Genomic DNA, 139,126 nt, shown 5'->3' on the forward strand with positions numbered 1-139,126 from the left:
TCAAGGCCCACAGCCCTTTCCAGAATGAAGATGCATTCACTGCTTCCATTGCATGCAAAGAGTCACACAGATGTATAATGGACATCCTGAAAACCAGACTGGGCTCAGTAAGATTCTGCTAAGCCTGAATTTTGCCCTTCTTCCTTGTGTCGGATGAGACAGATGTCATGTTGTAAGCTTAAAGGTGGAGCAGAGGCACATTCACTTAAAGGTCAGAGAACCCGAGGAGCTGGATTCAAGTCCCACTACCTCTGGGAAAGTGAGCTAAGCGCCCTGAGTGTATGTAATAAATGTTAACCACCTTGGTTGGAGCAAGCAAGGCTTATTATCCAAATGCGTGATCCTCATTTATTATTCAGCTTGTCCCTCCCATTCTCTCATTTATTTATAATCTACGTCTCCATGAGAAGACCATTCTATCACTCGCATAGTGAAGACATTCTTCCGTCTAAGAGATCTCTTTTGCTCGCTTTTGTCAGGCAGCGTTCACGGACAAGACCACTGGATACTAAAAGACTTAGGTGAACTGCAGCAAGAACATGAAAGGACATATGAATTAACCATCTTTTATTATAATTACACATTTAGATTCACACAGACGCCTGTGATGCATGATGACGTTAACCCAATGCCATCCTCAGCTCTTGCACAATGGTTCACCCCCCCCTTCCCACTCCCCCCCTTCCTCTTCATGTTAACAATCGGTGTAATATCACAGAGGCCGCTTTTGTCTTCTTTTTAAAAAGCTGTCTTACAAAAGCTAATAACTACACAGCATTCCCATTTCAATGTAATCATCCTCCTCATATTTAACCTTGGAATGGGCAAGAGATTAATGCTATTTAATGCATTGTGTAATCTAAGAAGCAGATACAGAAACTGCTAAGTATCATTTACTAATGCAGCAGTTCAACAGCGATCGTGGCCTGAAAACCAAATCATTTCTACGCAAGTGTGCTCTTCAGCTACTGCCCTATCCCCCAGCGACGTTCCATAGCCTCGACACTCCTCCACGCCGCCTTCATTTCTGCTCCAGCTTCCTCACAAACTGGCGGATGTGCTCTGCTACCAGCGCTGGCTCCTCAAAGGCAGCAAAGTGACCACCACGTGGCATGAATCGGAAGGACACAATGTTTACATAATGATCCTTGGCCCAGGAGAGAGGAGCATGCAAGAGTTCGTTGGGGAATGATGCAACTGCTGTGGGCACCTTCACGGGTACTCTGTAACAGGAAGAGAGATTGTTAGGAAGATTTTAACGGGGGCAATGGGCTGCAATGCCAGAAGATTCCTCATGATAGTGTGAGATAACTGACCCAAATAACCAATATTACCTCCTCTTTCCCTCAAGATGCAAGTGAAAACAGGGTCAACCCTATTCAAAAGGGACTTTTAGAGGTTTACCATATCTGTGAATTTTTGATTGTGCTACTGTAAATTTCCTCTGGCCCCTCTGGCATTATTTCACCCTATGACAGGCCACCTGAACATAGGAACAAGGTGAAAATCCATAGCTAAGTGTTTAATTTGTTCACTTCTGCACAGAAATGGGTGCTATGTGCTTACTCTAGTCTAGAATGTAGACTCAGAAGTGCAAGATGGTATCCCGCACGTCAAGGCCACACCTACCGCTGATGTGGCTAACGTGGGTGTACCCGAACGTGGACCCATGAATGCCAACCATGGAAGAATTAGCACTCGGCCCGCCTGCACCTAGAGCCGGGTTATAGAAGTGGTCCTGGGTGCCAAGATGCAGTGAAGACGGGCTTACTTCTCCTGTATGGATAGCAGTGGTATTCAGTCATTAGCTAAGCAGTTTAAGTTAGGACCAAAAAAAACCAAAACCCCAAAACCAAGCTGGCTTAAGTTAACCCATAGGGTCCCTGAATTGTCACCTATCTGGCCACTGCTCTTGTTCCCACTGAACAGTGAAAAGGAATGGGATTTGATAGAGGTGTATTAAGTGCTTTACAATCAGGTCCTCAAGCATTTTCCCCTGTCTCTCTAATGTCCCTGGGACAATGGGGGGGATTAAGTGACTTGCCCAGGGTCACAAGGAGCAGTGTGGGTTTGAACCCACAACCTCAGGCTGTAGCTCTTACTCTATTTTATGCTTCCTACTCCTGCTAGCATGGCAGAGTCCAACCTCCTTATGCTGTAAGATTTTCTACAAGACAAAAAGCCCAGAAAATGTATCCCATGATGCTTAGTGGTTAGCACAGTGGCCTGAGAACCAGGGGAACTGAGTTTGAGCCTCATTGCAGCTCCATGTGACTCTGCGCAAGCCACATCATCCTCCATTGCCCCAGATACAAAATAAGGACCTGTAGATAATATGTAAACTACAGAAAGGTAAGCTATCAAGTCTCTTTCCCTTCCCCTGTTCCACCCAGGCAAGACTGAGGGGCAACAGAAAAGCTTACAAAATAGAGAAAGCACTGCCTAAAGCAGTGTCTCCAAAAACTCTCTGGAGCCTTGGCTCGGGCCTCCAGAAATACATGGACATTGATGTGATGGCCACCACGACCACACATGCATGGAAGCCCTCCAGACATGGTCCTGAGCTGCCAGTGGGTGGGAGTTGCTGGAAGAGGCCGGCTGCCACAAAAGGCAGTTAGCTGGCACACTGGGAGCCTTGCCAAGGCACTCAGTTTGCCATACACTGATCGAAAGAGCCAGCCTTTTTATTCAGTTACATTTAAACACATTGGTTTCTCAAATTAGACCCAAATATTCAATGCCAGGCCCGGGCTCTGATTTAGATGAACCCAGAAATTCTGTGGATACAGCCAATCTCTAGCGCTAAACTGGGCAAAGTTGGTGCCCACTTAACTCCTGGCTCTGCCCAGACTGGACCCCTGAACACTCAGTGCTGTGGCGGTCAGAGGAGATTGACAGTGGCACTGGTAGAAGATTGTCCTTTGAAATTAATCGGGTCCACAAAATTTCCCCTTCTTTTGGGAAACTAGTTGTTTCCTCTAAGGAGATTTATTTATTCAATTTTCTCCCAAGGGAGCTAAGAACGGTTTACATGCATTTATTCAGGTACTCAAGCATTTCTCCCCGTCTGCCCTGGCGGGCTCACAATCTAGCTAATGTGCCTAGGGCAAAAGAGGGATTAAGTGACTTGTCCAGGGTCACAATGAGAAGCATGGGTTTGAACTCACAACCTCAGCTTTAACCACTGCGCCTCACACTGCCCTGTTCCAAGATGACCCCACAGCTGTCTTTAGCGATCTGCATTTGGTTGAAATAACATTTCTCAAGTTGTTCCATATCATTTTTAACCAGCACCTGCTCTAATCGTTCAGTTGTAAGACTATTTTCCAACATGTGCACGGATTGAAAGCATCACCCTCCCCCCAAAGCAAGACTACATTTGAAAACTTCTGAATGAAATAAAAGGAAAACTTTGGCCTGCAGTGAACAGCTCTGGATTACTTGTTGGAAGAGAAACAGATGAAAGGCCTCACTTGTCGTGCTGGTTTGAACCAATCCCTTGGCCAAGATTCTCCTTATAGAACCTCATAGAGGAGGTAATACAGCCCGAGCTCCAGTAGATCATGACATTGGTCAGAAGGTCATCCAAGGAGAATTTCCTGAGGAGGAAAACACAACTTAGTAGGTTTCTGTGACTGGGGAAATCCCCCAGGTTCATTTAGTCATTATCCACATATCAGCAATCTATCTGTGCCAATTAGAAATAACAAATTATGTTACACTGCAAGAAGAACAATCAGACACATTTGGGAATTACATCATCTCCCCCGTAAAACTTTGAGTACACAATGAGGATGGGACAGACCAAAGGTCCATCAAGCCCAGTAGCTGTTTCCAACAGTAGCCAACCCAGATCCCAAGGAGAAAAACAGATTTTATGCAGCTTCTCCTAGGGATAAGCAGTGGATTTTCCCAAGCCATCTCCAGAATGGCCTACAGACTTCTCTTGTAGGAAATTAGCCAAGCCATCTAATTTCCCTGGCCATATAGTCCATGTTTTGGCTACTTGATATGCGGAGCTTTGAGACAGCTCCAACGTATACTTCATCCCTTTTGGATTCAGAAAATGAAATGTCTAAGCAAGCAAGTATGATGCACAATTGAGAGAACAAGATCAAACAAATATATGATACAAAGCATTGTATTTTTTTATTTACAACACAGTTTCTATACTGCTCTATCCTACATCCCAGGTGGTCTTGACCTTGGGGCTGCCGCGTGAGCGGACTGCTGGGCAGGATGGACCATTGGTCTGACTCAGCAGCGGCAATTCTTATGTTAAACAATAAAAACAAAACCCATAAAAATATCACAGATCATATTTTTTGCTCTATAAGATGCACCTGACCATAAGATGCACCTGACCATAAGATGCACCTGACCATAAGATGCACCTGACCATAAGATGCACCTGACCATAAGATGCACCCACTTGCAGCAGAGGAAAAAACAAGAAAAAAAAATTCTGAACCAAATGGTGTGCCCTGTCCACCCTCTGGTGGTCTAATGGTAGGCCGGGACAGGGTACAGAGCATGTCTAGTGGTAGGCACATCTAATGGCTGCCAGCCAGCCAGCCAGTCCCAAACTAGCCAGCCAGCCCCAAGGCAAAGGCAGCCCCCCCAGTACTTTTTTTTCCCATCCCGGCAGTCCAGCACGCTTTCCATGCTCCTGCCTCAGTACCCCTGTTCTCTTGCGGCAGCAGCACAGCAGTACACAAGGCAGGTGAGTGCTTCTTGTGTGCCTGCTTAGTCCCACACTGCACTCCGAATGGCTGCCTGTCAGTTCTTGCGGGATGGGAGTATAAAAAATTGTTAGTATCGGCCGGGATGGGAGGGATCGCTCCTGTCCAGGCCTAACGGCAGGCCTGCAGCAAGTCCGGAAGGGTGTCAGGTGGCCACTGGGTGATGACCCACATATAGGAAGACACCCCCAATTTTGGGGCCATTTTATTGGCCCAAAAATCTCATCCTATATTCAGTATATAAGGTACATGTGAACTTCCAAGAAACATTTGAAGCCTTTTGGTTTTCAGCAAGCATTTTCAAGATCTGATGGTGTGATTCTCATCTTCCACTATTTTGTCAGGATTCGTATGTTGCTGTTTTTCATTTTCTTACATGTTTAGAAATATTATATTTGTGGCATGGAGGACGAACTCTATCAGTTATTGCATCAGGCTTTGATTCTGGCAATCTGGGTTCAATTTTCACTGCAGTTCTCTGTGACCTTGGACAAGTCACTGAACCCTCCATTGCCCCAAGGACAAAAACTTGAGCCCACTAGGGACAGAGAAAAAGTGCCTGCATAGAATGTGTCTAGCACTGCATACCGGTATGTCTAGCAGCACTGGAGAAATGATTAGAAGTAGCAAAGGGTTAAACATTTATGAATGCCCTATAACGCTGCAGAAAAGTAACTGGGACAATTCTAATGTCTGGATTACCAATCTATACCGATCAGACTCGAGATTCTCAGATTCATTATGCCCAACTAGCCCTAAGATCAGTTCAGATAAAGACAAGAACTTAGCTTTCTCCAACTCAGTTACCCGAGTTTCCACCTGATCAAACAATATCTGATGTTACATCATTTCTGTTCCATGGAACTGGCAATCAGTCACAGTCCACAGGGTTTCTTACTCATAATATCTAATCTAATCTTTATTTTTTTCAAAATTTGTATTAAATTTTCAATATTCAAAAGGAATCTTAACCAATATGAAATAAATAACAACGATAAGAACAAGCGGCTGCATTCCTAGTTATTACGACATAGTTCAAATTATGACAAATTAATATCAAAATTAAATTCTATAGAATATGGAGTAAATTCACAAATGTTATAAAAGGGTAGCCCTGTTTAATGGGCTGATCGAGATTAGGAACAATATGTATCTAGAAAACTCCAACCTCTAAGAAATGACGATAAACGCAATGATTTCTTCATATTTTCTATAAGCACCTAATTGTATTCCACCATTCATTTCTGGATCGCTCTATGCGTAACTAGGTTCAAGGTGATTTACAAGTCAAGACTATTATATTGTGCTTAGGAATTATAATGTAAGGGGGGTCTCCGAAATGAATTGTGTAGCAGACAGTCAACAGAGGGAGAACTTTAAGCAATTTGAAATATATTAGAGTTGAATCAGATATCAGCCAACAGAATGCAAATTGCCTCGAGTAGAGATTGGAAGGGAACTTGTATGGTATTTGTTGAAATGAGCTTGAAATGTTATGAGTCAATGGAGTAGATGCTCTCAAAGAGGAAGGTCTTCCGTTTCTTTCAAAATCTAGGGTAGTTGGGTTTTATCCTGAGGTTATTCCAAGTCTTGGTACTGAAGTAGGCGAGAAGTGAGTTGAATATGCATTTGTACTTTATGCCTTTATGTGAGGGAAGGATCAGCTGAAGGGATTTAAGTTTCCTGGATGATTTTGACCAGGATTTGGTGAAAAGGTTTATAAGTGGTTCTGCAGAGTTAGCATATAGGATGTGGAACATTACACATGAAAGTTTGAAGGCACTTTGAGCATGGATGGGGTAGCCAGTGTAATCTGTTGTAATAAGGGGAGATGGAATCATATTTCTTCAATTTGAATATCAGTCATTGTTGTGTTTTGGATCACTTGTAATTTATGTATATAGGAGGGTGGAGTTTATGCCAGCGTAGAGAGAGTTGCAGTAATCTAGCTGGGATAGTACTAGAATCTGCGTCAGGATTGCAAAGTGATGATGGTGGAAGAAGGATCTAATTAGTCTTAGCTGTCTCATGCTATAGAAGGGTTTTGGAGAGTTGGGGGTCATAGGACAGAGTAGAATATCACTCCAAGGGCCTTAGAGGTTTGGTCTATATTTAGAGAGAGTTCCAGGGACTGTTTGTGAAGAGTTGTGAAACCAGAGAACTTTTGAATTTATTGAGTGTGGCCCATACGTCATCAGATATCGTGTACGTACATGACAGGAGCCCCTGAGATTAACGATCACTTGACCCAGAAACTCTGTATTCAGTCTGTCCACGTAGCTCCTTGCTTTTCTCACTTCAATTAACTGAAATGGTCTCTCTATGACCTGCTTTTGTTCCACTAGGAAAGCTCCATCTGTTTATGATCTCCAGAACCAGCCCAGAGATCCACCTTTTAAGTACAGTGTAAAAGGAACCAAATCTTCCACCAGTTTACGCCCCCATATCACATCAACCTCTGTATCATACTTGTCTGAGCTTCACTTGGACGGAAAGCTCCACAGAGCAGACTTTTTTCCTGGTACCTGTACATCAACATTGAGCAGTAGTTCTTAAATTCTACTATACCTGTCTAGTCCACCATCGTCCAGATGCAGGAAGTCTGGGTCGGTCCACGTAGAGAATTTTTCCAAGATGTACGCGGCGAGCCCCACAGGCGAGTCATTCAGAGAGCAGCCTGAGAATGGCAGCAAATGGAGAGAAAATTCAGCAGAGACATCACCCCCATGATGCCGAGACTACTCCTCACTGAGCAAGGCATGACAGCAAGTGTCTGCACAGCCACTTGCTCTTCAGGAGCTAAATGGCCACTCTTTTTTGGTTCTCTTAACAATTCCAAAATATTTGGCTATCAGGAGTTTTAGGATTTAAAGCTAAAGTAAAGGATTCCGACTCAACATGTTTTCTCAGTGGTAAAATATGGAAGGAAAACGTGGACCTCAAGTACAGAAACTGTAAATGATTGGGCATTTGAAATAGGATACACAGAAGTACAGGATTTTAAATAGCTGCCTGACATGATGGAAGAGAGAAAATCCAAGGTAGAAGGAAAAAAAAATGATTTGCTGGTCACATCAGGCTGCTTTATGGGGTAAAGACCTAGAACAACTCCTATTGCCCACCACTTATGAGGTATTCAGGAAACGCCTCAAAACTCACCTATTCCTGAAATACCTAGACAGCTGACCCACTTCCCTCCTTCCCTTCTCTTGCCCTTTCTCCCCATTGTTCCCACATCCCTTAAGTTAACTCAACTTGTACGTCAACTCAACTTGTACTCCACTAATTTTCTGTAAACCGCATAGAACTTAATGGTATTGCGGTATATAAACTGTTATTATTATTATTATTATGTACTTGGAGGCATTGTTGACAAATTAGCTATCTAGAAGGGAAAGGTAACGAGAAGGCAAAAAAGAGAGAAAGAAAAGCAGAGAGTAGTCTAAAGAGACACATTAGAGAGATTAATTATCTAGAAACATGGACATAATCAAGCACAGAGACAGCCAACTTTTGTTATCGAGGACATTTAAGTGACCATGAAATTATCAGCTTTCTATTTTTCTTTTCAAAACAAAGTCTGCTTATTTAATACAACAGTCTCTTCTTTGTAACACAGAACTTAAATGTAATACAACTGGGAGGCCAGTAAGAGAAAAGAGAAGTTTTACCTCTACAAATTATACAATACACTTCCCCCTCTGTATTCGCAGGGGTTAGGGGCAGAGCTGGCCCACGAATATTGAATATTCACGAATAACTTTTGGGCCAGTTCTGACCCCGTGCAGACCTTACCTGGTGGGCTAGCAGGCTTTCGGAGCAGGAGCGATCTTCCTACGCTCCTGCCCCGTGCAGATCACTCATAGCAAATGGCAGCTATTTGCTATGAGTGATCTGCATGGGGCAGGAGCATAGGAAGATCGCTCCTGCTCCGAAAGCCCGCTAGACCACCAGGTAAGATCTGGGATGCCAGGAGGAAGGTGGAAGGGAGGTGGGGAAGGTCTGGAATGCAGCTTTATTAAAAAAAAAAAAATCACGAATAACCGAATCCGCAGATACCAAAACCACAGATTCGGAGGGCTCACTGTAGAATCTGTTATCTGGCACCCACGGGGATTGGTGGATACTGGATACGTTTTTCTGGTTAATTGAGAGTGAGTTAGAAACCTTGCATAACACACTCTCAATTCCCCCACTCCCGTCCCAAAATACCAGCGCAGCAGCACTTCTGAGCCACAAAGTCCTTCTCCCAGAAGCCCCGAAGTGGCAGAAGCAGGCGTCGGTTCTGAACCGCAAACTCCCTCTTCCTTACCCCAAAGTGCAGCAGGCAGCAAGACCCAGGCTGCTCATGGTCAGCCCCAGCAGGACTTTTCCTCTGACACGTTACTTCTGACGCATCAGAGGAAAAGCCCTGCCAGGGCTGGCCTCAAGCAGCCTATTTTGAGGCTGCCTCCTGCTGACCGGCTGCGTTCGGGTAAGGAAGAGAAAGAAGGAGAGAGGAGGTTTTGTGGCTCAGGACTGCTGCCATGCTGGTGCTTCAGGGCTTGAGGGAGGGAGAAATGATTTGCAGCTCAAGATGCTGCCGCTTGTGCTTTGGGGGACATTCTGGCAATTTTTTTGTCTGTTGTGTGAGAGTCCCGGTTAACAGACTTTATTGTGTTCTAGAACCCCTCACCCCCCACCCCCCCAACAAAGCATCCCTCCAATTGTCTTTTGCTTTCTTGAACTCCAATATTCTCCCTCCACAGATACCTACTGAAGGGAGCTCCCAGCATCCACCCACCTTCTTCAAAGAATAGATGTCTTAGATTACTCCCCTGTCCATCTCAGTGGCATAGCCAAGGGGGTAGCCTCAGAGGCCTATTCTCCCCCAAGGAACTGAAAGAAATCTCAGTGAATCTGGAAGATGTACTAAGCCAAACCGACAAGTTAAAAAAGTGATATATCACCTGGTCCGGATGGTATACATCCCAGGATACTAAAAGAACTCAAACATGAAATTGCTGACCTGCTAGTGATCTGTAACCTGTCGATAAAATTGTCTGTAGTACCTGAAGATTGGAGGCTGACCAATGTTACACCGATTTTTTAAAAGGGCTCCAGGGGAGATCCGGGAAATTACAGACCGGTAAGCCTCACTTCAGTGCCGGGCAAAATGGGGGAAACAATTATAAAAAATAAAATTATGGAACACGTGGCAAACATGATTTAATGAGACAGAGTCAGCATGGGTTCAGCCTAGGGAGATCTTGCCTTACAAATTTGCTTGACTTCTTTGAAGGTGTGAATAAACATGTGGATAAAGGTGAGCCGGTTGATGTAGTGTATCTAGATTTTCATAAAGCTTTTGATAAAATTCCTCATGAAAGGCTCCTGAGAAAATTAAAGAGTCATGGCCAAGTTCAGTTATGGATTAGGAATTGGTTATCAGATAGAAAACAGAGGGTAGGGTTAAGTGGTCATTTTTCTCAATTGAGGAGAGTAAACAAGTGGAGTGCCGCAGGGGACCAATGCTATTTAACCTATTTATAAATGATCTGGAAATTGGAACAAGTGAGGTGATTAATTTGCAGATGACACTAAACTGTTCAAGCATGTGAAAACCCATGCGGATTGTGGAAAAATTAGGAAGTTGGAAGACTGGGCGTCCAAATGGCAGATGAAATTTAATATGGACAAATGCAAAGTGATGCACATTGGGAAGAATAACCTGAATCACAGTTACCGGATGCTAGGGTCCACCCTGGGGGTTAGCACCCAAGAAAAGGATCTGGGTGTCATCATAGACAATATGATGAAACCTTCCACCCAATGTGTGGAGGCAACCAAAAAAGCAAACAGGATGCTATGAATTAGTAAAAAAGGGATGGTTAACAAGACTAAGAATGTTATAACGCCCCTGTATCGCTCCATGGTGCAACCTCCTCTTAAGTAAGAACATAAGAATTGCCGCTGCTGGGTCAGACCAGTAGTCCATCGTGCCCAGCAGTCCGCTCACGTGGCGGCCCTTAGGTCATTGACCAGTGCCCTAACTGAGACCAGTCTTACCTGTATATGTTCTGGTTCAGCAGGAACTTGTCTAGCTTTGTCTTGAATCCCTGGAGGGTGTTTTCCCCTATAACAGCCTCCAGAAGAGCGTTCAAGTTTTCTACCACTCTCTGGGTGAAGAAGAACTTCCTCACATTTGTACAGAATCTATCCCCTTTTAACTTTAGAGTGTGCCCTCCCTATCTTAAAGAGGGTGAACAATCTGTCTTTATCTATTAAGTCTATTCCCTTCAGTATCTTGAATGTTTCTATCATGTCCCCTCAGTCTCCTCTTTTCAAGGGAGAAGAGGCCCAGTTAACTCCTCCAGCCCCTTAACCATTTCAGTTGTTCTTTTGTGGACCCTTTTGAGTAGTACAATGTCCTTCTTTATGTACGGCAACCAGTGCTGGATGCAGTATTCCAGGTGAGGGCATACCATGGCCCGGTACATCGGCATGATAACCTTCTCCGATATGTTCGTGATCCCCTTCTTAAAAATTCCTAGCGCCCTTTTCGCCGCCGCCACACATTGCATGGACAGCTTCATTGACTTGTCGACCAGTACTCCCAAGTCTCTTTCCTGAGGGGTCTCTCCAAGTATTGCCCCGGACATCCTTTATTCGTGTATAAGATTTTTGTTACCGACATGCATCACTTTACACTTATCCACGTTGAACCTCATGTGCCATGTTGCGGCCCATTTCTCGAGCGTGTTTATGTCACGTTGCAGGTCTTCGCAATCCTCCTGCATCTTCACTACTCTGAATAAATTCGTATTGTCTGCAAATTTAATCACCTCACTCATTGTACCAATTTCCAGATCGTTTATAAATATGTTGAAGAGCACAGGTCCAAGCACCGAACCCTTCAGTAATCCACTGGTGACGCTTTTCCAGTCCGAGTATTTTCCACTTACCCCGACTCTCTGTTTCCTATCCGCCAGCCAGTTTTTAATCCATATAAGTATTTCACCCTTGATTTCATGGCTCGCAATTTTTCAAAGTAGTCATTCATGCGGAACCTTGTCGAACACCTTCTGAAAATCCAGATATATGTCGACCGGGTCACCCTTGTCTATTCGCCTGTTTACTCCCTCGAAGAAGTGCAGTAAGTTAATCAAGCAAGATATTCCTTTGCTGAAGCCATGCTGGCTGGTCCTCATCAGATCGTGTCCGTCAAGGTGCGATCCTTTATCAGCGCCTCTACCATCTTTCCCGGTACCAAGGTCAGACTTATCGGTCTGTAGTTTCCCGACTCACCCCTCGAACCTTTCTTGAAGATCGGCGTAACATTTGCCACCTTCCAGTTTTCTGGAATCCTTCCCGATTTGATCGACAGATTGGCTATCAGTTGAAGCAGTTCAGCTATAGTCCCTTCAGTTCCTTGATTACCCTCAGATGGATGCCATCTGGTCCCAGGGTTTTATCATTTTTAAGCCTATCAATCTGCTGCATACCTCTTCTAGACTGACCATCAACCCTGTCAGTTTCTCGTCTTCGTTTCCCATGTATAGCCTGTCAACTTCCCGTATGTTGTGTATATTCTCTTCAGTAAATACAGACGCAAAAAATGTGTTCAGTTTGTCGATGATGGCTTTGTCCTCCTTTAACACTCCTTTTACTCCACGGCCATCCAATGGCCCTCACTGTTTTCTTCGCAGGTCGTTTCCCCTTAATATATCAAAAGAACGACTTGATGTTTTTTGCCTCCTTGGCTATTTTTTCCTCATAGTCTCTTTTGGCCCCTCTTACCACCTTATGGCACCTGCCTTGATGCTGTTTGTGCTTTTTCCAGTTTTCGTTTGTTTTTTACCTTTTCCATTCCTTAAACAAAGTCTTCTTGTCTCTGATCACTTCCTTCATCGCTACAGTGAGCCATGCTGGTTCCTTGTTCTTTTTCCTCTTGGATCCTTTGTTGATAAGCAGTATATATAGATTTTGCATCTCAGTGACTTTGTCCTTAAAAAGGGACCATGCTTGCTCTAGTGTCTTTATACTGCTTATCCTCTTCTTAATCTTCTTTCCCACCATGAATCTCATCCCTTCGTAATTTCAGCGCCGTGGCCGTCGTTCTGGATCGATCTTTCGCCCCCTGTGTCCAGTTCAAAGCGGATCATATTGTGATCACTGGTTCCCAGTGTCCCCTCTACTTCTACACCCTGCGCCGGTCCTCATAGTCCATGCGCCGGTCCTCATAGTATTGTGTTCAATTCTGGTCTCCTTATCTCAAGAAAGATATAATGAGGCTAGAAAATGTTCAAAGAAGAGCGACCAAGATGGTAAAGGGGATGGAACTCCTCTCGTATGAGGAAAGACTAAAAAGGTTAGGGCTCTTCAGCTTGGAAAAGAGATGGCTGAGGTTGAAGTCTACAAAATCCTGAGTGGAGGAGAACAGATACAAGTGGATCGATTTTTCACTCCGTCAAAAATTACAAAGACTAGGGGACACTTGAAGTTACAGGGAAATACTTTTAAAACCAATAGGAGGAAATTTTTTTTTTCACTCAGAGAATAGTTAAGCTCTGGAACGCATTGCCAGAGGTTGTGGTAAGAGCGGATAGCGTAGCTAGTCTTAAGAAAGATTTGGACAATTTCCTGTAGGAAAAGTCCATAGTCTGTTATTGAGAAAGACATGCAGGAAGCCACTGCTTGCCCTGGATCGTACCATGGAATGTTTCTACTCTTTGAGTTTTGGTCAGGTACTAGTGACCTGGATTGGCCACTGTGAGAACGGGCTACTGGGCTTGATGGACCATTGGTCTGACCCAGTAAGGCTCTTATGTTCTTAAGTCAAGCCCAGGCCCCCTCCAACAGTATGGCATGCCAGTACTTTATTGGGGGGGGGGGTGCTCACAGCCCGCCAGCCAAACAGCTCCCTTTCTGGTGCCCAGTCCATGCTGCCTGAGTGGCAAGAAATCATCAGGATGCTCTGGCGGCTGATGCAGCACTTCTGAACATACTCAGTTCACATATGACCTAAGCATTTGAAGAAATATTGGGGGTCAAATGACCTTGTCAAGACTGTCCTAAAGCCTGGAACATGGCACGCATTTGCCTTCGTTTGAAAAATAATACTCAAGCTAAGCAATTAGTGTTTAATTGTAGCCAGAAGAGGTACATTTGAAACTACTGTATATTCGCAATTAGAAGATTTTCTTGGAAAGGCTCATGTGTTACCTCCTTCAAACAGGATTTAGGAAATATACTACAGTAATTAAATTGCTCTTGTTGAATTAACAACTTCAGTCCTTGCATTTTTGGATGCAAATGATACAGTAATGCTCACCGACAGGATTTGATCTGGTCGATCACAGATGGGAGGATATTGGACCTTATGCTACGGCTCTGGTCTCATCTGAAGGACAGGATCTGTGCTATTCATCTACATTCTTTCCTTTGAAGGGTGCTGCGCCTCAGGGCTTGATCCTTACTCCACCGCTCTCTAAATATTTACATGTTCTCTTCCATTATCAGTGCCTTCTCTGGCACTTTCATTATTTATAATATAATAATAAAATAATAACTTTATTCTTCTATATCGCCACAGTCGAATGACTTCTAGGTGGTTCACATCGAAGAAGGCTGGACAATCAGTGAATTACAGAATGCAAGAAGTGGGGGTACAACTTATTACATAAGAAATAGATAAAAGGACAGCATATTACACTGAGATTGACAGAGGGAAAATATAACTTAGTAAGTGGTGGGGCTTCTGTTTAGGAGATGAATTTGTCAAACAGTACGGTTTTAATTGCTTTCTGGTTCCATTAATGTAATTACCCAGCCAGGACTGCCGTTTGCTTGCTTGGAACATGAAGGACCTGTCCAAAAAGGATTTGTATTTGCAGCCTGTGATCTTTGGGTATGTAAATATGTTATGGTTTCTGGTTGGTTGTGTAGGGTTGTGTAATATAAAATTTAATCCTCAGCATCAACCAGGAGGCAGCACGTGCACAGAAACAGAAAAACTGAGGCCCATCAGAAAATGAACAGTAATTTTGCATTAAAATGGAAAGAAAGATTTAGTGTTTACCTTTGTACTATGCTGAGGCTGTCTCAGTTTCTGTTCGTTTGAGTAGTCAGTGAAATATACTTTGACAGGGGAATTTGAATTTTTGCATAGAACTATGGTTAGAAAAGATCACTGCAGGCAATGAGGCCTCTCGGTCCAGTTGGTAGGCTGCTTGTACACTACTCGGCCTCTGGTCTCTTTAGTCAGGGTGGGAAAAGATGGACCACCCAGAAATATACAGGTAAGGCCGAATCCTGAGAAGCCAGGGATCCCATTTTTCCTTCCGCAAAAGACTCAAGAACTTGGTCCTTCTGACCTGAGACACCTGGTGAGTTCCTCACAGCATATTTTGTGGGGATCTCCTTGAAGCCATTTCTTTCCAAGAGGGATTTCACTATTGGCTCATTCAGGAGCATCATTTGAACCTGTTCCAGCTCGACTGTTTGGATGAGCTGCTTTTATAGCCCTTGATCCATCGCAATTAAAGACATCCCTGCAATAATTTGTCTTTTATACCTCAGACAATGGTTCAAAGCCGAACCCAGGCATCGTCCGCAGAGGCTCCATCCTAGAACAGATGCCCGTGGATCAAGGCCAAGTCATCCACTTATCAGCAAGGCTCTTTGCTTTTCTTTGTGTTCATTGCACTGTGTGGGCCTTGAGCCCTGGAAGCTCATAGGAAACATCTTTGGAAAATGCCTTTCAGCTAACAGTTTTCCCCACTGCAGAAACACATCAACATTTTCTGAATACTTCGGGTTTTTTTGACAACTCTGGGTACTGCAAAATGTTTGCTCTCAAGGTGACTGAAGCAGAAAATGGACAGGAAAGACCTTGAGCAGGCCCAGACTTACGCAGAGTTGCACAACCCTCATATCTCATTTTCCACTACCCACTTGTAGAAATAAACTACAGCTAGCAAGGAGGAAGCAAGTGTGGACAGAAACAACCCCTCCAGCTTCCTGCCCCATATTCTTCTGTTGAAAATTAAGTTAAAATGTCGAAAACATTTTTATATGATAAATAGTACTTTTAGTTAAAGAGTTGTAAGGACATCTTTTTCTCCAAGGAAATGTATTTTCTCATAGAATAATTATGGCTTCTTTTTGATATAAATTGCCTTGAACTAAATAGTATTAGAATGATTCAGAAATCTTGTATTAGATTAGATTGATGCCTCCTTCTGGGAAGGGACAGCTGCCAGAACAAGTTTGCTGGTTTCTCAGATTACCATCTTCTCAGTGGACTGACTTTCTCCAGAAATATTTATCTGGGATGGAGAAAAAGAGGCAAGTAGTAGTTAAGGGGAGGACAACAAGGGAAAAGAAGCACAACCAAATCCCACTATGTGCATGACAGAAGAGCAGGACTTGGGTGCGATTGTATGCGATGATTTTAAGGTGGCCAAATAGGTTGAAAAGGTGACGGTGAAAGCTAGAAGAATGCTAGGGTGCATAGGGAGAGGTGTGGCCAGTAGGAAAAAGGAGGTACTGATGCCCCTGTATAAGACTTTGGTGAGATCTCATTTAAAATATTGTGTACAATTCTGGAGGCCAAACCTTCAAAAAGATATAAAAAGGATGGAGTCGGTCCAGAGGAAGGCTACTAAAACGGTGTGTGGGGGACAGACTTAAAGATCTCAATCTGTATACTTTGGAGGAAAGGCGGGAGGGGGAGATATGATAGACGTTTAAATACCTATGCAATGTAAATGCGCATGAGTCGAGTCTCTTTCATTTGAAAGGAAGCTCTGGAATGAGAGGGCATAGGATGAAGTTAAGAGGTGATAGATCCTGGAGTAATCTGAGGAAATACTTTTTTACGGAAAGGGTGGAAGATGCATGGAATAGTCTCCCGGAAGAGATGGTGGACACAGAGACTCTGTCTGAATTCAAGAGACTTTGGGATAGGTACGTGGGAGAAAAAGATAATGGTTACTGCAGATGGGCAGACTGGATGGGCCATTTGGCCTTTATCTACCACCATGTTTCTATGTTTCTAGAAGTTATGGGTGAAGGGGAACAGCATGGGCAAAGAGGCAGAAGAAATTAAAATGAGATGGATCAAGGCAAAATGACATGACAGAGATTAAGCACGTGGGGTGATGATTACATGTCATGCTACACACTGATTTGGCTTCTGCTCCCTGGCCTATCATGGGCTAGGGACACAGAGGCCCCAAGGCAGAAGAAAGACTCCTCCACTGTAAAACAGCACCGCCTACTGGTCAGGCTCAGGGTGCATGTGGACCAAGTTCATGGCTGGAGGGGGAATGTTCAAGTGGGAGGCCATCTAGGAAATAGTGATCATTAATCAGTTTGGTTCGATATAACAGCTAAAATGGAGAGCGGCCACACAAAACTTAAAGTCCTAGATTTCAAACGTACGGACTTTATTAAATGGGAGCATACCTGACAAAATAGCTGTTAGGATGGGAAGACATAAGGGAAGTGGAAAGAACAGTGGGCTAAGCTGAAAGGAGCAATAAAAATGGCTAATGACCTTTATGTGAGGAAAATAAATAAAAAAAACAAGAGGAAAAGGAAACCAAAATGATTCTCTAAACTTGTTGCGGAGAAAAAAAAAAGCGAAAGAGCTGGCGTTAATGAAATATAAAAATACCCAAGAAGAGGAGTACCGAAAGGACTACCAGGTGAAACGGAAAGAAAGCCAAGAGAGAGATACGTCTGGCGAAACGTAAGCAGAAGAACAAATGGCTAGGAATGTACAAAAGAGAGACAAAAATGTTTTCAGATATATTAGTGAAAAGAAGAAGAAGAAAAATGGAATTGCGAGACTAAAAGATGATATGTATCGATATGTGATGAGGAAAAAGCAAACATGTTAAACAAATACTTCTGTTCTGTTGTGTTCATGGAAGAAGATCCTGGAGAAGGACCGAAATTGTCTGGCAAAGTTACACACGAGAATGGAGTAGATACCGTGCCGTTCACGGAAGAAAGTGTTTATGAACAACTTGAAAAACTGAAGGCGGACAAAGCGATGGCACCGGACGGGATCCATCCCAGGATACTGAGGGAGCGCAGAGAGGTTCTGGTGGGTCCTATTAAAGACTTGTTCAACAAATCTTTGGAGACGGGATTAGTTCCTGGGGATTGGAGAAGAGCGGATGTGGTCCCTATTCACAAAAGTGGTTACAGAGTTGAAGAGAAACTACAGGCCGATAAGCCTCACTTCGGTTATTGGAAAAATAACAGAAGCATTACTGAAAGAAAGGATAATGAAATTCCTAGAATCTAATGGGTTATAGGATCTGAAGCAACATGATTTTACTAAAGGTAAATCGCGCCAAATGAATCTGATTGAATTTTTTAATTGGGTGACCCAAAGTGGTTGACAGACGTCAGAGGGTGGTGGTTAATGATTCACTCAGAGGAAGGAGAGGTGAGTAGTAGAGTCCCTCATGGATTGGTGCTGGGGCTGATCCTGTTCAATATGTTTGTGAACGATATTGCTGAAGGGTTAAAAGAAAAGGTTTGCCTTTTTGTGGATGATACCAAGATTTGTAACAGAGTAGACACCAAGAAGGGAGTGGAAAACATGAAACAGGATCTGTAAAAGTTAGAAGAATGGTTTAATATCTGGCAACTAAAATTCAATGCAAAGAAGTTCAGAGTAATGCATTTGGGGATTAGAAATCAGAAGGAGCACACCGCTTGAAGGGCCAATATTCTGACTGGCGGGGAGTCACAAGCGGTGTGCCACAGGGATCGGTGCTGGGGCCGTTACTCTTCAATGACCTGGAAAAGGAGGCAAAGTGCGAGGTTATAAAATTTGCAGACGATACCAAACTGTGCGGCAGAGTTAAGTCCAGGGAGGAATGTGAGGACCTGCAAAGGGACCTGGACAAGCTGGAAGACTGGGCAAACAAATGGCAAATGCACTTTAACGTGGAAAAATGCAAGGTCATGCATATAGGGAAAAAGAACCCATTGTTCAACTACAAATTGGGGGGGGGCATTGTTGGGAGACAGCAGACTTGAGAGAGACTTGGGTGTGCTGGTGGATGCATCACTGAAGCCATCTGCGCAGTGCGCAGCAGCCTCGAAAAAAGCCAACAGGATGCTGGGCATCATAAAGAAGGGCATAGCAACCAGAACACGGGAAGTCATCATGCCATTGTATCGAGCGATGGTGCGTCCACATCTGGAATACTGCATTCAGTATTGGTAGCCGCACCTCAAGAAGGACATGGCGGTACTTGAGAGAGTCCAAAGGAGAGCAACGAAACTGGTAAGAGGGCTGGAACACTGCCCATACGCCGAGAGGTTGGATAGGCTGGGGCTCTTCTTTCTGGAAAAAAGGAGGCTCAGGGGAGATATGATAGAGACCTTCAAGATCATGAGGGGCATAGAGAGGGTGGATAGGGACAGATTCTTCAGACTGAAGGGGACAACAAGTACGAGGGGGCATTCGGAGAAACTGAAGGGAGATAGGTTCAAAACAAATGCAAGGAAGTTTTTTTTCACCCAAAGGGTCGTGGACACTTGGAATGCGCTACCGGAGGAAGTGATCAGGCAGAGTACGGTACAGGGATTCAAATAGGGATTGGACGGATTCCTGAGGGATAAAGGGATCGTGGGATACTGAGGGAGGAGCTGGGATGTAACACAAGTATAGAAAGCTAACCAGGTAATAAGTATAGAAACCCAACCAGGTCGTGCATGTGCAAGACCGGAGGGTTAGGACTTCGATGGGAAGATAGGACTTCAATGAGAAACCAAGGTGGCAAGGGAGCCCCTTCTGGTGATTCAGACAGGTCGTGACCTGTTTGGGCCGCCGCCGGAGCGGACTGCCGGGCAGGATGGACCTATGGTCTGACCCGGCGGAGGCACTGCTTATGTTCTTATATCTGGGAGATGAGAGGCTGATATGCACAAATGGGGAGAGGGACCTTGGGGTGATAATGTCTGAAGATGTAAAGGTGAAGAAACAATGTGACAAGGCGGTGGCTGTTGCCAGAAAGATGCTGGGCTGTATACAGAGAGGCATAACCAGTAGAAGAAAGGTGTTGATGCCCCTGTGCAGGTCGATGGTGAGGCCTCACTTGGAGTATTGTGTTCAGTTTTGGAGACCGTATTTGGCAAAGGACATAAGAAGATTTGACGCGGTCCAGAGAAAGGTGATGAAATGGTAGGAGGTTTGTGCCAAAAGACATATGAAGAGAAATTGGAAGCCCTGAATAAGTATATCCTAGAGAGGGACAGGGGAGATATGATTCAGATGTTCAAATACTTGAAAGGTATTAACGTAGAACAAAATCTTTTCTAGAGAAAGGAAAATGGTAAAACCAGAGGACATAATTTGAGGTTGAGGGATGATAGACTCAAGAGTAATGTTAGGAAATTCTTCTTTACGAAGAGGGTGGTTGATGCATGGAATGTGCTCTCGAGGAAGGTGGTGGAGAAGGAAACAGTGATGGAGTTCAAACAAGTGTAGGATGAACACAGAGGATTTAGAATCAGAAAATAATGGGTATACATTGAAGGAACTAAGACCAATACTGGGCAGGCTTGCACGGCCTGTGTCCCATATATGGACATTCAGTTGAGGACAGGCTGGGAAGGGTTTCGATGGCTGGAGTGAGCTTTGATGGAGACTCCTGTAGATGGAACCTAAGCACACTATTGGGCAGGGCTCTGTGTTTCTGGCCCAGAAATACCTACGAAAAGGATCATTTAAACTAAATTAATTTATGGAGCATGTATGGTTGGGCAGACTGGATGGACCACTCGGGTCTTTATCTGCCGTCATTTACTATGTTACACATGGTATGAAAAAGGAAAGTTTATTCAATACGATCATTCATAATAGCCAAGTTTCTAAAAATAAACCAATCCTGCCAGTTTAAGAGAACAAAGACCGTCCCTGGTCACAGAGCCAAGGCTTCCAGACTTCACTCCAAGTTTGCACTTTTGAGCGTGCCCTGTCGATGCTTTGTGTTTTCATCCTTCCCTCAGAGTTACAGCCCAGCCTCTTTTTCTCTCCTCTCTTTGCTGCTAATCCTACAATTACTGGATTAGGGATCAAGTCCTTGCCTTGAGGGATTGTACATTTAATCCCACGCTCATCCCACTGCCAAAAATGAGTGTTCCCATATCACTGAATTACAGATCTGGGTTTCAACCAACATTTCCTCTCGTTAATGAACCTGTAAAGAGTGCCGAGTCACAGCAGTGAGAACCAAGTCATGCCTCACCTCAGCAGGGCCTGTGGTTCTACACTGCCGCCTCCCTCCACCCTGCAGTGAAGCATCTTTATGAAAGTTCCCACCTGAGCTGACATGCTGGTTGAAACAGCTATACTGGGCTCTGTCATGTGAAAGACCTGGGTTTCAGTCCTGGGCCAGGCTTCTACTCCCTGGACAGGGGCAGGGAAGGAGCCTCAGCCACTGCTGAACACTAACAGTCCCTGGAAGGAGGTGGTTCATGTACCAGGTTCCAGAGAAGGCCAGAGTCTGTGGTTCTCAGTCACAAAAATCACTGCAAGAGTAGTGAATGTAGCAGAAGGATGGTGATATGCCAAAACTACAATTGAAAAGAAAAGAGCGAGCTGGCCCTCCCTCTGCAGAGATTTCTGGAGTGTATATACGAGGAGATGTGTGATTCATCCCAACTGTTTGCATTCGACGGTTAAACAAACAAGGAGGAGGCCTTGAGCCTAACGTTTTGCCTTTCCAGTCTAGCATGATCAGTGCTAACATTTTTTTCACCATTAACTTAGCAATTTGCAGCAGCCAGATTTTGCTTTTCCCATCTCTCAGAAATCAAACTGACAAATGTGAAAGAAGAAACTTAGAAAACCAGGAGCTCTCACCAGAATATAATCAAACACCTTTAGGAAGAAAAGAATGAGGCCTCTAGAGCTCTCCTCACCCCTAACCCTGGAATCCACTGCAAGAGATCCAACTTTCTAAACTAGCACATTTTCGCCACCCCCTTCCTCCGGCAATCTCCAAAATGTTAAGATGACAAAGAAAAGAGACATAGAAATAAGGTTAGAAGAAAGGAAAGTGAACCAAGAAACAGAGAAGCTTAACCTGCGGGATCCTGCTGAACCTATAACACGATGCATTTCATATACAGTCCCAGCTCTTCCCTCCTCCTACCAGCAGTGTCAGGCTTGGTGGCCTGCAAGTGCATGTATCCGCTCTCCCTTATAATCTTGTAGAACATGTTCTTCATGCATGGGTAGATCCGTCTCACGTCCTCGTCCTCGAAGCCACAGAGCCCTGGGAAGCGTTGGCCGAACACCAAAGAGAGCAGCCGAATAAACTTCATCCTCCCCACAAAGACCATGTTGAGGTGGAGGCCTTTGACGCGGCTGGAAGAGGGAAAGAACTGATTAATGGGCCTAGTGACTGAAGAGAGCTCAAGGTCAGCTCAAAGAGGGGCAGAGAAAAATGGAAATTGCAACTTTCATTTTCCAGCAAGACTTAAGCCCTGGACCCCAATTCAATAGACAAACAGCCCCCTTTAGCACTCTACATGTCCTGGAGAACCAGTGCTGTCGTAAGGGGGGAGGGGGCCACCCTCCACTCTGCAGCCCCCCCCATGCACTTTCCCTTCCCCCGCACCTCGTTAATTTTACCGGCACAAGCAGCACCCCTGACCTGTTGCTTGTACCAGCGTTAGCTCTTCCTCCGATGTCACTTTCTGGACCTGTGCCGAGGAAGAGCCGACGCTGGTGCGAGCAACAGATCGGGGTTGCTGTTTGTGCTGAGAACGTTAAAGCGATTCGGGGGAAGGGAAGGAGCAGGGGGGAGGTGGGCCTCTCACCTTCGCTCCGCCACTGTGGGGAACCCTCAGCCAGTCAAGCTTTCAGGATACCTGCAATGAATAATCATGAGAGAGATTTCTGTGCATTAACTCCCTCAAGTACCTGCAATTTTCTCTTATGCATGTTCACTGTGGATATCCTGAAAATCCAACCAGCTGGGATCTCCCAGAACACAGTTTGGAACCAGGGCCTACTCCTCTAGAACTAAACACTGCCCTGGGATGAAGTGTCTGTCTAGGGCAGGGCTGTCAAATGTCGGTCCTCGAGGGCCGCAATCCAGCCGGGTTTTCAGGATTTCCCCAATGAATATGCATGAGATCTATCTGTATGCACTGCTTTCATTGTATGCTAATAGATCTCATGCATATTCATTGGAAAAATCCTGAAAACCCGGCTGGATTGCGGCCCTCGAGGACCGACATTTGACACCCCTGGTCTAGGGCAATAACAAAAGACTGTTTTCTTAGACCACATCACATTTCAAATAGTCCATTGGTGTCCTGAGGAATCACACGTTGCATGTACACTGGAAAAGAACACAGGAACGTAAGGCTGGCTTTCTTCCAAGCCACCCCACGCTCACGCAGTGCAGGAGTTATTCTGCAACCGAGCACTTGCGTTTACACATACGGCATGCCAGCGCTTTCACGGGTATTTGGCAGCAATGAAACTCATCACTGTTCTGTAAGAGTGTGAGCAAATGCTAAGGGCATGGCGGAAGCATGGATGGTGCTGCCAGTACCTAGGAACAGTGACGTACCAAGGGGGGGCGGTCTGTTCCAAGGGTTTGCACAGCCAGCCGGATTCGGAACTAGAGAATGTGCCCTACGTGGCCATGGGGACAAGGCCATTCACCGCCCCGTGGAGCGGTGGATGGCCTTGTCCCCGCAGTTAAGGGAGGGAACGCGCGTGGTCACCTATTGCGCTCCCTCCTTCCTTACTGCCACCACCGAGTTTAAACAGCTCCCTACTTCCTCCCTGCCTCTTACCTTCGTGGCCATGATTTCTAAACTGCCTTCTCACAGCAGCCAGAGCGTTGAAGCTGCGTGTGGCTGCCGTAAAGGTCATCTCTGACGCAACCAGAAGTTGCATCAGATATGACCTTTATGGCAGCCATATACAACTACAACGCTCCGGCTGCTGTAAGAAGGCATTTTAGACATCACCGGCCACAGGTCAGGGGCAGGGAGGTTTGTTGTCCAGGGTGGGGGGGGGGGTGAAAGCACCACGAAGGTAAGGGGCAGGGAGGAGGAAATGTGGGGTGGAGAGGAAAAGACGCTGAATGGAAATGGGTAAAACAGAGTGGGGAGAAGGTTGCTAAAAGCACATGGGGAAGACAAAAGGGGGAGAAAGACATTGAAAGCACATGAGGATGACAGGGGGGGTAGGACGCTGAAAGGACATAGGGAAGACAGAGGGGGGAGAAGGATGCTGAAAGGACATGGGGAAGACAAAGGGGGGAGAAGGACATTGAAAGCACTTGAGGATGACAGGGGGGAGAAGGACGCTGAAAGGACATGGGAAAGACAGAGGGGGAGAATACTAATAATAACAATTTTTTTATATACCGTAGGACCATGAAGTTCTATGCGGTTTACAATGATTAAAGATGTTACAGATAGAGTGGAATCAACGAAGTATAGACTTGGTGATTGACAGTTCTAGAGATCATTTGTTGAGGGCTAGGATTGTATAGATTGGTTTCCTAAGTATTTCAGGAACAGATGTGTTTTTAGACGTTTCCTGAATTCCCTATAGGTAGTAGGCACAAATAATTGTTCTAGGTCTTTACCCCACAGAGCTGCTTGATGTGAGAAAAGATGTTGGTGAAGGACGCTGAAAGGACATGGGGAAAACAGAGTGGGAGAAGACGCTGAAGGGAAATGGGGAAGAGAGAGTGGGGAGAAGATGCTGGCAGGGAAGAAGACAGAGATGCCAGACTATGGGGCGAGCGGAGGGAAGAAGGATGCCAAACCAATTTGGAAGGGGGGAGAAAGGGAGAGGCACAGTAACAGAAATGGAAGACGCAGAAAGAAGAGAGACAGTGGATGGAAGGAATTGAATGAGAAGATGAGGAAAGCAGAAACCAGACAACAAAGGTAGAAAAAAAAATTATATTTCTTTTTCTTGCTTCAGGATAAAGTAGTATATTAGTTATGTTGATAAAAATTTATAAACAAAGCCCTGCCAACTGAACATCTCTTTCTCCAGTTCAGCAGCCAAAACTTTGATTTATATGGAAGGAATAAGCTAAATATTGCAGTACTGAGGTTTGTATGGATGCTGCGGGGACAGTGACAGGGCAGTGAATGGGATGACAGTAACAGTAACGGAGCGATGAATGGGTTGGCGGTGACGGGGACAGTGGGCCAGAGACGGTGCAGTGACAGGGACAGATTTTTTCCCCATGTCATTCTCTATCCAAAACCTCCTGTGCTGCTCCAAACGGTACTTGCCGTACTTATAACAGAGCAGAGTCAGCAGCTGCGCTGAAGTGAACGAAGGTCCTGCGATGACTGCACCGTCTACCGCCTCTGTTCCGGAAAAGGTAAGTGACGTCAGGGGGGGGGGGGGTGGCCGATAGCCGCAGTCATCGCTGGATCTTGTCACAACTCCCTGCGTCTGCCATCCCAGCCCCCCTCCAACGGAGCAGAAGCAGTCATCACAGTATCTTGCTGATTTGGGATGGAGAAAGAAAGGAGCATAGTAGGATGGTGAAGGGAGAGAAAGGAGGTCAGGATATTATGGAAGGGTATGGAGGGTGAGAAAGGGGGGTCAGGGTGGTATGGAATCATGGTGAAGGGTGCGAAAGGGGGTCACAGTGGTATGGAAACATGGTGAAGGGTGAGAAAGGGGGATCAGGGTGTTTTGGAAGGGTGTGGAGGGTGAGAAAGGGGGGGTCAGGGTGGTATGGAATCATGGTGAAGGGTGAGAAAGGGGGTCAGGGTGGTATGGAATCATGGTGAAGGGTGAGAAAATGGGCCAGGGTGGTATGGAAGCATGGTGGAGGGAGAGAAAGGGGCAGATGCTGATGGAATTGCAGGGAAAGAGACATAAGGGGGAAGGATACTGTATGGAAATGGGTTGGAGGGAGAGAAAGGGGGCAGATGCTGATGGAAGTGGGGGGATGGGAGAGGAGAGAGTGAAATGCCAGACCATGGAGGTGTGGGAGAGGAAAAAAGAGGAGAGGAGAGAGATGCCAGACCACTGGAGGAGGGAAGGGAAGAAGATGAATACCAGACCAATGGGGGTAATGGGAGAGATGGAAGGGGGAGGCATAAAGTTTCTGGAAGGGGAATAGTAAGAAAGAAGATGCCATATAGAAGGGGCAGAGAGAGGGTAGACAGTTGATGAAAAGAAGAGAGTGACAAAAAGATGAGGAAAGCAGAAACCAGAGAAAACAAGGTAGAAAAAAATTATATTTATTTATTTATTTATTTTTTGCTTTAGGTGAGATGTATCGCTGTTTCTGTGATGTTGCATTGTATGCAGAGTCCAGCTTCTTGGTGCTTCAGTTTAACCTTTGTCTACGTATTTTTATTCTATCTCCTCATTTACAAAACTGTAGAGCGTTTTTTAGCGTTGGCATCTGAGTTGTTACCAACGTGGCTAAAAACCACACTAGTTTTGTAAAAGGGGGAGGGGTTAGTTTGTGAAGATATATTCCATACTAGGCGAAGGTGTTTTCTGTGTGTTCGAAAGACATGGTTTTCTGTTAGGATTGATCTATACTAGTCTGGCTTGTTTAGTTTTACAGTGGGTGTACTGATGTTGTACTGCTCACTGCAGTATGTAAGATGCTGCCTTTTCCTAGGTACTCATGTGTGACGTGTGGCTTGTTACTAAAAATCATGTTTTTCGTACAGATGGGGGGGTGCCAAAAAATGATGGGCCCCGGGTGTCACATATGCTATGTACACCACTGCCTAGAAAGTCCCAGGAGACGGTCAGGGAAATATCTGGGCCAGTAAGCAACAAGACTTCATATCACAAGAGGAGGAAATGCTGCCGTTCTCCATTTGGTGCCTTTACTGGGAATTATATCATTCCAAAGTGCTGCTGTACATGGCGGAGCCACAGGAAGGCTCCCAGTTGTACCCGCCACCACCTTTTCTAGAGAGCCTAGAAAGGTTTGAACAAATTCCTGGAGGAAAAGTCCATAGTCTGTTATTAAGACATGGGGGAAGCCTCTGCTTGCCCTGGATTGGTAGCATGGAATGTTGCTACTCTTTGGGTTTTGGCCAGTAACTAGGGACCTGGATTGGCCACCATGATTTCTACTACTGGGTTCGATGGACCATTGGGCTGACCCAGTAAGGCTATTATGTTCAGATCCCTCAAGCCTCAGCAGTCTATTGAGAAGTAAATTCATAAATAACTTACGTGGGCGCCATCTGTGCCAGGTTGGTACAGATCAGCGATCCCCAGTCTCCGCCCTGGACATAGAACTCACGGAAGCCCAGGCGTTGCATCAGTTTGTAGAAGATGCGGGCAACACTCACAGAGTTACAACCTGCAACAAGAAAACAGTAGCGTCTCATTTCCCCACCAGGAGACGGAGGAATCCAGGCTGACACTGCAGAACGGGGTGGCTGGGACACAACCACTACAGCACAGGGAGAAGTGGCGAGTTATGCCTTGAGCAAATGTCTTCATTTATTTATTTAGATTTTTATCCCGTCCTCCCAGTAGCTCAGAACGGTCTACAAGCAAACATTCACAGTGGAGTACATTTGGACAATACAAAGACTATACAGCAGTTTAAATACAAGGATTATACAATAATTTGGGTACAGGTTAAGAATGGACTGTACAGCAATTTAAGTAGAAGTTTCGAATTGAGAAGAGAGGGTAGAGGGGAGGGGGGCTTAAGGGGGGTGAGGCGTAGACTGTGGTTGAATTTTAGTTGAAGAGTTGGGGGATGAAGTGGCTGTAGGAGCGTTTGTGGGCGGTTTCTGACATGAAGGCAGTTAAGTCCCAGGAAATAAAATCAGCATGTAATGTATGAGGGGTCTTCAAATCATTTTTGGTGGAAAGAGAGTGTGTTGTAGAGTGTCATGTGACTAGACAGTCATGCAACAGGGGTGGAAAAGTGATGCAATTTCCCTTCGAGATATCTAATAAAGACTGTTAAAACAAAAATAAAAATGAAGTCACTTTTTAGAAGATCCCTTGTAGTATGAACTTCAGAGGGAAGCTCTCTGGGGCATGATGCAAGTTTTACGGTAAGCATTAGCAGTAAATTTAAGAGATTGAGACCATATTCCACAATGGCGTAAGAGCGCATTTCATTCCTCTCGAGTAGTGTGCAAGATAAACCCATTTGGTGTAAAAGCTTTAGGACGTCCCTTTCAGTCTGTACTTTGTAAAACCTCCCATGGCAGAAATTGAGATCTGCCCACACATTTTCAGCAATACTTGAGTCTGGGGGCTTTGACAATAGCCTTACTGGATCAGACCAATGGCCCACCAAGCCTAGTAGCCCATTCAGGTCCCTAGTACCTGGTCAAAACCCATGCTACCGATTGAGGGCAAGCAGTGGCTTCCCCAATTGTCTATCTCAATAACAGACTATGGACTTTTCCTCCAGGAAATTCTTATGTTACTGCCAAAGTCCCCAGACTCAAGTATTCCTGAAAATCTGTGGGAAGATCTCAAACATACAGCACATTGAAGGGAACCACAAAACGTCTGAGCTACAAGAGAAGCAAAGAATTCAAAAAGTAAGAGTCAGCCAGGTCTAAGAAAAGTTCTGAAACCGCAGTTTCTGCCACAGGAGGTTTTACAAAGTACAGACTGAAAGGGACGTCCAAAGGCTTTTATATCGTCCATTGGAGCAATGTCCATTCAGGTACAATGTGGGTTACTAACTCACACAATGGAGCACTGAGGGGCTAAAGGAGCACTAAGCTAGGATTTTAATGTCGAATTTGTGATCCAAATCCCTGACAGAATTCTAACATAAACTGGCAGTTATTTGCCTCCCATTTGCGACTTCCTGGGGATGGTTCTTTTTTCTAATCAGGAGGTTGCCATGAAGGATAGGAAGAAAGTTAAGGGAGCATTGTGACAAGAGGAGGGAGAGAACATAAGAACATAAGCAGTGCCTCTGCTGGGTCAGACCAGAGGTACATCATGCCCAGCAGTCTGCTCACGCGGCGGCCCATCAGGTCCAGGACCTGCATAGTAATCCTCTATCTGCACCATTCAATCCCCTTTTCCTTCAGGAAATCATCCAATCCCTTTTTGAAACGCAGTAGCGTACTCTGTCGTATCACATCCTCTGGAAGCGCATTCCAGATGTCCACCACCCTTTGGGTGAAGAAGAACTTCCTAGCATTGGTTCTGAATCTGTCCCCTCTTCATTTTTCCAAATGCCCTCTCATTCTTGTAGTTTTCAAAAATTTGAAAAATCTGTCCCTCTCTACTTTCTCCATGCTCTTCATGATCTTGTAAATCTCTATCATATCCCCTCTAAGCCTCCGCTTCTCCAGGGAAAAGAGGCCCAGTTTCTCTAATCTTTCGTCATATGATAAGATTTTCCATATCCTTTATCAGTCGCGTCGCTCTCCTCTGAACCCTCTCGAGCATTGCCATATCCTTCTTAAGGTATGGCGACCAGTATTGGATGCAGTACTCCAGATGCGGGTGCACCATCGCCCGATACAACAGCAGGATAACTTCTTCCGTTCTGTTGTAATACCTTTCTTGATTATACCTATCATTCTATTCGCCTTCTTTGAGGCCGCTGCGCACTGTGCCAACGGCTTCATTGTTTTGTCCACCTAAGTCCTTCTCTAGGCTACTTTCACTCATTACCAGCCCTCCCATCATATAGCTGTACTTTGGGTTTCTGTTTCCTACATGCAAGACTTTACATTTCTCTACATTAAACTTCATCTGCCATTTATTTGCCCACTCTCCCAGTTTGTTCAGGTCCCGTTGTAAATCATCACAGTCCTCTTTATTCCTAACCCCACTAAAAAGTTTTGTGTCATCTGCAAATTTAATAACTTCCGCACTTCAGCCCTGTTTCTAGGTCATTTATGAATACATTGAACAGCAGCAGTCCGAGTACCGACCCCTGCGGAACACCACTCGTGACCCTCCTCCAGTCCGAGTAGTGGCCCTTCACTCCTACCCTTTGCTTCCTACCCCCCAAACAATTTTTGTTGCAGAAAAGACTTCATGGTTGATGTTCTAAAGTACTATACAGTTTAGAAAGAAAACAAAGCCATACAAAAGCTTGTTTTTTTGCACAACTCTGTCAAAACTTGAACTATTTCCGTAAAATGTTGGCATATCTCATCACCCTGAATAATTTCAGACTAAGCCTACACACATCAGGCACCTCACTCCATTATCTGCTTCTTCAACTGTTGCAATCTTTTTTTCAGGCTCCGACCAATGATCAGTTCAGCCCATTTCTCTAAATTCTTCAAAACATTCTACACTTATCCGCTTCCACCTCTTTTTCAGAAACTCTTGCACAAGTTTATGAGAACCGTTAACTTTTTCCCCAGATAAAAATGTTTAAAAAGGATCGGATCCTCCTGACTGAAAGCCGTATAGCTGTTTGTATTTAAACAAAATGGCTTCTGTGCATATCGTGATAACAATTGCTAGGTGATGGCGACATTGTTTACATGACGTGGCCAGCATGAGTGTAGGCTTATTGCAAATTTATTCAAAACGATATATCCCAAACCTTAATGAAATTGGCCAAGTTTTCACAGAGTTATGCACAAAACAAAGGATTACAAGAGACCTTCAAGTCACCAGCTTCCAGGCAGGATCTACTGTACCTAACTCTTCCCAGGCAGAAGTTGGTTAAGTTACTCTGAAACCTCAAAAGGGTATATTTGGGAAAATGCTGGCTGCAAAAAGCTATATGGAGAATTAATCCACAATATGCATTCCAATCTGAATGCTGAAAAACTGAAGACTTCAGTAGATGGAACCTAAGCAAAGTACCTGGCAGAGCTTTAGGTTCTGGCCCAGCAATAGCTAAGAAAAAGGAAGATTTAAATTAAGTCTGTAATTTAAAGAGTGGGTAGGGTTTGGGCAGACCGGATGGACCATTCAGGGCTTTATTTGCCATCATCTACTATGTTACTAGATAACGTATCTGTACGAAGTTATGCATAATGTTTCTGAGGTCTGAATGAAATGCATCTATTTTCTGGAGACTAGCTGAATTTCACTCTTCCGGCCACATCCTCAGACTCCTCCTGATCCTGTCTCATTTTGGATGGATTTCTATAGCCAAACCTTCTCTGTTCTGGGTGCTGCAAATTTTCCTAAAAGTGTTTACACTGCCAGCAGATAAAATACTGAGCCCATACTACATATATTAAGCCCAGAGGGCACAAAGACAAGGCACCTGATTTGTGAGAAGCTTCCGAGAAGCCATAGCCAGGGATAGATGGACAGATGACCTCAAAGATGGGTTCTTCACTCAGGCTGTGGCCAACAGGATTCGTCAGGAGAGGGATGATTTTATAGAACTCGTAGAAGGAGCCAGGCCAACCGTGGACCATTAGCAAGGGTTTGGCAGTGTAGCCTTTGGGTAAGTGTGGAGGCTTCACGTGAACAAAATGAATGTCGATACCTAAAGATTAAAAAAGAAACAACTTCCAATCAGGACAGAAAACACTACACACATGCACACACACATTCAATGAAAGGAAGGGTGGGAGTGGGGAAGAAAGGAGGACCTTAGAACGAGATGGATGACAGATTTCAAGGAAGGACATGGAGATCAATGCACAGAAGAACAGAGGCTCCAAAGTAGTGGAAGGAGAAAGAAGGGGATATCATGGGATGAGAAGGGGAGGATCCAAGATCCACTTTTACACACTCAATAATACAGCATCAAAGATAACAGTACTGAAAATATCTTCACACCTTACAAGAACTTCGGACGTCTCCCTTTCCTGCCACCAGGACAGGTCCAGAACAGAAGTTCCTACCCCCTTTGCATTCAGATGGCATTTATACAACAAGGAAAAAAAATAAAATCAAACTATAAAGGCATTCAGAGGTTTCAAACCAAATGCCGAGTGGAAAATTCATCTCCTCTAACACTGCAATTTAAGAAATTAGGTTTAGAGCTCTGCGGTGAAGAGCCGCGAATGGCCAGCATCTCCATCATGTCCTATCTAGTCTAGTTTTGCTCAATTGAGGCACTCAGTTGGGTGCTCCAAAGAGAGAGCGGGAAGATGAAAAGGGCTCTGAATACCACATCCCCAAAACTCCCACATGTATGAAGATGCTATGACCTGCCCTTTACGACATATGAGGCTGCTGGAGAGTGATTTAATGAAAAAGGATGCTCTCTCCCCAGTCTGTCACCTACCCCAGGCCCTCTTGAAAACAGAGACTGTGTCTGAATTCTGAGTTACCCCTTCCCTGCCTGCCCCCTGATATTGTGGCTTCTGAAAATCCTGGGTCAGGAGTGAGCCTTGAGGCCCTCCACAGGTATTGCCCTATTCTTCAGAGGGACTTCATTCACCAATAAGATCTGTTCTTACTCAATCAGTTTAGCACCTCAGGACCCATTCCAAGGATGCTCAGCTAATTTATAACCCTCCCACTTGGGAAATGAGTCAGATTTGTTTGACCAGTTCTCTCCCCTCCCCTATCTTCTTTTTTTCTCGGTCTGATTTCTTCCTCTTGTCTTTTGCTACTTCCCCTCCCCTCCTAGCCATAAACCCTTCCATTGCTTGCTCTCTTCTCATCATCATTCCCTTTCTCTCTTTCACTGGGTTTCTGTCAGGTGTGACATTGTGATCTGGACTGGCCATTGTTGGAAACAGAATACCGGACTAGATGAACCTTTGACCTGAGCTAATCTGGCCCTTATCTTTTTTCCACTACTTCCAAGTCCCTGTCCCCCCTCCAAATCTGGTGTTCTCCAAAGATCCTTCCCTTACTGTCCCTCTTTCCCTCCACCTAGTCTGATTTGGAAGGGGAACTGAAAAATCTGTGCCCCAAGGCATGGCAATGTTATTACCACAGACCAGAATTTAAAGCAGAACTGAAGAGAGAGAATGGAAACTGATCTTCCTTAGTGAATATTCCCAGCGATACTGCTATCCAAGTCATGGTGTGCACAGTGTACCCCCAGACAAATCGCCAAGAGGTGATGTCATCCTTCCATATGTTGCACCCTAGAGAATGACACGGGGACAATTTTTCCTGGCCCTGCAGGAACTCAATTGCCCTATCCCCACAAGTTTTGTCACCATCACTGCCCCATTCCTGCCTTAATGCCACAAATCTTCATAAGGGACTTGGCTGAGGGGCTTCGAGGTAAAATAACGCTATTCGCCGATGACGCAAAACTATGCAATGTAGTAGGCAAGAACACAACAGACAAAAAAAACAGTGCCTGTCGATAACTCAATGCCTGACAGTATGGTGTACGACCTACTCCTACTGGAGTGCTGGTCCAGGTCCTGGCAATTAAGTTTCAATACTGAAAAATGTAAAGACATGCACCTTGGCAGCCAAAATCCATGCAGAACTTACACCCTTAATGGTGAGATCCTAGCGAGGACTGTAGCAGAATGTGACTTAGGGGTGATCATCAGTGAGGACATGAAGACTGCCAAGCAAGTGGAGAAAGCTTCATCTAAGGCAAGACAAATCACAGGTTGTATACGTAGGAGTTTCGTCAGCCGTAAGCCCGGAGTCATTATGCCTTTGTATAGATCCATGGTGAGACCCCATCTCGAATACTGTGTACAATTCTGGAGGCCGCATTACCGCAAAGATGTGCTGAGACTTGAGTCAGTTCAGCGAATGGCCACCCGGATGGTCTCGGGACTCAAGGATCTCCCGTATGAGGAATGGCGAATAAATTGCAGCTGTATTCACTTGAGGAACGCAGAGAAAGGGGAGACATGATTGAGACGTTCAAATATCTCACGGGCCGTATTGAGGTGGAAGAGGATATCTTCTTTTTCAAGGGCCCCACGGCAACAAGAGGGCTTCCGTGGAAAATCAGGGGCGGGAAACTACACGGTGATACCAGGAAATACTTCTTCATCAAAAGGGTGGTTGATCGCTGGAATAATCTTCTGCTACAGGTAATTGAGGCCAGCAGCGTGCCTGATTTTAAGACAAAATGGGATCGTCACGTGGGATCTCTTCACAGGGAAAGGTAGGGGAGGGCCCTTATCTGTCGTCTGTTTCTCTGTTTCTAATCTTGAACACTTATGATTTTAAAGTGTTTGAGGCTTGTGCAGATGAGGACGGAGTTTAGGCATTGGTGGAATGAGGCATTATGACATCACAATCTGAGCTCTAGAATGTTGCTACTTATGATTTTAAAGCGTTTGAAGCTTGTGCAGATTGAGGACAGAGCTTAGGCATTGGTGGAATAAGGCATTATTACATTACATTACATTAGGGATTTCTATTCCGCCATTACCTTGCAGTTCAGGCGGATCACAAAAGAATTATCAAGGATGTATTAAAACAAGAACTTACTAGGGAAAAAAAAAAAAGTTTGGACATTTTCAAAGAGAGTAAGAAATGTGTATGGTAATTTGTTTGGGTAGTTGGCTTTAGTGAGAGGTGGTGATTGAAACTTGTGGTGTTATTTCTTTTTTCAAGGCTTTCTTGAAGAGTATGGTCTTTATTTCTTTTCTAAAAGTCTTGTAGTCGAGGGATGCCGTCAATAGATTGGCGATTTGATTGTCTAGTTTGGCTGCTTGAGTGGCCAGGAGGCCATCATATAGTTTTTTCCGTTTGACTTCCTTAATTGGGGGTATGACAAAGGTGTGTGAGTTTTCCTATGTCTGGTTGAGGTGTTGTGGATGAGGCGGTTATTCAGGTAGATTGGACTGTCTCCGTATAAAGTCTTAAATAGTAGACAGTAGAATTTAAATTGTATTCTTGCTGGTATTGGAAGCCAATGTGATTTGAGATATGCTTCTGTAATGTGGTCATGTTTCTTCAATGAGTAGATGAGTCTTAGTGCTGTGTTTTGGATAGTTTGTAGTTGTTTTGTTATAGTCGGAGGGAGATAGAGGATGTTACAGTAGTCAAGTAGGCCTAGTATTAGGGACTGAACTATGAGCTGGAATTGAGTTTTTTTGAAGAATTTCCGAATTTGTCTTAAGTTTCTCATGACTAAGAATGATTTTTGTATTGTTTTATTGATTTGCGGTTACATGGTGCAGCATCTGTCGATTGTTGTTTCTAATAATTTTAGGGTGGCTTGAATGGGGTAGTTGATTGCGTTGATTTCAATGTTGGTTATGGTTGGGTTTTTTTTTTGTTTTCTAGGAGGATGAATTTAGTTTTATCTGGGTTCAATTTCAGTTTGTGATCTTTCATCCAGGTTGCTACTGATTTTAGTGTTTGGTATATTGTGTTTGTCATGGAGAGTTTTGGTTGATCGAAGGGTATGAAAATGGTAATGTCATCTGCATAGCTGTAGGAGGTTATGCCTTGTTTGTCCAGGTGTGAGCTGAGGTAGCCGGAATAGAGGTTGAATAGAGTCGGTGATAAAGGGGATCCTTGGGGACCTCCGCAGGGGTTTGACCAAGGTTCATATTTTTCTTGTCTGATTTTACTCTATAGATTCTTGATTTAATGAATCCTTCAAATCATGTGTATACTTTATCTGTGATACCTATTGTATCTAGGATTTGTAGTAGAATGTTATGGTCCACCAAGTCGAATGCAGCGGTCAGGTCTAGTTGTACGAGCATCGTTTTTTTTCCTGTGCTGAGATGTTGTCTGGCTGTGTCCAGGAGAGATCCTAGTAGTGTTTCTGTGCTGAAGTTGTTTCTGAAGCCGGATTGTGTGGGATGGAGTATGTTTTGGTTTTCTATGTAGTTGGAGAGGAATTTGGCAACTAGTCCTTCTATTATTTGACGTCAGTAGTTGGCTGTTTGGTCTATCGGTCCTTTGGGGTCTTTGAGGATCGGGGTGATGATGATTTCGCTGAGGTTGGTTGGGTAGTGGCCGTTTATGAGCGAGATTTGCATCCAGTTCAGAAGAAGAGCACGGAATTTTGTGCTGGATGTTTTTAGGAGATATGATGGACAGTTGTTGAGGTCACAGGATGCATGGCTGTATTTTTTGTAGTATTTGTTGAATTCGGGCCATTGAATGTTGGGGAATTGAGACCATATTCTGTCTGCTGCAGTAGAATCTCTATCTGTGGGGAGAATTGAGAATTCGTTAGGATGGGTAGAGGTGTCATTGAGGGTAGCTCTTGCATTGGTAATTTTATTTTGGAAGTGTTCTGCTAATAGAGTGGCTGAGGGGGGAGTGGTATTGTTAGTGGTCAGGTAGGGTTTGGCGTCAGTTAGGGTTTTTAGAATTTGGAATAGTTTTTTGGTGTCTTGGGTTTCAGTGCCTATTAGGTTGGTGTAGTGTGCTTTTCTCTTGTCCTTTAATTGTGATTTGTATTGTTTGTTGATTTTTTTCCAGGCAGATTTTATATGATCCGAGTTCGATTTTCTCCATTTCCTTTCTAGTTGTCTACATTGCCTTTTGAGTTGTAGCAGTTCAGAGTCGAACCATTTATCTGATCTTCTGCTGGTTCTGGTTTTGGTTTGGATCACAATCTGAGCTCTAGAATGTTGCTACTTAGGATGTTAAGTGTTTGAGGCTTGTGCAGATGAGGACGGAGCTTGCAGGAATGGGGCAGGAAAAGATCTCATGGGGACGAAGAAAAATTTGTCCCCGAGTCATTCTCTACTGCACCCCCAGCCATAGAGACACTAACCCCACCCTTCCCCAGGCTGCACCCCCACCCAATCAGAGAGAGGTGACCTTGCCCTTCCCTGTCTTGCACCCCTCCCAGCCACACCAAGAAGTGCCCTCACCCTTCCCTATGCTGCAGCCTTCTCCCAGAGGTGACCTACTTTTAGCGTTACTAGACATATGCAACGTTTTACCTCAAAACACAGAAGAGACAGTTCCTGCACAAAAAATCTTATGATCTGGTCAACACAGACAAAGCGGACACGAAGGTGCATGGATACACTGTGCTCAGGTGGGGGAACTACAAAGGGAAGAATAAAACCACACAGGCCCAGAGCATCTTACCCTCAATTCTGGTCTTGAAGTGTGGATATTTGTTGAGCATTTCCACCTGCTTCTTCCAGTCGAACTCATTTCTCCAGTAGGAAACTACTTTCCTGAGGTATGTGGAATTAAAACCATAGTGGAAGCGGCTGCCCTCCACAGGTTGGGTGAAGCGAGTTTCATCAATACGTCTGTAAAGGTCCTGCAGAAGGAAGCAGAAGGCAGGTGGAGCACAAAAATACACTTTTAGGCAGTTTATGATAATCAGCAGCAAAGAGTAAGGATTTCGGAAAGGTAGAGAACAGTAGGGAGTCATAAATTGATTTTCAGGGGGCCAAGTTTCACTGATAGAGGGGGGAGAAGGTTCTTCTGTTCCGAATGTACAGCAAAAACCTGGAATCAAATACTAATAAGAATAGTTTGGCCTGGGGAGATAGATGAAAATAGGAGTAAGGGCAGGGATCCTCAAATCCAATCCACTATTTCCATTGCATGCAAATAGATCTTATACATATTCATTGTGGAAATCCAGAAAACCAGACTGGGTTGTGGACCTTGAGGACCCCTAAACTAGGGTATACTGCACCTAACAAACAGGCAAATGAATCTATACAAACATCTGTGACCACACTGTGCTATCTCCTTTTGACTTCAGGTGGTACAGGGGTTGGTGCTTTGCAGACTTGACTACTGTAATGCACTAGATCTTGGCATATCATGTGCCAAATGTAGGGTGTTGCAGATGGTCTAAAATACAGCTGACCGCCTATGCTTTGTCAACTCCATTGGTTGCTGGGTTTTTTTAGGGTATAGCATTGTACCCTAAAAAAACAAACAAACCCATCGTCTATTGTTCTTCAATCCCTCTATGCTCCTGCTCCTCTGTGTTTTAAAGAATCTTTGACTTATGATCTGAGAGTGCTATATTGTTGTCTTAGGACAGGATGTTAAAAGTTCACTCATATGCCGACTCTAGAGCATCTACTGTTGAAATTGTAGAAATGAAGTTGTGGAATAGCCTTTCTGGCCATTTGTAGTATAATTTGGAGGTGATGTATTGTGTTTCACCTACAATATGTATGGCTATTTGCAAACCACCTAGTTATAGGCAGTGTATAATTTTTTTTAATAAATTCAAAATTGCAACTTTAATTCTAAGTGATTACACATTTCCTAATGCAACCAGTCCGTCATTCTCCTCCGCAGAAGGCCCTGTCTCCTTGAAAAGTGGTTCTGGGCTGTCTGCTGTGCAGCAATGAGTCCTTGAACATGCAGAAATAGAAAAGTCACTAATTCAGAGACAAGTAGCCCAATGCAGACTGTTGCCACTGGCATTTCCTTTAAACTACTGGCTGTGGCAGACTTTCAGCATCACTTTCTAGACAGCAGCCAGCACAGAGAGTGTTGATATTCAGTCCGCCATCCACATTACTTAAGACAGTCTTTTTGCAGTCTGGAGAGGTTATCCAGATAACGGATTGCATATCAAAGACTCTCCATGCCCCAGTCCAGAATTCTAGGCTCGGAGCTGAGACAGAACAAATGATTTTCTTTGTCACTATCGCTGGAAATGAGGGGGGAAGTGCTTTTACAGTTTGACCTGAATCTTTTAGAGAGCTACATCTTTTCTCTGGACAAAGTGGTTTGTGCATTCTTATTCCAACGCAAGGGCTTACGTTCAGCTCTGCTTCAGAAGTTTCCACCTTGAACGGCCGGATAGTTTCATCCTCTGAGGAGTGGGGCTTCTGTCCTTCTCCCCACCATCCGTCTCCAACAGGCAGAGTCTCCTCCTTTGTGCGAAAGAGTAGCAGGTACAGGACTGCTCCAGCCACCACGGCCAGGGCCACTTCAAGAAGCATGATCCCTGCATGGGAAGAGGGGGAACCACACCCGTGAAGTCAAGAAAAGGTACATTTGTTATGAAACCAAATATGGAAATGATTCAATTGGCCACGTACATGAAGGGTTCATTCTCCACTGCTCTTCTGAATTATGAGTTTACTATTCTGATAAAAAGCGATCTGCAAGTTACTTTTGAGGCCAGCAACCTCTCAGACATTGCAACAGAGATTCATTTCAGTTTGGCAAGGCCCTTTAAGGGGAGCCGTGAGCACCAGATTGGGATTTTTCAGCTAGAAAAACAATATTATAAATCTCATTGCTGTATATCTTCTGATACCTTAGACTGGGGGGTTCTCAACCCAGTCCTCAGAATACCACCAGCCAGTCAGATTTCCAGCATATCCACACAATGGCGTAGTAAGGGGGGGTTACCACTCTGGACACAGTCGGTGGGGGTGCCAGCACCTCTCCACCCCCCATGCCATGCTTGCGCCCTCCCTCCCTTCCCCACCTCTTTAAAATTTTTGCAAGCGCGAGCAACTACTCTGGCCTGGCTCCCTCTGAAATTACTTCTGGGTCACGGGGCTAGGAAGTGATGTCAAGAGGGAAAGCCAGCGCAAGCACCAGGTTGGAGAAGCTGCTCATGCTAGTGAAGATTTAAAAAGGAGTGTGTCGTGGAAGAAGCAGGGGAGAGGTCACCACCACCCTGGACACCTCCTACCCTACCCTTGCTATGCCACTGTATCCTCAATAAATATACATGCACTACTTCCACTTTATGCAAATGTCATGTTTATTCATTGTAGCTATCCTGAAAACCTGACTGGCTTGGTGTGTCCCACAGCATTTATTAACCTATACACCAAGGAGTAAATAAGGGGAAGGGAACGGATTGGGACTTGTAGACCACCTTTTTGTACTATTACAACCAAACTCAAAGTCCTTCAAGCATTCTCCCCGTCTGTCCTGGTGGGCTCACAATCTGTCTAATGTACCCGGGGCCGTGGAGGATTAAGTGATTGCCCTGGGTCACAAGGAGCAGAATGGGGTTTGAACCCACTTACCTTAAGGCAATATTACAGGCTAATAACTCCTCGTCCCTAAAAATCAAAAATTATTCCTATAATTAAGACTGATGCCACCACTTTTGTGGATATTCCAGTTCAGGGATCTTCTGCATGGCAAAGACGGGACTTCCACTGAGTTAACAGATAAGCCCACCTCCTGCCTTCTTGCCCAGATCCAGCTCAAAAGACACCCGAAAGCACTGTTTTCTCGTTCTTAATGGAAACCCATATGCTGTATTCAACTTAGCAAGGCAAGTGAGTGCCTTTAATGTACCAATACATAAATTATCTTTTCAAATCAATGCTCTGTACACAGTGGAGTTCGACTTCAAACACGAAAAAAGCAATGGAGCCTATGGTCAGTAATGGGACCAGACAGCAGTGGCAGCATTGAATATATGGTCTATTTTTAGTTGATTTCAAACACTGACCAATTACGTTATAGCGGCCAAAGACAAACCAGCAATTTGGGTGACCCTACTTGGCCGCTAAGCGTTTAAAAAATACTGGCAGCTACCACACAATATGGCCAGCATAGTCTTCGCCACTAAGCACCAATATCCAGTGGAGAGAGTCGGCTATCTTATTTATCTAGTTCCTTTTACATCTTGTCCTGCCCAACAAGCTCAGAAACAGGTTACAAGATTGATATATATAATACAAACACAAATGGGTTATAAATTTACATGTTGCATGGCCAGGAGCCGTTCCTGGCCAGTTACTTAGAAACATGAGGGCAGATAAAGGCCAAACGGCCCGTCTAGTCTGCCCATCCACAGTAACCATGATCTCTTTCTCTCTCCGAGAGATCCCACGTACCCTCTTCAACCCAGACAGTCTCTGTCTCCACCACCTCTTTTGGGAGACTGTTTCACGCATCTACCACCCTTTCTGTAAAAAAATACAGTATTTCCTTAGATTACTCTGGAGCTTAGCCCAACACACTCAAAATATATCATCACCTCTGCAGGAAATGTCTTACCTTAATCTCCCAATCTCAGGGTGTGTTAAAAAGCCAAATAAAAAGAAGAACCCTTCTCTTTCCTTAGATTTAATCATGAAATGTATTTCTTTCTCACAGAAAGCAAAGAATCCCAGAACTCAACTCTGAACAAACAGTTAAAATATTTAATATTAAACCAGAACTATTGCCACACTGCACTAGACCAAAGGTCCTATTCCCAACCGTGCAAGCACTGGCTGCTCAGAGAAGGTATAGCAAGGCTCTGTGGATCACCTCCATCCACCTCTTCTAGCACCCCCCAAGTGCTGTAGTATATACCCTGTCAATCTCCCCCCCCCACCCATCATGTGTAATCCCTTTTTAAAACACAGTTCTATTCCCCTCTGTACAGAACCAAATCTTTTCCAGAGAATTGAAACTAGAGGGCATAAATTGAGGGTGTGGGGTGGCAGACTTAGAAGTAATGTTAGGAAATTCTTTTTCATGAAGAGGGTGGTGGATGCCTTCCCGAGTGAGGAAAATGGTGACGGAATTGAAAAAAAAGCATGGGATGAACACAGTGGATCTCTAATCCGCCTCCTGTACAACCTCACCACCCGTCACCCCATCAAAGCCCTAGTAATAGCACCTAAAAGATTCCACCACAAAACCCCACCCTATATACCGGCAGCCAAGCTACAACCATACTTTCCCAGTCGCTCCCTCCGTTCTGACTCAGAGAGACGACTCTGCGTCCCTTCAGGAAGATCTCAAATTAGAATCAACACACAAATGCTCATAGCCACTTTATCCCTCACCTGTGGAACCAACTGCCTACTCAGATCATGTCACTGGACTCACTAATGGCCTTTCGGAGAGCAGCAAAGACCTTCCTTTTTGCCAGAGATACTGAATGAAGTGACTCCTTGTAAGCTGACCCTTCAGAAGCTACTATCTGTATCCTCTTGGCCCTATAGAGTTAGGAAACTGTCTCCTTGTAGGCTTCCTCATATTGACGGGGCTCAATTTGAAGCCTTCCTCAGCCCATCCTAAACCAAATCACCAGGCAGGCTTGCACAATCTGTGTCCCATATATGGCAATTTGGTTAAGGATGGGCTGAGGAAGGCTTCAAATTGAGCCCCGTCAATATGAGGAAGGAGCTGGGTGGACTTTTACAGTCTGCATCCTTCAAACGATGTGATGTTTGACAGCAACTCCAGTAGTTCCTTGAGGACTTCTACGGTCTAGTACCCAGTAATATCAAAGAAAAAAGGGCGGTTCAATTTAAGCATTAATTTATAATGAAGGTAACTGTTGGGCAGACTGGATGGGCCATTCGGGTCTTTATCTGCCCTCATTTATTATTGTTACTATGTCATAACAGCCCAGGGCAGTGAGCTCCACAAGTTAAGAGAAGAAGACACTCAACTGTCTACTAGTTCTTCTATGATGAGAAAGAAGGAATTATTCATAATATGATATAACATTTGTAACATATCTACCTTCAATCTTATACATACACATTATATATATTAATATATATGCACACACACACATACACATAGAAGCATATCATCTGAAATGTATAAGAACATAAGAATAGCCTACTAAGTCAGGCCAATGGTCCATCAAGCCCAGTAGCCTGTTCTCACGGTGGCCAATCCAGGTCCCTAGTGCATGGCCAAAACCAAGGAGTAGCAACATTCCAGCATCTCAAAGAATAGCAAGATTCCGGAGCTGAGATTGTGATGTCATAATTCCTCATTCCACAGTGCCTCTGAGCCAACCTCATCAGTGATGTTACCATGGCTTAATTGGCTCACATCTAATATAATAAAACGCTAGGCCGCGCATGCGCACTTCCTATGTGTGCGCCGGTTTTCCGTGAGCTATAGCGACACACAGGAAGTGCGCATGCGCGGCTTACGGTCTGGCATGCTCCCTGTTGAAAGACGCAGCGGTGGCTACTCTCACGATCCCCGCCTGCGTTCCCTCCCTTCCTGTAAGTTGACCGTCCCCGCCGCCGTCGTTCCCTTGTGCACCAGTCGTTCCCTGCCTTAAGATCAGTGGCCTTAAGTGCCAAGGGAGGGGAGGCAGTCCACCCGGAAACATCACTGCTCTGCTGGTTCCTGCCTTTGCGGAAGCCGCGATGTAGGGACCTGCAGGTAGGATTGCGCATGCCCCTACAGTACTCTCTCCGCTCTCTCTCTTCCTCCCCTCCCCCCCGAGGCGGATGTCGACCGCGGCGGCCCGAGTCGGATGTCGGCCGCGGCAGCCCGAGTCGGATGTCAGCCGCGGCAGCCCGAGTCGGATGTCGGCCGCCGCAGCTGCAGGCCGTGGCAGCCAAACCTGGAAAGCATTTTTACATAAGTAGGGCATACAGTTCAGGAGGAAGGTATGGGGGGGGAGGAAAATACTGCACAGGGAAGTGGGGTGGGAGGGAAATGCTGCAACACACGGAAATGGAGGGGCAGAAAAGGGGTTGATGGACAGGGGAAGAGGTGCTGATGAACAGGGAGGGGGGCAGAAAAATGAAGACAGGCCTACTTCTGGACAGATGATGGACAGGGGAAGGTAAAACAAAGGGAGAAGGGTTTCTGCTGGATAAGGTGAGCAATGATGGGGTGGTGGAGGAAACAAGGGAGGTGAAAGGAAGGGAGAATGGACAGGGGGAGCAGGCAAGGGGTGGTAGTGAACAGCCAAGGAAAAAAAAAAAAAAAAGACAGACAGAAATACAGAAAACGGCTAAGGAGAGAGAAAAAAAAATAAAGACAGACACACACACATATTCTAGCACCCGTTAATGTAATGGGCTATAAGACTAGTAAGACCATAATAGCCATACTGGGTCAGACCAATAGTTCATCGAGCCCAGTAACCAATCCAGGTCCCTAGTACCTGGCCAAAACCCAAGGAGTAGCAACATTCCAGCATCTCAAAGAATAGCAAGATTCCGGAATCCCATTGAGAGCAACATTTCCAGGGCTGAGATTGTGATGTCATAATGCGTCACTCAACAGTGCCTCAGAGCCAACCTCAGCAATGATGTTACAATGGCTTAATTGTCCAATACCCAAAGAGTAGCAACATACCTTGCTACCGATCCAGGGCAAGCAGTGGCTTCCCCCTTGTCTCTCTCAATAACAGACTATGGACTTTTCCTACAGGAAAACCCTTCTTAAAACCAGCTACACTATCTGCTCTTACCACAACCTCTGGCTAGGCATTCCAGAGCTTAACTATATTCTCCGAGTGAAAAAATTTTCCTCCTATTGGTTTTAAAAGTATTTCCCTGTAACTTCATAGAATGTTCCCTATTTAAGATTAACTAATCAAAAACTGCCTACTTAATAAATAGATGAGAATAGAAATTCCCCTTCTCCATTCGCAACTATTTTTGCACATTGGGCTCACTTTTTCAGAGAATCTCAACTGTGACGCCAAGATCTCATGCCTCTGAGAGGTTAACAGCCAAACTCAAGACCAGTTAACGAGATATAGAAATTGTTTTTCTCCTCTGTGTATAACCTTGCACCTACTTTGTCAGAAGCATTACAGCTGAGCTATTTCCTGTAACTCCGTTTTGCGACAATCCCTTTGAGCTATTTTCCTGAGTTAGGAATATATTATAAGCAACACTATTCCCAATATAAATCACATTGAAACATGAGGGGAGATAAAAATCAAATGGCCCATCTAGTCTGCCCATCCGCAGTAACCATTATCTCGTCCTCTCTCTAAGAGATCCCATGTGCCTATCCCAGGCTTTCTTGAAATCAGACACAGTCTTTGTCTCTACCACCTCTACTGGGAGACTTTATCATGCATCTACCACCCTTTTTGTAAAAAAGTATTTCCTTAGATTACTCCTGAGCCTATCACCTTTTAACTTCATCCTATGCCCTCTCATTCCAGAGCTTCCTTTAAAATGAGAGACTTGACTTATGTGCATTTATGCCACGTAGCAATTAAACGTCTCTATCATATCTCCCCTCTCCCGCCTTTCCTGCAAAGAATACAGATTGACCACACGCCTTATCATGAAGACCACACACCATTTTCGTAGCCTTCCGAGTCTAGACCGACTCTATCCTTTTTATATCTTTTTGAAGGTTTGGCCTCCGGAATTGTACACAATATTCGAAATGAGGTCTCACCAGAGTCTTATACAGGGGCATCAATACCTCCTTTTTCCTACTGGCCAACCTCTCCCTATGCACCCTAGCATCCTTCTAGCTTTCACAGTCATATTTTCAACCTGTTGGCCATTTAAGATCATCATAGTCTTGCACAAAAGATCTTCATCACCTTCACTATGAAGTCTCACCCTATGTTTTTTTAATTTATTGACCAGTTTTGATCCAAGAGATTGGTTTTCCTATTATCCTAGGACAGTTTAGTTAAAACTTTGGTGACAGCTTAAGTAAAGTTTTATTAAAATTCTATCTATGGCATATCACGTGGTTCTTATCCATGTGTTTGTTGACATCATGAAAGAACACTAGTGTATTTAAGTAACAAAGCCCCTAATGGTTTTTTTTTTTTTTTTTGCAAGTATTGGAGGTCAACAGCGGATATAGATGGTGTGATCTTCTGGGAATATTCACAAGGGCCAGCAAAGGTCAACATGTTAGTCAAACCTGCTGGATTAAGCAGAGTAGCTATAGATAACAGCACGTCAAGCCTCGGCAGTAAAGTACTACGCACCTTTCTGCAAAGCTGTCACAAGCACTTGTTAGTTTATGTCATGTTAATTGCAAATCTTAATGGATCACCATTACAGCAGTTTGCACAGTGCATTTTTTTCTAGCAAAAAGGTGCTAGTACTCAAATACCAGGTCATTCTTCCAAAGTGGGGACATCACTGAGCCAGGCCCCCTGCAACTAGCCACAGAATCCATGAAAAGGCAGCACTGACTGTGCAGAATCTGAGCTCTTTTATTAAGACTTGGGGACCATGGCTCATTTTTATCAAGCAATGGAAAAGGTGCCAGTACCTCTGAATAAGCCTTCAAAAAAAAAAAAAAAAAGAACATAAGAATGGTGTTACTAGATCAGATCAATGGTCCATCTAGTCTAGGATCCCGTCTTCACGGAGGCCAAGCCAAGTCTCAAGTACTTGGCAAAAACCTAAATAGTAGCCCTGGGTTTACCAAATAATTACAACGTCTATGTAGTAAGAAACTGAAACAGTCAAGTAAGCAGTCGAGCGATCAGTTGTGGTCACCAAAGGCCTGAGATAAGAAAAATGCCATATGTCCAGATCTAAACTTTGTCAAAGTGGATTCAAGTCAAACATGCCTAGCAAATGAATTCCACAAAAGTGGAGCTAAAACATAGACTGGTAAATTATTGAGTAGAGCTATGGTGTGCACGTGAAGAAGGCGGAATATAGAATGTTTGTCACGCAGAGTAATGAGCGTGAAGGAGAACATCTACCACCATATTGTGTGTGCATTAGCCTTCAGAGTATCCCTCAAGGCACAATCCTCAAATATACGGTAAATCCTTCCAAAGGATATTCAAAAAAGATCGTGGAGAAAAATGGTCTCAGAAATCTACTTGGATACGGATATTCCAATCCGAGGATATTTTAATCCAATACCAAGATGTTAAAGGTTTATAACTTCCATCACTGACCAAATTACCTCCACCTCCCTATTTGTGTAAACCAAATTGTACTGTATCATACATTAATTTTTTTTTTTTTTTGTTCTTACAAACAGCAAAACATCACTTATATTTAAAGTGTGCAGAGTACTGATAAGCCCGACGGGGACCTGTTTTGCTGCTAAATGCGGCTTTTTCAAGGGTTCTCAGAACACTTAATTTTAGTCTCCTGCCTCACTTAGGACTGTTTTCACCGAGTGGTTCACTGTTCCTCAAGGCAACCAATTTGTGAATAAGAACATGTACAAGTTGTGCTGGTAGACCAGTGTACCTGACCTTAAAGGCAAGGGTCAAGATTTTAAGTTTGACTCCAGAGGTTATTGGTAACCAAGGACATTCCTTAAGACAAGGGGACACACGATCAATACATTCTACATGACAGAATAATCCGACAGCAGTGTTTTGGAAAAGCTGGAGTTGCCCGAGGGCACATTGGTGAATTCTATTATAAAGAGAATTGCAATAGTCCAAGCGGTTGGTAATAAAGATATGAATCAGCGCAAAGATGGCATCTCTATCTAACAGAAGCCTAATAGCTCTAATTTGGCCAATAGCCGAAATCCTATGCGATAGTTCCAAAATGATTAGCCGACTATTAACTGGGGCCAAAATGAGTGAGAACAAGCTCAGGGCATGGGGTCTTGTCACTGGTTAACTAAATATGTAAACGTTCTGTGCCCCTGGCTTCCTGGACTTATAAATATTGCTCCCAACCAGGCACATCCGAAAGCTGATGGCCTGTCAACTCTTCAGACCCATCTGTGCTGGATCTGATGTAGCTCTCCAAGTGACCTAAGGCCTGTCTTTTCTCATGGTACCTCTTGTGAACAATCTCTCTCCCTGGATTTCCTCTGAACTAATAAGTGACAATCCTGGGAAATCAAAACAAGTTCCTTGTGTCAAACTCACACATGCAATTCTTGGCTTTTAATTAGCTTGACAAGAATCGTCCCTACTAAAGACGTTCAGGAGAGACAAAGGCCAGAGCACAGCCAACCTCAGGTACAATTATGGAGAGACAGAAATGTCACATATTACAGAAAAGGGTTTTTCCAAACCACCTTGTGAACTGCCTTATGAACTGTTCTGACTTGAACCTCTTTGTTCACTAAATGTTTGCCTTGGCTCACTTTTGGACTCCCTTATGAAGGCCTCGGGAGCAAGTCATCTCAGGATACTCAAATTCAGTTCCATCTGAGGAAAAGAAACCAAATCATTGCTGTTATATATTAATCAGGTTTTCTATTCTGCCTTTACCTAGTCAGTTCAAGGTCAGATTACATTACAAAGAGGTTGGGCAGTTACCCAGGAAGTTACAATGGACAGATTGACACAGACATTCAATAGAGTTGCTAGTACAGGTAGACCAGTACAGTTAGGTCATCGTTGGCTCTTCATTTTGTTCCGGGAGTTGCACTGGACAGTTTAAAAATGGGTTTTTACAATTACCATTACAGTCACTTCAGCATTTGTTCCCTGTCTTGGTACAGAAATGTTTTTAGAAGTTTTCTGAACCTGAGATAGGGGTCAAAAGATCATAGTATAAGTGGTAGTCGGTTCCAGCATTTTGCTAATTGATACTGGATGGATAAGGTAATTACCCTATATTGTTGTGTGCTGGGAATTTTAAGTGGAGATTTCTGATGGAATATCTGTTGGAGGCACCCTGGAGTAGGACGGCCAACTCTGTTAGGTAGTCGGGGGCATTCCCTGTCAGGATCTTAATGGCAAAGATGCCTAATTTAAACTTATGGGCAGCCAGTGTAGTTTCATATAGTATGGCTGTAGATGTTCTGATACGAATCTTACTGCTGCATTTTGAGCTAATTGTAGACATGCTAGCAATGTTGTAGAGCAGAGTTATTCAACCTTTTGATACCTAAGGACCGGCAGAAATAAAATAATTATTTTATGGACCGGCACCGGTCCATGGACCAGCAGTTGAAGAACACTGGGCTAAGTAGTGGGCCAGACTCCACCCATATCCATCCCAGACCCCGCCCCCATAATAGTACTAATTGTAGGACCATTTTTTCCATTAATTTTTCATATATACACACAATATAATCGTATTAACACCACATAATGGTTAACCACAAAATTAAACTACACAAAGCACACTGTATGCTTCTCAATATTCATTCCTACCAGAACACAGATAACCCCATGCAAATACGGGACCAAAAACTAAAAGTACTAATATATAAAAACAAACCCTAAGATGCAAGACTCTGCAAGCAGTACAACCCCAGAGGAAAAGAAACAAATGCATTTCTTCCTGAACAGACAGCAGATGTAAATCAATCACTAAATTAAAAAATAAACTCATTCCCCCTACCGTTGTTATCTCCCTCCTTCCCCTCCATGCTGTGCCTTGCCTTCTAGCCTCCCCCCCCCTGATGTTATCTTTGGGCTGGCTCCCTCTTCCTCAGTACTACAGTGCACAAAGCCATGAGCAGAGGCTCCTATGTGCGTCCTGCGCCTGAATCGTAAGCCTTCTCTCTGACATCACAACATCAGAGGGAAGGCTTCCAGATGATGTCAGAGAGAAGGCTTCTGGTTCAGGCGCAAGACGCATGTAGGAGCCTCTGCCCATGGCTTTATGCACTGCAGCACTGAGGAAGAGGAAGCTGGCCTGAAGACAACGCCACATCGATCGCACCGTGGACCGGTGGTTGAAGAGTACTGTTGTAGAGCAAAGAACTAGAGTTATTTTACAGTAGTCTAGTCGGGATAGGATGAGATTGCACTAAAATTCAGAAAGCCTCTGATTCGAAGTATTGTCTGATGGATCTTAGTTTTTCATCACAAGAAAAGATTGTTTTATTATTGATTGTACATGGCTTTCCATGGATAGGTGGTTATCAATTTTTACTCCTAAGATTTGGGATTGTAGTTCTAATAGAAAGTCTGTGTCGTCTACTGCAATTCTTGTATTTATGACAGCAGATAAAGACCTGAACGGTCCACCCAGTCTGCACAATAGTACACACGTTATAAATTCATGATTAAATTACCTTTTTACTTTGATATTTATGAGCTCTCAACCATAAAGTGCGACAGTCCTGTCCTTAGATTCCAACTACTGGAGTTGCCATTGAACCTCGCTCCAGTCTATTCAAACCATCTTGTCATTTGTGTGATACAGATCATAAAATCTGCCCAGCACCATTCACTTTCTAATTAGGTTATCTTCTGTGTTCATCCAGTAGAGGTGGTGGAGGCAAAGACTGTCTTAATTCAAGAAAGTGTGGGACAGGCACATGGGGTCTCTTATAGAGAGGAGGAGATAGTGGATGCTGCAGAAGGGCAGACTGGATGGACCATTGGCCTTTATCTGCCATCAAGTTTCTATCGCACACATTTTGAATTCTGTCACCATTTTCCTCTCCACCACCTCCTTCGGGAGGGCATTCCAGGCATCTGTGAAAAAGAATTTCCTGACATTACTCCAAGTCTACCACCCTCAACCTCAAATTATGTTCTCTAGTTTTACCAATTTCCCTCCTCTGGAAAATATTTTGCTCTGTATTAATATCAAGTTTATCAAGTTTATTATGCAATTTGATTAATCGCCTATTCTACATTCTAGGCGATATACAAACAATAATGAATAAATAAAAACTTGGGGTAATTATTACATAGACAAATAATATTACATAATTACAAAAACTTACAATCATGAAACACTAGGAAAACTATATTTAAAGGGTTACATTCTGTATCAAATTCTTTTCAAGTATTTAAATGTCTGCATTGTATATCCCCTGTCCCACTTCTATTCCAGAATATACATATTCAGATCTTCCAGTTTCTTCTCGTACATCTTTTGGTGCAAACCCCCTACCATTTTCATCACCTTCTTCTGTACCACTTCAAGTCTTCTTATATCCTTTGCCAGATACGGCCTCCAAAGCTGAAGACAATAAGTGGGGCTTCACCAATGACCTGTACAGAGGCGTCAACACCTCCTTTCTTCTTCTGATTACACCTCTTTCTGTTATCACCCAGTGGCGTACCAAGGGGTGGGGGCAGTCCACCCCAGGTGCAGCCCATAAGGGGGTGCTGTGACGACTCCTCAAAGGGCTGGCGCCAGCGCCAAGAACTTCTTCCCTGCAGCAGTGTTCACAATTCACTGCTCTTGCTAGCGACGGGCCTTCCTGGAAACAGGAAGTAGGCAGGACATGGCTGAGAGGAAGGCCTGACACTGACAAGAGCAGTGAATTGTGAATGTTGCACTGCCGACTGGAGGGCAACAAAAATGTTGCACCTGATTAGGGAGAGGGAAGGGGGAGAAGGAAGACCAGGGAAGGGAGAGGAGATGAAAGTGTGATGCCAGATCATGGGAAAGGAAAGAAGATGCCAGGCTATGGAGGGGGAGTAAGAGAAGGAGAGAGATGCCAGACCAGGGAGAAAGAAGGGAGGGATAGGAAAGAGAGGAGATACCAGAGCATGAAGGGGGAAAGAGAAGGAGAGAGATGCCAGGATATTGGGGGAGAGGGAAAGTAAGGAGACAAGAGATGCCAGACCAGGGAGAAAGGAGAGAGGGAGGGAAAGGAAAGAGAAGAAATACCAGAACAAAGAGGGAAAGAGAGATGCCAGGGCATGGGGGGGAGAAAAGGGAAGAATGAGATGCCAAACCATCAGAAAGAGAGGGCTGGAAAAGAAGGAAAAGAGATCCCAGGGTATGGAGGGAGAGATGGAAGGAAAAGAGAGGAGAGAGATCTCAAGGCATGGGGGAAGGGAAGCAGATGCCAGACCATGGGGGGGACTAATTTTAATACATTTTTTACTAACATTAGAAGACCAAACTCCCCTTCCTCGGGCAGTGGCATACCAAGGTCAGGAGTGGGGCAGTCCGCCCTGGGTGCAACTCCTAAGGGGTGTTCCTCCGATCCCTTTTTCTATTGAGTGGGGGGGGGGTTAAAAAAAAATGATCAGCCCCGGCCGGATATGCTGGATATCACACCAAGGTCCCTTTCCCCATCATCCATGCATATCAGCTTCTCACCTCCCAGAACATATGGCTTCCTCTGATTTCTACTCCCCAAATGCATCACTCTGAAATCTATGCACTGAATTTTATTTGTTAGACTTTAGACCATTCTTCTAACTTTCGCATATCCTTTTTCTATCTTTCCAGGAAAATACAAAAAGACCAACTAGAGACAAAAGATATTTCCATTTTGAAATTCACTCACTTTCCAGGGTCAGAAAGTCTGTTCCTTCTGAAGGCCGACAGCCTGGCACATTGCCCTGTCCCAATGGAAGAGGCTGACTCCATCACAGCTCAATGTTCAACAGAGAAAGTGTCGCAGTTCAAAGCTTCTAACACTCAAAAGAGTAAAGGGCCTTATCAGAAAAGGACTTCCCTTTATGAGAAAAAATATTTACTTAACAAAGACCCAAAGATTCAGAGTTACTCCCTTACTGATGGGGGAAAAAAAAAGAAAAGATATGGCTCAGATAAACAAGATTTTTTTTAGTACAGTATTCGCTTTTCAGGCACCAACAGCTGTTCTTTTTAAAGCCCAACCGCCTTTCTGTTTGCTCACAAGCTCAAAACCATTTCCCCAGACCCAGGGCAGAAATACAAGGAGGATTTGCCCACACTGCAGTAGGTTCACTGTCAGGTTTGGGGGAGCATCAGAAGCTGCACTAGGGATGACAGGACCTGAACACAACCCTTTCCCTTCAGCAATCAACGTCCGCAGAAAATGTGGGGTCAACGATTCCATCCAGAGTACAAAGCCTACACACTTCAAGTTTTCAGAACAATGTAGTCTCCACCTGAGACACTACGGTGGTCATCTATATTAGAAACCCGTGCAGCCGTGCTTCAGAGTGTAAATGAAATCACCGTGGGGACGGCTGCTCTTCAGGGCCTCCAGAAGCCATCCTGGGGACCCCCCAACTAGGCTGTCAAGGCATCTACAATGAAGACACACGTGATCAACTTGAATATACTGAGTGTCCAATGTACACAGGTTTATCTCAGGCAAATGGCTCTGGGGTCCTAGGAAAACTTTGGGAAACTGAACTTGGGACTGCCACATGCAACAAATATTCCGAGCCAAGATGTAGCCAGATTTTCACCAGCCACACAATTCACTGCCCCCTAATTCTTATAAAAGGGTACCCCCGTTTTCTCACTCCTTGGGTGCATAAGTGTATTCTTTCATAGCATCATGTGTAAATGCACAGGGGACCCACTTACCGTACCCTACCAAACGTACGTTCCCCGCATCCCTCCACATTTAGGCACTCACAATCACACCAGGTCTACAGCCGCTTTAACCGCTACACCCGAGCATTAGGCAGTGCCACGAGGCCACAATCCAGTTGGGTTTTCAGGATTTCCCCCATTAATTTGCATGAGATCTATTTGCATGCACTGCTTCCATTGTATGCAAATAAATCTCATGCATATTCATTGGGGAAATCCTGAAAACCCGACATGGCAAGGGCTGAGGTTGGACACCCCTGGCCCTCATCTGTTTTTTTTTATTTATTTTTTTTTTTTTAATTGCACAGCTGTAGCTTCGCTTTTGTGGCACCAGATCAAGCTTTTTTTTCACCAGTTTGAACAAAGTTTTTTCATTGTGACCAGTATTTTGATCTTCACTATTGAAGTACAAAACTTTTGGACTCCTGACATGGGTGAAGAAGCCGAAACATGGCTGTGACAGGTCTAACATTAACCCTTTATTTGGCATTGTTGCTCAGAAGCAACATGTGTTTCTATGGCTCTTATGGGAGATTTGCCTTAGAGAATGACACGGGGACAAATTTTTCCCCATCCCTGCAAGCTCCATCCTCATCTGCACAAGCCTCAAACACTTTAACCAGGGATCTCAAAATCCCTCCTCGAGGGCTGCAATCCAGTCAGGTTTTCAGGATTTCCCCAATGAATATGCATGAGATCTATGTGCATGCACTGCTTTCAATGCATATTCATTGGGGAAATCTGGAAAACCCAACTGGATTGTGGCCCTTGAGGAGGGACTTTGAGCTCCTTGATCTAGAACAGACATGGGCAACTCTGGTTCTCGAGGGCTGCAATCCAATCGGGTTTTCAGGATTTCCCCAATGAATATGCATTGAAATCAGTGCATGCAAATCGATCTCATGCATATTCATTGGGGAAATCCTGAAAACCCGACTGGGTTGCGGCCCTCCAGGAGGGACTATGAGACCCCTGCTTTAAACTCACAAGGGTTCAAGGTCAGGGGCAGTGAGAAAAGTCATGGGGATGGGAAGCAATTTGTCCCCGTGTCACTCTCATGCAACATCAGCCACTTCAAGGGTTCTAGGGGGAACTTGAAGGCCCTCTGGAAGGGGGAGTCCGTTGAGAGTCCAAAGGGCGGCTCAGCTCTCGGGGGCGGGGACGCCTTGAAGTCCACGGCAGCAGGGCCGCTCCTCTCCTCTCCTCGGCAGCGAAAGAGCTGGAGCCGCGGCCCCCACATGCCACGTCGCTCTGGGTCAGCTCTCGGGGACGGGCTGCGCTCGAGGGGCACCTGCACGCGCGCCTGACGCCGCCTTCACTCACCTGCGCGCGAGGCGAACGTCGTCCACTCCGCTCCCGCTCGGCTGCTGCTGCTGCTGCTGCTCGCGCTGGACGCGGCGCGAGAGGTGCTGCTGCTGCTAGGCCACGCCCATCGCCCGCCCCGCCCACCTGAAAAAGAGGTCAAGGGGGAGCGCGCGCTGCTTCTACTGGCAAAAGTCTCTTGGCGCTCGTTTCCGAAGCGTCGCCTCCTCTTCCACCACAGAAGAACAGCCCAACCCAACCCAAGGAGTAGCAACATCGTCTTTCTCAATAACAGACTAGGCGCTTTTCCTCCAGGAACTTGTCCAAACCTTCCTTAAAACGAGCTACCTGTCTGCTCTTACCACAACCTCTGGCAATGTGTTCCAGAGTTTAACTAGTTTCTGAGAGGAAAAGTTTTAAAAGTATTTCCCTGTAACTTCATGGAGTGTCCCCTAGTCTTTGTAAAATCGATCCACTTGTACCTCTTCTACTCCACTCAGGATTTTGTAGACTTCAATCCTATCTCCCCTCAGCCCTCTCTTTTCCAAGCTGAAGAGCCCCAACCGTTTTCATCTTTCCTCATACCAGAGGAGGTCCATCCCCTTTACCATCTTGGTCGCTCTTCTTTGAATCTAGCACCACAAACTTTCCCTCCTGCAACTGGGTAATTTCATTGGCCTTCTCTACTCCTCTCCCCCCCCCCCCAAAAAAAAAAATCAGGGTTTCAGGAGGCACTGTAGGATATCCTGAAAAGTTCAGGGGCTGGGGAACCACTGCCCTCCATACACTTCTTGGTGGGCATTGGCAGGGATCTCACCCCCAGGCAATAAGGTTCCAACTCCCCACCAGCTGCCTGTCCTCTGCTGTGCCTCACTTTGCCACAGTAGGAAATGACATCTGAAGAGGACAGGATGAAGAGTGAACAGGCCACAAGCTCTGCAGCAGACAGCTGCTGGGAAGGCTCTGAGCCTTCAGGACTGCCCAGTAGCCCAAATGGGAGCCCGAGGTCTACTCAGTGCTTCTGCTGCCTCAGGGCTTGCAAAACCTTGCTGGCCTCTATTGCTCTGGTTTCACCTGTCTTCACTTTTTATCTACAAAACTTAGGGAATCTTGCCAGTCTCTATGACACCTTCATTTTCATGGCTCCCCTGGGCTCCTTTTACTAAACTGTGCTGAGCGCTAATGCTTGCTTCCCGCAATAGTTTTACAGTGTGCATGCAACCCATCTGCTAAAGATATTTCATTTTGCAAAGGGGGCACCTGGGAGCAGAGAGTGGACATTTCTCCAATAATCAATTACCACAGAATTAGCACGAGTCCTTACTGCCTACAAAACAGGTGACAGGGCTTATGTGCTAATCTTTTCCAATGGCAACATTAGCACGTGGCCATTAATACAAAACTTTAAAAAAAGCCATGTCACTACTGTGGTAAAAATGGCCTTAGCACGTACGAAAGACCCATATAAGGGCACACTAAGGCCACTTTTTAACACAACTTTATAAAACAACTTCTAAAACCTCTTTACATGTGCAAATTAATTGGATGCAGGTTAATTGATACGTAAGACATGCAATTTGTGCTCACAATAATTTTTAGGCACCCAAAAGAACTAAATGAAGCTAATGAACGTCATCCCTTGCTTTAGGTCCTGTAAGAATATCATCATACCAGGGAGCGTCATGAGACTCTATTGATCCAAATTTCTGAGTGCTGCTGCTGCTGGCTGAATCAACCCATATCAAGGGCATAGCCAAGTGGAGGGGCCCAGGCCCTTCAATGCACCATAACCCACTGGCAGGTCTGGAGGGGGGAGGCAGCAAGGTAGGGAAAGACCTGAGACAAAAAGAGCATTTACACTTGCTCCACTTGTTTTCTGTAGTTAGATCTAAACTGTCCTCCTTTGCCAGATTATAGCAGCAAGTCGAGTTTATTATGATTTCACTTCCAGCGGACCTTTGCACACCAGAAGTTAAATCATAATACTGGTTCCATGCTACAGTGACTCAGCAAAGGGGCACAGGTTGGATCAAATGAAAATGAAAATGCCAGGGCTACTGCTGCCACTCCGTTTGCAGCATTGCAGAGAGGAGATGCTGGACTATTGATAGGGTAAGGAGAAATGGGAGACACTGTACTGTTAGAATAATGGAAAGAGGGGCGATGTGAAACTGTTAGAAGGATGGGGAGAGGGGAGACGCTGGACTGTTGGAATGATAAGGAGAGGGGAAATGCTGGACTGTTGGTGGGAGAAAGGGAGAGGAGAAAAGCTGGACTTTTGGAATAATGAGGAGAAGGAGATGCTGGACTGATAGGAAAGATGCCATGAGAAGTGGCAAAGAGTGGAGAGGTGGAAGAAAGAGCAGAAGAGGAAAGATCAATGTCAAAGATAGATATAAGGTAGGAAAGAATGGTGAAAGGAGGAGAGAGGAGAAATGGCAGTTGGACAGCAGATCATGTAATGAATTTGTAAAAAAAAATAAAGGACAACAGAAAAGGCAGATTCGGACTCAGATAAGAACATAAGAATTGCCATTTCCAGATCAGACCTTCGGTCCAAGTCCGGCAATCCACACATGCAGAGGCCCAGCCAGGTGTACACCTGGCGTAATTTTAGTCACCCATATCCCTCTATGCCTCTCGTAAGGAGATGAGCATCTAGTTTGCTTTTAAATCCTAGAACAGTGGATTCCGCAATAACCTCCTCTGGGAGAGCATTCAAGGTGTCCACCACTTGTTGCGTGAAGCAGAACTTCCTGATATTTGTTCTGGACTTGTCCCCCCTTAGCTTCAGTCCATGTCCTCTTGTCCGTGTCACATTGGACATTGTAAATAATTTTTTTTCCTGCTCTATTTTGTCGATTCCTTTCAGTATTTTGAAAGTCTCGATCATATCCCCTCGCAGTCTCCTTTTCTCAAGGGAGAACAATCCCAGTCTCTTAAGTCGTTCCTAGTATTCCAAGTTCTCCATGCCCTTTATTAGCTTTGTTGCTTGTCTCTGCACCCTCTCCAGCAGTTTTATATCCTTCTTTAGGTTGGGAGACCAATGTTGGACCCAGTATTCCAAATGTGGTCTGACCATTGCCCTATAAAGCAGCATTATAACTTTCTCCGATCTACTCGTGATTCCTTTCTTTATCATGCCTAACATTCTATTTGCTTTCTTTGCAGCTGCCGCACATTGTGCCGATGGTTTCAGGGTCCTATCTACCAGTACACCCAGGCCTTTTCTTGTTCGCTCTTACCCAGAGTTGCACCTGACATTCTATACTTGTGTTCCTTGTTCTTTCTGCCTAAATGCATTACTTTGCACTTTTCCACATTAAACTTCATCTGCCATTTCTCCGCCCATTTCTCTAACTGACACAAGTCACTCGAGTTCCTCGCTATCCTTCTGCGATGTGATTGCCCGGCATAGCTTTGTGTCGTCTGCAAACTTGATGATCTCACTGGATGTTCCTTCTTCTAGGTCATTGATGAAAATATTAAATAAGATGGGCCCAAGTACCGAGCCCTGGGGCACACCGCTGGTCACTTTCTCCTAGTCTGAGAACTTCCCATTTATGCCCACTATCTGCTTTCTGTTCTCCAGCCATTTGCCTATCCATCTTAGTATATCTCCCTCTACGGAACTGGTCAACCTTCCTGGGGAAAAACAAGCTCTACAGGAGAGATGGTCTGCATTTGAGCACGGCTGGGACGAGGATGCTGGCACGTAACATCCAGACCTGCATAGACATGACTTTAAACTGATAACAAGGGGAAAGCCGATAGTCGATCTGACCTCGACACATCGGACCACAGTATCGAGCAAAGATACTGAGACAGAAACTGGCAACAGTGGACTAGAGACAAAATGGACACCACATGGACACAAACCCAAAGATGCAGCACAGGGAACCGAGGGGCATTTAGAGCTAAAGAGCAAAACAAGGAGGAAACAGCCGGAACCAGAGGGCTATCAAAGAACAAAGAAGCGGGCAGAGGACGAAATAGACACACCGCAGGAGGCAACACGCGAGGAGACCAGCAGGAGCAACAAATCAAGAGTAGATCCAAAAGAAAAGGTAACAAACTGGGACTTAAATTGCCTATATACAAATGCTAGAAGCCTAAGAACTAAAATGGGGGAGCTAGAAGTTATAGCCAGAAATAAGGACATAGACATAATAGGAATCACAGAAACATGGTGGACAGAGGACAACAAATGGGATGTGGCACTGCCAGGGTACAAACTCTACAGGAAGGACAGGGCACACAAGAAGGGGGGAGGAATAGCACTGTATATAAAGGACTCCATTGCTTCATCCAGAATTGAAACAACAATAAGGGCAGACAGTCTGGAGTCACTATGGGTTAAGCTGACAGGAGGGGAAGGAGCTGACATCAAATTGGGACTGTACTATCGCCCACCAGGACAACCAGAAACAAACGACCTGGACCTGGAGGCCGAACTGAGACAGGTGTGCAAAAGTGAAAAAGTGGTGGTTATGGGGGACTTCAACTATCCGGGAATAGACTGGGACATTGGGCACTCAAACTGCACGAGAGAAACTAAATTCCTAGAGGCAATAAGGGACTGTTTCATGGAGCAGCTGGTCACGGAACCAACGAGAGGGGATGCCACTCTAGACCTAATCCTCAACGGGCTAGAGGGACCCGCAAAGGAAGTGGTGGTACTAGCACCGTTAGGGAATAGCGATCACAACATGATCCAGTACAAATTAAACATGGGAACAACCAAGGTGAAAAGAACCACAACGACAGCACTCAACTTCAGAAAAGGAAACTACAAGGACATGAGGAAAATGGTAGGAAAAAAGCTCAGCAACAGCTCAGGGAAGGTGAACACCGTAAAGGAAGCCTGGACACTGCTTAAATGCACAGTACTCGAGGCACAAGACCTGTACGTCCCAAAGTTTAGGAAAGGGTGCAAAAAAATCGAACTAAAAACCCAGCATGGATAACAACTGCAGTTAAAAAGGCTATAAGCGACAAGAAATCATCCTTCAAGAAATGGAAAAAGGAACCAACAAGGGAAAACCAGGAAGAGCACAAAAGACACCAGAAAGAATGTCATCGAGAGGTCAGGAAAGCAAAGAGAGAATATGAGGAAAAACTGGCAGGAGAAGCAAGAAACTTCAAACCCTTCTTCAGGTATGTGAAAGGGAGACAACCAGCCAGAGAGGAAGTGGGACCACTGGATGACGGAGACAGGAAAGGAGCGATACAGGAGGAAAAAGAGATAGCTGACAGGTTAAACAAATTCTTCTCGTCAGTCTTCACCAGAGAGGACACAACCAATATTCCGGAACCCGAGGAGATTATAAACGGAGAACAAGATGAAAGGTTGGTAAAACTAGAGGTGAGCAAAGAGGATGTCCTCAGACAGATAGACAGACTAAAGAGCGACAAATCACCAGGCCCGGACGGCATCCACCCAAGGGTACTAAAAGAACTGAGAAACGAAATAGCAGAGACACTTCGCCAAATATGTAACCTCTCCCTAAAAACAGGGGAGATCCCAGAGGACTGGAAAATAGCGAATGTCACGCCCATCTTTAAGAAGGGATCAAGGGGTAACCCGGGAAACTACAGGCCTGTGAGCTTGACCTCGGTTCCAGGGAAGATGATGGAAGCAATGGTAAAGGACACAATATGCGAATACATAGAAAACCATGGACAACTGAAGGCGAGCCAACATGGCTTCTGCAAGGGAAGGTCATGCCTCACGAACTTGCTATACTTCTTTGAAGGAATAAACAGCCAGATGGATAAGGGGGAATCCATAGACATCATTTACCTTGACTTCCAAAAAGCCTTCGACAAGGTACCTCATGAACGGCTACTTAAAAAGCTGTGGTACCACGGGGTGCAAGGGGATATCTACCGATGGATCAAACACTGGTTGGCTGGCAGGAAGCAGAGGGTTGGAGTAAAAGGCCAATACTCTGACTGGCAATGGGTCACGAGCGGAGTTCCACAAGGGTCAGTGCTGGGACCTCTACTGTTCAACATATTTATTAATGATCTGGAGGCAGGGACAAAATGTGAGATTATCAAATTTGCTGATGACACCAAACTCTGCAGCAGGGTTAGAAACACGGAAGACTGTGAAGATCTGCAAAAGGACCTAACGAAACTGGAAGACTGGGCAAAAAAGTGGCAAATGAGTTTTAACGTAGAAAAATGCAAGGTCATGCATGTAGGGAAAAAGAACCCGATGTTCAGCTACAAAATGGGGGGAACACTGCTAGGGGTGAGTAACCTTGAAAGGGACCTGGGGGTGATGGTCGACACATCACTGAAACCATCGGCGCAATGTGCGACAGCCTCAAAGAAAGCAAACAGAATGCTGGGCATCATCAAAAAAGGTATTACAACCAGGACGAAGGAAGTCATCATGCCGCTGTATCGCGCAATGGTGCGCCCGCACCTGGAGTACTGTGTTCAATACTGGTCACCGTACCTCAAGAAGGACATGGCGATACTCGAGGGAGTGCAGAGGAGGGCGACTAAACTAATAAATGGTATGGAAAATTTTTCATACGCTGACAGGTTAAAAATGCTGGGGCTGTTCTCCCTGGAGAAGAGGAGACTTAGAGGGGACATGATAGAAACCTTCAAAATCCTTAAGGGCATAGAGAAAGTAAATAAGGACAGATTTTTCAAACTGTGGGGAGCCACAAGCACTAGGGGTCACTCAGAGAAACTGAAAGGGGACAGGTTTAAAACAAATGCTAGGAAGTTCTTTTTTACCCAGAGGGTGGTGGACACATGGAACGCGCTTCCAGAGAATGTGATAGGCCAGAACTCTGTACAGGGGTTCAAGGAGGGTTTGGATAGGTTCCTGGAGGATAAGGAGATAGAGGGGTACAGATATAACTAGAGGTAGTTTATAGAAATAGGCAGAAACTAGAGGTAGTTTATAGAAATAGGCAGAAACCACTTCACAGGTCACGGACCTGATGGGCCACCGCGGGAGCGGACCGCTGGGCAAGATGGACCTCGGTCTGACCCAGTGGAGGCAACTTCTTATGTTCTTATGTTCTTATGTTCTATTCCATGGCTTTGTAGTTTTCTGAGAAGTCTTTCATGTGGAACCTTGTCGAACGCTTTCTGGCAGTCCAAGTATATTAGAAACATAGAAACATAGAAAAATGACGGCAGAAAAGGGCCAAAGCCCATCAAGTCTGCCCACTCTATTGACCCTTCTCCTTGATTTTGCTCACCACCCCCTGCCCTTACCTCATTAGAGATCCCACATGAATATCCCATTTATTTTTGAAATCTGACACGCTGTTGGCCTCAATCACCTGCCGTGGGAGTTCATTCCAATGATCGACCACCCTCTCAGTGAAGAAATACTTTCTGGAGTCACCATGAAATTTCCCTCCCCTGATTTTCAGCGGATGCCCTCTGGTGGAAGAAGGTCCTATAAGACGGAAGATATCCTCTTCCACCTCGATACGACCCGTGATATATTTAAATGTCTCGATCATGTCCCCTCTCTCTCTTCGTTCTTCAAGTGAGTACAGCTGCAATTTATTCAGCCTTACTTCATACGGAAGATGTTTGAGCCCCGAGACCATCCTGGTGGCCATCCGCTGAACTGACTCCATTCTCAGCACATCTTTCCGGTAATGTGGTCTCCAGAATTGAACACAATATTCCAAATGAGGTCTCACCATGGACCTGTACAGTGGCATTATGACCTCTGGCATCCTGCTGATAAAACCTCTACGGATACAACCCATCATTTGCCTTGCCTTAGAGGAAGCCTTTTCCACCTGATTGGCAGTTTTCATGTCATCACTAATGATTACTCCTAAATCCCGTTCTTCCGTGGTCCTAACAAAGGTCTCACCATTTAACGTGTAAGTCCTGCACAGATTTCTTTTACCCAGGTGCATCACTTTACATTTTTTAGCATTGAAGTTAAGCTGCCAAGTCGATGACCATTGTTCTAATAGTAGTAGGTCCTGTGTCATATTGTCAGGCATATTGCTTTTACCTACTATGTTGCACAGTTTGGCGGCGTCGGCGAACAATGATATTTTTCCTCTGATCCCTTGGGTCATATCACTTATGAATATGTTGAATAGGATTGGACCCAAGACCGAGCCCTGTGGTACTCCACTGGTCACATTCGATGTTTTGGATGGGGTACCATTTACCATCACTCTCTGAAGTCTACCACTCAGCCAATCCTTAACCCATGCAGCTAGTGTTTCCCCTAATCCCAGCGATTTCAACTTGTTCTGTAACCTACGGTGTGGGACGCTGTCAAAAGCTTTGCTGAAGTCCAAATACACTACGTCCAGGGACTCCCCGGCATCCAGTTGTCTTGTTACCCAGTCGAAGAAGCTAATCAGATTTGATTGGTAAATCCATGTTGATGGGGATCACGTAGATCTTCTTCATCCAGGATTGTATCAAGTTTCTGTTTGATCAGTGTTTCCATGAGTTTGCATACTATGGATGTGAGACTTACCGGTCTGTAATTCGCCGTCTCTGTCCTACAGCCCTTTTTATGGAATGGAATAACATTAGCTGTTTTCCAGTCCAAGGGGACTCTTCCCGTGCTTAGGGAGAGATTGAAGAGCACAGATAATGGTTCTGCCAGGACTTCCCTCAGCTCTCTGAGCACCCTGGGGTGTAGGTTGTCTGGTCCCATGGCTTTGTTTACTTTGAGTCTTGAAAGTTCGCAGTAGACACTACTGGGCGTAAACTTGAAGTCTTGAAACGGGTCTTTCTGGCTTTCCTTTGTCCGTAAAAGTGGACCGGATCCCGGCTCCTCACAGGTGAAAACCGAGCAGAAGTATTCATTTAGTAGTTCGGCCTTAGTGGAATCCGATTCTGCATAATTCCCGTCCGATTTCCTGAGTCGTTCTATCCCATCTTTGTTTCTTTTCCTGTCACTAATATACCTAAAGACGGATTTATCCCCTTTCTTAATGTTCCGCGCTAGATTCTCCTCTATTCGGAGCTTGGCCTCTCTGATTGCCTTCTTGACAGCTTTAGACCTGTCCTGATAGTCTTCTTTTGCCTCCTGCTTTCCTAAATGTTTGTAGGCAATAAATGTTTTTTTCTTCTCCTTAATGAGGTCTGAAATTTCAGTACTGAACCACTGGGGTCTTTTGTTTCTCCGACTTTTGCTGACCGTTTTTGCGTAGCGATTTGTTGCTTCATGCAGGGTGGATTTCAGAGTCGACCACATATTCTCCACATTGTCAGTTTGTGCTTGGTTTTGCAGCTCCCGATGGACAAAATCTCCCATGCGTTCGAAGTCTGTGCCTCTAAAGTTGAGGACTCTCGTTGCTGTATTTGATCTAGAGAAACCCCACTTGAGGTTAAGCCATATCATGTTATGGTCGCTAGAGGCCAGCGTATCGCCTACCGACACTTCTGTGACGCTGTCTCCATTGGTGAGTACCAGGTCCAGTATTGCCTGGTTTCTAGTGGGCTCCAGTACCATTTGTTTGAGTCGTGTACCCTTTATGGAGGTTAATATTCTTCTGCTGCCACAGGTAGTTGCAGAGAGTGTGTTCCAATCTGCATCGGGCATGTTGAAGTCCCGAAGCAGAACTGTGTCTCCACGCAAAGTGATGTTCTCTATATCCTTGATCAGTTCTATATCCTTGTCTTCCTGTTGTCTTGGAGGTCTATATACCACACCAAGGTATAGGCATTTTTCGTTCCCTCTGGCCAGGTTCACCCAGAGGGATTCCCCGGAGTATCTAACATCCGTGATTCTAGTAGTCTTGATGTTTTCTTTAATGTATAGTGCTACCCCTCCTCCTAACTTGCCCTCTCTGTCTCGACGAAGCAAGTTGTAACCTGGTATAACCATATCCCACCCGTGCGATTCCGTGAACCAGGTCTCAGATATTGCCACCACATCTAGGTCTGCGTTCCTTATTTCAGTCTCCAATTCCAGTATTTTGTTGCCCAAACTGTGTGCATTAACATACATAGCCCTCCATACCTTATTGTTGTTAAGTCCCTGTGAAGAGATTCCCTTCTTATTTAGTGTGACTCCCATTTTATCGTGTATAGTATGGGTACTTACCTTGGACTCAGAAGTGTGGTTGTGGCTCGCCACCTCAGGATAGTTTCTTACTGCTCTGGAATGTGAGTGGATACCCTCCCCCAACTTACCTAGTTTAAAGCCCTACGAAGTAGGCGGGCTAGTCGATGTCCGAATACATTTTTACCTCTCCTGGTCAGGTGGAGTCCATCTGGTCCCTGTAGTCCCTGTAGTGCCTCTCCATGGTCTAGGAATCCAAAGTTCATTTCAATGCATCATCCGCGAAGCCACTCGTTTGTCCATTTGATATGCTCTTCTCTAGCTTTACCTTTGTCTCTTACTGGGAGGATCGATGAGAAGACCACCTGTGCTCCTATCTGCTTTAGCTTCTGACCCAGGGCTCCGAAGTCTTTGGGTATGTTCTCCGAGGTGCTCCTGGCAGTGTTGTTCATACCTACATGGATGAGAAGCATAGGGAAATGATCATGAGGTTTTAGAAGTTTATCTAGACAGGTGGTGACATCTCGGATCTTGGCTCCAGGGAGACAGCAGACCTCTCTTGAATGCATATCTGGTCTACAGATTGGTCCCTCAGTGCCCCGCAGCATGGAGTCCCCAATGACCACCACTCTGCGCTCCTTCTGAGGGGGCCGAACCGTGCGCTCCTGAGTTGAAGTTATGTGCTGGGTATCTTCCTGAGCCTCTTCTTGTACCTCCTCGGTGGATTCACCGGTTCTCCACTATCAATTTGTTTGTTCACGGTCTCAAAAAAATGAAGTAAATTAGTTAAACATGATTTCCCTTTCCTGAAGCCATGTTGACTGGCTCATCAGGTCGTGTGTATCCAAGTGCCAGACTATGCTATCTTTAATCAGTGCTTCAATCATCTTTCCAGGGACAGACATAAGACTCACAGGTCTGTAGTTGCCCGGTTCTCCTCTTGATCATTTTTTTGAAAATTGGCATGACATTTGCTATCTTCCAATCGTCCGGTATCTGTCCAGTTGTAATTGACAGGTTGGCAAGTTTTTGCAAAAGCTCTCCGATTTCAACCTTCAGTTCTTTTAAGACTCTCGGGTGAATTCCATCAGGTCCAGGGGATTTGCCGCTTTTATAATTGTCCAAGTCCACTTCTACTGTGGTGAGGCTGTCCTTTATTACTCCTTTGAACACTTTCACTGCTTCTGGTATTGTTGCAGCGTCCTCCTTCGTAAAGACAGACGCAAAGAAGGAATTTAGTCTGTCTGCAATTTGTTTGTCTTCCTTGATGTACCCTTTTCTTCCCTGGTCATCCAGCGGTCCCACCGCCTCTTTTGCAGGTTTTTTTCCTTTTACGTATCTAAAGAAGGGCTTGAAATTTTTGGCCTCTTGCGCTATTTTCTCCTCATAGTCCTTTTTGGCATCCCTCACCGCCTTGTGACATTTCTTCTGATCATCTTTGTGTTCCAAGCTTCGATTGTTTTCGTGCGTTTCCATTTTTTTAAAGGAGTCCTTCTTTTCTTTTATGGCTTCCTTCACCTCTCTAGTAAGCCATGCCGGTTCTCCTTTGCCTTTAGTTTTCCTTTCTTTGGAAATCTACGGAATGTAGAGATTTTGTGCTTCCGTGATAGTATTTTTCAATAGGAACCATGCCTGATCTACCGTTTTAACTTTGTCCATCTTTTTCTTGAGCCGTTGTTTCACCATGGCTCTCATGCTATTGTATCTTCCCTTTTTAAAGTTTAAGGTCGTGGTTAAGGTTTTGGTATGTTTCCCTTTCCCAATGTCAAGTTTAAAGTTGATCATGTTGTGATCGCTCGTCCCCAGCGGGACCGTGACTTCTACTTCTTTTATCGGTCCCGTAATGCCATTTAGGACCAAATCCAAGGTGGCGTTTCTTCTCATCGGCTCTCCCACCATTTGTTCCAGGAAGCAGTCCCCTAGCGCTTCCAGGAACTTGGCCTCCTTGCCGCAGTTCAAGGTTCCCAGGTTCCAGTCTATCCCTGGGAAATTGAAGTCTCCCATAATTATTACATTATCTGTCTTACATTCTTGTTTAATTTCCTCTATCATTTCTGAGTCTGTCTCCTCCGTCTGTCCTGGGGGTCGATAGTAAAGGCCAATTTTTGTGTCTGCACCATTGTGTCTAGGAATCTTGATCCAGAGGGACTCCAGCTTCTCTGTCCTTTCCGTCGTAGCCTCTCTAACAGTTTCTACTCCATCCTGAACATATAGGGCAATACCTCCACCTTTCTGCCCTACTCTATCTCTACTGTATAGTTTGAATCCCTGTAGTACTGTGTCCCATTTGTTTTCATCATTCCACCATGTTTCTGTTATGCCAATGATTTCCAGTTCATCGTGTCTTGCTATTGTCTCTAATTCTCCCATTTTGTTTCTCAGACTTCTAGCATTCATATACATACATTTGAATTCCCTTTGTGTTACCTTCTTGGACTTTCTAAGCTTAGCAGTCTCTACTGTTTCTTTCACGGTATCCTTTTCTGCTCCTGCGTTGTCTCCCTTATTTGCTTTGTGGTCGTTCCCTCCCATGTCTGAGAAAATAAAAAGCCCAGACAACAAAAGTCGAAATAAACGTATTTTATTTTTTAATCTATTAGTTGGAATATGTCAACTCTGGGAAACATGCATCACTGTTTCTATTCTGCACTACATGCAGAGTTTGACTTCTTGGGATTTTCAGTTACATTTGGACTGCATCTTTCTGTTATGTCGAGTCTTGATACATAATAAAGTGATTGGGCACCTAGAGTCTCCTTCGTTGTTCGTTTATTTGCTTTCCAAGTTCTGGGAAGTTGCCATCTCCTGTTTCCCTGAGTGCAATTTTATATTCCGCCAAATCCTCATTGATTAGCGTTCTAGGCGGATTACAGGCAATATTTTGTTACATAGAATTTTGTATAGAGTTAAATATGTTACAAAGAACTATACATGCTACATAAAGTTATCAAATTATACATTATAGACTGAGGTCATATATCATAAATAGCAGCTGACCTTTAACCTGTCCTTATTTCGGGTGACTTTGGACCCCTGATAGGGTTTTCTTAAAAAGACATGTTTTTAGATTTTTGCAAAACAGTGCGTATACTGTGGTTGTGTGAATTTCAATAGGAAGTGAGTTCTACATTTTTGCTATTTGATAGTTGAATGATTTGCTGGGACATGTCTTGTATTTTATATCTTTCAGAGTTGGAAATGATAGGGTCAGGGCTGTTAGAGTTGTGTTGGACCACAGATCTACCTAATAGTTCAGTAAATCTGGGGAAGCTATTAGGGACATTACCGTATAGTGTTTTAAATGTTACACAGCATAGTTTGAATTCTCTCTTGTTTTCTATCGATAACCAGTGTAGATAAGCAGTGGTGTGACATGGTCCCTGATTGGTCCCAAGGGAGGAGCCCAAGGCATCTGAGCCAATCAGGGCCTTAAGCCCCGTCCCAAGCATCACATGAAGCACTGGGGTGGGGCCTAAGGCCCGCATTGTATTGCAGGAGGAACTGAGCATCTTCTCTCCTGCTCCCAACATTTAAAGGTATGGGGAGGGGGTGTCTGTTGTCTGGTGGCAGAATGGAATGGGTATCCCTCCTGCCGTTTGTTTTGGGGGGAAAGGAGAGGGGCCGATGACAGGAGGGAGTGGGCATCCCTCCTGCCATATTTTTAAGAGCAGGTGTTTGGGCGGGCAGGGGAGGAGGGGGACAATGGCAAGAAGGACCAGACATCCCTCCTGACATATTTTTCAACACAGTGGGAGGAGCGTCAGGTGGCAGGAGGGGTGGGCATTCATCCTGCCATTTGTGGGTCATGGGGGGGGAGTTTTTTTTTATGAGGCAGATATTTTGCATGTGTAATACTTGCAAAATATCTGTGCCATGGAAAAAAATGAATAAAGAAAACCGGCAGACCTGTTGTTAACACAAAGGCACATTGGCTATTTATCGAGCACTGAATCAAGTTACAAACTTCTTTTAACTTTCAAAACCCAATTATACAATCAAACAGAACTTATTGATAAACTACTTATTCCATAGGGCCCATCCAGATCTCTCCGTTCTGCAGCTCACAATCTCCTTAACATGCCATCCTTAAAATATATTAATACTTTAAGATCCAATAATTTTGCCGTGACAGCACCTTCCCTCTGGAATTCCATTCCCAGCTATATAGGGGAAGAAACCTCCGTAGGCCCTTTCAAGATTAAGTTGAAGACTTCCTATTCATAGACGCTTTTGAGACATAACTGCCCTTGTTAGGGCAATAATTTCTTCATTATTTTTCAGGTCTACCCTTTCATTAGGGCTCCTTACTAAACCATGGGACACGCTAGCCGCTACCGCCTCTTCTTGAGCAGACGGTAGTTTTTGGCCAGCGCGGGGATTAGCGCGTGATGAAAAGTCACGCGCATTAATCCCGCTAGTGCGGCTTAGTAAAAGCCTTTATTGTTCTTCTCTTATTTGTTCTTTTCTTTACTGATTGTAGTTCTCCCTTATTTCTTCTTATTACTTTTGTTTGTCTGGTGTATGTACATTTGTTTTTACTGACATATCCCCCGTAATGATATGTTATGTTTTTTAATCAATTCTTTTTATGTCATTGTATGCTGACAATGAATTTTATTGTTCACCGCTTTGAATTTAGATTAAGTGGTATAACAAATTTTTAATAAACCTTGAAACCCTCCGAATTACACAAACGCTGTAATTTCCCCTCCAAATAAAATGAAAGAGCACAAGGTTGCTGCCATTTCTATTTTACACCTTTATCCATCAGCAGCCACTTGCAGAGTCTCAACTCACTCCTACGACGCAAGGTGGTCGCAGCCAAATCTTGAAAAAATTTGAATCGGGTGTGTATCCCACACAAAGGACTATGTCTTCCGGGCACTAGATAAAATTTGTTTCTTTAGTTTGAAACTAGAAAAACACACCACAATATCCCGGGCAATATTTGCATGCGGCCGACCCAACGCTCAATGTGTGCGCTCAAAAGAAATAGTATTTGCCACTAATGGAGGGGGCAAAGCAGAGAAAAGTGTGCTTACCATCTTTTGAATAACAGAATCACAATCAGAGTACTCAGGAGCTTAGGCAGACCTCAAACTCTCAGATTATTTCTTCTGGACCTGTTTTCCAGGTCTTCAATTTTGTCTAACAAGTAGGTGTTTGTAGACTTTAAGTCCAATACCGATGCCTCCAAAGAGCCAATCACATTATGGTGTTCATCCAACCGATTCTCTGAGTCCATCACTCGCCCATCCAGCTCCTTAATTTTGCCACGCAGATCCGCCGAACTGCCTTGATCTGTCTTAATTTCTTCAAGGAGCTGGTGAAAATCCAACATCGGGTCCAATATAGCCACTTGAATCGGCGTGCGTGTCCATTGTAAGATCGTCTTGCTCATCTGCCATCTTGGCAAATCAATTCCGGCTAAGTAAAGCTTTATAAGCAAAATCAGCCAAATTGGGCCAGGTCCCCGATTCATTTTGCATACTCCCAAGGAGTGCTGTTGATCCACTAACTGATGCTCTATTGCCAGGAGGGGAAAGTTTTTTTAACACTAATTTTTGCTAAAAACAGGGCTGAGTCTAGCGGAGCCCAGGACCTACGCGGCCAGCATGGGCTATGAGGTCACTTCCCCCCCCCCCAATATTCTAAATGAGGTCTCACCAAAGTCTTTTCCAGGGGCATCAATACCTCTTTTTCCTACTGGCCATACCTCTCCCTATGCACCCAAGCATTCTTCTAGCTTTTGCCGTCACCTTTTCAACCTGTTTGGCCACCTTAAGATCATCACATACAATTACACCCAAGTGTAATGCACATAAGTTCTTCACCCCCTAAACTGTACTGTTCCCTCGGGTTTTTACAGCCCAAATGCATGACCTTGCATTTAGCAGCATTAAATTTTAGCTACCAAATTTCATACCATTCTTCAAGCTTTGTTAGGTCTTTCCTCATGTTATTCACACCATCTGTTGTCTCTACGCTATTGCAGATTTTGGAATCATCCTTAAAGAAGCAAATCTTACCCAACAACCCTTCAGCAATATTGTTTATAAAAATGTTAAAAAGAACAGGCCCAAGAACAGAACCTTGGAGGCACACCACTGGTAACATCCCTTTCCTCAGAGCGAACTCCATTGATCACTACCTTCTGGCCCAGCCTGTCACTTTAGGACCCATCCCAAGGGCACTCAGTTTATTTATTAGACGTCTGGGTGGAACACTGTCAAAGGCTTTGCTAAAATCTAAATACACCAAATCTAGCGCACATCCTCTAACCAATTCTCTGGTAACCCAGTCAAAGAAATTGATCAGAATTGTCTGACAAGACCTACCTCTAGTGAATCCATGTTGCCTCCGGTCCTGTAATCCACAGGATTCCAGAAACTTCACCATTCTCTGTTTTAAAAGCGTTTCCATTAATTTGCTTACCACAGAAGTCAGACTTACTGGCCTGTAATTCACTACTTCTTTCTTACTTCCACTTTTGTGGAGAGGGACCACATCCACCCTTCTTCAGTCCTCCAATACCACTCCCGACTCTAGAGATTCATTGAAAAGGTCAGTCAGCGGAACTATCAGATCTTCCCTAAGTTCCTTCAAGCACCCTTGGATGTACACCATCCGGCCCCATTGCTTTGTCTACCTTTATTTTAGCTAGCTCATCCCGAACACAACCCTCTGAAAATCGATCAAGGTCTATTACTCCTCCATCCCTATTTATGTTTGTCTTCTATGGTCCCACTCCTGGCACTTCAGCCATGAACACAGAACAGAAATATTTGTTAAGCAATTCTGCCTTTTCTTCTTAGCTTCAAGGGTCCAGCGGCAACAAGGGGGCATCCGTGGAAAATCAGGGGCGGGAAACTGCACGGGGACACCAGGAAATTCTTTTTCACTGAAAGGGTGGTTGATCGCTGGAATAGTCTTCCACTTCAGGTTATTGAGGCCAGCAACGTGCCTGATTTTAAGGCCAAATGGGATAGACACATGGGATCTATTCACAGAGAAAGGTAAGGGAGGGTCATTGGGGTGGGCAGACTAGATGGGCTGTGGCCCTTATCTGCCATCTATTTCTATGTTTCTATGTATATTTCCTCCCCCCTTCACCTTTGAGTCTCACAATGTCACTTTTGCACTTCTTCCTATCACTAATATATCTAAAACCGTGGTCTCAAACTCAAACCCTTTGCAGGGCCATATTTTGGATTTGTAGGTACTTGGAGGTCCTCAGAAAAAAAATAGTTAATGTCTTATTAAAGAAATTACAATTTTGCATGAGGTAAAACTCTTTATAGTTTATAAATCTTTTGGCTAAGTCTTAACAATAATATTGCAATTTATAGCTAAAGAGACATATGATCAAGAAACTTTTGTGATTATAATAAACATACTGAGGGCCTCAAAATAGTATCTGGCGGGCCACATGTGGGCCCCGGGCTGCGAGTTTGAGACCACTGATCTAAAAAAAATGTCTCCCTGTTTTACAGTGTCAGCTATTTTTTCTTCCATTTGCATCTTTGCTTTCCTAACTTTTCCAGATATTTTTGCCTGTCTTCCTCTTTCTGCGATCTTTTGTAGTTTATGAAAGCTAACCTCTTATTCCTTACCTTCTCAGCTACTGCGTTTGAGAACCAAAGCGACCTTCTTTCCTCTTACTTTTTCTTACTTGCCTCACAAAAAGGTTTGTCGCCCTTACAATTGCTCCTTTCAGTTTTGCCCATCTCATTTCCACTCCTTCCAGACAATAATTCCTTGACGTAATCCCCCCATCTGAACAAAGTTAGTTTTTATAAAGAACCTTTGCTTTTGAATGAGCCTCTCTATACCCATCTTAATATTAAACCATACCATGCAGTGATCACTGGATGCCAGATGATCACCCACTTATACTCAGTTCTTTTACTTCCTTCATGAGGGATTCAGCCACTCCCTCTGCCAGGGTAACATTTTCTGTCTGCACAAATGTTGTAACCAGACAAAAGTTGTAACCTGAGCAGCAGCTTTGGTGATACGATGTTTCCCAGCCATACTTACACCAGGAAGAAAACAGGGCAGAAAATCCTACCAAAGTAATGCCCTGTTCTGGTTGGCTGGAGAGCCTATAAATCAAAAAGCTCTGCCTTGGGGTGGGTGGCAGGGAATTAAATCACGGTAACACCAGAGCCTTTCCTCAACAGCTATTTGAAATGCAACCTAAAACATTAAACCCTAACAGAGACTCTAAATGCTGAACTATTGCCTGACTGATTTTGCTGAGCTCAAAAAGAGAATCACAAAAATATAACCTACTGGTCACTCTGTGAGCTGGTGTTGTTTCAGGATTCCCCAACCTTTTGTCTCCTTACCCACCCTTTTTCATTTGTTTTGGAATTGTATTTGATCCAATTTTTTTTTTTAGCCTCTCCCCCCCCCCAAATTGCATTTTTACATCATAATTGTTTTTAACGTTCTGTTTGTTGGAATTTTTATTTTTTCCACTTTTAATTTTTCTAAATAGCATTGGATTTGGATATTGCGATCATATCAAATATCTATAATAAAATGCTAAGCGCACATGTGCACTCTTAACGCCGTGTTGCCTGATCTGTAGTTCCATGGCGGGCAGAATGCGCATGCGTGCTTACCACGCATCTCTCTGTCTCGCAGTGGGCTTGCCGACTCTGGCCAGACAAAGTTCATTTTTTTGTTCAAAGCCCCCGCTGCGGCTCCTCTATCGAACCTCACCAGAGTTGGAGAAGACTTCCGACTCTGGCGGGGATCAAGAGAGGAGACGCAGCGTCGGCTTTGAACTAAAAAATGAACTTTGGCTGGCCGGAGCCAGCAAGCCCGCTGCAAGACAGAGACATGGTCCCCTTCCCTTCCCGCGGTCCCGACTACATACCTGCCGATTCCAGCCCTGATTTGCTCTGCCGCTACAGGCTCTGAATGAGATCTTTGAGGGTTTTGAATTACTTCATAACCTATTTCACAGTTGGAACTGGAGGGAAGTTCTGTAGAAATCTGGTAGCCGTCATTCCACCCCTACTTCACATATTCAGATGGTCATGAAGCTGTAATTGGGACACAAGATAAGCTTATGAAGGGCTCCACAGGAATGCACTGGTGGGGGGGGGGGATGACGACACCATAGTTATTTCCATAGGGCACCAAAAAAAGGCAGCACCAGTCCTGGCATAAGGCACTGATAAGTGGTTGAAATAATCAACTTGTCAGTGTTTGAGAGTGCTACTCACAGTACATGACAGCTGTTGCAGACTACTTAGAAATCCATTGGCAGGTGCATTTGACGGTATTATTTGTTGATATATAACATACAGTAGCGTACTAAGGGGGGGGGGGGCGGTCTGCCCCGGGTGCAAGTCCTGATGTCAGAGGAGGGGCGGGACCGCGGCAGAGGAAGCAGCTCTGAAGCAGCACAGGGATCACTGACATCGCGATCCCGCTGCGGGCTGCTTCATAGGTGGTGCAGGGAGGCCAGGGGGGCGAGCGGTCCTTCGGGGTGGGGCGGGCAGGCAGGCAGCCTTCAAGGGGGAGGGGGTGACAGACAGGTAGGCAGGCCTTCAAGGGGGGAGGACAGGCAGGCCTTCAAAGGGTTGACAGGCCTTCAAGGGGGGGGGGACAGGCAGGCAGGCAGGCTTTCAAGGGAGGGACAGGCCTTCAAGGGGGGGGACAGGCAGGCCTTCAAGGGGGGGGGACAGGCAGGCAGGCCGGCCTTCAAGGGGGGGTGCAGGCCTTCAGAGGTGGGATGCAGACCTTTAAGGGGGGGGACAGGCCTTCAGGGAGGGGGGCCCTGGTGTAGAAATACACGGAGGGAATGGGGGGGTTCAAAGAGACGAGCATATGCCGGACTTTGGGTGGGAAGAAATAATGGGTCTGAAAATAGAGAAGAGGGAGAGAGATGATGGACCATGGTTTTTAGAGAGGGAAGGATCAGAAAGGGAGAGAAGTTGGACACAAGGGATGGTGTGGAGGGGGGGGATAGAGATACTGGATAGGAGGGTAGTTGGGAAAAGAAAGGGAGAGATGGTGGACCCTGGGGTGGTGGGGAAGGAGGGAGAGATGCTGGATGAAAGGGTAGTTAAGAAAAGATGGATCTGTGGAGGGAGACGAAAAAAGGATAGATGCCAGACCTCCTGGGGAGGGAAGGGAAACGGGAAGGACAGAGATGGCAGATGGATGGTTAGCATGCAGAAAGAAGGAAGAAGGAGACCCTGGCAAGCAAGTTATCAGAAGACAACCAGAGCCTTGGACCAACAAGATTTGAAAAATAACCAGACGACAAAAGGTAGAAAAACTAATTTTATTTTCTGTTTTGTGATTACAATATGTCAGATTTGAAATGTGTATCCTGCCAGAGCTGGTGTTAGACCGCAAACGTAAGCTAGGATTTAACAGAGAGGAAAAGTCCTTTTTGTTTCTTTATTTTATTTACACCACAGCGCCAGTGTGGTTAGGAGAAGCCAAAGGGGGGGGGGGGGGGTGAAAAAGCTATAAAATAAACCCACCAGGATGTTTGAAAAAATACCCAATTGGGCAGGAAAGTTGAATCGAAAAACCAATTCAATAGGCTGAATCGAATCGAAATTTTTTTTTTTTTCTTGAATTGGGCAGCACTATTTTGCGCTACTGTCTTAGACTTTAGGACCTGGGATTGGAGAGAGATGGCATCCTCGGTACTTTATAATGCAAGTGAAACGAGGATTTGGTCAGACTTTTGAAGGGTCTGCAGAAGAAAAATATTGTATAGGCCGGGTACATGAGACAGCAGGAAATGGGAACTTTTCTTCCTTCTATTTTTGTGAATGGCAAGGCTGAGGATGTCAGAGAGTTCAGTTAAAATATGTGCTTTATAAGAAAATATAATAATGTGTTTTATAAAGTTTTAAGCATTGCTGGCCTACCCGATGAGGTGTTCCTAATGGTGGTGGTGGTGGTGGTGGTGGTGGCGGCAGCGTGTCAATGTGTTGAGAGGAAGAGGTGGTCTGGGAAATTCTGCTGAGCAAACTCCGGGCCCATTTCCACCCCCCAGTTAGTCCACTCCACTCAACTGGTTCACACACTGAGTGGGTCTTTGGGTGTTGTGCCTGGGTAGTTGTTTTGGGATCTCTTCCAGTGGTTTGTCAGTATCTCCTTGTGGTCCAAGGAAGGAAACTTTGTTAACCTTAGCATTGACCTTCAGAATATGTTTGTAACAGCGCTGCTTGTGTGGCATTAGGCTATGTAGTGATCGAAAGAAAAAAACCAGACCTTTGCACATTTTTGCACTATATGGTGGGTGTATGAGGAGATTCACATTTCCTACACAGCTAAGTCCTTGTGAAGTTACCTTGTTCTTTCTGTATTTGACATCTAGCAAGGTCTCTGTTTGGAAGGAAAGATCTAAGCTTAAAAATGAAGTGGCCAGAAGTTATGGTAAAAGCAGATAGCATTACTGATTTTAAGAAAGGTTTGGACAAATTCCTGGAGGAAAAGTCCATAATCTGTTATTAAGACATGGGGGAAGTGTCTGCTTGCCCTGGATCGGTAGCATGGAATGTTGCTACTCTTTGGGTTTTGACCAGGTATTAGTGTCCTGGATTGGCTACCATGAGAATGGGCTACTGGGCATGATGGACCATTGGTCTGACCCAGTTAGGCTATTCTTATGTTATGTTCTCATCTGTAGGGGCCTTTGTTTTCACTTCTTATTTTAATGTATTTTTTTCTGGGAACTTATCAGTGTTTTTTAGAATGGGAACAAAAATGGAAGAGAATTAATGTGTGTGGAATGGGGGGGTTACTAATTTCTTCAGCTAAATAATTAAATCCACTTCAACCAGACATAGGAGAACTCACGCACCATTCACACACCCTCCAACCAAAATCGTCAAAAGAAAAAAAACTATTTGTCAACCTCCTAACACTCGACCAACTCTACAACCTATTAACCTCGACCACAAACTACAAAACCTTCAAAAAAGAAATAAAAACCCTTCTATTCAAAAAACACATAAAACCAAACTAACACAATCAGAACTGTCCCAAGCATCACCTGCAACTACTCCATATGTACTTCTGATGTCATGACAATTCAGACATAATTTATGTTATGTTTGGATTAATGGTTACATATATGAGGTTCAATAAAAGAAAATTTTCAGTGCCTGTTTCTATTATGACCATTTATTTTTCATGGTTATTACAAAAAATATTTTTTTACATGGGGGGGTGTCAAAAAATGATGGGCCCCGGGTGCCACATACCCTAGGTACGCCATTGATAACATATATATGAATATAACAATGACAGCAAGAATTTTTATATACTGTCTGCAACAGGAGCTCACAAGCAGTTTACAATAAAAATAAAATCTTACAGCTATAATATAAAATTAGTCAGTAAGTATTAGAGTTCAGATCCAGTTTTCAAATACTTTTCAAATAGCCAAGCTTTGAACAACTTCTGAAATCTGAGCTAGTTAACCACAGAAATCTCATCGCCTTTCCCTTTCAGGGGTATGTCATGGGTGGTGTGGCAGTCAACGTTTATCATTAGTTCCAGGTCACATATCGACATGCAGGGAAACCATCAGTCTTAGTGACTTCTTGTGTTGGTGCTGGCTGGAAGAGCCCGATTGCCATCTCTGTCTACCCAGGTTTGTCCATGCCTCTAGCTTTTTTGAGCCCAGCTCTCACTCTTGTGACCTGCCTGCCTCCACATACAGTACCTCTCCCATGATCCCTATTCCCAAACCTACCTGGATGCCTCCTATCTCCATATCTATCTCTACCCCTGTACCACCCAAGTCCCTCTCTGACTTTGTCTGTACATCCACCTCTCACGCCTTATCCCCACAGGCAGTCTGTGTGTGCACACAAGTGAAGTGGTTGTCTGTTACACCATGTCTTAATATGCTGTTGACAATATTCAGGCCTTGCTGCACAATGCAGATTAGGAGGAGATGATGAGAACCAATAGGCCACATCCTTCCTACACAATATATAGGCCCAGGACACAGTTACTTGCTGAGAAGCAGTTTATAGGGTGCTTCCTCTTCGACAAGGCAGCCATTCACCATCATTGTCAACACTTGACGTCCTTCTTCCACCCTACCACTCACAGGTGACAATCCATGCCCATCCACCACAAAGTCACCTCTGCACTACGTTCTCTCACAACTTGCAGTTTCCAGCTTGTCCTGGCACTCATCTCCCAGTGTGCTCAGTTTCATTAAACCATGTTTCTGTTACATCCCTTCCGGATTCCATACACTAGGTGTTCAATTCCAACCCACAGAAATCCACAACCTTTCTGAGCACATGCTCCACCCCCTTAGCCCAAGAGCTGATAAACAAATCTAGTTTCACTTTCTGCAATCAGCCCATGCAGAAGTCTTTTGCAGTTGCTCTGCTTCTATTTCTTACTTAAAGTTCATTTCTCAATGGCTTCAGTGCCTCGAGACCCTTTCCTGATGGACCCTGTCGGAGGAAAGGACTCAGTTCTGTGGTGCCAGACTGCAGCTTCACAGAGCTCTGGTGGATGTGTGATCCATACACACCTGTTCTTTTGCTTAGTACGATTAGGTTTCCTCCTCCTTTCTCTCCCCTTTCCTCCTTACTTCCCCTCGTGCCCAATCTAACCTTTTCCTTTTCAAGTCGCCTAGAGCCTGTTTAGGTTTGTGCGACTCACAAATATTAGATTAGATTATTACTGCCTCAAAAAAACTCCTCAATTTGACTTAAAATCGATTGGAGTGGACTCCTCAGCCCCTAATCTTTTGAATGTGGACATTGATTGTGCTGGATGGGTGCCAGATCAGCAATTGTGTTGCATGGGTGCTGGATCAGCAATTGTGCATCACATGTCATAGCACATCAGGGGAGGAGGCAGGAGCTTCGGACTTCACCTCCTCTATGTCCTCTTGAGCTGGGGAGCTGGCCTGGGTCAATGCCTTCCAAAGAAAATTTTACTCAGAGGCTGTTCTGAAATCTGGCACAGTACGCCTGCGGACTCTCTTGACATGAAACATGTACCTCAACAGAGCCCTGTCATGGTTGCAGAGTGGGCCTTTCCACCGGTTTTTATTTGGCTCCTCTGAACGGCATATCCTCAGACCCTGCTCATTTGACACAGCCGGCAGGCACATTGGGGCCTTTTCGATCTATGGCATTTGTGGCAAAGGTTTACCAGCACGCAGCCCTCCCTAGAGATGGAGGAGGTTTAAGGACTCTCAGGATCACAAGGTGGATGTTATGTTACAAACTATTTTTTTATAGCTCCTCAGGTAGCCGAGTGGCGGTGGCCACTTTCTTTATGGTATGTGTCTGTCATTCCGGCCTGCGCAATGCATCCTCTGTGGAGATTCATGCCTGTCCTCCACTGGTGCTAGTGGGTGTGGCTGTGGTGCCGGGCACCCTTTATGATTTCATTCAAGTTCTTAGTACATTCTCTGCTGGTGCAGTGTCTGAGCACCAAACTCCTTGGATCCGTCTTTGGATAAGGATGTTGCCTTGAGGATCTCCTTCAGCATCTGACTTTTTAAGGGCCAGATTTTTGTTGATATAGGTCTGGCTGATCTCTACTCAGATATTGCAAATGCTGCATTATGTTGCTCCCTGTGATCCAGTTTCGCTGGACATCGAGAGGGGATCGTCATCCTCTTCATTCCTCCCACAGGGGTCATCAGGGATACTCAGGTTTTCCTCCTAGAAACATTTCCAGGGCTATGCCCATGTTGACATGGTTCCAATTCCAGGCATCCTCAGACTCCCGTGCAGTGACTCCACCTCACAAAAGAAGAAGAAGAAAAAAAAAAAGAGAAGTGCCAATGTCCCCAGGGATTAAGCTTGGCTTCCTTCCTCGCAGACAACTTTCATTGGACATTTATGAGTCTGTCTTTGTCCGCCTATGGCTTGGTTTTTGGACTGCGGCATTGACTAAAACAGACTCCAGGGTCTGCGATATTCTGCAACGTCTCTTAGTCTTCGGGATGCTGGAACTTTTTCCAGACCACGAATGGGAGCTTAGGTGAATATTCTTGATACTTCCTCATGCCAGAAAGGCTCAGACGATTGGGGACATATTCTGGATCTACAATCGGTCACCTACTTCTTGCAGATTCCCTTTTTCCAAATGCACAATGGTGCTGTCTCCAGGAGATTTCTACTGTTCTTGCATCTCATATATTTCCATCTGCCCAGAGCATCGCAGGTTTCTGCATTTTCATGTTATGCAACAGCATTTCTAGTTCACAGCTCTGTTCCTTGGACCTCGCAATGGCTCTCGCACTTTCATCAAAGTGCTTGTAGTTGAGGCAGCTTTCCACCTGCAGGGGGTCCACCCTTCCTGGGACAGCAGGTGATCTGGGCTCCATCTCACTGGGTATGAAGGTGCAGTGGGAACAGTAGTGTCTCTGCTGTATTGGTGAGTTCAGGAAAAGACGCTTAGCGCCCTCCCAGTCCTTAGAGATTCTGGGGCATCTCTTTGTTTCCAGACAGGGTCGTGTGTTGTTCCTTTTCAGGGACAGTGGATAGAACCTGTGTCAACAGATCAGAATTCTCTAGGACTGTCCGGTTCTCTCGGTCTGGTTTTGTCTGCAGGTTCTGGGGTCTCAGGTAGCCTCCCTGGAGGTGATCCCCTGGGCCAGAGCACCCATGCGCCCTTGATGGAAGTCCTTCTTGTCTTGGTGATCTTTGCTGAGTTTCCCCCTTCAGATGCTATGTTGTATACTTGACTCCACACTTACCATGGAACCACAAGTCCCCGAAAGAAATCCCTCTACACCTTGAGACAACTAAGATTAATCAGACCATATTTTCACCAGCACCATTTCGCCCTAATTGTACAACTGATGATACTACCACAACTGGACTACTGCAACTCCATCTACATAGGACTCAACATCGCTTTAATCCACAAAATGAAACTCATCCCAAACACAGCTGTCAGATTAATCTTCAACCTGAGAAAATACGACTCGATTACAGCCTTCACCAGGCAACTGCAATGGCTACCCATCCCATCACAAATAACCTTCAAAACTTCATACATCATTCACCGTATACTTTATGGAAACTCCACGGCTCCTCTCGTTCAACTCTTCTCCAAAGTATAATAATAATAACAATTTATATACCACAGGACCGTGAAGTTCTATGTGGTTTACAATGATTAATGATGTTACAGATTGAGTGGAATAAACAAAGTACAGACTTAGTGATTAACAGTTCTAGAGATTGTTTGTTGAGGACTAAGATTGTATAGGTTGGTTTCCTAAGTATTTCAGGAACAGATGTGTTTTTAGGCATTTCCCGCAGAACCCTCAGCAGAATGCTTCTAAATCTCCTCTCCACAAAAAAATCTTCAATACAAATGTGTTTTCCACTCCTTGCTCACCTTTCTTGGTGTAAAAACTTGAAATGACCTTACGGAAGCAATCAGAATAGAACCTAAACCACACCATATTCTGGAAGAAATTAAAAACTCAGCTATTTGACACTTAATCACCTGTATCCTCCCCATCCCCCTTCCTACCCTTCTCCAGCCTCATCCCTCTCTATAAGTTGTCTTGAGCCTACCTAGATATGAATGACGCAGAAATAGAAGATTAGATGCTGCTCCCCTGGTTGGAGCAAAAAACAAGAAAAAACTGCAGATCAAAATGCAAGTTATCAGAAGACACTTGTCGCAGAGCCTGGGACCAACATGATTTGAATAATGACCAGACAACAAAACATAGAAAAAATAATTTTATTTTCTGTTTGTTGATTACAATGAGTCAGATTTGAAATGCGTATCCTGCCAGAGCTGGTATTAGACAGAGAATGTGAGCTAGGATATAACAGAGAGGAAAAGTCTTTGTTTATTTTGTTACACCATAGCGCCAGTGTGGGTAGGAGAGAGCAAAAGGGGTGGTGTGGGTGAAGAGGTTATAAAATAAACCCACCAGGATGTTTGGAAAAAAAACCCCAAAAACACAAAGCAAAAAACACCCAATTGGGCGGGAAAATTGAATAAAAAAATCGATTCAATAGGTTGAATTGAATCAAAATTTTTTTTCCTGAATCGGGCAGCACTAATGTTCAGTTCACCTTTCAAACACCCCCCTCCTAAATCTAACTCCTTCTAATCACGAACCAAGCATGGCTCCAACTTTAGTAGTGATCCAGTCACTGCCATCCTCAATGTCCCAGTAACCCATCTCTACCACAAGGGCACCAGCCATCTCCACCACAAACTCTCATGAGAACTGCTAAGGTAAACGTTGCTAAAACTCTGAACAGGTGGCGAGCAACTAACAAATCTCTCGAGAACTGCAAAAAGATTGCATGGATCACCATCATAAGAACATAAGAATAGCCTTACTGGGTCAGACCAATGGTCCATCAAGCCTAGTAGCCTGTTCTCACGGTGGCCAATCCAGGTCACTAGTACCTGGCCAAAACCCAAGGAGTAGCAAGCAGTGGCTTCCCCCATGTCTTTCTCAAAAACAGACTATAAACCTTTCCTTCAGGAACTTGTCCAAAGCTTTCTTAAAACTAGCTACGCTATCCGCTCTTACTACAACCTCTGGCAATGCGTTCCAAAGATTAACTATTCTCTGAGTGAAAAGAATTCCCCCTATTGGTTTTAAAAGTATATCCCTGTAAGTTCATTGAGTGTCCCCTAGTGTTTGTAATTTTAGACGGAGTGAAAAATTGATCCACTTGTACCTGTTCTACTCCACTCAGGATTTTATAGACTTCAGCTGTCTCTTTTCCCAAGTTGAAGAGCCCTAACCGTTTTAGTCTTTCCTTTCATCTTGGTCGCTCTTCTTTGAATCTTTTCTAGCACTACTATATCTTTCTTGAGATAAGGAGACTAGAATTGAACACAGGTGTGGGGGAGTGATGAATGCTATTTCTCAGTTTTTTAAATTTACATCTGCTCTCTTTTGCACAATATTAGGGGACATGCATCACTGTTTCAGAGTGTTGCATTGTATGCAGAGTCTGTCTTCTTGGCGGTTCAGTTTAACTTTTGTCTATGTACTTCTATTTTTAGTTTGGGATTACATATTCCCTAGTGGGTGAGGGTGTTTCTGTGTTGTCGAAAGACATGGTTTTCTGTTAGTATTGACTGTGCTGGATTGATCTGACCTAATCTGGCTTGTTTTATTTTACAATGGATGCATTGATGTTCTACTGCTCACTGCAGTATGTAAGATACTGCCTTTTCCTAGGTACACTCTTGTTGTGCGACGTGTGGATTGTTACTAAAAATCTTGTTTTCCATGTAGACGAAGGGGGTGTTAAAAAATGATGGGCCCCGGGTGTCGCATATGCGGAACGGCACTGCCTATAAGAAAATGATGCATCTTTAAGATCCCGATTCTGGCCTTTAAAACTTTTCACAATATGGCTCCAGGCTACATGCAAACAACTACCAATCTATGTCCCAGATAGATCCTTAAGATTTCAGGTCAGCATATCTCCAGGACAATACCTCCGTCTAGAGAATGCCCACAGACAAATTTACATATATTCCTTGCCCAAGTTTTGAAATCAAACCCCATCTCCCATTAGATCTTTGGAAGGATTACTGAATTTCAGAAAAGTTGTAAAAACATATCTTTTTACATAACAAATTTCCATAAAGTAGTCTTGACTCAATTTAGATTATAAGTGACACTCTTTTCCTTGGAACAACTAGCAAACCCTAATCTCTCAATCAACATGTCTTGATGCCATCTTCCTGCTCAGGCTTATTAGTAATAAGGAAAAGTATATCTGTATTATGCTTCTGATAACACTTATCATGTATGTTATTCTGTAACCCATTCTGGGCTCCTTTGGGGGAACGGGCTAAAAATTGAGTAAATAAATAAAAGAAGAAATTTAAAACAAACCAGAGAAAATATTTCTTCATTCAATGTGTAATTAAACACTGAAATTTGTTGTCAGAGAATGTGGTAAAAGCTGTTAGCTTAGCAGGGTCTAAAAACGGTTTGGAAAAACTTCCTAAACTCCACTGCTTATTTATAGGACAAGCAGCCTAAAATCTGTTCTATGCTTTTAGGATCTTGGATTGGCCACCGTTGAAAACAAGATATTATATCTTAAAATCTGAAGACTGCACTTACCCTATGAAAAAAGTCTCTTCCCACAAAGATTATCCAGGTGTAGTGTAGCATGCTTCCAACTGTAGAGCTACTAAATCTATTAACCTGACAATAACTAACACATCAAAGTCTTAATCACAGCAAAGTACATTCTGCCTGTGATACAAGGTCACAGACATCAACTGTCCTTAAGGCAGGCTTGCTATATTTCAAACATGAACACCCACAATTGGGAGGAGGACATGGCTTCCAGTTAGGAGTAAAGCAAAGCATCAGCTTGCACCCTGCAAGTGGCAGTATGTACACCTTCCAAATTTCGCAATGGATTGTGGCTTCATTGTACTGCATGATATTTGCATGCTTTTAATACTCTTAGGTTGCAGATTCAATTACTACTCTTACATCACCAAATTCTTCTTAACCCTCATAAAGCTAGGTTTAACTTACACCATCATTTTGTTTGAACATTCAGGATGACTCAGCCCACCAACATGATCATATGCCTCATCTATGTAGATTTTAATTTATGAGACTTTCTATAGCAAACAACCCACTGATGGCAAACGAAGATCAGAAAAGAGGGGTAATCTGCCTCAGTCTCTTCCCAAAGCCTTGCAATGTTAAAACTCCTGCACAATTTACAAGTCTGAATTCAGTGAAACTGCTTTCTGAAGAGATCAGTTTGGTCACACACACACACGAGTATCATCTAATGATGCTGACAATTGTAGAGCCTTCCACAACTCATTTGACCCTGTGAGAAGGTATGGCAATTCCCAAGTCCTTCTAGAACAGGGGTGTCAAACTCAATCATATAAGGGGCCGAAATCTAATACACAGGCTAAGTCATGGGCCAAATTTTTTATTAAGATACTTAGTCTGAGTAGAAGTATAGGTTACAATCTCTCCAACCCCACGCAGGCTCTGTAGTGTAAACAAAATAAATAAAAGACTTTTCCTCTCTTTTAGGTCCTAGTTCACACTTGCTATCCAACACCAACTCTGACAGGATACACATTTCAAATCTGACATATTGTAACCACAAAACAGCAAATACAATTTTCTACCTTTTATTGTCTGATCATTATTCAAATCATGTTGGTCTCAGACTCTGGTTTCTCTTTGTCTTCTGATAACTGCCGCCAGGCAATGCCCCCCCTCCACCCCCCCATTGGCAGCAGAAGATATGCCCACTCCCTCCACCGCCAAGCAACACCAAGCTTGTCAGGGTCTCCTGCCCATTTGTCGTTTCCTTCTTTCTCGGTGCTAACCATTCATCTTCCATCTCTGTCCTCCCTTTCAGTTTCCCTTCCCTCTACCAGAGGTCTGGTATCTTTCCTTTTTTCGCAGCTTCAGCAATGGATCCCACCATCCCCAGATCCACCATCTCTCCTTTTCTCAACTACCCTTTCATCCAGCATCTCTCCCTCCTTCCCCACCACTCCATTGTCTACCATCTCTCTCCTCTGTTTAAAGACCCATTATTTATTCCCCTCCCCCAACCTCAGTCTGGCATATGCAGTTGCACGTCTCTTTGGACCACCTTCCCTCCCTCCCTCTCTCTGTGTACTTCTACACCAGGGCCCTCTCCAAAGGCCTGCATGTTTTCTCCTTTCTTTCTAGTGTCCTCTGGTTTCCCAGTCTCATCTTCAAAGATAATTATGGCAGCCTGCAGAGGATATCCAGTGCTGTAGCGATCCTAGCAGGCTCCTCTGAAGTACGGTAACGTGGAAGAGGGAACATGCTGCGGCGGACAACGGTAGCATGCTAGGATCACTACAGCAAAAGATATCCTCTGCAGGATGCCGTAATTTTTTTAAAAGACGCTTTCAATTTATAACATCTAGTAAAATGGCTTTCCCCTTTTTATCTTAAATGTCTTTCTATCCTATCTCCATAGTATTTCTCCCCTTCCATCCCTATTGCCTGTATTTATAGAGTAATTTGATAGAATGTAAGTTTTTATTTTTGAACCCATTTTATGATTGTACATCGCTTAGAAATTGGATAAGCGATTAAATCAAATTTTTAAAAATCTGAAATCTAATTTTCAGCTGGTGACAACTTTTTGGAATGACTAGTTACTGTTGATGAAACATGGTTATACCACCATGATCCTAAGACAAAACAGTCCATGCAATGGTGGCACTCAGGTTCTCCAAGGCCAAGGAAATTAAAGACCCAAAAGTTATGGCCGGTGTTTTGGGATCAGGAAGGTGGTATAATGATTATCTATCTTCCAACAGGAGCAAAGAGTTAATGCAGAATACTACTGTAACTTGCTGTGCCAATTAAAGGAGGCATTGAAAGAAAAGAAAAAAAGGGAGGGGGAAGCCGTGGAAAGGAGTTCTGCTTTTGCAAGACAATGCACCTGCTCCCAAGGCTGCCAAAACAATGAATGTTTTGATGCAGTTTATTTATTTCATTCATTTTATATCCTGTTGTCCCCAGAGCTCAGAATGGGTTATAGGTTAAACATAATATACAGTTTACAATCTGACATAATTATAGTACATGTTTGCGATAAGGTTGTATCCTAACTTGATACAAACCATCCACCCTACTCACCTGATCTTGTTCCACCTGACTATTTTCTGTTTCCAAACCTTAAAGAGAGTTTGAAAGGTAACAATTTGAGTGGTTCAAAGATGATTGCAGCAGCGGAGCTATTTCAGTGATCAGACATCAGAGTATTGTTTGGAAGGGTTCCAGAAACTTCAGACACGATGTGCCAAGTGTGTTGAACTTAGGGATGAAGATGTAGAATAACTTGTAAGTTTCATGGCTCCACATCCTTTCCTCCTTGGTTGGGCCAAGAACTTTCCAGCACCCCCTCTCGTAGGTCCAGGATGAGGAGGACAAGGAAAAAAGGAAGTGGGCTCCAGGTTGGATTATACCTAGAGGACGTGAATGTAATTCATTTTGAGCTGCTGCTGAAAAAGATGCGAGCAAGGTATAAAAATTATTTAAGGACAGCTGCTTCTTTGGAAAACTAAATTTTACCTAATATATTTTAAATACGCTGGTGGCTTCCAGTTACCATCTGTCTAACCTTGTGGTGTTCAGTGTTATGTATTCCAGGATGATGCTCAATGAGACATTACAAAGTCTGCAAATTTAGACAGATACAGTGTCTGAAGACTGTCAAAGTATACTAAAGTAAAATCAAAATACATTTAGCCATTAGGTAGACCTGCAACTTGTGATGCTACATTAGAAATGGCTAAGCACCCACTGGAATTATCCTATCCTAAATTTAAATCATTTTGGTGACCATACCCTTATCAGCAATGTAGCAATTTGCATTCACCGACCCGATTGGTTTATATTCCTTTTTATGTATATAATTGGGGTTTTTAAAAATTACATTTTAGGCTCTTGGTTTGAGAATTGCATTTCCTTTAATTTGGCATTTTTTTCTATGTCAATTTTGAATTTTTCACCGAAATACAGTATATAAAAATAAACCATATATCTGTAGTTTCACATAGTTGAATATTGCTTTCTATTTGACCACTAACGGTCACACTAAGAACTGAAAGTCCAGATTATGGCATTCAAATCTATTCTAGCTAATTCCAATTCTTGACTATTGTGCGTGGATCTGTCCATCTCAGCCCAATGCACCTGATCAACCATCACCCCCCACTTTAGACAAAGCAACCTACTATATATATATAGTAAGAGCAGCAAATAGCCACAGCACTGAAGCTAAACCAAATGTGTGGGTGAGATGTTGGTGCAGGGAGGAGGGTTTTAGATTTGTTAGGAACTGGGTGACATTCTAGGGAAGGGGGAGCCTATTCCATAAAGATGGGTGCCACCGGGCCGCTGGCAGCAACTCTTAGAAAGGAGATAGAGCAGCTTTTAAACTAAAAACTGGGGGAAGAGCATGGTTCAGAATAAGGTATCTTTAAAAGATGTTAAGGTTAGTTTTGGGACTATAAATCTATAGGGAAGTTAGGTTAAATTTAGGCTTTGTTACAAAGCTGTCCAGACCAGGCCTGCGCTGTATTTTTTAATAGAGAATTAAACTGTCAGCATTATTGATCCAAGTTGGTATACTGTAAAACATTGCAACATGGTGCTGATTGTTTTATTCTAGGTGAGATCATGGGAGGGATATTTCTTAAAAGCACATCAACAAAAGCAGATTCAGTTTGATTTCCTTCATTCTGTCTATGCCAGGGGTGTCATAGTCCCTCCTCGAGGGCCACAATCCAGTTGGGTTTTCAGGATTTCCCCAATGAATATGTATTGAAAGCAGTGCATGCAAATCTCATTCATATTCATTGGGGAAATCCTGAAAACCCGACTGGATTGCAGTCCTCGAGGAGGGATTTTGACACCCCTGGTCTATGCTCAACACTGGAAGCAAGTACAGTAGATGTGGTCTCTGATTCTCAAGGACATTCCCCTTTTTCTCCTGCACTCTCACATCTTCCTTAAGCCTCTCAAGAATTCTCCAGGCATTCTTTCTCATTTTGCTCTCTGGTCCTTTCCCTACCTCTGTGTGAGCAGAGGCGTCCTGCATTCTATCCTTTGTAGGACAAGAAATTACCAAGCTATAGGAAGTGCATTTTTACCAGTATGGATCAGTGCTCGTACACTATCCTTCTCTAGCACTGAAACTGGAATGTCACTGCTTATGACAATCACACAGTTCTACAACTGAAGGCTTGACAATTTCTACTCTATCAACAAAAGCATCACAGAAATCATTGAGAGTAGACACTTCTTCCTAGGCAAGGTCTTGCCTTTTCCTCTCTTCAAAAATTCCTTCCATGAGAATAGGGACCTTGTCTGCTTCATATCTTAACTGTGTATTCTCTTGAAGGCCAGAGTCAGAGGTACAAGGGGACTGCTGCCGTAAAGCTTGAAGAGAAACATTTGGGTAATAGATTTGTCTTTAAATTAATCCTATAGCTGAAGGTTACTAAGAATAAAATAGATGAATTAATGAAATAAAGAAAGAGGGCTTAGAACTTAGATAGTTTTTTGCCATCCAGTTACACACTAACCATTTGTACTAAAATGTCTCGTTATAATTTCCATTAAGTTAATTCCTTACAATAAAGCTCTTTAATTTCAAGCTGTGCTTCTGTTTTTACCAAATCTGGGATAACAGTTTAAGGAGGGAATTGAACAGATTGCTTGCATTCTCCACAAATTGTAACAGGATCTGTTTATACCTTCTCAGTGCTATGCTTTATGCATATACACAAGAGGTGCTTGGGATTCAAATCAAATCATAAGGTCAGATTAAAGAAATATGTAGAAACTTAAAATCTCTGTATCTCAGTAAGATATTGGGCTCCTTTTACGAAGCCGTATTGGTGACTTATCACATGCAACCCCTGCACTAGCCAAAAAACTACCACCTGCTCAAGAGAAGGCGGTAGCGGCTAGTGCGGCCGTCAAATTAGCGCGCACGTTAAACCACTAACGTGGCTTTGTAAAAGGAGCCCATTATGTTTCAGGTTTCCACACACTCAATACTACACATTTACTCTAACCTGCTCCAAGCAGATTGTCACTGTAGCAGCATTTCTGATGTTAGCTCAGATTGAATAGAAATTTTTCACCTCTGCCCAGAAGAGATTATCGTTCCCCGCCTCGTCCTTCTCCCTTCCTGGCAAAGCATCCTTCTGCGGGGCTGGAAGTCACCAATTCTGTCTCGCTCTCACCCATAGCCATTAATGATAAAGTCCTGTCATTGGCTGTTGAAAGGCTAACATGGAAGTAATACCCGATTGGTTCAGTTCAAAGGATTAAGTCATGAGAATTGGTCCTATGATTGAAGAGCCATTCTCAAAGGGGAGATTCAGCAGATCTGCCCTCCGCCTCCTCACATCTTATATGAAACAGGAATTTGGTCAAGCCTGCTTTGGCTGTAGTAATGCAGTGAGGGGTAGATTTTAGTTCTCACTCTGTGCTACCATTTGATCTTTGAAACAGGAATCTCTCAACTATAGTAAACAGCTCAATACAAACGGCCACACCACCCATTCCGTATGGAGGAAAATGGAAGGCTCTGTCCATCCAATATAGCATTTGTCACTTCTCTAAATCTTTTCTAGCTGCATTGTCCACTGCATACAATACTCAAGGACCTCCTCAGAGGTATAAGGATATTCTGTTTTGTTCTCCATCCCTTTTCAAATTATCCTTAAATGTTTGTTCTTTCAGCCCAGTGTGTGGTGACTGCCAAAGTATCACTATATATTGTCCACAATCTTTTTATGTGCTGATATCTCTAGGGGCTTCGGATATTGGAACTGGGGCTCAGGGCCTTGGTGAATCACTTGCTAACTCCTCTAATAACTACATTTTCTACACCCATCATTGCAGAAACACAAGAAGAATAGCCTAATTGTTAGTGCCTAAAACCTGGAGAACTGGGTTTGATTCCTACTGCAACTCCTTGTGATTCTGGGCAAGTTGTTTAACCCTCCAGTATATACTATGTAAACCACTTTGACTAACCACAGAAAGGTTGTATATCAAATCCAATTCCAGCCATCCTGCAACTGCCCTGCCTCTACCTTCCTTTGCCCATCTCTGGAGACAGCAGCAGACAGCCGGGAATTTGCAGCCCATGAAGCTATGGACATATGCAACAAATTTTTGCTGTCCTTGTTTGACAGTGTTAGCAACTGATTGGAAAAACAAAGCATATCGTAGCAGACCATTGTGGTAATTTATCGAAAGGATGAGAAATACAGCATTTTTTTTTCAATATGTCCATCACTGTGGAATTCACTACCTTTAAATTTACACTAACTGGTGGCCTCTTTTGACTCCAATACCCCACTGTTTGTTTCCCCCCCAAAAATAAAAAAATAAAAATACATACAAATCTATACCTGAAAAAAAAAAAACACCCCAACAAACTTACAGCATAAACCTTAGCAGAGCTGATGGTTAGGTTAGAGGGAAGCAAAGAAGTTGATTATACCTTGTGGGAAATGTTTATTTTTTAAAAGCAGCAGACTTTTGGCCAGGATACACAATGCTGGTATGTATTTTACATTTCGCACATGTATACAATTCTTGCTCAGCACTTCCCTTTGCTGCCTTTTCAGTCCCTAAAACTCAGCCACAAAAAAGTAATTTTCTAACAAAAAATGGATAGAAAACTATGAAACTGCAAAATTACTTTAGAGGTACTGGTGTTCACATTTTCACAGAGAAAGCAAATTGAACTTCCTCTGTCCCTTTCAGTGGCCGTTTCTTACAGGAAAGCGTCTGAGCAATATCGGAGTACAAGACTGGCTCACACCTGAGCGAGAGACTGGAGAGCCAAACTTTGACCTTTCATGCCACAACAGAAGTGCAGAACAGTTCAAGCAGAAAAAGAGATGTAATAGGAAACAAGAGTAAGGGAAAACTCCCCACTTGCAGGACAAGCAGTCCTACACGATCAAAGCAAGACATTTAAGCAAGGAGAAAAGTTGCAGAAGGGGCTGTTTTGCTCAATTTGTATCTGCAAAAGATTGTCCACACCACAAAAAGTTATTCTTCTCTCGAGTTCCAAAACAATAAATAAGAGGCTTTCAGTGGAAAGTATAATTCCTAACCCTCGATGTGGCTCAGAAGCCCCTTAAGACCCAACATTCCAGTCCAATGCAGTGAAGCGAGTGCTGGAGAATTCCTCTTGGAGCAGCTGTTCAGTCCATTTCCATTGCAACACTGCGGGGCTCCCTGGCAACCATAAGTCGCATGAGCTGACTCTGGAATTTTTCTATCTTCTTTACATCTTGAGCCTGGTCTGTCCGATACAGCAAACACTGTAAAAACAGAGATGTTTTAGCCCACACTCCCTGTATCTGCAGCTGCCACATTTGTGCTAAGGCAAGCAATACACAAGAGGACACTTGGAGACCATATCAATTCCTTCATGCAGCAGGCACTCAGAAGTCAAGTTCTGTGTGTGCAAACTTAAGAGGTAAATGTTCACACACTCTTTGCAAGGAAAGGTTAGGCTTCATGAACTACTGGTTAACACAGTGGACTTTCAAAGATCGCAAACCCAAACAATGTAAGCCTTCTGCAGAGATACTGTCAGTGACAAGCAAGGAATTATTCCCATTTTAGTTAACAAGCCAGAGGAAAATCTGTATGATAATGAAGCCCTCAGTCATCTCAAGTAAGTGGAAGTAATACCTGGCAGTAGATCCAGACCTCAGGATTTGTCTTGAACTGACCATCTCTAAGAGACCCTTCACTGACCTCTGAAAAGCAGCACAGACTAGTGTGGCCCGATTCAGGGAAACATTTTTCGATTCGATTTTTCATTTTGCTCTTCCTGCCCAATCAGATGGGTTTTTTTTCAAACATCCTTTCAGACCCACCTTTTCCCTCTCCAACCCCATGCCGTCGCTGTGGTGTAAATAAAATAAAGAAGACTTTTCATCTCTCCGTTAGGTCCTAGCTCAAGCTTACTGTCTAACACCAGCTCTGGCATATTATAATGACAAAATAGAAAATAAAATTATTTTTCTCTACCTTCCACTGCCATATCCAACATTTGTTTCTTTCCCATTTTCTCTCTGCCTTGTGCCCTGGTCAAACCACTATTCTCTTCCATGCAGCATCTCCCCCTTCCTCCCAACAATTCTTTCTCTGTCCCCCCCATGTGCAGCATCTTTTCTCCCCTCTCATCCCCCTGAGCAGCAGCTTTCTCCCCTCTTGACCATTCCCGTGTAGCAGCTTTCCATCCTCCTGTGCTGCAGAACCCCACCGACTCTCCGACCGTGAGACTTGACATACCTCCAAGGCCTCCTAAAGCAGCAGCTGTGGTGGACGGTCAGCAGCTGCATCAATCTGAACAGGCTATTCGCAGCCTGACCCATTAGGGCTTCCCTCTGCCATGTCAGTGATGCAGCAGAAGGAAGGCCCTAGTAGGGAAGGCTATGAGCAGCCCATTCAGAATAATGCTGCTGCTAACCACCCGCTGCTGCTGAAGCTGTCAGGTCTCACCAGGTAGGGGGTGTTGGTCGATGAATTGATGAGTCCAATTTTCTCAGACAATGAACTGAGTCACCAAAGTGAATCGGTGAATCAATTCAAAAATTTGACGAATTGGGCAACACTAGTACAAGCACCTTTCATGCATCAGAACATGTGTTGATTATCAAGCAGCGGATTAAATTTAAACTAATATATTTTCTAGTAGATGTGTGTCATTCTGGATGAGTGGGTTATATCCAAGTGCTTGCAAAGAGTATCTCAGACCAAGTGATAGCAACTTATGTTGAACTTTCGACCAGGGAACCACATCTATTGTGGCTTCCATGGAACCTAGCACTTGGGAGGTACGCTGATTACATTACATTAGAGATTTCTATTCCGCCATTACCTTGCGGTTCAAGGCGGATTACAAAAGAGTTATGAACGGGGGGTTACAATGGAAGATCATTGGAGATTTCTGGAGGAGGTAAGGATTAGGATAGGTAAAATCTGTGAAATAGGAAGTAGGTGGGAGGAAGGGAGGTAACTGATAAGACTGTTTCAGGGATTTCTTGAAAAGTATAGTTTTTATTTCTTTTCTGAACATCTTGTAGTCTGGAGTGGTTATCAGTAGGTTGGAGATTTGGTTATCTAATTTTGCTGTTTGAGTGGCTAGTAGGCCATCGTATAGTTTTTTCTGTTTGGTTTCTTTGATTGGAGGGTGTGTGAATGGGGTGTGTATTTTTCTGTGTCTGGATGAGGTTGTTTGGATAAGGCAGTCGTTCAGGTAGGTTGGGCCGTCTCCGTTTAAAGACTTAAATAGTAGGCAGTAGAATTTAAATAATATTCTTTCTTGAATCGGTAGTCAGTGTGAGTTGATGTAAGCTTCTGTGATATGGTCATGTTTTCTTAATGAGTAGATGAGTCTTAGAGCTGTATTTTGGATTGTCTGTAGTTGTTTAGTCATTGTTGCAGGGCAGGGGAGGTATAGGATGTTGCAGTAATCCAGAAGGCCTAGGATTAGGGATTGAACTACGAGTTGGAATTGGGTTCTTTCGAAGATTTTTCGGACTTGTCTTAGGTTTCTCATAATTGCAAAAGATTTCTGTATTGTTTTGTTTATTTGTGGTTGCATGGTGCAGCATCTGTCTATGGTCATTCCCAGTAGTTTTAGGGTGGTTTGAATGGGGTAGTTGATTAAGTTGATTTCTATATTGGTAATGGTTGGGACTTTGTTATTTTCGAGGAGGATGAATTTTGTTTTATCTGGGTTGAGTTTCAGTTTGTAATCTTTCATCCAGGTCGCTACTGCCTCTAGTATTCGGTGTAGTGTATTTTTCATGATGGTTTTTGGATGTCAAAAGGTATGAGAATGGTAATGTCGTCTGCGTTACTGTAAGAGGTTAGGCCTAGATTGTCCAGGTAAGTCCCAAGAGAGGTAGTATATAGGTTGAAGAGGGTTGGGGATAGTGGGGATCCTTGTGGTACTCCGCAGGGGTTGGACCAAGGTTCGGATTTTACTTTGTCTGATTTTACTCTTTATGTTCTAGATTTTAGGAAGCCTTCAAACCATGAGTATACTTTGTCTGAGATACCTATTGCGTCTAGAGTTTGCAGTAGGATGTTATGGTCTACTAAGTCAAATGCTGCGGTTAGGTACAGTTGTATAAGCAGCATTTTATTCCCTGTGCTGAGATGTTGTCTGGCTGTGCCCATAAGGGAGCTTAGTAATGTTTCTGTGCTGAAGTTGGTTCTGAAGCCTGATTGCTTGGGGTGAAGTATGTTATGGTCTTCTAGATAGTTGGTTAGGAGTTTGGCGACTAGTCCTTCTGTTAGTTTAACATATAGGGGTATTGAAGCAATGGGTATGTAGTTGGATGGTTGGTCTGTTGGTCCTTTTAGGATCAGGGTGATGATGATTTCACTGAGGTCAGTTGGGAAAAGGCCGTCTGTGAGCATGGTTTGTATCCATTGTAGAAGTAGAATACATAATTTTGCGCTGGAGGTTGTTAGGAGATATGGTGGGCAGTGGTTGAGGTCACAGGATGCGTGGCTGTATTTTTTGTAGAGTTTACTGAGTTTGGACCATTGTATGTTGGGGACCTGGTTTGGCTAGCAAGCTTGTTATTTGAGAGCAAAGTTTCTGTCTGCATGCCTCTGAAAGGCAGACACAGCCATCCACCATGTTGAACAAGAGATCTAGATATTCTAGGAACTGGGCTGGAGTCAACTAGCTTTTTCAGAAGTTTATTATCCAACCCAGGCTCTGCAGAACTCAATCACCTGAGACACCAATCACTGTCTTTCTGCAAATGACAGAGCCCTGATCAACCAGTTGTCCAGGTACAGATGAATTTGTAAGCCCATCTTTCACAGGTGGGCCGCCACCACCACCATCGCCTTGGTGAAAGTGCGAGGGGCAGTCACTAGGCCAAAGGGAACAGACGAGAACTGGTAATGGTTTTCCAGAACATGAAGTCTCAGGAACTTTCTCTGGTCCAGGAATATGGGAATATGCAAATAAGATAGGAATTCCCCTGGAGCCACCACTGCTATGACAGAATGAACTGTCTCCATGTGAAAGTGTGGAGCCCTGAGTTGACATTGAGTAAGATCCAGAATGGGTTTCCAATCATCTAAGCCTTTCTTTGACATAGTGAAGTATATGGAATATCTGCCCGAGCCCGAGTCTTTGGGCAGCACCAGCTCTATGGCCTGAATCTTCAACAACCTTCTCACTGTGGTCTCCACCCACTGGGAAGTCCACAAACCAGTCCATTAAGGGCCAGGTAAATTCCAGCTTTTAACAATTCTGGATGATTTCCAGAACCCAGCAGTCTGAAAATAACTGAGCCTAGGCCTGCAGAAAGTCTGAAAGCCATTCCCTTATCTTGAGGGGAAAGCTCCAGACCTGGGGTCATTGTGTCTTTTTGAAAGACAACGCAGGTTGGAATCTGGAGGCCTGGTTGCATTTGGATCTGGCAGACCTCTTCCTGTATCCCTGGAAAGGATCTCTGGGAAGTGGTTCCTGAGTATGGCTGAGATTGCCTGAAGCCACAAAAATCAGAGCGCCCCGAGACTCTAGAAGTTCTGGGTCTGCTAATGGGCAAAGATTTCAGATGACGATCTGCTATGCTGGTCATAAGATGGTCCAGTCCTTTCCTGACCGACATTTGCCCTTTGAAGGGAAGTCTGCTGAGAGTAGCTTTGGAGATGGAGTCACTAGCCCACTGCCTGATCCTGTGAGCTGAAATTGAGCAAGCCAAAGCTTTGCTTATGACTCTGATGATGTCGTACATAGCATCTGCTACATAATCCACTCCTGCTAGTAGGAGTTGGGGGTAAAGGCTCATCACTCTCAACACAAGCCACAAAGGATGCCACTGTGGCTGCTCCGACTCCTAAAGCCAAAGCCTCAAACAGCCTCTTGAAAACCACATCCACTCTGCGATCCTGCATATCCTTTAACATCACACCTCCCTCACTCAGCAGGGAGGTGTGCTTTGTAACCTGCACTATCAAGGAATCCACTCCGGTACAGCTGAGCCATAGTCCTGGCAACTTTAAGGGACCATTCAAGAGTACCCCAATGCTCTGTGACAAACACATTAATGTCAGGATGCCAGGGAAACATAGAAGCCTGGGCTCTCACTCCACTCATGATAGAAAAACAAGCAGAGGGGACCTGCTGGGAGTCCAAGTTTAACTCCCAAAGTGAAATTGGTAATCAGGTTCAACAGAGCTGAGAACTTTAATTATCGAAGAACCGTGGGATCATCCCCCGGATCGAGAGCCACAACAAGGTCTAACACACCTGACTGTGACCTTGCATCCTCTGACAGGGAGGGCACATCCTGAAAAAGCAATGGCATAAAAAGAGACCCATCATCTGAATCACCCTCGGAGAGGTCCCCTAGAGCCTGGTCAGCTGCAGGCAGCAAGGTAGATGCAATCTGGGAGCTCCTGCGCCCCTGAAGCACTGCCACACATCAAAATAAACAAATTCCTGAAAAATGGTGTACTAGACAGCATTAACATTACATTACATTAGTGATTTCTATTCCGCTTGTGCCTTGCGGTTCTAAGCGGATTACATTAGAAGATGGCTGGTCATTTCCAGGCGATGACAATACAATTATTTGTATAACTTTACAAACTTTGCATACCTAACTTTACATAACTTTTTGTACATAACTTTACATAACTTTACGTGGAGTTACTTTGTGTTACTTTACATTATCCTTACCGTGCTTGCATAACTTGCATTAAGTTTACATAATTTATCTTACATAACTTTACAAGACTTTACGTAGAGTTACTTTATGTTATTTTACATTATTGTTCCAGTACATTGCATAACTTACATTACATGATATTACAAAGCATAACCTTATGTTATATTACAACGCATAACCTTATGTTACATTACATAATATTACAAAGCATAGTCTTATGTTACCAAAAAATCGTCTGTTCCTAGGTTGTTATATCTGGTTTTTCGGTATTTGGGGAAACAGTGTTTCTAGATATGAATTGGCTTATCGCCCGTTGCAGCTAGATTAGATGTTGCCTATGGGGACGAAATTGCAGTTGGTTGTGAGTTGCAGGAGGTTATGAAGGGTGAGAAGATGAGGGTAGATTATAATATTGGGATGTGTTTTTTGAATAGTATGGTTTTTATATCTTTTCGAAACGCTTTGTAGTCCGTAGTTGTGGTCAGCAGCTTGGATATGATGGGGTCAATTTTCGCGGCCTGTGTAGCAAGTAGGTTGTCATATAGCTTTTTGCGTTTTGTGCCTTTGAGTGAGGGGTAGGTGAATGGAGTCTGGGTTCTCCTTACTCTTGTTGAGAGGTTTCGGTTTAGGCGGCTGTTTAGGTAGAGAGGTGCTGTTCCGTTTAGTGCTTTGAATAATAGACAGTATAGTTTGAATTGAGTTCTTGCTTGTATCGGTAGCCAGTGTGAGTCGAGATAGGCATTAGTGATGTGATCGTATTTTCCTAGCGAGTAGATAAGTCTGAGTGCTGTGTTTTGTACTGTCTGTAGTTGTTTGGTCATGTAAGAGGGGCAGGGTAGATAAAGGCTGTTGCAGTAGTCTACAAGTCCTAGTACAAGTGATTGGACTAAGATCCTGTATTGTATTTTGTCAAAGAATTTTCTTATTTTTCGCAGGTTGCGCATGGTGTAGAAGGCTTTTTGGATGGTTTTGTTAGTATGAGTCTGCATTGTGCATCTCCTGTCTATCGTTACTCCCAGGATTTTGAGTGCTGGCTGTATTGGGTATGTGATTGCATTTGTCATCAGATTAGTTAAGGTAGGTTCTTTGTCTTTTTCTATCAGCAGGAATTTGGTTTTATCCGTGTTCAGTTTCAGTTTGTGGTTGGTCATCCATGTTTCTACCGTTTCCAGAGTTTTTTTCAGTCGTCCTGATGAATTGGGGTCTTGGGTATTGAAGGGGAGAAGGATTGTAATGTCGTCTGCGTAGCTGAATGAGACTATATTTAGGGAGTCTAGAGTGGTGCCCAGTGAGGATACGTAGAGGTTGAAAAGTATGGGTGATAATGGAGATCCTTGCGGTACTCCACAGGGGTTTGACCAAGGGTCAGATATGTGGTCTTTTGTCTTTACTTTATAAGTTCTAGTTTTAAGGAAGCCCTGGAACCAGTTGAGTACCAGACCTGAGATCCCTATGGCGTCTAGTATCTGGAGTAGTATGTTGTGATCCACTAGGTCGAAAGCTGCTGAAAGATCTAGTTGGATAAGTAGTATCCTGTTCCCTTTGCTGAGGTGTTGGCGGGCAATATCCATTAGAGATACAAGTAGTGTCTCTGTGCTGTGGTTTTTTCTGAATCCTGATTGTGATGGGTGTAGTATGTTGTGGTCTTCTAGGTAGTTGGTGAGGTATTGTGCTACCAGACCTTCTTGTAGTTTGATATATAATGGGATTGAAGCGATGGGTCTGTGGTTGGCTGGATTATTGTTTGGAGCTTTGGGATCTTTCGGTATGGGGGTGATAATAATCTCGCCTAGTTCTGGTGGGAAGTGACCATCTGTGAGCGTGGATTGTAGCCAGTTCATCAGGTTAGCTTTGAACTTGATGGATGCGGTTGTTAGCAGGTACGATGGGCAGTTGTTTAGGTCACAAGAAGTTTTACTATATTTGTTGTATAGTCGAGTCATGTCGTTCCATTGTACTTTGGCTCCTGTAGGACTCCAGCTTGTATCCCTTGCGCTCTGTGGCCTCTGCAGTCCTGCACTTAGGACAATTGCCATTCCAGGGCCCAGAAAGGAAAATTGCCCCAGTGGGCTTCCCACCCGTTGTTCAGCCCTGGAGTGCAAAGGGGAGGCTAAGCCAGCTGCTCTTACTCCCCCCTTCATATGCTGCACAGCATGTGTCACAAGGACGTTTTTTGGGTATTCATTCAGTGCAAACCTTGCATGAATCAGGGTCAAGAGCCTGAGGACTCCATCCCTGCCAGTTTTCAGGCAAAACAAGGTGATTTGAAGCATCTGGCGAAATTTAGGGGGGAAAAAAAAAAAAAAATCATGAAATCGAAAATGGCCATGGCGGCAGCAATTTGGTGGAAAAAAAAAAAGCCTCAAAAACGGTAAAACTTAGACTAGCGATTTTAAGATTTTTAGAGAGGGAACAGGCAGCAACCTTCAAAAACACCATTTGTAGACCCCTTGATTTTCCTCACAGGCTGTAACAGCCTTACTCACTATGACCTGTGCTGGCAACAGGCTGCAGTCTGCCTCAGCTCCTAAGGTAGCTGGATCTGGAATAAGAGATCACTGCCTCAAACAGAACATCCTTCCTGTGCTGAATCTTCAGGCTGCTAGTTTGACCGGTGTCAGACTGAGCCTCCAACCTCCGCAGACAGTGGACACACAATGGGGGTGGGAGGCGAAATGCAGTCAGCACTATGCAAGACACCGCTGAGCCCCTATGGATGGCTTAACAGCCTGTGCTCAAACCCCTGCAAGCAGTAGGTGAGCAATGCTACCAGGGGATGGCCCTGAGCTCCAAAAAGGTTTCTGCAGGCTGGCTAACAGGTACCACAAGGGATTGGCCTGTCAGTTGCAGACCTCCACACTGGCAGAGTTTGATCCTTGACTGGGGAGCTTTCAGCACTGAAAGATGAAGAAAATACATGAAAAATTGACCAAAAAGAAATAAACAGATCAGATCAGAAACACTCCTTCAGGTTTGCTTGCAGAAAGAAAAAAACTGTAGGGAGCAGCAGAGGCCTCTGAAGTAGAAGGGATTCCGAAAAAAATCCAGAATGGATTTAACCCTAGGATATAACCTGCTCATCCAGAACGACACACCTATTGCACTTTATTGTGATTCATGAATGACTCCAAAAGTATGCACCGACTAGACACCTGTGCTCTTTGAATATGTGTACTCTTGAGGTACCTAAGTCCTAGATGACAATAATTAAACAATCCCAGACCGGTACCTTTATGGTTGCAAGTCCTAAAGAATAGAAGAGCATACCTTTGAAACCGAGATCGCAGAAAAATGTATCGAACTTTAACTTGATGCTGAAAAATTATTTACTTGCCCAAGCCTACACCATATAGAGTGTTTACTATCTTTTGAACTGCTTTTGCTGCATTGATGTGATGGGTTTTCTCTGCAAACTGTACTGTACATATTTTATAATATGCATATTATATTCACCACCTTGGATAACGGTAGGCTATAAAAGGAGATTATGTGCTTACCCTGCTAAGATCTTTTCTAGTAGATAGGCGAGACATTCCCTTTACCCGCATGGACTGCAGAAGAGAACCATTCCAGGATTTCCACTCCGCCTGTAGAGTACTTCATAGGCTAGCTTAGCTCCTCCCATTAGTCAGTACCCAAGCACGAAAGGACACACACATCTGTGAAGTAGAGGCACCTGTAACAGGTTAAACATTATTCTGCTCAAAACAACTAAAGAGCACCCGTAACCGCCCAACATAGGAATCAAAGGAGCACTCCCAAAAACAGGGTAAACATATGTACAATTACTTCCAAGCCCCTAAGGGCTGACTGGTCTCCACAAAACAAGTTGATAACAGTGAAGGAGACTGAAATGTCACAATGAAATCTGAAAACAGGCACAGCAAGGACTGGGCGGGGAATCTAGAATGTCTTACCTATCTACTGGAAAAGATCTTACCAGGGTAAGTACATAATCTCCTTTTCCAGTGCAATAGGTAAGGCATTCTAGACCGTAGGGACGTACAAAAGCAGTCCCCCCACAGAGTCAGGGTGGGCTCACTGCACTAGCCTTCAAGACCGAGAACCCGAAAGCTGAGTCCCATCTGGCAGCAACATCCACTCTGTAAAATTTGGGACACGTGTGAAGAGACTAAAATGTTGCTGCCCTCCTCAGGAGAAACAGATTGTGCTTCGGCCCACGAAGAAGCCAGACTCCCAGTAGAATGCGCCTTAACAGAAACAGGAGGTTGTTTTCCCGCCACAATGTAAGTGGAAGAAATGGCCCTACATCCAACAGGAGATCATAGCCTTAGAAGCGGGAGTACCTTGCTTAATCGATTGTGTCAGCACAAAGAGATGGTCAGAAAGGCTAAAACTGATAGTGACCTCCAGGTAACACAGAACTCTGCACACGTCCAACCTTTTCAGAAGACAATCTTGATCCTGGGTACATCAATGTTTGAAGGTGCTCCATGCTTTAGCTAGGCGGACACTGGATGACTTCTTAGATTTGAGAAGAGTAGCAAGCACAAGCTCTGAATAGCTTTTACGTTCTAAGGCCGCATGCTCAAGAGCAAGCTTTAAGAGCAGAGCGACCTGGATCTTACATGGCTACTGGGCCCCGAGTAAGACAGTCTGTGGAGGCGCTCAAGCGCAGACCGCATCCTACCTGCAGTTGCATCAGATCGCATACCAGGGTCTTTGCAGCCAGTCAGGAGTCGCTAGAATGACTGCCTGGATGAGTTGCTATCCTTCGAAGAATCCTGCCTATCATCGGCCAGGGTGGAAAGATGTATAGAAGCACATCCATAGTCCACGGCTGTATGAGGGCAGCGAGCCCTGCACTTCCGGGCTCAAATCTGTGGCTGAAGAAGCATGGTGCTTTCTTGTTTTGTGCCGTGGCCATGAGATTGAGGCGGGGTATCCCCAACATCGCACAATCACCTGAAACACCTGAAGTGACCAGGTCCACTCGCTGGGATCCAGACTCTGATGACTGAGGAAGTCCACTTGAACATTGTCCACTACGGCCACACGGGACGCCATCAGTACCAGGAGACGATGTTCTGCCCAAAGGAACAGAAACCAGGCCTCCTGAGCAAAGGGAGAGCTCTTGGGCTCTCCCTGTGGATTGACATATGCCATTGCTGTCGAACTGTCAGAAAAGACTTGAACAGCTCGGCCCCTCCAGATGAGTCTGCAATGCTCTCAGGACTAGCCAAATGGCCCTAAGCTACAGGCGGTTGATGGACCACTTCCTCTGCAACGGGGTCCAACAGCCCTGAAAGGAATGACTATCACAGCGAGCCCCCCAGCCACGAAAGCTAGCATCCATGGTTACCACAATACAGCAGAAAATCTGTAATGGGACGCCCTTGCAGAGCGACTGAGGGTGAAGCCACCAGGTCATGCTTGCTCTGGCCTCCAACATCCAAGGTAGATACATATAAGGCATCTCAGTGTGGCGCACAACGAGAATGCAAGGCATGTTGAAGAGGACGTATGTGCGTCCTCACCCAGGGGACCATATCCAGTTCAACTACCATGGAGCCCAACACCTGCAAGTAGAACCACACTGAAAGAGCCGACTTCAACAGAGATGAAATCAGCACACACAGCTTTTGTCTGTGAGGTTTGGGCAGGTAAACACAGCCCTCTGCTGTATTGAACAGAATTGCCAGGTTTCCATGGGTTGCGTGGGCATCCATGGCTCTTTCTAAAGTTGACAATCCAGCCCAAAGATTCCAGTACCTGGAGCACCCTTTCCACCATAAAACACCCCTCTGCCAACGAGGGCAATCTGACCAATCCATTGTCCAGAGAAGAGCAACTAAGCTGATAAAGGGTATGGAAAATCTCTCCTATACTGACAGACTGAAACAATTAGGGCTGTTCTCCCTGGAGAAGCGGAGACTTAGAGGAGACATGATAGAAACCTTCAAGATCCTGAAGGGCATAGAAAAAGTAGACAGGGACAGATTTTTCAAATTATGGGGAACCACAAGTACAAGGGGGCACTCAGAGAAATTGAAAGGGGAAAGGTTTAGAACAAACGCCAGGAAGTTCTTTTTCACCCAGAGGGTGGTGGATACATGGAACGCGCTTCCAGAGGCTGTGGTAGGCAGGAGCACGTTACAGGGCTTCAAAGAAGGTTTGGATAGGTTCCTAGAGGACAAAGGGATTGAGGGGTATAGATAGTTGTAGAGGTAGGTTATAGGGATAGGAGTAGAGGTAGGCTATAGAGCTAGTCAGGGACCACTGCTCAGGCAATGGGCCTGATGGGCCACCGCGGGAGCGGACCGCTGGGTGAGATGGACCTCTGGTCTGCCTCAGCAGAGGCAACTTTATGTTCTTATGGGTGAACTTGTAACCCCATCTTCCACAGATGAGCTGCTACTACCACCATCACTTTGGTAAACGTCCGGGGTGCTGTTGCCAGGCCTAAAGGCAGAATTGAAAACTGATAATGCTGATACAGCACATGAAATCAGAGAAATTTGCGGTGAGCTGGAAAAATGGGAATGTGCAGGTTCGCCTCCGTAAGGTCCAAGAAGGCCAGAAACTCCCCCGGAGACACTGCCGCAATGACCGACTTCACATTCTCCATCCGGAACTGAGAAACCTTGAGAGCCACATTCACATGTTTCAGATCTAGAATAAGTCTCCAATCTTCTGACCCTTTCTTTGGCACGATAAATTAAACAGAGTGTCTCAGAGGGCTACCTACCTTCCCAGGTGCTGGTGAGGGACCATTGCTCCAGTGAGGAGCATTGCCTGCAGAACTTTTTTTCAGAGTGTTTCCTGCTCCCCTTGAACGGTGCCGGTTCCCAACGGGCACCATCGAGGAAAGAGAATGACGTCAGTGGGGGGCCTTTCATTTCCATAAGACGCTGTAGTTGCGGCAAGCCGAAGGGCGCGCCACAGGGCGTGCCCTAAGGGGCACGCTAGGCCCCTTGGGAGCCCCTTGGAGCCATACGGGACCATGCGGTTTCAGGTACTGCTTGTTGGGATTTTATTTTCTAGGAGATTTGTTATCTTTATTCCTTTCCCCTTATTTCTTTAATGGTGAAGCGGAAAGTAAAACCTAAAAGTTCCACACTAGTAGTGTCTGGACCTATGGACCGCCACATTGTTCAATCAAATGGCATGCTTACCCCTGTTGGGGATTTGCATGCAAATTCTGGAGCTTCGCTAAGTCCCTTATAGAGAACTCCTCATCCCCCGCCTAAAGATTCTTGTGTATCTGGTACCGAAGTGGTTCCAGTTGCGACTCATGGTGACTTAACCCATTTGGAATCTTCAACATTAATATTTAAACCAATGCCTCAAATTTTATTGCAAGAAGAAGGGGCCGCTAGAATTATGCCACCTGTGGTCGAAGTCAGCAGGTTGGTGAGTTTTCGGTCCAGTTTCGCTGCTTTAGTGGCCAGTAGGTTGTCATACATTTTTCTTTGTTTGACATTTTTGGTTGGTGGGTGTGCGAATGAGCAGAAAGGGGTTTCCCTTTGATAGGCTGATGAAAAGCAGCAATTACACTGAAATGGACTCGAATGGATGTGGATTTGAGGCTTGATTGAGACAAATGGAACAGGTAATCCAAAACTGAAGACAAGGATATAGATTGAGGCTCCCTGTAATGAATGGTGCACCAAGCAGAAAATCTAGTCCATTTGTGATTATAGCATTGTCTAGGGGTAGGCTTCCTAGAAGCCTCTAAAATGTTCTTTACAGATTGAGAAAACTATAGAGGTGCCAAGCTGTCATGTGTAGAGACTGCAGGTTGGTATGAAGTAGAGATCCCTGACTCTGTGTAAGCAGAGAGGGAAAAACTGGTAGAAGTAGTAGCTCCCTGCTGCTGAGTTGAAGTGGAAGGGAGAACCAAGGTTGCCTGGGCCACCGAGGAGCTATCAGAATCATGGTGGCATGTTCCTATTTGAGTTTGACAAGTGTTTTGAGGATGAGAGGGAATGGAGGGAACACAGAAACTGATTCGTCTATTCCAAGAGAAAAGCATCTGCCTCCAGTCGGTGAGGGGAGTATATCCTGGAGCAGAACTGAGGCAGTTTGTTGTTGTGGGGAGACGCGAAGAGATCTGAGGAGTCCCCCACTGAGAAAAAAAGTGATGAAGAGGTGAGGAATTGAGTGTCCATTCGTGAGGCTATAGAACAAGACTCAAATTTGTCCGCCAGACAGTTTTTCTCTCCTTTAATGTAGACAGCTTTTAGGAAGGTGTTGTGAAGGATTGCCCAATTCCAAACCTTCAGAGCTTCCTGGCAAAGAGGGAAAGAGATCCTGTTCCTTCCTGCTTGTTGATATAGTACATGGTGACCTGATTCTCCGTCCGAATGAGGACTACCTGGCCATGAAGAAGATGCTGAAAAGTTTTGAAAGCATTGAAGATCGCTCTGAGTTCCAACAGATTAATGTGACACTGACTATCCATGCTGGACCAATGGCCTTGAGTACGGAGACCATCGAGATGAGCCCCACAAGCGAAAAATCTGTCGTGAGGACCTTCTGATGAGGGGGCATTTGAAACAGTAAACCTCTGGAGAGATTGGAAAAGAGCATCCACCAGTGGAGAGACTGTCTCAATCAAGGAGTTATTGTAATGTATTGAGAGTGGGTCGCAAGCCTGCGCCCACTGAGATGCCAGGGTCCACTTAGGGATTCTGAGGTGAAGTCTGGCAAAAGGAGTCAAGTGAACTGTAGAGGCCATGTGACCTAGGAGAACCATCATATGTCTTGCTGAAATTATAGTCAAGGAAGATACCTTGTGGCAGAGACGAATGAGAGTATCCTAACATTGTTGAGGAAGGAATGGTCTGAGTCAGTCAGTGTCCAGGATAGCTCCGATGAACTATAAATTTTGAAAGGGCTGTAGCTGGGATTTGGGAAAGTTGATTTCGAACCCCAAACTTTGTAGAAACCACGTAGTCCATATGGTCGCTACAATAACCCCTTGAGCTGTGGAATCCTTGATGAGCCAGTCGTCCAGGTACAGGAACACCTGTAGGCCACGGTTCCGCAAAACTACTGCCACTACAACTAAGCACTTGGTGAACACTCTTGGAGATTAAGCCAGGCCGAAAAGTAGCACTCTGTACTGAAAATGCAGGTTTCCCACCCGAAATAAGAACATAAGAATTGCCGCTGCTGGGTCAGTCCAGTGGTCCATCACGCCCAGCAGTCCGCTCATGCGGCAGCCCCCAGGTCAAAGACCTGTGCCCTAACCGAGACCAGCCCTACCTGCGTTCGTTCTGGTTCAGCAAGAACTTGTCCAACCTTGTCTTGAATCCCTGGAGCGTGTTTTCCCTTATAACAGACTCCGGGAGAGCATTCCAGTTCTCCACCACTCTCTGGGTGAAGAAGAACTTCCTTACATTCGTACGGAATCTATCCCCTTTTAACTTCAGAGAGTGCCCTCTCATTCTCTCTACCTTGGAGAGGGTGAACAACCTGTCTTTATCCACTAAGTCTATTCCCTTCATTATCTTGAATGTTTCGATCATGTCTCCTCTTTTCAAGGGAGAACAGGCCCAGCTTCTCTAATCTCTCACTTTACGGCAACTCCCCCAACCCCTTAACCATTTTAGTCGCTCTTCTCTGGACCCTTTCGAGTAGTACCATGTCCTTCTTCATGTATGGCGACCAATGCTGGACGCAGTATTCCAAGTGAGGGCGTACCATAGCCCAGTACAGCGGCATGATAACCCTTTCCAATCTGTTCGTGATCCCCTTCTTAATCATTCCTAGTATTCTGTTCGCCCTTTTCACTGCCGCTGCGCATTGTGCAGACGGCTTCATTGACTTGTCGACCAGTACTCCCAGGTCTCTTTCCTGGGGGGTCTCTCCTAGTACTGCCCCGGACATCTTGTATTCGTGTGTGGGATTTTTGATACCAACATGCATTACCTTACACTTATCCATGTTGAACCTCATTTGTCATGTCGCTGCCCATTTCTCACGCGTGGTTATGTCACATTGCAGATCTTCAATCCCCCTGCATCCTCACTACTCTGTATAGCTTCGTATCGTCTGCAAATTTAATCACCTCACTCGTCGTACCCATTTCCAGATTGTTTATGAATATATTGAAGAGCACAGGTCCAAGTATCGAGCCTGTAGCACCCCACTGGTGACATTCTTCCAGTCCAAGTATTGTCCATTTACCCCCACTCTCTGTTTCCTATCTGCTAGCCAGTTTTTAATCCACCTGAGTATGTCACCCTCTATTCCATGGCTCTCAATTTTTCGAAGTAGTCGTTCGTGCGGAACCTTGTCAAACGCCTTCTGAAAATCCAGATATACAATGTCGACCGGGTCTCCCTTGTCTATCTGCTTGTTTACCCCCTCGAAGAAGTGCAGCAAGTTCGTCAAGCAAGATCGTCCTATGCTGAAGCCGTGCTGACTGGTCCTCATCAGTTTGTGTCCGTCAAGGTGATCAATGATGCGGTCTTTTATCAGCGCCTATATCATCTTTCCCAGTACTGAAGTCACTCACCCGTCTATAGTTTCCTGGATCTCCTCTCGAACCTTTTTTGAAGATCGGCGTAACATTCGCCACCTTCCAGTCTTCCGGAATCCTTCCCGATCTAAATTGACAAGATTGGCTATTAGTTGAAGCAGTTCAGCTATAGTCCTTTCAGTTCCTTAATGACCCTTGGATGGGTGCCATCTGGTCCTGGGGATTTGTCGCTCTTAAGCCTATCAATCTGAGGAATTGTCGAAAGACTGGATGAATGGGAATGCAAGTGTAAGCCTCCGAGATCTAGAGAACATAACCAATTGTTCTGATCTAGAAGGGGGTACAATGATGCTAGAGACAGCATCCAAAATTGCTCTCTGACAAGAAATTTGTTGAGAGCTCTAAGATCCAAAATGGGTCGCAGATTGCCCGTCTTCTTTGGGACTAGGAAGTAGCAGGAGTAAAATCTGCTGTTCCAGCGGAACTTCCTCGATGGCACGGAGACAAAAGGTTGAGCTTCCTAAAGAAGAAGGGCGGTCTGGGATGGATTGGAAGGAGGCTCTTTTGGAGACAGGTCTGAAGGAACCTGGATGAAAGGAAGAGAATATCCTTCCCTGATGATAAAAAGAGCTTCGAGGGCTTAGGCGCAGCAGGAGTCTAAGGTTTCTGTTGCCTCTGCTGCTGTTGTGGTTGTTTCTGAGGAAGTGCTCTTGTATAAGGAGCTGCTCTCTGTGGAAACCGCCTCTGAGAAGATGGAAGAGGTCTGAAGCCTTTAGAAGTGGAAGGCTTAGGCTTAGGACCAGTGATGGAAGCAAATGATTTTTCATGTTTAGACAATTCATTGCCTTGACAAGGAATGTGGCCAGAAAATCTTGAAGATTGGAGTCCATGTCTATAGTGCAGAGCCAGGCAAGCCTGTGCATCGCTACTGAAAAGGCAGCGACCTTTGAGGCAAGTTCGAATTCATCATAGTAAGATTGAAGGAGATGCATGTGGAATTGAACCAGAGTGGTATTCAAATGCTGAAACTCTGAAAGACGATGTTGAGGAATAAATTTGTAAATTCAGGCAGGATGTCAACCAAATGCCATAAGAGGTTTTATTGGTTGAAACCACGACCAAATTCATGGTCCTGCCCTCTCTTCCAGGAGGGACAGTGGTATAAACTGTGACAGGATTGGTTCTTGTCAGAGAAGATTCCACGAGAAGGGACTGATGGGATAACTGAGATTTCTCAAAGCCGTTGCAGTGGACCATCCTGTAACAAGATTCCAGCTTTACTGGTACAGCAGGAATGGAATAAGGTAGCTCAAGATTTTGCTTGAAAGTTTGAGAAAGAAGTCTACTAGTGGGCAATTTAAGAGACTCGCAGGAGGACCAGACATACCCATTTCCTCTAAATACTTTGTAGAGTATTCGGTGAGGGAAAAAGAAAAAAACCCCACAAAAACCATCTGCTCCAAGGAAGGATGACCTCGAGGTGCCTTGCAAAGCAGAGAACGAAGGTGAAGCCTCTCTGGAGTACTGATACCCGAGGTTGAATATACAGGTACAGATGACTGACAGAGAATGGATAGAATCCCTTGCAGGAGACAAACCATAGTGGTAAGGCTCTGCAGGAAGTGTTCTCGACTTCGTAGTTGGAGGCCTCGAAGAGTCTCGAGGCCTGGAGAAACGAGGCCTGTCTCGAGAAGAGGACCTGGGCCTCGATGGGTACCTCGACTGATGTGGAGAACAGTGCCTCAAACCAGGCAGGTCCTGCTGAGAAAAAACGTCAAGGAGTCCTGGTCCATTCCTCGAAAAGGGCAGTGCCTTATGTGAGGAAGGAGGGCTGGAGACTGGAGATCGAGGTCAAGATACCAAAAAGGACTGAGCTCCTTGTGTCAAGGTATCCCGAGGCACTGGCAAGGACTCGGTTCCTTGTACAGAGTGTTTAGGCTCCAGATGAGACACTCACAAAGACTCAACTCCTTGCATAGAGTGTATAGATTCACCTCGAGGCACTGCCAAGGACTCAACTCATTGTGGTACTGCTGAGTACTCAGGCTGGATTGCAGGAAGCAGAGTCGAGGCAGGAGTATGTCTGGCAAGCATATTACCAAACTCCCGAAGCATAATGGTCTGGATCATAGCCTGCAAATGTGAAACCGAGACTTGATCTGGTACATTTGGTATGGCTATATTCTCCGAGAAAGAGGAGAAAGAATGACACCTCGATATGGAAACATACTTCTTGGGCAGCTTCAGAACCACTGCTGGAACAGACTGCTGCGCTACCTGACCTAAGGAAGACAGCGAGGAAAGCGGCTCCTCATGAGAAGACTTGGCAGATTTGTTAGAGGATGAGGACTTCCCAAATGAGGAAGGTTTGATGAAGGTCGAGGTAGAAGACAGGAGTCTCATAGAAGACTTGACCGGAGCTGAGGTCGAGACCGGGGTTAATGGATCCATACCGCCGAAGATTTCTCCACTGGACCTGTGACCGACCTGGACAGAGGCAGAAAGATGGCCTCAGCAAAATCAAAACCCGCCAGCGGAGGCCGCAAAGCAGGCCCCGTTATGACAAAAGAAATAAAATTAAAGTTTATTTTTTAGAAATGAATCACGCAAAACACACAGCGACCCTGAAAAATAACAGAACATGAACCGCGGTGAGAGAAAGCACGAAGATTTAGAACTGAGAGTCTAGCATAGAGGGTCAAAAACATGGCTTCTCGGCTCCGCGGAGAACTGAGGAGACGCACACCCTGCATCGGGTGGGAAGGCACTCGCGCATGCGCAGTACGGCAGTCGTAAACTTTCTAAAAGTTCTTCAAGCAAGTCTACTTGCGAAGCTGTCCACATCCAGGCTCTGTGGATGACATCAACCCTATGTTGAGAATAGGCTGCCTGCTTGTCCTAGGATAAAACTGTACTCCCAAAAGTTTCTTCTGGAGCCACGAAAAGTAGAACGCCCAGCCCCCTTAGGTCTGGCCCTACTATCTGGCTGAGACTTTGGGCGACGGTCCATCACAGCATCCAAGAGATCAACCAACTCCTTATCAAACAATAACTGCCCCTTAAAAGGCAGACAAGCTAAGGTTGCCTTGGGAGGTGGAATCTTCAGCCCACTGCCGAACCTAGAGCATTCGGCGACTGATATCAAATAGACTGAGACCTTTGCCAGTACTTTCACATGGTCATATAAGCCATCCGCCAAGTAGTCCATCCCAGCCAAAAGAAGCTAAGGAGGATCTACTGCCTCAGTCTCTAGCGTATGCAGCCAAGCCACACAGGCACGTGCCACAAATGACATAGCCACAGCAGCTTTGACACCTACATAAGCTGTTTCAAAAACTTTTCTAAGAATCACATCTACCCGGCAATCCTGCATATCCTTTAACACAACACCCCCGTCACTAGGTAGCGAAGTGCTCCAGATCACCTGAGCCACCAAGGAATCCATCTTGGGTTGTCCCAGCAATTGCTGACATTCCTGCGCCAGAGGATACAAATGAGACAGGACCCAAGCATTTCGCAAGGGACATTCTAGAGAGTCAAACTATTCTGTGACTAAAAAACTCCAGGGACCAGGTGGTCCTAGTCCCTGAAGGAAGTTTTGCAGGATTTGGGCTCCTATTTGGAAGGGACTGTCCCATAGAGCTAGAAGTTTGCTATTGAACTTTTGACACTGTAGTGTGTGTGGGGGGGGGGGGGGGATTAGGCTTTGGTGCGGGGTTTGGATTGTTTAGGTCTTCGTGAAGGAACAACACGCAAGACCTTTCAGGTTCTGCTGTTGTGATGTTTAATGTACACCTAAAAAATTTAAATTAAAAACTATTAAAAAAACAAAACAAAACCCCAAAACCCTCAAACCTGGTTGCCAGGAAAAAATGGCAAATTGGGCGTGTGTATCATGGTGCGGGGTTTGGATTGTTTAGGTCTTTGTGAAGGATCAACACGCAAGACCTTTCAGGTTCTGCTGTTGTCTTATAGTTTGCTGTTGTGATGTTGAATGTACACCTAAAAAAATTTAATTAAAACTATAAAAAAAAAACCACAAAAACACAAAACCCTCAAATCTGGTTGCCAGGGAAAAATGGCAAATTGGGTGTGTGTCCCGCAGAGCCATGGAGAAGAAATGGAAAAAGAGGCAATGGGCTTGTCATCCAAGCCCAATTCCTATAAAGATTCAGCAATCAAGTCTGGGAGTGTCGCAACTTTAGGGAAGAAAATGATCAGTGAGGTTTGGATTCACCGCTGTAGTCTTCAGCACAGACTGTGAAACAGCCGGGGCGGTCTGAAAGACTGATGACCCTGAAGAAATACCTGCACTGTGCGACCACATAGGAGTAACAGATGAACCTCCAGCAGCTGGACCCCTTGATTAAAACTCAGACCACAAAAATTTCATGAACTCCAAGAAGGCATCTGGACTCTGGGGCATAGTCACCTGTAGATGACTTAGATTTGCACTTCTTAGGCTGCGGAGAGTCCGTCTTGCAACTGGACAATAAATGTGCACTCCCCAGCCCCGAAAATAAAGATGGCCGCCCCAACAGGCTAGCTGAGCGTTCTATCACCTGCTTTTGTGGGGGGTGAACCCAAACTTACCACTCCCCAACCACGCCTCGAAATTAGGTTTTAAAAATTGCTGATAGAGCCTGTCAGCTCCTCTTACTCATAGTACTGAAGACAAAAGCTGCACCTGCTCTCTAGCCTCTGTGAAAAGCCAGAGTCAGAATTCACTGCCACACTGCCGGGAGAGCTGATACTTCGGGCTGCCTGCACACCAGGATGGGTGGAGGCGCAGCCTGCACTCTGCGAACTCCACTGAGCCACCTAAGCATACTAAACTGTCTGTGGCCAACCTCCCGCTTAACAGGGAGCGAGACCAGGTCAGGGATGGCCTGGAGCTCCAAGGAAGACTAGCATACTAGCTAACAGGTACCCCAAAGGAATCGGCCTGTCAGCTACAGAACAAAGTCTGTGAATTCTCAAGCAGGCAGCTTTTAAAATTGCTTGAAACACGAAAGAACCGCAAAAGGAAACAAAACTACATTGAATTAAAAATAATAAATGTGGGAGAGCAGAACTCTAACAACTGCAGCCATGCATGCAAAAGAGAAAGAGTGATAGGAGGAGCTAAGCTAGCCTGTGAAGTACTCTAGAGGCGGAGTAGAAAACCTGGAATAGTTCTTTTCTGCAGTCCATGTGGGTAAAGGGAAATAACCCTATGGTCTAGAATGACTCACCTATCACAATTTGAAACTATCTGATACAGCTATCTTTATTATACATCGGATACTGACAAGCTGACTACACAACAGAAAAAGAGCATTTAAATTCCTAATACCATACAGAAGATACTTACCCAGAGGCTCAACCTATAATGCACATATGAGCAGCAGTGCTACAAGCTGGAAAACTCACTCTGTGACACACAAGGTTTAATTTGAAGACCAAAAGGAAACAGACCTATGGAGCTAGGATAGGTGAAAACCAGGGGAAGGAATAAGGAAATAAAAAGGGACTGAATTAGAGAGAAGAGTAACTGCCCTTTGCTCTACTCCCTGCAGGCTGCCTAAAAGGTACAAGGCATTGGCCTGTCAATTGCAGACTTCAGTCTGCTTCTCCTCCACTGGAGAAGACTCCAGTAGGTAAGTGGTGGAACTGCGTTCCTGACAGTTCCCTAAGAAATTAAGTCCTGGCAACATGCCCCCCAGCATGCTCCTGCTCTGCCCACTTGCATCATGCCAGCAAGGAAAGCCAACAAATAGGGCATACTATGTTAACTGCTTTGGTTGTAGAAAAGAAACAACAGAAGCCCAAGGATGGAGAATGCAAAACCAAGAGAGAGACTGTGGAAAACAATGTTCTTGAGATGTCATTTTATTATCAGTTCAAAATGAATATTCATGGTAATCAAATCTACTTGAGAGCAACAGTTATCGCTTTTCCATTTCGTAACGCCTTCACGTTCAAGATTTGTACTTTCTTTTATGTTGTTATTGGTATCCACATCCCAATAACCATTTGTAATATGCGAGTTGAATTTTGGACCTCTGAGAAAGTTTCAGTTTAACAAAAAACATAGGCAGATGTAATTACCTTGAACTTTCATTTTGAACTGATAAGAACATAAGAACATAAGCAGTGCCTCCGCTGGGTCAGACCTCAGGTCCATCTTGCCCAGCAGTCCGCTCCCGCAGCGGCCCGAACAGGTCACGGCCTGTCTGAGACACCAGAAGGGGCCCCCTTGCCACCTTGGTTTCCCATTGAGTTTTATCTTCCCATCGAAGTCCTAACCCTCCGGTCTTGCACATGCACGACCTGGTCGGATTTCTATACTTATTACTTGGTTTGCTTTCTATACCTGTGTTACATCCCAGCACCTCTCTCAGTATCCCACGATCCCCCTATCCCTCAGGAATCCGTCCAATCCCTGTACCATACTCTGCCTGATCACTTCCTCCGGTAGCGCATTCCAAGTGTCCACGACCCTTTGGGTGAAGAAAAACTTCCTTGCATTTGTTCTGAACCTATCTCCCTTCAGTTTCTCCGAATGCCCCCTCGTGCCTGTTGACCCCTTGAGATAATAAAACAACATCTCAAGAACATTGTTTTACACAGTCTCTTGTTTGGAACTGCTTTGGTTGTGCCACAGAAAAGCAGTATCAAATCCATGACCCTTTATCCTTCCCTTGCACCCTGTGTGGCTGTATTGGCTACACATAGTTTGCTATGACTCTACATGCGAGTTCTACAGAAGGGCCCCTCATATCAAAACTTCAATTTGGAAATCAATCTGACAATCCTAAGAGCAAGCCTTTTGTACTTACAACTGCATCATCTGTTACTTTCATACATAGATTGCCATCAGTATGTCTGTATTTCAGCACGACACGTACCTGAGGGAAAAACATACAAAAACCATAAAAAGGAAAGTGCACAGCAGTTAAAAAAAACCCTAAGCAAACAATCCACAGTTCTCTTCAAGACCACTGTGCAATCATTGATGCAGTTAGCTATGAAAACATTGCTTCACAGGACTTGAATTATTGTATCACATATCTTAATTAGCTCCTCAAGACTGGTTTCTCTCTAAAGAGAATTCCTTTTAAAGCAACTTATGATGCATTCACCCTCTTTAATTAGTATAAACCCATTAATCTCATTTAAATAAATAAAAAAAATCCAACAATGTGAACCAAAATTATTTTTAGTGATATTCTTTATTCAATTCATAAGATTTGAATTATTTTTCTTGTTGTCGGAGCATAGAAAGATAGAGCACTCCAATTTAAGATACCATAGGGCATGCATCCAGGTACAAAATGGGAAAAAGTAAATTGATATTATTGCTTGGAGCCCATTCTTATAAACATTTCAGAACTCAACTGAAAACTCATCTCTTTTCAAAATACTTGAACAAATAATTTCTCTCTACTTATCCTTAAATTGTTCTTAGTTTTTTAATCTTTTGTAAACCGCGTGGAACTCATGGATACGCAGTTAAGAAGAATGATGTTATGTTTTGAGAATATTAAAAAAGACTAAGGGACACTCAATGAAGTTACATGGAAATACCTTTAAAACAAATAGAAGGAAATATTTTTTCATTCAAAAACAGTTAAGCTGTGAAACTCGTTGCCAGAGGACGTGGTAAGAGTGGTTAACGTAACTGGTTTTAAAAAAGGTTTAACAAATAGTCTGCTATTGAGACAGAATAAGGGGAAGCCACTGCTCACCCTGGGATTGGTAGTATGAAATATTACTACAGTATTCAGGTTTTGCCAGGTACTTGTGACCTGGATTGGGTACTGTAGAAACAGCAGATGGGCTAGATCAGGGGTCTCAAACTCGCGGCCCGCCAGGTACTATTTTGAGGCCCTCAGTATTGTTTAGCATAATCACAAAAGTAAAATAAAACAGTTTCTTGATCATAGGTCTCTTTAAATGACAATATTATTATTAAGACTTAGCCAAAAGGAAAGATTTATAAACTATAATGAGTTTTACCTCATGCAAAATTGTCATTTCTTTAATAAGACATTAACTATTTTTTCCCCCGAGGCCCTCAAGTACCTTCAAATCCAAAATGTGGCCTTGCAAAGGGTTTGAGTTTGAGACCACTGGGCTAGATGGACTACTGGTCTGACCCATTATGGCTGAGAAATTCCCTAGTTCCTATTAGTCCCATTTGTCTGTTTTAATTAGATTGTAAGCTCCATCGTGCAGGGATTGTCTCTTACATGTTTCAAGTACAGCGCTTCGTATGTCTGGCAGTGCTATAGAAATGATAAGTCATGTGTTGTGTATTCATCACTTGCAACACTCTGAACATTTGGGAAGAGCAGCATATTGCTGAAGGGCTGTCAGGATTGCCTCTTTGCGGATGATACCAAAATCTGTAATAGAGTAGAACCCCCTGATGGTGTGAATAACATGAGGAAGGACCTAACGAAATTTGAGGAATTATCTCAAATTTGGCAGCTAAGATTTAATGCTAAGAAATGCAAGGTCATGCATTTGGGCTGCAAAAACCTGAGGGAACAGTAGTTTAGAGGGTGAAGAACTTTTGTGTATGAAAGAAGAGCAGGACTTGGGTGTGATAATATTGATGATTTTAAGGTGGTCAAACAGGTTGAGAAGGCAACAGTGAAAGCTAAAAGGATGCTAGTGTATAGAAACCTGATGGCAGATAAAAGGCCAAATGGCCCATTCAGTCTGCTCATCCACAGTAACCATTATCTCTGCCACGTGCCTATTCCACACTTTCTTGAATTCAGACACAGTCTGTTTCCACCTCCTCCGGGAGACTGTTAAAAGCATCTACCACCTTTTCTGCATGAAAGTATTTTCTTAGATTATTCCTGAGCCCTTATCCCAGAAAGACTCGACTCATGCCCATTTACACCACGTAGGTATTTAAACATCTCATCATATCTCCCCTCTCCCGCCTTTCCTCCAAAGTATGTATTGAGATCTTTTTATATCTTTTAGAAGGTAGGGTCTCCAGAATTGTACACAATATTACATTACATTAGTGATTTCTATTCCGCCGTTACCTTGTGGTTCAAGGCCGATTACACAAGGAGAGATCTGGCCATTTCCAGAGGAATTAGAGAATAGAGAAGGTTAATGTAGAAAGTTAAGGTGGTTCTTGTGGCATTAGATTGTATTAGAGAGTAGAGATGGTTCTTTTGGTGTTGAGTTAATTTCAGGGGGTTGTTGGGTAGTATGGTTTTATTGAATAGTAGGGTTTTTATTTCTTTTCTGAATATTTTGTAATCTGAGGTAAATTGGAGAGTTGGTGGTTTAGTTCTAAATGAGATCTCACCAGAGTCTTAAAGACAAAACAAAAGAGAAATCCAACGAGTCTACAGAAATTGTTGAACAAAAATTAAAAAGGACTGCAGAAGTTGGCCATTTTTGGACAACCACATTTTATTGATTCCAATAAAAGACTTGGCATTTTGTACATCACTTCTACAGTCCTTTTTGGTTTTTGTCGTCTCACCAGTCTTATACAAGGGCATCAAAACTCTGGCGAGACCTTATTTAGAATACTGTGTACAATTCTGGAGACCACAGCTTCAAACTGATATAAACAGGATGGAGTCAGTCCAGCGAAAGCTACTAAAACGGTTGGTGGTCTTCATCATAAGGCAAATGAGGTCAAACCTCCAATATGTATTCTTTGTTGAAAAGGCAGGAGAGGGGAGATTAAGAGACATTTGAATACCTACTTGGCATAAATGCGCATGAGGCTAGTCTCTTTCATTCGAGAGAAAGCTACAGAATGAGAGGGCATTTAATAACATTAAATTACAGAAAGGGTGGTAGATGTGTGGAATAGTCTCCTGGTAGAGGTGATGAAGACAAAGACTATCGAAAAGATATTACATTACATTACGGATTTCTATTCCGCCTGTGCCTTGCGGTTCTAGGCGGATTACAATATAGAAATTATCTGGGCAGTTCCAGTAGAATTACATTTCAGGATAAGGGTAAGTTACAGGAACAGTAAAGGATTATGATACTTCAATTTCACAGAAGATAATACATATCACAGAAGATAATACATATCACAGAAGATAATACATGTCAACTGAATCAAGTTAAATCAGGTGTAGTGTAAAAGAGTTACAGTACATTCTGGATCGCAGACAAAGAGATACTATAGGTGGGTGTTTCCAAAGGCGTTGATTGGGGACTCATTGGGTGGTGGTTAGAGTGATGGGAGATATTTTTTGAACAGTAGTGTTTTTATTTCTTTACGGAACTCTTTTATGTCTGTTGTTTTGGTCAGTAGTTTTGAGATGTCAGAGTCGATTTTAGCTGCCTGTGTCCCCAGAAGGTTGTCGTAAAGTTTCTTAAGACGAGTACCATTGAGAGGTGGGTAGGTGAAAAGGTTCTGTGTTCTCCTTCTTCTGGGTGAGAGGTAGTAGTGAAAACGGTTGTTTAGGTAACTGGGTGCCGTGCCGTGGGTTACTTTGAAAATGAGACAGTAGAGTTTGAATTGTATTCTTGCTTTTATTGGTAGCCAGTGAGATTCTAAGTATGCATTGGTAATGTGGTCGTGTTTGCTGAGTGAGTATATGAGTCTGAGGGCTGTGTTCTGGATGGTCTGTAGTTTTTTTATTGTGTTGGTAGGGCAAGGTAAGTAAAGGCTATTGCAGTAGTCTACAATGCTCAGCACAAGAGATTGGACAATGATCCGGAATTGGTCTTTATTAAAAAATTTTCTGATTTTTCTTAGATTTCGCATTGTGAAGAATGCTTTTTGGGTGATTTTTTGAATTTGTGTTTGCATTGTGCAGCATCTGTCTAGATGTATACCCAGGATTTTGAGGGAGCTTTGTATTGGGTACTTGATTGAGTTTACTTCCAGTTCTGTTAGGGATGGTTTTTTGTCCTTCTCTAGTAGTAGGAATTTAGTTTTGTCTGAGTTAAAAGGGAAGGCTAGTAAAATGGTGCTTGGTCTTCATCATAAGGCATATGAGGACAGACTTAAAGATCTCAATCTGTATACTTTACAGGAAAGGCAGGAAATGGTAGATGCGATAGACATTTAAATACCAATGTGGCATGAGTCTCTTTCATTTAAAAAGGAACTTCAGAATGAGAGGGCCTAGGATGAAGTTAAGAGGCTCTGGAGTAATCTAAGGAAATACTTCTTTAGATGTGTGGAAGAGTCTCTCGGAGAATTCAAGAAAGTGTGGGATCTCTTCGGGAGAGGAGATAGTGAATAGTCCCTCCTATCTTTGCCATTTGCCCTGCCTCCATTTCTACCGTCTGTATTCACTATGGTTTCCACTCTTCTTGGCAGCTGCTTTCCTTCTCCCTAACTCCACCTTTGTAGAGCAGCATTTCTTGCCTCCTCAGCCCCCCTGTCCCATCTCTCTCTTCTGTCACTCCTTTTTCCCCTGCGTCCGATTATCCAGCATCTCTCCCTCTCTCCCCTCCATCAGCGAGTGGGTTCCCTGTGCAGCATTTCGGCCCTGCCTTTCCTCACCTTCATGGGGTCGGCCTGGTAGAGCTTCTCGGCCGCCCGCGTGAACTCTTCCCAGCTCTGGTAGTAAGGCATCGCCGCCAACCGTCGCAACCGCCACCTCAGCCTCTGCGCCGCGCGCGCCGCTCTAAAGACGCGCCGGGATTGGGCGGCGCCAGCGCGAGAGTTCTGACGAGGCAAGATGGCTGCCGGGACGCTCGAGACGAGAACCTTCAGTTTACGTCAGAAAGCTACCTGAGGGGGCGGGGCGGGGCGGGCTTCGCGCTTTCTTTCTTCACAGCTGCAGCCAGGGTTGGGAACTCTGGCTGACGCACTTGCAAATGGGGCTGAGTCGACGCTCGCAACTGTTTGAGAAGTCTGTGCCGCAGTGGTTAGAGCTACAGCCTCGGCACCCTGAGGTTGTGGGTTCGAATCCCGCGCTGCTCCTTTGTGACCCTGGGCAAGTCACTTAATCCCCATTGGGAATGTGTGGCGTAGTGGTTAGAGCTACAGCCTCGGCACCCTGAGGTTGTGGGTTCGAATCCCGCACTGCTCCTTTGTGACCCTGGGCAAGTCACTTAATCCCCATTGGGAATGTGTGGCGTAGTGGTTAGAGCTACAGCCTCGGCACCCTGAGGTTGTGGGTTCGAATCCCGCGCTGCTCCTTTGTGACCCTGGGCAAGTCACTTAATCCCCATTGGGAATGTGTGGCGTAGTGGTTAGAGCTACAGCCTCGGCACCCTGAGGTTGTGGGTTCGAATCCCGCGCTGCTCCTTTGTGACCCTGGGCAAGTCACTTAATCCCCATTGGGAATGTGTGGCGTAGTGGTTAGAGCTACAGCCTCGGCACCCTGAGGTTGTGGGTTCGAATCCCGCGCTGCTCCTTTGTGACCCTGGGCAAGTCACTTAATCCCCATTGGGAATGTGTGGCGTAGTGGTTACAGCTACAGCCTCGGCACCCTGAGGTTGTGGGTTCGAATCCCGCGCTGCTCCTTTGTGACCCTGGGCAAGTCACTTAATCCCCATTGGGAATGTGTGGCGTAGTGGTTACAGCTACAGCCTCGGCACCCTGAGGTTGTGGGTTCGAATCCCGCGCTGCTCCTTTGTGACCCTGGGCAAGTCACTTAATCCCCATTGGGAATGTGTGGCGTAGTGGTTAGAGCTACAGCCTCGGCACCCTGAGGTTGTGGGTTCGAATCCCGCGCTGCTCCTTTGTGACCCTGGGCAAGTCACTTAATCCCCATTGGGAATGTGTGGCGTAGTGGTTAGAGCTACAGCCTCGGCACCCTGAGGTTGTGGGTTCGAATCCCGCGCTGCTCCTTTGTGACCCTGGGCAAGTCACTTAATCCCCATTGGGAATGTGTGGCGTAGTGGTTAGAGCTACAGCCTCGGCACCCTGAGGTTGTGGGTTCGAATCCCGCGCTGCTCCTTTGTGACCCTGGGCAAGTCACTTAATCCCCATTGGGAATGTGTGGCGTAGTGGTTAGAGCTACAGCCTCGGCACCCTGAGGTTGTGGGTTCGAATCCCGCGCTGCTCCTTTGTGACCCTGGGCAAGTCACTTAATCCCCATTGGGAATGTGTGGCGTAGTGGTTAGAGCTACAGCCTCGGCACCCTGAGGTTGTGGGTTCGAATCCCGCGCTGCTCCTTTGTGACCCTGGGCAAGTCACTTAATCCCCATTGGGAATGTGTGGTGTAGTGGTTAGAGCTACAGCCTCGGCACCCTGAGGTTGTGGGTTCGAATCCCACACTGCTCCTTTGTGACCCTGGGCAAGTCACTTAATCCCCATTGGGAATGTGTGGCGTAGTGGTTACAGCTACAGCCTCGGCACCCTGAGGTTGTGGGTTCGAATCCCGCGCTGCTCCTTTGTGACCCTGGGCAAGTCACTTAATCACCATTGGGAATGTGTGGCGTAGTGGTTAGAGCTACAGCCTCGGCACCCTGAGGTTGTGGGTTCGAATCCCGCGCTGCTCCTTTGTGACCCTGGGCAAGTCACTTAATCCCCATTGGGAATGTGTGGCGTAGTGGTTACAGCTACAGCCTCGGCACCCTGAGGTTGTGGGTTCGAATCCCGTGCTGCTCCTTTGTGACCCTGAACTAGAAAAAACAAGGAAGGCAACCAAGTCACATCAAGGTCTGCGTGGGGGAAGCTCAAAGTGCCAAACTTGGCTCACAACTTACAAGCCAAATACAGTGTAATGTAATGTAATGTAATTTATTTCTTATATAACATGTCAAAAAGCATATCACACTGTATAATGTTGTAGGGCGCTCTCAGTGTGAACCCTCAGTGATAGGAGCGCAGCTCCGACACTTCACTTCTGGGTCAAGGCAATAAGCCTCCACCCGCACACCCGCGCCTGTGTGTGCAAGAATCAAACCAATCAACAATCAAAGTGAGTAAATGAAACTCAACACAAACAACCTGAGAGACCCTCACACAAACCCTGCCAGCCAAACCCCCTCAAAAAGCACACACAAAATCACAAACAAAATCAAAAACCATACCAAAAAGTGAAAAACATATCCAAAAATAAGCAGTACTTATCCAAAACTGTCACACAAATGGAAAAACCGCGCCAGGAGGAAAGGTTCAACCGCGCTGGTTTCGGGAGGAGCCCTTCTTCAGGAACCTGGCCTCCAACAGAACACGAGCAGAGAGGGCGGGGTGCCCGGGAGGGAGAGCACACCGGCTAAAACAGATCCACAGGTGACATCATGCACGAACCAACCAATCATGCTGTGCCAGCACTCAACACAATCAGAACCACAAAACAGAAAGAAAAGACAAAGAAAGAGGGAGGGAACAAGGAACACCCACCAATAGGAACACCACAATCAAAAAAGTTCCCCCCCCACACACACACACACAAGCACACCTCACACTGCATCCCAAAATCCATTATCCAAAGGGAGCCAAATCCCTATTAAACAATGGTATTCCATTCCACACTTTCGTTAAGGCCATTCGGCTGAACAGATTGTAATTGAAAAATCCAGTATTGTTCCCTGAGATTCAGATGAGCCTGTCGATCCCCCCTAAAGTCCCAAGGGACTTGCTCAAGCACGAACCAAGATAGGTCAGTAAAACAGTGACCAAAATCAGCACAGTGGGGTACCAGAGGGGCAGACTGAGATCCAGTACGGATCCGGCTTCTATGTTCTTGCAGTCTGACCCTAACACTTCTGCTGGTCCGTCCCACATAGCACAAGCCGCACGGGCAGATGATAACATAAACTACCCATTTAGAATCACACGAAGTTTGCGCTCTGAGGTGGTAAGTGCGTTGAGTCCGGGGATGTTGCCAGGTAGAAATTGACAGAGATAAATGACACATATCACAGTGTCCACATGGTTGATGGCTGCCCCCACTGTGGGCCCGACTCCTGGTAGCCAAAAGGTCCTTCAAGTTCTTAGAACGAGCGAAAGCAATACACGGGGTCTCCTTAAAAATAGTATGGTGTCCCAAAACATGCCAGTGCTTCCTCACAATATTAGCTATCTGGTGGGCTTGATTGGAAAATGATATGACACACACCTGTTGCTCTAAAGGTGGCTGAATGGCAGGAGCCCTTAGCAATTCAGGGTTAGCATAGCGGGCTCTGCGGTACGCTCTTCTGATGATCCATTCAGGATAGCCACGAGCTTTAAAACGCAGAGACAGAGCCTTTGCCTGAGCCTTATACTCACTCAATGTTGAGCAAATCCGACGAATCCTGAGGAATTGCCCCACGGGCACCGACTGGCACAACCGGACAGGATGGCAACTAATATAATGTAAATATGAAGTCCGATCCGTAGGTTTGCAAGCAGGGCAAGGTTAAGAAATTTCACAGGGACGCTGAGGATTATGCGTCGGGGTATGTATACTCCTGGATGCAGCCTCAGGGGTCCTCTGTGGTGATAAAATAGAGCAGGAAAATAAATTATTTACATTGTCCAACGCGACACGGACAAGAGGACATGGTTTGAAGCTAAGGGGGGACAAGTCCAGGACAAATGTCAGGAAGTTCTGTTTTACGCAGCGAGTGGTAGACGCCTGGAATGCTCTCCCAAAGGAGGTTATTAAGGAATCCACTGTGCTGGGATTCAAAGGCAAATTAGATGCACATCTCCTTATGAGAGGCATAGAGGGATATGGGTGACTAAAACTACATCAGGTGTATACCTGACTGGGCCTCCGCGTGTGCGGATCGCCGGACTCGATGGACCATGGGTCTGATCCGGAGATGGCAGTTCTTATGTTCTTATGTTTAGCAAAGCCTTTGACCGTGTTCTACACAGACATCTAATAAATAACCTGAGTGCTCTTGGGATGGATCCCAAAGTGACGGGCTAGGCCAGGAACTGGTTGAGTGTAAGGCGACAGAGGGTAGTGATCCATGGAGATCGCTCTGAGGAAAGGGATGTTACCAGTGGTGTGCCTCAAGGTTCTGTTCTTGGGCCTGTTCTTTTTTAACATTTTTATAAACGATATTGCTGAAGGGTTGCCGGGTAAGATTTGCCTCTTTGCGGATGATACCAAAATCTGCAATAGAGTAGACACACTGGATGGTGTGAATAACATGAAGAAAGACCTGGCAAAGCTTGAAAAATGGTCTAAAATTTAGAAGCTAAAATTTAATGCTAAGAAATGCAAGGTCATGCATTGGGGCTGCAAAAACCCAAGGGAAGGGTACAGTTTAGGGGATGAAGAATTTATGTGCACGACAGAAGAGCGGGACTTGGGTTTGATTATATGTGATGATCTTAAGGAGGCCAAACAGGTTGAAAAGGTGACGGCAAAAGCTAGAAGGATGCTTGGGTGCATAGGGAGAGGTATGGCCAGTATGAAAAAGGAGGTATTGATGCCTCTGAATAAGACTCTAGTGAGACCTCATTTAGAATAATGTGTACAATTCTGGAGACCGCACCTTCAAAAAGATATAAATAAGATGGAGTCGGTCCAGAGGAAGGCTACTAAAATGGTGTGTGGTCTTTATCATAAGGCGTATGGGGACAGACTTAAAGATCTCAATCTGTATACTTTGGAGGAAAGGCGGGAGAGGGGAGATATGATGGAGACGTTTAAATACCTCGTGATGTAAATTCACATGAGTCGAATCTCTTTAATTTGAAAGGAAACTCTGCAATGAGAGGGCATAGGATGAAGTTAAGAGGTGACAGGCTCAGGAGTAATCTAAGGAAATACTTTTTTTTACAGAAAGAGTGGTAGATGTGTGAAATAGTCTCCTAGTGTGTCTGAATTCAAGGCGCCATGGGATAGGCACATGAGATCTCTTAGAGAGAGGAAGAGAGAATGGTTACTGCGTATATGCAGACTGAATGAGCCATTTGGCTTTTATCTGCCATCATGTTTCTATGCCTTGAAGGGCCTTCTCCCACCCAAAATGAAGAATCTTGCACAGGAACCTCAGCAGTCACTACTTAGTTTTATTTCTACCTAAACTTGACCACAAATAGCCTCACATATCATAGCTAATACTCCCTGCCTGTTAATCTCCCAGTGCTGTGCTTTGGTGTCCTCAACCTGCCTTTATATTCTCACCAAAAGTGGGCAGGTGGCTTTGACTGACAGAGGAAGCTATTTCCCCATTACTATTTTCCCTTATGGTGACTGCTTTTTCACAAGCAAACATGCAGTACATCCATTAAAGCATAAAAATGTTAAAAATACTCAGCATGAGACACCATAAATTAAAACTGGACTGCAGTCCTAGAGGTAGGATTGCTTTAATTGTATTACATCAGTGGTAGAAAATCAAGATGTGACTTAAATGTGCATGAAATCCTTATCCCATACCTTTATCTCGGGATACTGGGAATTTCCATTGAAATCAAACCCTCCCTCTAATCCCCATCCCAGCAGCCTTTTAATATCTGCCTTGAGGACTGAGCTTAAAAATTAGATATTGCAGATTAAATTCACAATGGAGTCTTGTTTCAGATTAGTTATAGTTAAGCGAGCCAGGCGCAATCATGTTCCTGCTGGTAAGTAAACAACTGGGAAAGCAGCCGGCAGGATGGGTCCCTGGGTGAAAAGTACCAACTGGGCAGAGCAAGTCCAGGCTGCTCTAGCAAACTTTAGATATGAAAGCTATGATTAAGTTCATATCACAAAGTAAAAAAACAGGATTGCACTGCAGGGGAGGCAGGTGCTAAGAAGCCAGCTTCCTTGAGAGTTCCTTAAAGTGCAAGGGTATGAAAAACACAGGCGGAAAACTGTTGTCTGGAACTTAGCTGTGGGAAGACCTGCGACCAGTGATAGAAGTTCAAAGGCAGGGAAGATCCACTTCAGAAGATGTAAGAGTGATAAGTTGACCCTCTCCTTCCCTGGCTGTTTGGGCAGAGTTTATGCCACTGCCCACAGTGTCTGATTTTCTGCCCAGTTCCAAGACTTGTCAATGTGAGGAAGAAAAAGTGGAATTGAGAGCAGCAGGCAGTTTATATTTCTTTGTGCCTCATAATTACACCTTATTAGCATTTCTCTTTACTGTTAGGAGAAAGAGAGCTACTCTACTATTGGTAAAAGATCTTGCAAGAGAACGTAAACATTATATTAGTCATCCTATGCCAGGGATGTCCAACCTTGGCCCTCGTCAGGTTGGGTTTTCAGGATTTCCCAAATGAATATGCATGGAATCTAATTGCATACAATGGAAGCAGTGCATGCAAATAGATCTTATGCAAATTCATGAGGGGAAACCTGACTACCAACCTTGGCCAACTCTGCCCAAACCATCTAATAAGGATAGGCTTCTTGTAGTACAGGTAGCACTAAATACTAAGGGTAGGGTTACTAGACATCCGGGAAAACCTGGACATGTCCTCTTTATAGAGGACTGCCCAGGTTCCCGGGCAGTTTGTCTGGGTTTTGGAAAGCCCCAACAAACTCCAGCCTCATCTAGAAGGCCTCTGAGCAGGTGTGAATGATGTCATACACATCTATGTATGCTCCAGGCCCTCCAGACAGGCCAGAGCTTATTGAGGAAGACGAGAGGAGGCTTTGTGGGACAGGGCTATGTGTCTGGGGTTTGACCGCTCAAAATATGATAACCCTAAGAAAGGGAAAAAGCTAATAATTATTTTAAATGTTAATTGTGTAATTATGGTAATAAAGCCAGTAAGCTTATGTATAAACTGTCCTGTGGAAAATTCAAAGGTACACTGCTGCACATGTTTTATCAATGCTCACATCTTAAATTGTGTTGGAATAAAGTCTGGAATACCATATCCATTATTCTAAATATTAATGAACCCTTACATCTTAAAATTATTATTCTTAGACATCATGGTCTCGCATACTCTATGTCCGAATCTAATGCCTGTTTACTTAACATCCTATTATTTTTGGCTATTAAAAATATCTTGCACTGTTGGAAAGACTTATCTAAGGTAGAATACATCGTATGGTGGAACACGGTATGCATAACCAACAAATTTGAAAGTGAAAAACATCATTTGAAAAACAACATTTGAAAGCTGAAAAACATCATTCTATTAGCTCATTTCTTAGAGTATGGAGACCTGTTCAACTTTATTGTGATTTAGACCATTGACATAAATTACTTCAATGTAATATCCATAAAATATATATTGAATCACTTCTTATCATTTAATTAAGTCATTTGTGATGCTCATTGGGAACTCTTCCATGTTTTGCAACATAGTAGGTAAAAGCAGTTTGCCTGATAATATGACGCAGGATCTACTGCTGTTGGAACAGTGGTCAGCAACATGGCAACTAGGCTTCAATGCTAAAAAGTGTAAGGTAATGCACCTGGGTAAGAAAAGCCCGCACAGAACTTACTTACTAAATGGTGAGACCTTGGCCAGGACCACGACGGAACGTGATCTAGGGGTGATCATTAGTGATGACATGAAGGCTGCCAAGCAAGTGGAGAAAGCTTCCTCCAGGGCAAGGCAAATGATGGGTTGTATCCGTAGAGGTTTTGTCAGCAGGAGACCTGAAGTCATGATGCCGCTGTACAGGTCCATGGTGAGGCCTCACTTGGAATATTGTGTTCAATTCTGGAGACCACACTACCGGAAGGATGTGCTGAGAATCAAGTCGGTTCAACGCATGGCCACTAGGATGGTCTTGGGACTAAAGGATCTCACATATGAGGAAAGACTGAATAAACTGAGGCTGTACTCACTTGAGGAACGAAGAGAGAGGGGATACATGATTGAAACGTTTAAGTACATCACAGGCCGTATCGAGCCGGAAGAAGATATCTTCTACCTCATGGGCCCCTCGACCACCAGGGGGCATCCGCTGAAAATCAGGGGAGGGAAGTTCCATGGCGACTCCAGAAAATACTTCTTCACCGAAAGAGTGGTGGATCATTGGAACAGACTCCCACTGCAGGTGATTGAGGCCAACAGCGTGTCAGATTTTAAGAGAAAATGGGATATTCACATGGGATCCCTAAGGGAGTGAAACCAGAGGGCGGGTATTTGGAATGGGCAGACTTGGTGGGCTATAGCCCTTTTCTGCCGTCTTTTTCTATGTTTCTATGTATGTATACTTTCAGCTGAAATTATATGTACTGGCCCTGCTGGAATTGTTTAACGAGGCACTGGTTGTAATGGCTTATAACCAATACTATCTCAATGCTTATTAACTGCGAGATGTACAGCTAGTCTGTTTCATGTTTGAGTTATCTTTTGCATATTTGTATATTTATAATAACTATCTGTATACTTTGAATATTTATTTTGAAAAATAAAAATGATTCCTTGGAAAAAAAAAGCTTATGCATAAACTAATTCACCTGTGGTTCATTGACAAAACAAAATTCTTTCTAGCCACCCCCAAAGACAAAATCAAAGACACCACAATCCAGGTGAAAGGATTGGTTTTCCCACTCGAACAAACATTAAGAATACTAGGAGTCACGCTTGACAAACATCTATCCCTAGAAAACCACACCGACCTCATTGTCAAGAAAGGCCTTTCAGTACTCTGGAAACTCCGTACCATAAAGAAATATTTCGATGACACTGCATTTCGACTATTAGTTCAATCCTCTATCCTCAGCATACTGGATTATTGCAATATCATTTACCTAAGCTCCACAAAGAAAATCACCAGAAGACTAAAACTGATTCAAAACACAGCTGTCCGCCTCATTTTCGGCCTGAACAAATGGGAACACATCACCCCCTTCTACCACCAACTGCACTGGCTACCCTTCGAATCCCGAGTCCTCTTCAAGTTCGCCTGCATCTGTTACAAGACAGTATTTGGTCTCTCACCAAAATACCTCTCCCCACATTTCAATATGTATTGCACCAACAAGAAATCCCGCAGAATCCAGTTGTTTACCTTCCCCTCCATAAAATCATGCCAGCTCAAAAGATTCATCGACAAAACCTTCGCCTTCCAGGCGGCCAAGCTGAACCCTTGGCTAGCCCAATTGATGCTAGAGGCCCCGAACTACCTAGATTTCAGAAAACTTCTCAAAACACACCTCTTTCGCAAACAAGACCCTTAGTCCTTACTCCCCGCATACACTCCAACCCCCCCACCCCCACCTCCCTCTCCCCCCCCTCTTCTGGTTTCCCACTCCCTCCATTTTATCCTCTAACCCAACTACGATAAACCTGTGCCTCCTTCCGCGCTACCTGCAATTCCGATAAAATTTTGTAAATCCGGGTTCAGACCGGATCCTAATGTAACGAATGTAAACCGCCTAGAACTCTCTGGGTATGGCGGGATATAAGAACCTAATAATAATAATAATAATAATAATAATAATTGACTGTACTGGTCAACCTTGTGCTAATATGAAGCCATCTGCGCTGTTATAAACAATTAAAAGCATAAGAATAGCCTTACTGGATCAGACCAATAGTCCATCATGTCCTGTAGCTCATTCTCAAGGTGGCCAATCCAGGTCCCTAATACCTGACCAAAACCCAAGGAGCAGCAACATTCCATGCTACCAAATCAGGACAAGCAGTGGCTCCCCCCCAAGTCTTTCTCAATAACAGACTATGGACTTTTTCATCAGGAAATTGTCCAAACCTTTCTTAAAACCAGCTACACTATCCGTTCTTACCACAACCTCTGGCAATGCGTTCCAGTGCTTAACTATTCTCCAAGTGAAAAAATATTTACTCCTGTATTTTAATTGAGTGTCCCCTAGTCTTTGTAATTTTTTTTTTAAGTCAATGTTTATTTATTGAAAGTTTTGTAGGCAACATGGAGTGAAAAATCGATCCACTTATACCCATTCTATTCTACTCAGGATTTTGTGGACTTCAATCATATCTCCCCTCAGCTGTCTCTTTTCCAAGATGAAGAGCCCTAACCTTTTTAGTATTTCCTCATATGAGAGGAGTTCCATCCCTTTTATCATCTTGGTTGCTCTTCTTTAAACCTTTTCTAGTGCCGCTATATATTTCTTGAGACCAGAATTGAATGCAATACTCCAGGTGAGATCGCACCATGGAGTGATACAAGGGTATTATAACATTATTGGTCTTGTTAACCATCCCCTTTTTTTATTATTAAGTATTTTCAAAATATTACATCCATTTAAACATAATAAGATATGGATTTCAAAGAAAATTATATATCATCCAAAATCAAATTAACCATTTAAGGTGAATAGCCATCTAGCCCACAATTGAAGGAAGACAACTCTTATAATTTAAATAAATAAAAAAATGAAAAACCAAAATAGGCATAGAAGGAGGAAAATAAACTTCCCCCCCTTCACAACCTTTATACCTTCATTTGGCGCTATACTTATAAAACCCCATTGAGAAATGCTAATAACTAGTCTTGTTTCTTTCCCTTAAGAAATAATTCTAATTGAGATGGGTCCCAAAAAACATAGTCTTTATCTTGAACATGGAGTAAACATTTACAGGGAAATTTAAGAAAAAACGTTGCACCAATTTCAAGAACTTTAGGTCGCAAAGCCAAAAATGCTTTCCTCCTATATTGAGTAGCCTTTGCCATATTAGGAAACATTAAGACCTTATCTCCACAAAATTTTGCCTCTCTATTTTGGAAATATAACTTCAAGATTAAAGTTTTATCTATTTCATTTACACAAGTAATTAACAAAGTAGCCCGGGTTGGGATCAATTCTTGAGAGTCTTCAAGAAATTTTGTTAAATCTACATCTACAACACTCAATTGATCCATTCCCCCTTCTACCGGAAACTTTTTTTTTTTGAGGTATATAAAAGAAGTTAGAGAACATCATAGTATCAGAATTAGTTACCCCTAGTATCTCCTTGAGATATTTTCTCAATAGCATCTCAGGAGATAACAAATGGGTCAATGGAAAATTAATCAATCTTAGATTCCTTGCTCTAACCTGATTTTCACTCATTTCTAACATAATGAATATTCAAAGAATCTTTTGTGGATGCCACCATAGATGTCTGTAAATTCTTTATCTGCTTTCCCAAAGAAAGTGTACGTTTATCTAGATTCCCAATGTTAGCATCTACATTCCCCAATTTATCTACCACTTCTTTGGAAAAAACCTGAACTTGATTAGTAACTTTCCTCAACATTGCCTCCATCCTCATATTGAGAGTCCACAAGTCTTTTATGGTAACTTCCTCTGGATTTTCTTCCAGCCCCTCAGGCTGACTAATTGTTCTAGGAAAAACTTGAGGCATCTGTGAAAATACTATCTCCACAGCCTGTTGGGGGTCAGAGGCTTCAAAAGAAGCTGCTTGAGAGCCTGTAGGTTCCAAGCCCCTAGGAAGATCAAGAGGGAGGGGGGGGGGGGTACGCTCTAGAGAACTCAAAGAAGCTCCAGAAAGTGAATCAGGTTTATCTATTGACCTTAGAGTACCTGGCAATATCAAATGTTTGTCCATAGGCCCAGCCATAACCGTGGTTGAAAGACGAGGTTTGCCTTTACGTTTTCCCATTGCCAGTCTAGAGACAACAAATCCAGGTAATAAAATATGCTCAGACAAATCCCTGGTCTCTAGTTTCTGCGCCCTCCAAGAGAAGCTTCCTCGATTTACCACAGGAGGAAGCGTGTTCTTATCTCCCGGGCTGCAGGACACGATAGTTGTTGGTGTCCTTCTCTAGTGCCTGTTGGCAATAGGCACTGTGCTGTCGGGGAAACACTCCGGAGGAACAGTAGGTAATAAAATATGCTCAGACAAATCCCTGGTCTCTAGTCTCTGCGCCCTTCAAGAGACGCTTCCTCAACCATCCCCTTTTTAATAATTCCTATCACCCTGTTTGCTTTTTTGGCTGCCGCCACCATACATTGGGCGGAAGGTATCATCGTATTGTCTACAGTGATACCCAGATCCTTTTCTAGGGTAGACCCTAGCATCTGGTAGCCGATGCACATTGAGAAGAATAACCCAAATCACACTTTGTATTTGTCCACATTAAATTTCATCTAACACTTGGATGCCCAGTCTTCCAATTTGCTAACGTCTGCCCACAATTTTTCACAATCCACATGCGTTTTAACAACTTTGAACAGTTTAGTGTCATCTGCAGATTTAATCACCTCACTCATTGTTCCAATTCCCAGATAATTTAAAAATAAATTAAATAGCACCAGTCCCAGTACAGATCCCTATGGCACTCCACTGTTAACTCTCTTCCATTGAGAAGAATGGCATCCATGAAGAAGCCTGCCCTGACAGAGATCCTCTCCCTGAAGCAACCAGCTCAAGCTGCAGCAAGCTGGCTCCATCTAGTGGAGCAGCATCTGAAAGGAATGATGCTGCGGAGACCACCAAGAGAGGAGGGTCTCCTGTAAAGGGTGTATATGTGTTCTGGTCTAGGGGACGTCCAAGGAGGCTGCAGGCTGTAGGCTGTGGTAGCCGAACAGTCCAGGAGATCTCTGAACCATTCCTGAATTTTCTGTCTGCATTCTCCGGGAAGAAACACACGACCCTGGCATTGAAGAGAAGGTCCAGATACTCCAGGGAATGGGAAGGCATCAAGCGGCTCTTCCTGAAATTGACAATCCAACCCAATGCCTACAGCAGAGACACAACCGTCTCCACTGCACTTTCGCACTCCTGATGAGACGAACCCAGATCAACCAGTTGTCCAAGTAAGGAGACACCTGGACCCTCTGCTGGTGGAGAAAAGCTGCCACAACTACCATCACCTTGGTGAAAATGCGGGGCACCCTTGTGAGTCCAAAAGGCAGAGCTGCGAACTGGAAATGCTGTTGCAGAACTTGGAAACAGAAACCTGTGATGCTCCGGGTAGATCAGAATATGGAGGTATGCTCTGTGAGATCCAAGGACACAAGAAACTCTCCTGGAGAGATAGCAGCTAGGACTGAGTGCACTGTTTCTATGCGGAAATGAGGAAACCGTGAGAAGCAGTTGACTGACTTTAGATCCAGAATGGTTCCCCAATCCTCTGAGCCTTTCTTTGACACGATGACATATAAGGAGTATCTGCCTAAGCCCAATTTGAGTTCCAGAATGGGTCCTATAGTTCTGATGTCTAAGAGACATTGCAGAGTAGCATAGACCCTGGACTCCTTTTCCAGCAGACCTGCCGGAGAGTCCAGAAACAAATCTGGAGGCAGGCAAAAGAAGACTATCTAGTGCCCCTCCCGAATAATGTCCAGCACCCATTGATCCGATAAAATGCGAGTCCATTGCTGGTAAAACTGAGAAAGTCGACCTCCGATATGAGGAAACCCTGCCTGACCCCTGGTGTCATTGGAGCTCTTTAGGCGCATCCACTGCATGCGAACCTGAGGCCAGAGGATCCTGAAATTAGAAATGATGTAACGAGGGCGAGACCCCTGAGAATATCTCTGGGAGGAAGAACCTGCAGATCATTGAGACCAGTGGGAGGAACGAAAATTACTATGATCTCCTCCTGATGTCTGGTGAAACTTGTTCACAAGGAGAGAAGAGGCATAATATTTGCATAGCAACTACTGCAATCTAGGTCTGCCACAGCCAGACGAGATGGCTCCCAAATGGGAAGCTCTACCACTGGCGCAACAGGCCAAGAAAGTCCTGAGTCCGCCGGCTGCATCAAATGAACGGGGTCTGAAGAATATGCCTTCCTGAGAAGCCGAATAAAATCCGAGGAAAGGGCACACCACACAACCGTGGCAGGACTCTGTAGAGGCACACGTGCCACGCCAAAAGAGTCCCCAGAGTCAGAATGTAGGCATATTGCGCTAGACTCCAGAACGGCTTCCAGGTGAAATTTTTTTCAAATGCATGGACCCAGGCCAGCTCCCCAGCTCTAGCAGAGAAGGCGAAGTCCAAAGTAGAGAATGACACGGTGGCTGTTACCTGCAGCTAGCTGTGGGTAACCCGCCAAAACGGTGACAAAAAAATGGTCATCGCGAGTATGGGGACAAAGCCATTCACAGCCCTGTGGTCTTGTCTCCGCAGTTAAGGGAGTGAGCACCCGCAGTGAACGAGCACGCAGTCCGGCAGCCCCCCTATCTCCCGCCGTCCGTGCATCTCCCTCCCCCTTACCTTCTCTTCTTGGCAATTTCTGCGTTATATTGCAGCCAGAGCCTTAAAGTTGCGTCACGTGTGGCTGCTGGAAAAGTCTCCTCTGACCCAACTCCCTATTTCCAGTTGCATCAGAGGAGACTTCCAGCAGCCAACGTAACGCGACTTCAAGGTCCTGGCTGCAATACAATGCATAAACTTATAGAAATCGCCATGAAGAGAAGGTAAGGGGAAGAGAGGGAGCGAGATGCATGGCCGGCTGGTGAGAGGGAGCTGCTGTGTGTGTGTGGGGGGGGGGTGATGGAGAGGAGAAGATGCTGAAGCAGCCTGAAGGAAACTGGGGAAGAAAGAGAGGGGAGAAGACGCTGGGAACTGGGGCAGAAAGAGTGGGGAGAAGATGCTGGGAAATGGGGAAGAGACAGTGGGGAGAAGACGCTGGGAATGAGGAAGAGAGAGTAGGGAGAACACACTGGAAAATGGGAAAGAGACAGTGGGGAGAAGACACTGGGGAAGAGAGAGTGGGAAGAAGACGCTGGGAAAGAAGCTAGATTAAGAATATTTTAATCGCTATCCCCTTTTGACTCTTCCCTATTAATCTCCCCTGCCTTTTTTCCTTACCTCCCCACCTCCCTTCCCCAATCCCATCCACTTTGGTTAACTCCTTCTACTTACAGAACAATCTTCTTTCTAGGTTTGCGGGGGCAGTGACGGGAACTGAGCTGACGGGGACCGAACTCGCAGGGACGGGATGGTGACGGAGATCATGCCCATGGGGATGGGATGGTGATGGAGTGAGCTTGCAGGGACGGGGTGGAGACGGGGACAAATTTTTCCCCCATTCTCTAGTCTGATGCTCCCACCTCCTCACCCAGTGCACTATAGCACACGATACATGGTCACTGATTTGGCACTAATCAGGCGCAATCAATGTTCACATTCAACAGATTAGGGGCTCGGGAGTCCATCCCAAATTATTTTTAATCAAATTGAGGGGTTTTGAAGCAGAAATTAAAGGTTAGAAAAAAAGATCTTTTTTTAAAATCCAAGATAGCTGGCCCAAAAATAGAAAATAGTTATTTGAGGTCTGGGGAAGTGGGGGACCCGAACCCTACCCCCAGAAACTGTACAAAATGACTTTTAAATTGTTTAACATGCCACCCCCAAAGTTCCCATAGTAAATAATGGAGATTTACTCACAGTTGTGGATTGCCTTGCCTGTCAGCAATTTTAACAGCAGTATAAAGGAGGAAAAGGATTTTCAGCCTCAGAAACAGCTCCAAATGGACCAGGTTGAAGATCTTCAGACTGCCAGTCGTTCGGACACCGACTGTGACCTTCACCCCCACGGATCCTCATCCACGCAGTCAGGGGTTGGAAAAGCAACCTGCACGTTGAAACCCAGGAGGGGGGGAGGGTTTGATCCAGACACATACAGCCTGCACTTAAAACCCGTGACAAGGTCAGCAGGCAAGCGAACTCCCAGGGGAAGGGACCCCGAGTCTAAGAAAGGTGGCACACAGCAGACTGGCTTCACAGATCCACCAGAATTTCTCTGTGAAGCTGCAGTCAGGTACCACAGGACTGCATCCTTTCCTATGATAGGGCACCGCTGGAAGGGATCTCAAGTCACTGAAGCCACCGAACAGAATGAACTTTAAGCAAAAAAATAAGAAAAGAAGAAGAGCAATTCAAAAGACTTCTGCACGGATTGCATGCAGAAATTGAAACTGCATATGTTTCTAGCTATTAGTCTAAGGGGAAGGAGCATGTGCTCAGAAAAGTGTTGGGTTTCTGCAACTCCCAGATTGTGGGTTGGGATTGAACACCTAGAGTATGGAATCCAGAAGGGACATAACAGAATTTTGTTTGTTTGTTGAATCTTTAAGTCAAAGTAAATTAAAAATTAATAATTTTTTTTGTTTGTTTCATTCAAATTTTGACTCTACCCACATTGGAAAACAAAATCCCTCATGTGCCCTCTTAGAATCCCCGTCACCATTTTCTAGCATCGTACCCTGTTCAGGATAGCGGTGATACCTTCCTTGGCAAAACCCACTGTTACAACAATGAACCAAGGAGCACTATTGTCAATTTCTACCCTACAAAGTGGTGTTGGCCAATCCCAGGGATAGCCGGCACCATTACGGATGGCAAAACGTGCCATTCTCAGGTCCATCAGCCCCATTTTCTCTTGATGTGCCAGTAGAGCAGGAGCATCTGGGAGTAAACCACACAAAATGAAAAACAAAACCAAAAGATTTTCAAGAGACCCATAGAGTGGTGGGTTGAGGCTAACAGTAATGAATCTTGAAGAAGGATGGGGGTCGATAGTTAGATACATTTCTGATTTTAAGGCCTGTGGGAAGAGCTAATATATCCATGAAGTAATAGCAGAGGGGTAGGAAGAAAATGTAGCAGAATTATCCAAAGAAAGTGAGAGACTCACATTTATTTATTTTTTAATGTCATTTGCCAAACATTGATAAAGACAACCGAAAGATGAAATTAGATGATCTAGAAATAGAAAAGTGGAGGAGACCTGGGTATGAGCAAGAGGATGCTGGTTCCATGCCAGTAGAACGAGTCGGATGAGTAATGCTACATTTTTGTGATTTCTTTCTGTTTCTCATTGCTGCTTCAGTAAGTTTATTGGCTTTGACTCTGTACCACTGATGTTCTCTGGGCTGCCTGGATTGCAGTATGCAGGTGGACACCAATTATTTCAAGTGTGCTAGAGGAAAAAATAACTTCCATCATGCAATGTGAGATTGTACTTCCATACAACATTTTTGGATAGAGATTGCACTTTACCTGAATAGCCTTCTAAGACAGAGTGCAATTATCTGTGGAACTTGTATTGTTTGATGTGATTGCTGGTTTGAGTGTGATGAGTAAATAACAGACATTGTTCTTTGGAGAATGAATAGTAGTGGGGACAAAATGGATACTGTGTTCTTGTCTGAACCCTGAGCCTCTGTCCTTTTGGACATGGAGAGCCCTGTGGGAGACAAGAGCAGCAGGTACTTCTGTGGCAAGAGAAAATATTTATTCCTAGCAGCAAAAAGTTTCTTATTGGATATTTTATGAATTTAGTGCTAATGCTGTAGAGATGGAAGGAAGTGTGGTTGCTTTCATTTTGGAAACTAATACAATTGTTTGACAATAAAGCATTTACAGAATATCAGGAAAAAGAAAGTGAAGCAGAAGAGATGTATTTGGATGGAATTAGGAAGTAAAGGTATAGGATATATCAGAGAGATCCTGAAGTGTGTGCAGCAAAGATTAACTCATATGGGTCCAAGATATCCAAAGTGAGAGATTGTTTAATGACGTCAGACTCTTAAGATATCAACTAGTCTTATCTGTTGGACAGCTCCCAGCACAGAGAGCTCGGAAGACAAGAAACTCCTTCCAGAGGAGGAATGCTAGCCTCTGACCTTACTCCCGGTAAGCCCTGAAGGTGCTGAAAGAGGGCCTGGTGCAGCAGTAGAAAGCCTGGTGGTGGGAGGGTCCGCGGGGACCTATTCACTGGCGGGAAAGAGCAAGAAGTAGCCAGAGGTGTTGAGGAAGGGACTCAGGCTTGATGACCTCCAGGTGGTGAGGGAGGGACTGGCGGCCCCATAAGAGGCAGCTGGCAGAGTCCAAGGCTGAGGGGTTCAGGTGGCTGATCAGCGGTGGGTCCAGTGGGGTCGTTGGCAATTAGCGAAGAGACCAGTAATAGCATTGAGAGCCATCAGAGAGGACCCCAAGTGAAGCAGCCTGAAAGACCCTGAGGGCATTGGCCAAGATCTAAGGTGCGTCTGGTGGAGGGACTGGCTGGGATGGTGGAACCTGACAGAGTGACCGGTGAATATCGCCAGAAGCTGCTGAAGACCAATACAGGGTTGGAGGAAGGACTCAGGAGAGACCTGGAGGGTTTGAGTCCAGGGAGGACCAGGAGGTTGGGAAGACCTGGTCACATATTTGAAGAACTGTGTGTGTAACCATTATATTTTGTTTTTATAGAGAACAAAGTTGCCTGGGGGTGTATATATGTTGGATGTAACCTCTCGGCCTGGTCACATGAGACCAGTATAGAAACTGAAACAAATAGATCTTCATTGATCCATGAGTCATATAAATAGGAATCAATGTATATCAACAAATAAGTCCATCCTCCCTTTCCCTTTCCTTAACATTCATTTGATTCTTTTCCAGGTATGAAGTGGCTACAGAGTACAAATACTTAGGCTACTTAAATCTATAGATGTTAGTGTGTTCTGATAGGGTTCCCAGACCTGCTGCGATTCATCCCCTTCACTGTAGTCAGATCTTTTACTTGACATCATACTGGTAATTGGGTATCTGAGGGGGTGAACATAAATATTCAGGCTTGATTACTCTCTTAAACATCTCTCAATACCAAAAGAGTCTATGACCATATAGTCAGGAGAGAGGAGATATGATAGACATTTAAATACCTATGTGGTGTAAATGCGTATGAGTCAAGTCTCATTTGAAAGGAAGCTCCGGAATGAGAGGGCATAGGATGAAGTTAAGAGGATGTAGGCTCAGCAGTAATCTAAGGCCACATGTGTTAGGAACCCAAAGAATCTCTGTTTTGCTTGGATTCAGGCAGAGTTTTGTTGTATGCTCATTCATGAATAACTCCCTTATTTGGTTGTTAGGTCCCACCCAGTGCATCTCAGAATATTCTGGGTAGAGTGGTGCACCACCATTTTGATGACAACACCCCAGAGGGAGGAGGGAAGGATGTCTATTCCCTCATCCTTGGTTTCTTAAGGTACATCAGGGCTCTGTGGTGGGCCCTAGAGCTGCCCGATTCAGGAAAAAAATTTCAATTTAGCGTATTGAATCGATTTTCGATTCAATTTTCCTGCCCAAGTGGGTGTTTTTTTAAACATCTTGGTGGGTATATTTTATAGCCTCTTCACCCCTTTTATAGCCTCTTTACCCCCTCCTACCCACACTGGCACTGTGGTGTAAACAAACAAAAAGACTTTTCCTCTCTCTCTTAAATCCTAGCTCACATTCGTGGTCTAGCACCAGCTCTGGCAGGATACACATTTCAAATCTGACATATTGTAATCACAAAACAGAAAATAAAATGATTTTTTCTACCTTTTGTTGTCTGGTCATTATTCAAATCATGTTGGTCCCAGGCTCTGGTTGTCTTCTGATAACTCGCTTGCCAGGGTCTCCTTCTTTCTTCTGTGCTAACCATCCATCTTCCATCTCTGTCCTCCCGTTTCCCTTCCCTCTCCCAGAGGTCTGGCATCTTTCCTTTTTTTCATCTCCATCCCTGCAGCTGCAGCAATGGACCCCACCATCCCCAGATCCACCATATCTCCTTTTCTCAACTACCCTCCTATCCAGTATCTCTATCACTCCCCCTCCACACCATCCCTTGTGTTCAACTTCTCTCCCTTTCTGTTTCTTCCCTCCCTAAATCCCATTGTCCACCATCTCTCTCTCCCCCTCCTCTGTTTTCAGAACCATTATTTCTTCCCCCCAGTCCGGCGTATGCATGTCACTTTGAACTCCCCCTTCCCTCCCTCCGTGTACTCCTATTCCAGGGCCCTCCTTGAAGGCCTGTCCCTCCTGAAGGCCTGCAACCCCCCTGAAGGCATGCACCCCACCCTCCCGAAGACCTGTCCCTCCACGAAGGCCTGCACACACACCCCCGAAGGCCTATCCTCCCTAAAGCCTGCATCCCCCCTGAATGCCTATTACCCCCAAAGGCCTGCATACCCTGAAGGCCTCCTGTTCTTTTACTTAATTAGCAGCAGAGCAGCCTGCAGAGAGGTAGCCTGCTGGTGCTAGCGATCCTTGCAGGCTGCCATTGGCCTCCGCAGTTGTCGTTCCCTCTGCCGAGGTCCCGCCCTCCTCTGACATAAGGGGCAGGATCGCGGCAAAGGAAACGACAGCTCTGGAGGCCAATGGTAGCCTGCAATAATCACTAGCACCAGCATCTTCTCTGCAGGTTGCTCTGTTTCTCTACAGTAATTAGGTAAATGTAAGAGTGGGGGGGAAGCAGGACACTGCAGCACTTCCCGACTGACCCTTCTCTCTTGGCTCCTAAAGCAGGAGCGGGGGAGGGGTAGGAGCAGTCAACGAATCAGGAGGTCGATTTTTATTTTTTACAAAAACCAAATCGTTTCACCTGAAGTGAATTGTGAATCGATTCGAATCGTGAATCAGGCAGCACTAGGCCCTGCCTTGGGGGTGTCGGACTGGGATCCTGCTTTGGGGTTCAAGTCCTACCTCATGGAGGGGGTGGGGTGTCTGGACCTGGACCTGCCTTTAGGAAGGGGGGTTGTGTTGTTTTTTTTAATGTTGACTGTCCTGTCAGTGCCTGAGCCAGTCAGCAACTCAGGCACTGACAGGAAAATAGCATAGAATAATAAGTAGTCAATTATTGCTGTGATTTTAATGTGGCATGAATTTGCATGTTCATTATTCTGAGCTTGATGCGCTGGATTTGCAGAAGAGGGAACCCATTTGATCATGGGCCAATTGATGAGCCACTTCAGGACTCACCCTCTCCCCTCAGCCTGAGGCCACTTTTCCCCAGGAAGCTGAAGACCAAAAGCCACTTTGGCTATCCCACTTGGATCTTCACCGCACAGGCTGCCAACACTTCCAGGAACCTCACTGGATAACAAAATATCTTATCACCTTTACTATCTGCCTTTTCTGGGCTGGGTCCTCCAATTCCACCTATTTAAAGGGTTCTTACATGTTAATTTCTTAGTGACTCCCAGAAG

At 44.6% G+C, this 139,126-nt stretch overlaps 2 protein-coding genes across 3 annotated transcripts; both read right to left on the bottom strand.

Moving 5' to 3' along the window:
* Window positions 1–546: 546 nt before the first annotated feature.
* Window positions 547–53,855, bottom strand: EPHX1 (epoxide hydrolase 1). 2 transcript variants are annotated; one of them, XM_033938448.1, is made up of 9 exons: window positions 53,706–53,855; window positions 38,310–38,497; window positions 36,655–36,835; window positions 30,965–31,192; window positions 26,965–27,094; window positions 21,911–22,125; window positions 7,311–7,419; window positions 3,474–3,599; window positions 547–1,223 (listed from the first exon to the last, which is right to left on the bottom strand). In XM_033938448.1, the coding sequence occupies exons 2-9, from the start codon at window positions 38,490–38,492 to the stop codon at window positions 1,022–1,024; spliced, it is 1,374 nt and encodes a 457-aa protein (XP_033794339.1). In that variant the 5' UTR covers window positions 38,493–38,497; window positions 53,706–53,855; the 3' UTR covers window positions 547–1,021. The 2 variants fall into 2 exon arrangements, with proteins under 2 accessions (XP_033794339.1, XP_033794340.1); XM_033938449.1 differs by lacking the exon at window positions 53,706–53,855 and adding an exon at window positions 40,525–40,620.
* Window positions 53,856–89,753: 35,898 nt separating this feature from the next.
* SRP9 (signal recognition particle 9) lies at window positions 89,754–118,141 on the bottom strand. The gene is made up of 3 exons (XM_033938127.1): window positions 117,936–118,141; window positions 113,257–113,325; window positions 89,754–90,588 (listed from the first exon to the last, which is right to left on the bottom strand). Exons 1-3 carry the CDS (start codon window positions 118,005–118,007, stop codon window positions 90,469–90,471), a joined length of 261 nt encoding a protein of 86 aa, XP_033794018.1. The 5' UTR covers window positions 118,008–118,141; the 3' UTR covers window positions 89,754–90,468.
* Between the last annotated feature and the right edge of the window lie 20,985 nt (window positions 118,142–139,126).

This window comes from Geotrypetes seraphini, chromosome 3 (genome assembly GCF_902459505.1).
Source record: "Geotrypetes seraphini chromosome 3, aGeoSer1.1, whole genome shotgun sequence".
Lineage (NCBI taxonomy): Eukaryota > Metazoa > Chordata > Amphibia > Gymnophiona > Dermophiidae > Geotrypetes > Geotrypetes seraphini.

What these genes read in the sequence shown, in the direction of transcription:
- SRP9 (XM_033938127.1), bottom strand. Translation starts at nt 118,007, where the DNA reads ATGCCTTACTACCAGAGCTGGGAAGAGTTCACGCGGGCGGCCGAGAAG. An exon ending in ACCAGGCCGACCCCATGAAG is followed by an intron (nt 113,326 to 117,935) that starts GTGAGGAAAGGC and finishes TTTTTCCCTCAG; the next exon opens with GTACGTGTCGTGCTGAAATA. An exon ending in AAGTAACAGATGATGCAGTT is followed by an intron (nt 90,589 to 113,256) that starts GTAAGTACAAAA and finishes CTGTTTTTACAG; the next exon opens with TGTTTGCTGTATCGGACAGA.
- EPHX1 (XM_033938448.1), bottom strand. Translation starts at nt 38,492, where the DNA reads ATGCTTCTTGAAGTGGCCCTGGCCGTGGTGGCTGGAGCAGTCCTGTAC. An exon ending in CTTCAAGACCAGAATTGAGG is followed by an intron (nt 31,193 to 36,654) that starts GTAAGATGCTCT and finishes TTTAATCTTTAG; the next exon opens with GTATCGACATTCATTTTGTT. An exon ending in CACCAAGCCTGACACTGCTG is followed by an intron (nt 7,420 to 21,910) that starts GTAGGAGGAGGG and finishes TGCCATTCTCAG; the next exon opens with GCTGCTCTCTGAATGACTCG.